The following is a 109,856-nucleotide window of genomic DNA, read 5'->3' as shown; positions in this document are numbered from 1 at the left end:
CGGGGAAGCTGTTTATTATTCCAAACAGGTAGGGATGAGGCTTCAGGAGGGTAGTGGAACAGCTACAAGCACCACACACACACACACACACACACATGCACACAGATGTGAGACATGTAGAGGAGAAAAGAGACAACCCATATTTATAAAATGCTGTATGCTTGTATGCAGAGCTGAAATTATTAGTCGATCAACCACTTTGTCGATTCATTGAGGTCGTGGGCAAAAAAAAAATCCACAACTACTTTGTTTAATTGATTAATTATTTAAGTAATTATTAAAAACACATAAATAACAAACATTTCCTAGCTTTATCTTAAATCGATAGATTTTGGGCTGCTGATCAGATAAAATAATTAATTATTTGAGAAAGTAATTGGTAGAAAAAGTTACATTTAAAATAACTGTTGGTTGCAGCACTATTTGTATGTACTATATATGTGAATATAAATATAGGCTAATGAACCATAACAATACATTTATTGTATAATTTAAGGTTTAAAGGAGCAATTTGTAAGAAAATTTTAGTTAGGAAAAAAAAATGAAAAGAAAGAGCAGTGTTGCATTATGTCGAAGACATCTATGTCGGCCTACTGTGTTACAGAGTTGTCTATTGTATTTAGCATGCTAACCAGCTAGCCCTGGCCCGTCTTGTCTGGAAAATATTCCAGCGCTACACTTTGTTTTCACCTGCTGCCAATGTCCGACTCTCTGACTCGCTTTTCTCACGCTGCACGCCTCTCCCGTCCCGTCCCTGCCTGCCGCGTCTTGTCGTCCCTGAAGTTGTAGTCCTGCTCAGCCGCTGTAAATCACCTCTGTATTGTATTCCCTGTTGTCAAACTGACAACTCTGTCGGCCTTGGAGGCTGTGTTCAGTCCCAGTTCAGTGTCAAGCTCTTTCAACTCTAGGGCTGCTTGCTCCACGGCTAACTGAGCCATGAGCTAATTAGCTAACAGTAGCTAGCTACAGCAACAACAACTTCACCTGGACTCTGACGTGGAGCTGAACATTATGTTGAGACACTGCTCTGCAACAATAGCTGACTAACAGTTGGAATCATATTCATATTCATTCTTGGCGCAGTCTTCATCAGGGTGATTTTTGACAAGATGGCAGCTTGAAATAATGCGTTTTGTAGTAGTGACAGCACTTCACACTCACAAATATTTAAGACGCAGCATGTTTGAGAGGTCACCATGACTATGTTTGACAGTTTGAAGTGGGCCTGTGAACATTGATGTAGATATATAATGCATCAGATGGTATTCAAAGGAGAGTAAAATTACACAGAAGCTATCAAGATAAAAAGAGACGAGGAAGCCTGGTCACAAATAAAGGAGAAAGATAAAGGTGCAGCTGTGGGAAACAATTAGTTTGTCATACATTTATGAAACCAACATATGGTCCAGTCCCATTCATCCATTACCAACTTATCATATAATGTACAGATGAAGCAAAAAAGGGGGTTAATTGTATAATCACTGACTCACAAGCCTCAATGGATGATAAAGGTGCTGTTTGGAACAACAAAGCCCACAAATATTGAGGATAAATGAGAGGGGAAGATGTAGCGTGGAGTTGTGTGTTTACCGTCACAGTGGAGGAGTGCACAAACTGTTACCAAGAGCGTTAAGGCTACTGAGGAACAGATGACACTGTATAAACACACGTGACCCAGCTAGTGCTGTCAGCTGTCCCAGTTGCGGTGGGGCCGTGTGTGTGTGTGTATGCACGTTTGTAGGTGTGCAATGATTCATGTTCCAGATGCACAGCTTGTTGTTGCACAGCTGCATGCGCACATTCACACAGGAAACATTCCACACAGTCTAGAGGACATGCATAAATCATTTTCATATTCCCTTTGCCTTTTTTAAAAAAAATGTGTGTGTTGCTCAATGTGAACGCTCGAGGCAAAAGCGACACGTGCTGACTCCAGAACTCACAGTGCAACATGCCACATGGTGTCGTGTTTTGGTACAGTCGTAGACAGCAAGGACTGACCACGATTAGAAAAGCTCTTCAAAACGTAATGACCATATGTAGGGCAGTCTATTAATTGCAATACTGTTGAGTGGATACAGAACAAATTTAAGCTGTAATCACTCTAGAGTTGAGAGCACATGGGTACAGATTTGGAGGTGTGAAACAAGTATTAAAGGGGCGCTATGTTGTTTTGGAACTCAGAATTTCAATATTTACAATATTAATTAGGTAATAATACAAACTCAGAAATATTTATTTTTTCCATAACTGAGCAAACAAGCTGTTCTCAGAGGAAAATAAGGTCCCCAGAACATTGTTTGAAGCTAGAAAGGTGGCAGGGTCCGCCAAATATAAACAAAGTAAAACAGTATGAAATCATGTTGTCCTTTAAGGCCAGTTTGTTGCTAATGGAGGATCTTTTTCTTCTGATTAAAATGTCTTCCCCAAAACTACATAGTGCACCTTTAAGCAAAAAAACAAAAAATGTGTATAGAAACAAGTGACAAAGCCAGGTTGAGCGCGGTGGGAGGTGACATTCAAGTCAACACTGTGAGGACAGCTTGCTATCGGTCAATTGCATTAATTCACCTGTCAGAATTTCACTGATCAATGAAACTAAATGTGAAAAATTGTACAGATTGCGACCATTTCATTGACATGAATTGATTTTGCTTTGAAAAGTTGTTGTTTTGAACCGAGTGCGACTGGGCCTCATCACCCTGGGTCCACTGGTGGGCCGCAAGAGGTAATTTGCAATAAATAGATAATACATTTTTATTTTTCGTTTTCTGTAATTGCGTTTGATATTACTGTAAAACAGTTATGATTCAGTATTTAGATTTAAAAAGGTCATCAGAACTGATTAAACAAGGGAGTTATGTCAAACATTATTTTTAGTTCAGGCAGCATCGTTCTGAAGTTTGGGAATGGTTGCATTAGATTGTACTTGCTTGACACAAACTTTCCAAAACTGAAAGTGTACAACAGGAAACCATGCAAACGAGGCCCCATTTCTTTTGCACAATCAAAACATGTATTAGGCGACTCTCAGAACTTGTTTTCCATTCAAATCTGCTTTATGCCCTTTCAATTGTTTTTGGCATTTATGAACATCCAACCAAAAGCAGCCTGTTTAACTTCAGAGCCCTTTCATTTTTTTCTCTCCTGTTGATATTCTTGCTTTGTCCAATTTCATATCAAGAGGTGGATTATTTTCTTTTTGCCAAGTTTTTTTATTTTACTAAATAAGACTTAGTTCTAAATGGACACACACTAACATAAACACGCACACATTAAATAGCAGAAGGCTGGACTTGTAAAGAGGTGCGTGTAATGAGGGAAGAGGCTATTTGAATATACTAACGTCTCTTTCTTTTCCCTCCCATCCGGTCATTTAGTGTCTCATTTATCTCTCTGTTGTCTGTAGCCTCTTAATTTCACCTTTCCTTTCTTTATCGCACCATTTAGGAGTCTGCACTAATTTGCATTTGCCGGCTCTGATGGACACTGATAGGGCACTGCCCTCATCTTCACACCACACACACTCTTCCCTCCATTATCCTGCTTAGTTCTAATGTAAATCATAGCTCTCTGCTCTCCGTCTGTTTTTTTCCCCCTCCTCTCACTTGCTTCACCATTTCGTCTTCACTCTCGTCTGCTTCTCATTCCCGTCCCTCTGATCTATCCAGATGTTTCCACCCTCTTCCACGCTCTCCTTCATTGGGCTACACCTGCTCCATCGCTCACCTCAAACCCACCCCTCTCATCTGCTCGCTCACAAATAGCTGCGAGGTCATGAACGTCTCTTAGATCTCCACCATGCTTCATGGATCACTGCAAGTAAACCTGGCTGGTAGAGCAGCTGCTGCCCAATTTGCTCATTTGAGACAATCAATGGAAATAACACAATACCGGGAGAGGATTACAGAGACACACACAAAGGCACACACACATGCTCTGGTCCAGCTAATTGTTGGCTATTAGTCTGCAAGTCTGGGATTGCATGTCTTATTAAATACAGAATTTCAAATGAGCTTCGTTAAACAAGAAAGTACTCCCCTTTTAATGAAGCTAATTTATATGGAAATTACACATAATACTGACGATTCAGCGAGAGATTTATCCTCATTGGATGAAGGGGAGGAATTACGGGGAAAAAAAGAGCGGGATAGTGATTTTTTTTCCTTTAGCAGGTCACTGCTGTCGGATTCTCTCTGCAAGTTTGCCTCTCTCGTCGGGTTCGGGTCATGTATGTTTGGGTTGTGGATACAGCCATCAGTGTGTATGTGTGTGTGTGTGTGTGATGGAGAGCGTGTGTGTGAACTCCTGTCCTTGTGCTGACCCTGTAGAGCTCCAGCCTGCCTCCCTGGTTCCCACTGATCCATCATGCTGTCTGATTGGCCAGAGAAAAGCCATTACTCCGAAACAACACAACACATTAGCAGTGAGCTGCAGGTGTCTCTCCTCTGTGTTGTGCTCATTCCTCATCATCTATGGATGCAGATGTCATGTTTACAGTTCCCTGCCAGTTAAATTGAACGGCGAAGACGAGGTGGAGGTCTCCCATCCCATCATTTGGATAAACACCATCAATTACTTCATTTTAGTGGCTGACTGCACAGTGAAGTCTGTTCAAGTGTTGAGCTGAATGCTGTGATAAGACAATGTTTCAGTCTTCCTCACTCTGACTGGTGATTTATTAATGCAGGTCTGTATGCAGCTATGTCCCTGCAGACTGTTTCTGTCCCTCAGGCTAAAGGCTCACTGTTGCCCCCTGGTGGTAATTAGCCGAGAAGAAATAGGATTTAGCCATTATCTCCTCAAGGCTCCTGACACCGTCCCCAAAAAGGCAGGAGAAATGAAAAATGTTTTTTTTTAAAATCAAATAGGTCTCCAAATATATCTAAGTTAAATAGGTGGAAAGATTGTACAGTGGGAAAGAAAGGGAGGGTGTTGTGCGTATCCCTGCTTTATGAAGGACAATTTCACTGCTGGTTCACCTCAGAAGTGGATAATTATCTACAGCTCTCATAATTTACTGTGCACTTTGAAACGGCAATGTTTTTTTTTTTTTTGCGTGCCGTTTCCATGGAGACGGTCTTACGACTCAACCTGCGGGCACTATGTGGGAAAAAAAATGGGCTCAACAAGTTTGCGTAATGAATAAAAGCTTTATTCAAACATGAAATAAAAAAAATAATGACAAAGAAAAAAATGATCAGAACCCACAAGAATTTGCATAAATATATACCATCAGAGCAGTTCAGAGACAACATATCTTGAAAAAGGAAATATATCGCCACATCTATAAACAAGCAGCAAAGTAAAGACAAATCAAAGACAATGCAGGATGAATTAATAGAATACAATAAACGTGTGTCTCTGCTGTGCAGGTCTTTCTTTTTTTTTTTCTTATTTTATAAGTGATCTCGTGGTCAGATGCATTAATGATTGTTGCCACCTAGAGGTTGCTCATACAGTTGAATCACTGCAGTTTTCAGCTTTCAACAATTACAAAATGCACACAGTTTTTAAAGTCGAGCAGCTCCAATTTGTAAATCGCCGAGAATCAATGCAGAAACAGCCAAAGTGAGCAGTGTTACGGTGCTCGGACATAATGCATATTATGCAAAAAAAGTGCATTCCTGTGGGATTATACAGGCTATTGTGTCTCAAAGCAAGGGGGCCGTGAACTGCAGAGCGGCTCGTGTTTCAGAGCAGTAACGTCTGCCGACTGTTGCACAGTGTGACATCTGATGAGCGAGAAAAGCTCACAGTAGGTTTCACCCCGCAACATGTAGTTTGTTGGTTCTGCATCCAGGCCTGTAATCATCACACAAATAAATCACTATACTGACCATTTGCTCCTCTGATCATACATTATTAAACTGGTGTAATAGTGTCAATATGACGGTGTATTTGATAAAACATGTAGTTGTGAGAGCTGCAGTGTACACCTGCAGCGTGGTGTCAACTGAGCGCTGTTATACAACCGAGTTCACTTTGCTCTAATAAGGCCATGAAGTTAAATAAACCATTAGGCTAAGTAAATTTGTACAGTCATACCACAACGTATACCCACGCTAACAGTTCAGCAAGCTTCATTCTTATATAAAAAACAATTCATATCAATATGGATGCAAAACAAATATTCACACGTGTGTACTGAACAACAGTGAATTTCAACAGTTTCCCCCTCTATAAAAATAGCTTAAAAATCTGACACATATTTTAGTACAGTGTAGGGTTAAGTCAGCTTTTTTTTTTCTCTTTTACATCTGAGACAGTTTAGTAACAGGCTGGTACATACGTCCTCTGCTCCTCCTTCCCTCCTATGACACTGCCATACACAGACATCTGGCTTTAAAAGACCACCAAAGTCCCAATAAGGAGCGCTAAAGGGAGCAAAAATGAATGGCATCTTCATCTCCTCCCTGCTCTAGACTAAAGACTCCAAACTCTCAGGTAATACAGTCTTATCTGTACAGAGCTTCACATGCACAGTGGTTTAGTAGTAGAGCGGGACTTTATCCATGAGAGGAAAGAGTATGGCCAACAGTACAATACATGTGCTCCGTTAGCAATGTCAGGATCATTGAAAAGGTGAAGCAAGGAGGACAAAACATGCCACGTTTGGCAAACAGAAATCACAGAGTCTCTCTCACACAGGAAAATGGCATCTGAGGGGCAGAGACATTGAACACAGAAGCATTTAGTAACCTATAGAACGTACACCTATCCACAACTCAGTGTTTCACGCACAGAAGCGAAGTGAACTAAAAGACGGGATGTGATCGCGAACACACGGGGGGCAGGAGTCGATGAACAGATTGTCACAATTCATGCTCTGCACGCAGGCAATATATTTTTTTACGAGACGAGCAATAAACATCGCTGTCCTTACCATCATCATCATCATCATTCACGCCCAGTTAATTCACACACACAGTAGGCAAAACAATACTGCGCACACACACGAGTAAGTGCCCAGGCATACAAACACATCCACGTACAGACACACCTCCCATTGCACCATGGGATGTAACTTTTAGTGTAAGTGATCAAAAGCTTGTCCCCTGATACCCAAGAATAAAAAAAGCGTAGAACGTAGAAGGCAAACAGAACGCAACACGAGCAAAACGAGTGATACAAACCACTGCCATTATAAGGACACTTGAAGAAAGATTGTATTGTTTGGATTAACTAAACGCAGTTGCTATGTACCGCTGTGTCTGCTGGTTATAGCTTCTCAAAGCATAGAAAATAATAACTATCTGTAGTATATGGCAAAAATAAATAACTCAAACCTCTTGCAGCAGTTGTAAAAAGGCCACTGAATGCTTGTGTGTGTGTGTGTGTGTGTGTGTGTGTGTGTGTGTGAGAGAGAGAGATGCAAACTCAACAGCACAGGTAGTCACTAGCCATAAAGTCTTTAGCCGTAAACCATCATGCATCGACATTACCATATAAAAGACTGAATCGCAGCCTCGAACACAGTTTCTTACTCAAGTTTCCGATCATGCCGTTAGAAAGATTTAACTGTATGCATACAGTACAGCATCACAGGTTACAGTACAGCTTCCCCTCGGTGAGTCACCTAACCTGGACGAGCCCCTGTGACAGGGTGAAGCTGATTACCAGGCTAGTAGTGAGAAAAGCAGACAGAAATACACCGGTCGCCTCAATCCTGTAATGTGTTGGATTTCAAAGGCAGAGGCTGTCAAATAATGGCAGTAAATGATCAAGGAGTTAAGTACAAGCTTCAGTTTTTCTGGCTGCAGTCATGCCAAATACCTAAATAGCACAAATATCCCTCTGGAGCAATTAATTTAAGATCTTTTCCTGACATCAGCAGAATATTGAAGTGCTGTCTTGCAGAGGAAGAAAGGCTTTATTTTGGGACTCGAGCCAGTGGCCTTTTTTTCGCTAGTTTAACTGAATAAGGCCCAAACTTAAAATGACACCCCGAAGACTTAATCTGTACATTAACACTTTACATTAAGTTGCCCTGAAGTCAAAATCCGCTTTTTAAAGGTACTGTGTTAAGGATTCCGCGTCAAATTTACTGAACTCAGTTTAAAGTACCCGCCGAGTGATCGTAGTTTTACACAAAAGGACACTTTGAAGAGCTTAATCTATCCTGTTAAAGCATCAGAACCAGCACTGCCCTTTCAACGTCTCATCTGCCCAGAACCCAAATTAATGATAATAAACATTTCTAGGAGACAGTAACACTGAGCTTTCTCAAAAAGGAGTGTCAACCCCAAAGGGAGAGTTGTGTAAGGTTTCTTAGTGCGCTTAAACATTTGATTTGGAGAGCAGACGACAAAATTTGAAGTTGTGTAAAGACATAATGTCACATTGTCAGAACTCCCTCACTTCTTCCGTCTTTATGAAGCTTTGGCTTTTCTGGCCCGTGGTGATGTTTTATCGTCAGACTTCACAACCCCGTTGGTCGCACCTCCTGATGAGACACGTGAAAGCAATTTCAGTTAGTATGTTCAACAATGAGCATTAATGCCAAATAATCAGAAACAAGCAGCGTGAGGCGAAAAGGGAATTCAGACAAGGTATTAACGTCCGTCCTGAGTGATCCGACCACAAGTCAAACCTTTTCTTATGATCTGATCACTCAGGATGGATCGAATTACATTGAGTCAACCTGGGTGACGGACTAGATGCTGAAGTTCTTGAATACTTACCCCTTGTAGGCTCCCTTTTGTGAGGCTTGCTCTTTGGGCTGACTGCCTTCTTCTTTGAGGCCTGGTTCTGGCTGTGCTCCCTCCACTTTTTCAACTGGAAGTTAATGAATTTCCACATCATCCAGGCCTGTGTCAGGCAGATAGCTGCTAGACAAGTCATCCTAAGGGGTGGAGAGGACATACTTTAACAACTGCGTGAAAACTTGTGAACAGGAAAACAAAACTTTGGCCATTTTTGTTGATTGTAAGTTAAACACCATGAGTAAATTAGCTAGCTACGAGACATTAAGGGCTCTTCCTGTCAACTATCATCTGGACTTGCCTTATGGTGAGCACATTGAAGTTGCCCTCTGCTAGAGAAAAGCCCTGGTTTTCTGTACGGGGTAGCCCAAAGCCAAACGTCAGTACTGAGAGTGTGAGGGTGAGGAGGCGGGCGATGACAAAAAGCAGCGCCCACAGAGTGAAACTGGAAAAGAAAAGAGAGCTTGCATCAGGTTGTTCGGATCAGGAAGGCACGACCACCCACCAAATACTAATTAGACAAATGAAAGCAATACATACCCCTTCTGCTTGTTCTCATCGCTGAAGTAGAAGAGGCGTGAAGCGTGGAACAGGAGCTCCACCAGGTAGTGAGGGACCAGCAACACCAGGCCCAGCCGGTGGAGGCTAAACATGACGAGACACAGGGAGAGGGACGGCAACACAGACTTTACTGAGGATGACTCAGGACATGAAGGAAGACTATCAGCTACGTACACTCTTCTTAACCCTCAAAGATCTAGAACTATTTTTGGGTCGCCTGACTCTCCTGGTTTGTTTTTCCTGCCTTATTCTAGCAATTCCTAAGCAAGTAACAGCCACTTATTATAGTATGATCCCCGGCGCTTTTTAGTGGAATCCTACATTTCATGTACTGACCATGCAGATGTGTCCAGAAGGAGTTCAGAAAGTAAACAGAAAGGTTATTAAATCATAACAGAGGACACTGAAGCAAAAAACGACTTTTTCAGAGAAATATCCACTGAACATGGACAAGAAATGCAGCTTGGCTATAAACCATCGCCCAGAGTGAGAAACTACAACGGTTTCCTTGATGATGGCGTCATCATGTTCATTACGGAGCACCTGAATGCCCAAACAAGACATGTAGGATACCACTGAAAGCTCAGGATAAACTCTGCGTTGCATGAGTTTTTAAAAAGGGATAGGACAGGATTAGAGGTTTAAAAGTTATTAAACATTTTAGAACAATAGGTATTTTTAGCCCCTGGCAGCTGTCTAGCTCTTTGAGGGTTAACTAGCTGTGAACCAGGAGACGATTTTTATATCATATATTCCTTGCATTAAAGTTTTATATGTCAATAATCTTAGAGGAGGAGGAAGAGCAAAGGCAAAAACAGGTGCGGCTCACAGGTCAAAACACAGTCTGAAATCTTTGGTTTCAATTCCTCATAAGGAGGAAAGGTCGGCTGACGTTTCCTCCTTATGAGGCTATAGTGATAAGATGAGAACTGAAAACTGAGCAATTTTTCACAGTCAATCACTTGAAGACAAAAAAAGAGTCACTCCATGAACTGGAACTGGTAAGAAGTTGAAATGCTCTCAGTCATTATCAGGATAATCTAGATATTTATGAGGCACACATCTAGAATTTGCCTCTTAAGAATATGTGTTCGTCAGAAGATATGCTGAGAAAAATGAATTACTTTACTCACTTTAAGACATAGGCACCAGTGATGTGGACAACGTAAAGGCAAATGTAATAGAGCTGGCGGGGGATGTCCTCCTGTAGGAATAAAACAAAGGCGGAGAGAGTTTGTGTCGGTCACGGCAGCAACGTCAAAGAAATATCTAAAAGCACTGCAGATCTGAGTCACTTCATTTACTGTATGGTAAAACAATTCTTGAGGAAAGCCAGCAACCTTTAAAACACAGCCGGGACTCATTAACCATGTTAGCTTTGACGCCATCATACATTTTCTGTGCAAATTGAGCCTCGACTTCAGCTCAGCTCCAATTCACTCTATAATAATCCATGTACGCAATAGATATCAACAAAATAGCTTCACACACACACATTATCCAACAAAAACCTCAAATTAAAATGCTGTTTTAATGGAGTAGACAGCATTTCTAATTGTTTGGGCATAATTACCGCAACAGAGCTGTGATTGTTTAATGTATCCCTAGTCGCTATGTTCACATCTGAGGAGTCGTCAGCTGATTCCTCATGGAGACACATGAAACCCCCAGCAGGGATAAGAAGCATTGCATACTGACTGATGTATTATGACTGTACTCATAGGTTATAGACTGCTCCATTGCACAAAAACTTTGACAATTACAAGTACAATGAATTTTATCGTGGTCTGATCTTAGTTTTTCTCGTACTTGAGCCAACTAGCCACTTCACAGCTGCAACACAAGACCCCTGATTTACATAAAGAAACCGAAAGCAACAAACGAAAACCTAAAGAACATTTTTCCAAGCACATCATTTAAAAAACAAAAAAAAATGACACTCACCTTCCGTACTTTTTGAAAGTACAGCTCAGGAAGTGCGTGGAGCCAATAGGCAATTTGGCAAATGTAGAAGAATTTGACCTGAAAACTAGACAGAGGACAGGTTGTGCAGAGGTTATATCATTTATCTATATGTGCTGAGTTATATCGTGTTAATATACAATATATCATGTTGTGCTGGGTGCACTGTTCTGTAACTTGTATCTAAAAATATGACATGAACAAACCAAACCAGTTGGAAAATGGGACCAGAATAGACTTTGTACCATGTATCTTAAATTAATTAAAAAAAGCACTAAAACTGTAAAAGCTCAAAATACTCCTCAGTGCAAACACTTCACTGAATCATTCAAATGTCAAATATGAGCTCATGATGTGTTGGAGTCTATGGTATTTTACTCACACCATGTGAGTGTGTGGATAACCCTCCCATAGGAAAGTAGGATTCGTTGCAAAGTCCTCCTGTCAAGACAAAAAGAGACGTACATATAAGATGAAGCCTAACGCGGTGTGGGAAAGTGTCTCTGTGAGTCCTGAGCCACGTACCGCTGTGAGGATGCTGCAGCCCCAGATGAAGGAGAACAGGTAGAACGCCGCAAGCTGTCCGGACTCATTGAACTTGCTGTGTTTGGTTTTTGACAGGTGCAACCTCCTGTTCATTTTCTGGAATTAAACAAAGATATTAGACAAGATGAACACATTAATATATCATAATCTAGTTCCTCGCTTGTTATTCTAAAAGTATGTGTTCTTTTTTTTCAGTTACTCACATCTTATTTTCAAAACTAATACATTTGTGAATTAAATTTAACAATTAGCAACAAGTGGCTACGTATATAGCACTGTATGTTACTGAGTTATAACTGTCACAGCTTTTTGTTTGTTTCTTCACAAACGTTATGATTGTAGTCATTTGACCAGCAATCGATCAATCAAACGCTCTGAAAAGAAAACAATCCCTTGTCTGCAGCCCATCCAATAATTTCATTCGACCCACCTGTGTGTCTAACCCATACCTGCTTGACGGGAGTCTACCGAAATGCTAGGCGGTGTATTGCTAAAGGTATTAGCACACAGAAATGGAAGAGAAAGAGCAGCTAAATTGTCCCCAATATTATCACGCTAGCTTGAAAGCGATGAGAACCAAATAGCCACGTCGCTGTTTACATTTTCTTTCATGTGAATGAGACACAAGGTAGTTGGATATGGTTGGACTTCTTCAGCGGCTAACGCAGTAACGTTAGCACAAAGCACACACCCACAGCCGGGCCGGCTTACCTTTTCCGTGTACTGAGGTATGTTCATGACGGCTGTTTTTCTTATGTGTATATGAGTGTGGCATCTAACAGAGTTGTTAATTTAGATATTTATGAGACTGAAAAGGCTAGGAGAGCCTGTGGAACGTAGCAGATTAGCCGCATATCTACCAGCTGGCCAGTGAGTGATAAGGGGCAGCCAATGTGGTCATGCGGTGCATGTTCATGTTCATGTGTTTTGGAGGGAGGCCTGAAGGGAGAGGTTCGATTATTTTTGGTTAGATACTTTCAAAATCTAGCTTGCTCTTGCTGGTTTCTTCAATCTTACCAAGCACAGCTTTTAAAAATAAGTTCACCAAGTCTGTCTTGAGGATTTTACCCCCCCTCAACTCTTAAAATGTATGTGCATTCAGAAGTTATGCCAGTATCTACAGGGAGAATAATACATCAAGCAGAGTTGGCTTGACTATTGATTTAAGACAGACATAAAAAAAAAGTTTCCTTTAAGAGATACAGGAATATTTTTAAAGAATCTTTGTACACTGTTGAATTTGTTCTACAAAAGGATTTTTTATTTTTGATATAAAAGTATATAAAAAAATGTTTTCTTTTGATTACAGCCCACTGGGAACTGTCAGTGAAGACAGAAGAAGTCAGGAGAAACATGAGCACAGCTTCGGTCACTCTGCTTTAGTGCACATGCAGCTGGAAGGATTGGAACTGATTACCTACAAGTGGCTCTCCAAGACCAGGAAAGAGCCAACGTGAGGCATTATTAGATGCTTTTGAAATGAAAAACTAGACGAAGACAACTGAAGCAAGTACACTGGTTTCGGTTTCTCTCATACTACATGTTCATGTGTTACAAACAACAATGTGAGCCACTGTGGAGTTCGGGTGTTGATGTACTCACATCGAGAATATACTCTTGTATCAAGGCATGAAGGATGACGGCAATTAGCAGGTAGAAAAACACAGTGGCCACATCTTTAGGGCCGTACTGGTAAAGGTTCACTGGCTCACTCTTCTCATCTACAAAAACGAGAGAAGCAAAGAAAAATCCCAAACAATGGCTACAAAGGAAATATGAGCAATCCACGAAGTGCGGGGCACTCGTTTAGAGATCAGATGCAGGGAAATGATGACGATTACTGGACTTACCAAGAACTTGTGTTACGTTGTACTGGACTGTGATGAACATGATGGCAAACTTCGCTGTGACCTGGAACACAAAAAAACAAACATGCTTAACGGGCTGGAGGAATGGTTTGTCACTGATCACTCACATGTTTCAAGCAAAGGAAGCCAAGCCTTTGAGTTCATTAATTAACACCATTAAGTTATCATCATATGCACACAAGTAATAAGTGAGGACTGCTGTGTCACTGCAAGATCCTGAATCTATAGATTCCCATAACAAGGGTCTGGGGACCTCCAGGGGCTCCCTTGCAGCATGAGGTATATTTCATGCTTGCTACAGAGCCTTTCATTGTGTCACTGTGAGTGTGTGTCATGAGTATATACACTGATAGCTCTGTGCCAAGCTATCACACACACCCTGATCTTCACAGATGCAGTCTGGAGGCTAGGTTTGAGTGAGGACAGGTTAGTGTGGGGGACGCTATCTTGTTTCATTCAAACGTGGCTAGGTACCAGTCAGCTATAGCTGCTCTGTGGAGCCAGAGACCTGCTGATCAAATGTGTAGCATGCACACACTTTTAGCCTGACTATCTTGTTGCCAAAGGCCAGATACATGTATTGGTTTTGCTATGGAGGCAATGGATAGGCCGACTGGTAAAATAACCTGTTAGCTGTGTGCCAGTGGGCCTCCTCGCCATCTTCTTTGGCAATCAGTGAGACACATGAGAAGGGAAGGAGACACACTAGCGCCCTGCCCCTGGAGTGCGGCTGTCATGTCAGCTAACGACAGTTAGCAGCGGCTAACATCTCTCGGCTAACAGCTCACAGCTCGTGTCCAAACACACAGTACCTCGAACATCAGGCCGAGGAGGATAATCATGGCCAAACACGAAACCATGTCGGCATGATTCTGGATCACAAACTCGTGGCTCAGCACCGGCGGGCTCTTGTTCTTCTTGCGGAAACCCATGGCTCACCGACTCGGCTCTCCCTTCTCTGGCTCCGGGCTGCCTGGGTTGGAGCTAGCTGTCCCCCGCTGCACGGCTGCCGTTGGCCTGAACGCCTCAACTGATGGATGCTGGCTCGGCTCGGGGCTCGTCGCTCCGCTGCGGTCCGTAAGCACAGTGAACCCGCTGCTCATGTGTTTAAAAACAGTCATGAAGATGCATCGCACCAAACCAAACACTACAGCACAACACCCACTTTTTTCCTGCCTGGTGAAGTCAGATGACGGGCCCTCCCACTTCAAAACCCCATTCATGAACCGCCCAGTGTCATTGACGTAGAAGGAGAACCCGGGCCCGTGGTGCCTTCACGGACTCCATGTAAACGCCCCCTTCCCAAAACTCCAGAAGGATAGTTGTAGCTTGGGTGATAAAAAAATGTTTGGGGATTGGTAATATTTACAGAAATGGCAGGAAATGGTACTGTTTATCAAAAGATAAAGAAAATGAGTAAGTAAATAAACCTGCACAAATCGTATTGGAATGTAACTAAATACAGTTTTGAGGTACTATTACTTTATTTGAATATTTGCATTTTTTGCTACTTTACACTTCTGCTCCACTACATTTTTGAGGGAAATATTGTACTTTTACTCTACTATAATTATTTGATCACTTTAGGGAGGCTACTCTGTACTTTGTGGATTGCAAGCCACATCAAAGCCAAAGCAACACATTTTTCAATTAATTTGGCTCTATTTTTATGATTACTGGAATCATTTTATTTTATTTTATATATTTTATTTTACTGTATGTAAGAAAGATTATGAGTACCTGTGCTGTATGCATGTGATATGTATATATTTCGTCTTCCTACTCCTTTTTGGACATATAAACAGTGTTATTTTTAAGAATGTCTTTATTCTTTATTGATTTTGTTCATTTACTTCTGCTTGTTCTTCACTTGTTTTTTGAAAGCTTTCATTTTACTGTTTGTTAATTTTGTTTTTACATGTTCGAAATAAAAATATATCAATCAAAATAGCACAGCTGGGTTACCCCCAGGGGGCCCTAGAGCCCCAGGATTATTATAATTTGTTTAAATGTAAATTTGATAAAGAGTACAGTACAGTATGATCTGAAGATAGCTCTGCATTATTACCCAGCTTAATGAGCCTTTCATGTAGACAGCCCCAAAGGTCAACTTCTTGTTTTGAGACCTTTATCATTACTTTATCATTACTGCATTACTGAGCATTATTTCATGCTCAGAAGGTATTCAATAAGGTCCAAAAGTCTTAGACCACTAGCCACAACACTTCCATTGTGCATTTGTTTTTGATATAATACAATTTTTTTCTTTACAAATGATAATAGCAGCTTTACAGTTGGATTGAAAAGTTGAATATTTTTCTATTTAAGAATATCTCAGTATTTGTTATGTCCCCTTTTGCTTTAATGATAGCATGCACTGGAGGTGGCAATGACTACACAAGTTTGTGCAAAATCTGATGACTCATGTTATGACTCTGTGTTCCACACAGCTTCTGGTGACGTCACAGAATTACTGGCTTTCTCATTATTAAAAGATGCCCCCATAAATGCTCAACAGGGTTGATGTAAGGTGACCATGGGGGGGGGGGGGGGGGGAGTCCATGACAGGCAGGACTCCTTTGTCTTCATTGGTCTTCAGATAGTTCTTGCAAAACTTTGAGGTGTGTTCGGGGTCATGGACTTTGCTCCACACTCACCAGACCTCAACCCCAAGTGTCATTTATATAATTGCATATATATATATATTTACTGTGAATATTTCTGGTCCCCAAAAATAATGCAACACATTTCATTGCATATCCATGCACATGCATTTATGCACCCATATCCCAATATATGGGATAGTTGTGTGTAATAGTTAGGTTGGTTGCATGCATGACATGAACTCGGACAGGTTCTGTGTGAGTGTGCATGTAATGACCCTTTTTTAAAATTATTCCTTTATTTGCACGCACATAAGATTAGATAAATTGCTTGGAGGAACCTTTATTCAATTGCCTGTTGTTTAATGTTTTATTTTGAAAAAAAAAAAAAAAAAAAGTGACCGGAAGTTACATTACAGTACATTGGCAGTAAGACAATTAGCCTGTTAGTTACAAGACAATAAGTCATGTGATGGTTGATATTATTTTTTTCCTCGGACTTTGCGTCGATTTTCGGACAGTGTACGGAGAAAATCAACAGTCAGGTGACAAACGTCAACGTTTAACTACATGACACATTATTGCTGTGACGCCAGGCACGACACGTCAGCTCTCCACTGCCGTCACCTCACGAGCTTAATTAGTCGTTTATTTAAGTTTTCTTTGAGGCTTTTTGGAGCGGTGATGCAGTCTGGCGAAAAACAGGCTTGTCAGCGAAAGCCAGCCGGTCTAAGGGGTTTGCTGTCGAGAAGGTAACGTTAGTATTTAATGTCCGTTTAACAACTAATAGCGTTGATGTATGTTACTCTATAATTTGTAGCCTAGCTAAAGATTCAAGTTAAAGAAGACACTTCCTGCTGGTTGACGCTAGAGGTCAGTACGAGACAGATCCGGGACAGCAGGACACAGCTAACCCCCTCTCTCCCAGTTCAGTCACAGTGGTAGACATCAGCACAACGTTACGCAAACACATAAAACACATGTGCTGGTCGTATTTATAGATCATAACTGTGATATGAGTGACAGTCCAGCCCGGCTAGCTCAGTCGGTAGAGCATGAGACTCTTAATCTCAGGGTCGTGGGTTCGAGCCCCACGTTGGGCGGAGCTGTTTTTTCTCTCTGTCACTCATACATAGAGGAACATTTAGCTCAGAACAAACTGGCTACGATGTTTTTGCCATTCGGGAGTGTACAGTTATTTTGAGAACAAGGCAGAGGAACCGTAGTTTGTGTTAGTGTAATGTTCAGTTGTACTGTATTGAAGGGTTTTCCCTATATTCTGAACCCCTTTTCACATCTGTGGAACAATAAAACAGTTCAGTCAGTGTAATGTAGTCTCATACAGTCTGAAACAGCAAAAGATAATCTAACACAATAATGTAATCTAAGCTCTAGATAGATAGATATGTAGACAGACAAATAGATAGATCGATTGCTAGATAGATAGATTGATCCAGCAGCTTATACGACACATATAAATCACATATACACACATGAATATAAGAATGCAAATGCAAGCAAGAATTTAACAGTAAAAACAGGAATTTAAGAATAAAACACACGCCACATGAAGTGATAGTCGGGCCACCAGTCCTAATAACTGCTGTCATTTTATTAGAGTATGTGCAAACTGAGGCAGTTTAAATTACAGGGTATAATACATAATACAGGTATTGAAAAGTAAAGTTTTAAAAAATAAAAAAAAGTGCAAGAATAACTTTCTCTGGGTTTAATATATATCATTGTGATATAAATTAAATGCAAATATAGATATAGATATTTGCAGTTATGGATTGCATTACATTAAACATTTTGTTTCTTATATTTGGACATCTCATTTAAATCTATTGAGGAGTAAACACTGTAATACAATGCAGTCCAGTATCACTATGTGTCAACGATTGATTCAGTCTCAGCCAAATGAGAACACGTAATGAGTGTCCTTAAGATTGTATTCAAGATTTCATGACTGTATTTCTGTATTAAGTATAAACTGTTTTATTGCTGTTGAATCTTAAAGGGACAAAACGTGTGCTTTATGCTGCTGTGTTTAATTATTTATGTCAATGCTCCTCCAGTGTTTTTCCAATCACCTTTGAATTTTAGCGTTCCTTCGCACGGAAGAAGAGATGTGTTGATTTATATTTAATTTCTGTTTTTATGTATTTACTACATTTTGCTAAACAGAGGCTTGAACATGTATTTGTGTGTTTGGTTAAGACTCACTTACACATTGAATATTAAGGTTATTACAGTAACAATAGTAATGTGTGACTTAAAAAGCCACAGCTTCCTCAAAATTGTAGATGTCCCTCCCTTTCCTTTACAACAAACCATTAGTGTTTTCACTGTACAATTTCTCATTTTTGGTGCCTTTTTTCTGTTTCTTTCCTCTTTTTGCAGACTGAAATGCCAAAATAGGTGAGGAGCTACAGCCTGTCTTTTCTCTGGTAACAGCCAAGAGGGAGGGAGGAGTTTAAACAAAGGCCCTCTCCACATAAAAAAATGGAGGCTTGTGCAGAGAAGCCATGGTGTCCTGCTCCTCTCAGTCTACATGCTGCCACTTCTACTTTTAAAGCCTTCAAATGACACATCCACCGACAGATTCTACACTTGGAAGCTTTAAACCGTTGTTACATGGGGTTTGTATGTCAAAACTGCTCACATTAATCATGTTATTTTGTGGTTTTAGGCCTAGCTCTCTGCTTATTTTTCTTCCCCTGTCTCTGACACTCTCAGTGCTGCCCCTGCCTGCACTGAACAAAGATAATTACTCAGGAAACATTTCGGCCAATCAGACGCAGCCTTGTATTCTGCCTGTGAGGAGAGCGACCAGTCAGGATCTGGCTAACATCACTGGGGCCTGATCGCCTTGCCTGAAGAGCGGAGCCTTCCCCGGCTGAGGGCTGAGAGTGTCCTCCATGTTTTATAAGTGTTGACATAACAGTGTGTCAGGCAGCCATGCATCCACAGAGGTAAGCTCTGTTTTTCTATCTCATCTGTCTGATAACAACATGGCTTCCTTCTTATTGTTGTGGTGACTGTTGGTTTCTCATGATAAATGTGCACACCTTAAAATCAGTTTAGAGTGCAGCAGCAGCAGCAGCAGGAGGAGGAGCTGGGGTGGATTGGAGGCCTCGCCAGGCCTCTCTGCTCCACAGCGCTGAGGGTGGGGGGTTGGGTAACGACTCTCACCCTTGCTCTCTCTCTGTGTCTCAGGGTCACATGGGTGCCCCAGACAACCAGGCTGCCATACAGGAGGCAGAGTGATCCATGGCAAATCCTTTTTCTTTTTTATAATGCAAAAGAGAGTTAGATTCAGAAATGGCACCCACATCTCCTTTCTGTTGTGGCAGTCCTGTGTTGTAGCCTGGCAGAGAAAGAATGGGGGATGGGCAGTGGAGGTGGAGGAAGGGGGGTATTATGTACCCTTTGTAAGTGGATTGGCTCTGTGCTGTTTTCTTGTGTGTCATGCCAGGCTGGGGAACAGACGTAGGGGGCAACAGATGTGCTTGTTAGGACGACAAGGAGTCCAGAGCATAACTGAATACTTGTTTTAGTCTAATGTTCTTATATACTGTATGCATGCTTAAAATGGATACTGCATGAAAGCTGTACTGAGGATGGGGTTTCTGCGCTCCACATTGGTCAGAGGATGAGCCCACGTGAAACAAGCCTGTAGTTGGAGGGCAATACTCTCCAATCCCTCCAGTTTAATCTTTAAAAAATAATATGTTGAGACACAGGTTACCTCCATTTACTATCCAGGGCTGCGTCAACTCCACAGCACTGTTGTGAAACTGCTTCCTCCACTCTGATCCTCACAGTGGCCATTTTGTGTTTGAGAGAGCTCTTCTCTCCACTGATCACACAGCAGGACAGAGAAACGACGTGACAGGCTACATGTTTCTACATGACATGTCATATATATACAGATAAAAATAGCAGTTTTTCTATCACACCATTTAATAAGACATCTACACAAAAAGACAAGTTGTTTGAGGAGACTCCTTACGGTTCCCCATTTTGTACTTTTCAGAGCATAGACTTGTGCTTGCATGTATCACTGTTTTAGCAGGCTTAACTGCGTGGGGGAAACAAAGAATGTTTTCTTTCCCTTGTGACCCGACACATGGCATGTTTCCTTTACGGCAAATAGTAATGTCACAGTCAGTGTTTCCTCCTGGAGGACGACTAAGTCAGCTCTCTGTGACACCAGAATCAGAAGTGAAATGTTCCAACTGAACAAGAATAATGAGCTTCTCTGAGGTGCATGACTGAGCCTGTGATATCAATGCAACATTGATAGTTAGAAATGTCAACAATGTGTGCGGACTAATCGTCTGGGCCTCTTTTTGAGGCAACATAATCTATAAACAGGACAGCAGAGTTTGTATTGCTGAACCGTTGAGTTATGCACCACAACCAGGAATATAATCTCCCAAAAGACCTTTTTCAAATCCCTTCTGATTTATACTGTCATAATCAAAAAGGGCAAGCTAAACTGAAGGAATATAAAGCGTCTAATACAGGGGGAAATCTCTGCATTGCAGCAAAAATGCTTTTTAAGAGGAAGAGGGGAGCCGGCACACTGTGATCCGTGTGGCACAGCACCGCCGACCAATAATGTTCCACCCTGTTGGCCCTCCAGCCAATTGCAGCTGCAGTTGAGGTTAAAGATTGACAATCAGAGGGAGAGAAGCAGGGAGAGCAAGGGCCTTCTGGAAAATTCCACAGCCATCTTTGATTCACCCTTTACAGCTTTATATAAAATCCAGGTCAAATCTTTTCTTTTATACAGAATAGTCTGTGCATACTACGGTTGTTGGAACATTGTTTTAAAGGAGTCATGCTAAGACAGGATTTTCTAACGTGTTTGAATAATTAATTCATGAAATGTACCTTTTTTATGCTTTTAATTATTTTGTCTACGTTGATTTCAGGAAAAGCAAACGCTACCAGGATGCATTTCGTCGGTTGTCGGTGTAGTTAAAGCTGAATGTTTCTTGTCATTTCAAAAAAACCCTAATAGCCTCTCTGGGGTTTTGTGTAGCCTGGTGAGTGGGATGTTTTCTAGTCAATGGTATTAATCCCAAGTGTTTTCGAAAGGCAGTTCCAGTGGAAAGAGTGCAATGCTATGTTTGCAATGAATGGCTTTCCTGGTGGCTCTTTAATCAGATATTTGCCTGTTTGATGTGTAAAAGCTGTGAATTCTTGAAGGTATAGAGAATAGCTGTGCGAGGATCTGAGCATGGCCTCACAGTGTTGGTCTCTCTTTCTTCAAAATGAAATCTAATTATTCTATGACAGCAGTATTCACAGGGAAGGAGGGAGGCCAAGATTGAAGACATAAAAAAACAACAAACAGATGAGTGCTCCACACATTGCTGGATTTCCTCGTGTCTCTGCTGCGTTTCTCCTCTTTCTCGGCGATCAGCCGTGAAGGTTTGTCTTGACATAGCTGTTTTTTTTTATATAATGTTGGACTGTAATCTCCACAGATCTCTCTGGTCCTCCTGCATGGATGTGCCAGTGCCTGAGTCTGAGCCTCGGAGTGGGGGATGGGGGAGAGGGGGGAGGGGAGCAAGCTGTGGCCTCCATTTTCTGTGACGAGAGAACCCTGCTCGTCTCTCACAGGAGAGGAATCTGAAGGCACTGAGTCAGTGTTGTTTCCGTTTTGTCCATCAGGTACTACTTGCAGAAGGAAATACTGTCAGTGTTTTGTCGAACTCACGTCTCTCTGGAATATATGCCAGAATCTGCTGAGGATTTATTTGCCTTACTCTCCTTGTGTGATGGATCATAGCTCCTGATCTGAGAATGCCCTTTGGATCAGCATACTTTTTTTCTGCTGGTCATTCTCTCTTCCTGGTAGTTGCAGCACTGTCTTGCCTTTGGTATTAATTGTGGCACTCCGTTCAGCAGATCTGGGGCTGCCTGGTGATGGCGGATGTTCTCTTTTTTTTCAGGGCTGTGGTACACGTAGCAGAGCGATTTGGTTTTCTTATTTTCATGTGGGCCTCGTTTGTTCACTCAGTCCGGAACAGGAAGGCCCCGGAGGGGTTGGGGTGTGTGTGTGTGCGTGTGTGTTCGTGTGTGACTGTTGGCAGTCTGAAACAAGATACGCATATGCCATATATTTAAAGGAACTCCGCTCAAGCCATGTCAAAGTTAGGATGCATTTATTCTCCTAAATTTCAGCCTGGTGAGCTGTCTGTGATTGCCAGTTTGAATGCCTGAGAGAGAACGAGGAATGTATTGAGAACAGCCTTGATGATTGTGAGCTTCAGTGTTGGCTTGGTAACAGCGTTCTGTATTTTTAATCATTGTTAAACCTCTGAATTGTGCAACAAACATGAAGGTTGGCATGGTGTCTAAATGAGTATAGGTTTAATGGCTGATGTGATCACATCCAATCTCTTCTAGAGTTCGCTGATCCACTAAAGCTTTCAGGATACGTATTTTATCACCGAACTGACATTTGATCAACTTTGTGTTGAATGTCTCTTTAAGGGTGGAGGAGGGGACATGAAGAGCATTCCTTCACTTTCAAAAGAGGGGAAAAAAGAAGCTTATCCCACAAATGTGGTTGACCTTTGAGTCGTAGCCTGTAAACCCATCATCCTAGCTGGAAACCAGAGCTGCAGCCAATGCTATGAACTGGTCAAGTGTGTGACCTGTCAGGGGTCCTCGCGAGGGTTTTTCTTCTCGGGGCTTGTGAATAAAGGCTACATCCTTAGAACGAGGGCCTCTGTTGCGCTGACAAAGGAGGAGCCAAACACTCAAAGACTTTCATTTATCGCTGGAGTCCCTTTATTCTCTTTTTTTTTTTTTTTTTACCTCGGAGGAAATTAGATGAGAGCAGGAGTGGAGACCTGGGAAATCAGGCTTTTCCTGTATTAGATTTGTCGGCTGGAGATACTGTATGCTTAGGTTTTAGATGGTTTATTAATCTTTGGATTGATTCATAATCTATATATTTACTAATGTGTGATACAGCAGTAGGATAGGGAGACATTTTGAGTCCTGATTTTACGTAACTCCACAATTAATAATGTGAATGTTTCCTGAATAGAAAATATGGTGGTGCAAGATTTACACATCAGGTGATGGATAGTGATTTAAACATTTAGGCCTTGTTTGGAGCTTGTTAGATGCATCGCTTGCTATTGGTCTCCAAGAATGGGCCCAAATCCTTCGAGGCTACCCTGTTGTTACTGAAGGGGCTTGAGAGATAACAGAAATGTATACCGTTAATCACCATGAGACACTCTTCCTCCAGTAGTACGGACTAACTCCCTCTGGCTCTCTCCTTTACTATAGGGCTATTCTGTTTATTATAAACAAAGCACAGCAAAGATCAGGACATAGTGAGTGAGGCTGCTATCTGGCGCTGTAATCTCTCCTGAAGAACAGAGGTGCAGGGTAATGTCAGCTAAATGGCCCTATGTGTTGTTGTGAATATCAACTTGTGCTTAGCGGAGGGGAGTGTTGCCATGGTGATTGTTTCAAGAGAGAGAACGGTAACATAAAGACCATATTCAGACTCGTTTGTCACTGATGATATGGAAAGGATTTGAACTTCGCAGCACGATGCCAGAAATCAGAGAAAAAATCAAATGACAACAATAACAATGGAAACCTGCAGAGTCCCTATTGACAGATCCTCTGGGAACCGGGTGCCTTAGGTGGTGTTCCACTTGTTTACTGTTATGCTGATGTGGTTTCTGAACACCCTTTCTGACTTTGCCTCTGTTTCTGTGTTTCTGTGTGCTCTTGTTTGGTGCTCCGCAGTCTGGCTGAGGACGAGGTAAAGACAGAGTCTGATGTGGTAGAGGGGATGGATGCGTCTGTACGATCCAAAGGTAAGTCTCTAAGGCCGAGCAGCTCGCGTTAAGAGTCAAACATCGAGGGCGTCTTTGAGGTTATTTACTGTAAGTTTCAAGAGCAGTGTAAGGCATTTTGTTGGTCTCTTAGGAGTGTGAAGACGATCCATTATGCCCGGCTGCCTGTCTGTTTAGATTTTGTGCATCACCACAGGTTCTAGTTAAGTTAAAGGGAGCCCTCTAGATAGCTGTTGTGGTAATTTAATCTGTATAAGTGGCATCTTCAGATATTGCTTTTTAGATCAGCTGATTTTAATGTTACAATGATGCTACAATTCCAGAAGATGAATGCTGCATCTGAACATCAAATTTCTCAGCTTGCTTCAATTTAAGCTTCTTTGGTTTCTCTCTAAGAACATGTGATGATGGGATCAATGTTTAATGGTTTATTATTGTTTTATATTCTCTGGATTTATGCTTGGAATAGACAAATAGACAAGTACTTTCATACCTGTTTTAATCTTCTGAAGCTGTAGTGCCTGACTCAAGTGCAGTGAACAATACAAGCCTGTTTCTTCTGTTGTGTGACCACCTGAATGTCTTTCTGCATCCAGTCCCTGATCCACCAGGGTCAGCAGAACGACCAGCGGCACCACAGAAGAGAAAGGTGTCGAGCCCCACCCATTCCTCCAATGGACACTCTCCCTCGGACACCTCCCCCAGCCCTGTCAAGAAAAAGAAGAAGCCTGGGGCCATCAACTCGAACAGCAAAGACCAGGTAAGGGCTGCAGTATGCTTATTTCAAAATCTGGCGTGTTCTCAAAGGATGTGGCCAAATGTCAGTGTACTTGCTGTGATTGGAGGTCTGTCCTCCCCCATGGAGATGGAGAATGGAGTTAGCAGAGGAAATGTCACCCCAAATTATCTTAAACAAACCCACATTGACTTTGGGTTGCTTTGTCTTCCACCCAGCTAACAATTCAAAATTTCACAAAATGCTGAATGCCGGATTATGCTCAAAAAGAACAGTTTGTATGTCCTTATGTCTGATCTCATTGGAAATCAAATTTGTTTTATAGTTGTAACGAATGCTAGAGCTGGCTTGATCGAATTTTGGGGTGAATCTCAATACCAATACTGATGTAAGGGAGTAAAAAATTCTGATACAATATATGCAGATACTAATATATCTATGATAGGCCAATATTGGCGGAAAATACCAGCCAGCCGATATATCAGTTTGGCTGTACCAAGTTAAAAGCCTGCCATCATAGAGGAGTTGTCTCTCTTGGAAGGCGTTCATATTGTGTGCCACAAGTCGCGTATAAAGGGTGAAAAAGAGGCAGATTGTGGCCTGAAGTAGGTGCGAATATCGGATTGTCATCGAAATTGTTGGACATGCATCCCCAAATCCAAAGCTGGAAAGCTGTCAGGGGTTGGAGTTATTTGACTGTCCAACAAGCAGTTCTGACGGGGTCATACTGGTGTTGTTAGTCGTCTTCTTGAATACCATTTGAGCACAAAAATGTGTGCGGAAAAGCAGGTTTGTCAACGTGGGTAAAACTGCTTAAATAATTGATTCACAAAAATGTGCCTTTACTTCATTCTCTCTTTCAAACTCATTGCAACTAAACAATGTTTGAGCACTACTTGAACAGAGACAGATGGAAAACTATCTGTGCGCCAACGTCTGTAATTTTAACCTAATAGTGGTGCACTCAGGTGTCGTTTTTCTGTCACTGTGGATTGGAGCTGGAGGCAAAAACACTCGACACTACCGCAGAGTCATTTAACCCAGGAATGAATACTGATTTTACCATTGGCCATTCAAAAACAAAAGCAAGATGTGAGTGGGTGTTTGTGTGTTTTACCTGAAGGGTGATAATACAGCTACTAATCAGGAGAACAAGACTGAGCCACATTCCCTTTGAGAGCACGTCAATTTTCATTTTGACTGTAGTATACTGTCAACTTAAAGCTGGACAACGTGTGGATGTTACCTGCTGTCATAGTGTTTAGTTTGTCTTGATCCGATTGGTGTGTTGTGTATATTTGAAGCAGCACCATCAATGCATGATAAACTCACAGTTACTTCATTAGTTACTTTTATTTGCATTCTTATCAATTGTCACTTATCACTTACTTACTTGCTGAATTCAAGTTTTATGAATTTTGGTGATGTATGACTCTGATGCAGAAGCTTTTATTATCCGTTTGCCACATTAATCTGGTGCTGAGTGATTCCCGTTTAACCTTTTAGTCCTCTGTTGAACATGCATGATACTAAAACATTTAAATATCTTAGAAACACGGCACAAAGGTTGTGCTAGCGGCCAGCCAAATGCTTTTTAAATACACAAGTGGGTGGTAGCTGTGCCTCACTAAGAGTAGAGCTGGACAATATATTGATATTCTATCGTTATTGATTGATATGAGACTATAATACATTTTAGATATGGTATAAGTGTGGTCTTAAATGCTGCATAATAGTGAAGTGATGCAATTTTCTGATATTACAATACTTGCCATTTCCCACTTCATCATACGATCATTCACTAACCGTTTGGCTGGAGGACCAAAAAGTTAATTTTGCACCTTTTTCATAAATATTTTGCTTCAGAGGGTTGCTGATATGCTTTGATTCTCATATATTTTCTCACCATTACTCTGATTTGGCGTTGGCTCAAGTGAAATAAGCTTAAAACTAAATATGTGGAGCTGTGAAAGCAGATGCATCAGTTTCTATTGATCCATTAAGTAGCAGAAAGTCCCAGTCAGGTACTTACCAGAGAACCATATCATGTATTGTGTTTACTCTCAGGCGAGAGGCTTAAGCTCCCCGCCTAAAACCTGTTGGGTTAGTTTGTTTGACTCATAGTTGAAACGGTTACATGACAGGTTATATGACATGTTTCATGTTCAGACAGTTAACATATATTTTGAAAAGTGTTTTCTCATCCTTATTGTCATTTATTGGCTTTACTCAATGCTGCTTACCCTGCTTACCCCACCTTACCGTGGCCTTGTTTCTGTTGCACTGCACCTTTTTGTGTTCCTGCGTGTTTTTTGAAACCTGCCCCCCTGTTTCTCTTGCCTGCATTTCAGTCAGAGCTAAGACATGGTCCCTTTTACTATATGAAGCAGCCAGCACTCACCACAGACCCTGTTGATGTTGTACCGCAGGACGGCAGGAATGACTTCTACTGCTGGCTGTGCCACCGCGAGGGCCAGGTGCTCTGCTGTGAGCTCTGCCCCAGGGTGTACCACGCTAAGTGCCTCAAACTACCAGCCGAGCCCGAGGGCGACTGGTTCTGTCCAGAGTGTGAGGTATCTCGCTGAAGACGTGTGTGTGTTTGTGGGTGTACACAAGTGATTGTGGGACTCAAGGCTAATCTTGCTTGCTTAGTTGATGAGAGCGGTGTCATACTATGTGCCATGAGCAGCCAGTGAGGACGAACAAATTGGTGAAATCACCTGCTGTCATCTGTGGTCGATCTACAGACTCTGAGCCCTCCATGACACATGGTGTGACACCCCTGCAAGCTAATTACGCACACTACAAGTCTGAGAGATGTTAGAAAATTAAAGTTTGATTTGCTTCTTTACATTTAAGGAAAATTTACTATGCACTTTTCATTGGCACAATTTTGATGTACAAGCTAAATCAAAAGACAAATAATGTTAACTTTGCAAAATGAACATGCAAATTTCTTTAAGTATCAGTGTTTATTCCTTTTGCTTGGTGTTGGGTTATTTTCGTTATATGTTCATTTATGTTATTAAATATTTAACTTGTTATTCTTGTTGCAGAAAATAACAGTTGCTGAATGCATTGAAACCCAGAGCAAAGCTATGACAATGCTGACGATAGACCAACTCTCCTACTTGCTCAAATTCGCACTCCAAAAGATTAAACAGCCTGGGGTAAGACTTGTTAAGATCCATTGAAAACTGGTTTATTAAAGTGTTTTATATTCAAACACAAAATCCAGGAAATGTCTAAAGCACCCGTTTCTTTTTTTATTATTTGTCTTAACCGAGCAGACGGAGCCTTTTCAGAAGCCTGTGTCTCTGGAACAGCACCCAGATTATGCAGAGTACATTTTCCACCCCATGGACCTGTGTACTTTAGAGAAGGTAACCATATTTATTGTCTTTATTCTTATTCTTACAGGTATGTGGAGTAGCAGAAATTACAGTTACATTTATATTAGTGGGAATGAGACAATTGTAAGTATAGGAGGGCTTTATAAAAAGTTTATAAAACCTACTAAAAGTACAAGAAACTATTTTACTTAACTAATTTGCTTTATTTAACTATTTTTACTTGAATTTTTATTTTTTCCAATATGCAGAAATACAAAACAGCATATTGTACTTACGTATCAGCTCCGATGTCTGTACAAGATGTAAACAAAAGAAGCAATAAAAAAGTAAAAATTAAAATTACATAAAATCAAAACTTAAAGAGGGAAGAAAAAAACATGTGTTGCATAGTGAGATGAGGTATATAAAACAAACTAAAAAAATACAGACAGTTAAAGTCGGGAAAGGTAGGAATTTTATGAACAATGTCCATTATTTCCTTTGCAACATTTATTTTCTTTACTACATCTTGCTGAATGTAGACAACAACATGTTGGAAAGAGCAGGAAAGGACAACATGAACCTATAAATTTGTATTGACTGGCCCTCTGAGAGTCACATTAAGGATGAGAATTGTTCATAAAAACAAACAGACTGACCTAAATGCAAGTGTGGCTGCAGGGAACCAAGATGGAGCTTAATATATATGGCTCACCAAGACATAAAAGCAGCACAAGAAGTGTTACATGTACTTGTATTGAACAAATGTACACTACAGTACTCAAGTAAATAATACAATACCTAAACCAAAACATAAGAAATATAAACATGTCATCCAGCACTGTGGAGCAATTTTTTCTGGCTCAATTTATATCAATGTATTATTCTGTCTTTCAAGTTTCTTGTCTTTAATTTTGATATTTCCACTGTTTTGAATAGAATATCAAAAAGAAAATGTATGGCTGCACTGAAGCTTTTCTCGCTGATATGAAATGGATCTTACACAACTGTATTATCTACAATGGAGGTAGGCCATCTTGATATATGTCAGTATTCCCTCTACCGCTAACGATCATAAAATATAAATTAATCTTCTTATTTTCTTCCAGGTAATCACAAATTAACAGCTACTGCGAAAGTCATCGTCAAGATTTGTGAACATGAGGTAACAAAGATTTACCAACTTAATAATAACAACGATTCTGTAGATGTGTCTGATTTTCTACATTAATTCCGTCTTTTTTATTCAATGTATTTTTCTAGATGAATGAGATTGAGGTGTGTCCGGAGTGTTACCTGTCTTCATGCCAAAAAAGGGACAACTGGTTTTGTGAGCCATGTGTAGGTCTTTACACAATCTTAGATATTATATTAAAGCGGTGTTTATACATTTTGGTTCAGATTTTAGACATTTGAAGCATTGAAATGTTTTGTTTTGTCCCTAATAGAGTCAACCCCACCCGCTGGTCTGGGCTAAGCTGAAGGGCTTTCCCTTCTGGCCAGCAAAAGCACTTCGGGAAAAGGACGGGCAGGTAGACGCACGCTTCTTTGGGCAACATGACAGGTGTGTAAGCTTTGAAGCAATGAAGAGGACATTTGCTGTATGTTTTAGGGTTGTTTGAACAAAACTACACCACAAAATAAGTTTCCTGGTTATTCTAATTTGGTAAATATTTTATTGTGCTTTTTATGTAGGGCCTGGGTCCCCATCAACAACTGCTACCTCATGTCCAAAGAGATCCCTTTCTCTGTGAAGAAAACAAAGAGCATTTTCAACAGTGCCATGCAAGAGATGGAAGTCTATGTGGAAAACATTCGCAAGAAATTTGGTGTCTTCAACTATGCACCCTTCCGCACTCCCTACACTCCCAATAACCAGCTACAGATGCTAGTGGACCCTGCCAACCCTGGTGCCGGGACAGTGAAAACAGAGAAACCAGATAAACTTCGCTTCAACTTTGATATCACCGCCTCTCCTAAGATGGTACTCGGCAAGAGTTCCACGCCCAGTGCCATGAGTCGGAGGGTCTCCATGACGGACATGCCTCGGTCTCCCATGAGCACCAACTCCTCGGTTCACACGGGGTCGGACGGGGAGCAGGATATGGAAAAGGCCAGCAGGAATCCTGCCTTTCACTACAGCACTGGAGAGGAATCAATGGACTGTTCTGGTAAATAAATGTTAAAGTTGTAAACATTGTATCAAAGGTTGATGTGAAAACAAAGTGACACTGTGAAAGGGGTCACTTACAAGGTACATTTATTATTTTTTAAACAAGGGTTTAAAAAATGACAAAAGAGTCCTCGAGTCCTGCTACATCTATTTTATGGAGTATTGAGTGTTGAGGATGAGTTCAGGAGACTCACGGCCTGGGAAATGAAGCTGCTGCTGTAGTCTGGTGATACAGCAGTGGATACTTCTGTATCTTTTGCCAGATGGCAGCAGGGTGAACACGCTGTGGTTGAGGTGAATGTTGTCTTTTAGTATCCTTTGGGCTCTGTGCAGACGTATCATTTCACTGATGCTCTGTAGATGGGTACCAGTGATGTTCTGGGCAGTTTTAATCATCCACTGTGGAGCCTTCCTGTCCTGGGCCGTGCATGAAGCATGCCAGTTTGTGATGTTTCCAGTTGGGATGCTTTCCATTGCTCCTCTGTAAAAGACCAGAATCTTGTTTGTTTCCATAGGAAGTAGAGTCTTTTATGTGCTTTTTTTAACCAGGGTGGTGATGTGTGATGACCAAGACAGGTTCTCAGTGATGGTAATTCCAAGGAACCTATATCTGTTGACCTACTTGACCTCAGCTCCACTGATGTAGACAGGGGTGTGTGTCTTTTGCCTGTAGAGATGAACTTCAGAGAATACTTTCTGAGCTGTCTGGCCCATAGAATTACGGTTCTGATTCACTTTGACTGCTCTCATAGTGTCATTTTCTGCCTTAGCAGGAAACAATTTTCAGTATTAGGCTGTAGAAACTCACAGTAAACTACCTGTTCAGTTCCAAACAGAAGACGAAGACGGTTAGAAAACTTGCTGGTAAACATAGTTGAGCAGCTAAAGAGTCACATATTTCCTTCAGGAGTCGATGAAGACCAAAACCAGAGCTAAGAGAGTGAAAATGGACTAAATTCACAAGGTGTCAAGAAACACGACTCCAAATGAAAGATAATTTTACTCAATAACTACTTGATGTGTAAATCGGCATCTGTTTACTAACAAGTTACTCAAGTCAACTTCTGTATGTCAGTGTTGTGTTCAGTTCGCCCTGGTTCCCTCGACAGAGAGCCTATGGGTTTATTCAATTGGCTTACTGCAGAAAATAAGCTCTGTGGCAAACATGAGTTAATGATTCTTACACGTTTTGTTCAGCGAGATAATCATCACGAATGAAACACCACTTTGTTTGAAGCATACATGTAAATGCAATCACCAGAAGTAAAATGCTAACTTTAGGCGATAAACAAACTCGGTCGCATGACCTCAGCGTCACCTGACTCAGAAAACCCATTAACTTTGAGACGCGGGAACCAGAAGTGCAAAAAGGCAAACTTGTTTTCAGTCATAAGGACTCATTCCTGCATCACTCTTTTGCAGGTGTAAAGTGTACACCCATAAGTGTATTGATGCCATTGTAAAAAACATCTCACCTCAACAAGCAAATATTCTGAACTTGATATATATATTTTTTATTTTCTTGTAATTACAGCATCTCCTGTCTCAGGTAAGATGGGTGCTGCAGGCAGTGTGGCCGGCAGCCCGAAGCCCTTTAACCCTGGACTGGTGCCCAAGCAGGAGAGGACTGCAGGCACAGGTGGCATCCTCAATCTCAACCTGGGTCAGTACCAACAGAACAAATACACTGTTATGATGTTGTCACAAAGGCTAGTAATCAACTTGTCATCGTCATTATCATGTTGAATGTGTCATTGTGTTGAATTTGTCCTCACATCGAACGTTTCCCTGTTCCTTTCAGATCGGGTGAAGGCTGAGATGGATCTGAAGGAGCTGAGTGAGACGGTGCAACAACAACAGCAGCAAAATCAGCAACAACAGGGAGGGTCGGCTGCCCTCGCTACCCCAAAGAGACCCATCAGGAGCCTGGACAAGACTATTGAGAGCTGCAAGGCACAGCTCGGTACATGCACATTCACCTCATATTGTACATGTCATTCACTAGAAGTTTTTTCTTTTTCTTTTTTGCGACACGGCCCATTTCCAAGATGGATTGATTTTTATAGTCTGGTATAGTAAATTATGAATAGACTTTGGGTGTGAAATAGAAGAAACATTTTTTTTTATTATTCTGTTCTGTCTGACAAAAAGCATTTGACTCTTTTAAACACGTAATCAATATGCTTATTTCTTTACACAGGGATCGATGAGATTTCTGAGGATGTGTATAAAGGTGTGGATCACAGTGACTCCGAGGACTCTGAGAAATCTGACTCGAGTGACAGTGAATATCTCAGTGATGAGGAACACAAGCCAAAGAGCTCTGCTCAGGATGACAAAGACAAAGCAGAGAGGAAAAGGCCCAAAGCAAGCACAGAGGGAGAGATTAAGGAGGGACCGGCTAAAGCCACCCCTGAATCCCTGCTCAAAGACAAGCAGGGCAGCAATGGCCCAGATAGGGACCTACAGGACAAGCCCAGAACACCCCAGTCTCAGCCCCTCAGTGACAAGGCCAAAGCTCCAGAGGAGGGCAGAGCAGCTGCTGCCACGTCAGTGGGTGAGCAAGACTCTGATTCTGAAAGAGAGCTGGTGATTGACCTGGGGGATGAACATGGAGGACGTGACTCAAAGAGGGCAAGACGAGAACCTGGAGCTTCTGCTGCCAAAACTCCCAAAGAGTCTAATGTTGCCAAGTTGGAAGGTGAGACAAGTCGAAGACGACACGCACACCACTTGCTTTTTTATGTTGCAAGGAATCAAATCCCCCAAAATACTCAATTCCAAGTGATTGCTGTACACTTTGAAAGGCCTTTTTTACCTCATGAAAGCCTTAGTGACTAAGAGGAACTTTTAAGTGTTTGTGAAACAGTCTCGTGATTCATCTGATGATTATAAATGACCTGCAACAGCAAATGAGACCATCAGCGAAAACACTGCTATTTTTATATAGTTATTATTAATTCCTGGCAAGCGCTAGCAAAGATCTTTACGACAGCAGGCGCTGGTGTCGCTTTTGTGCGCTTTTGTCAATACGGGCTGCTAGAATTAACAAAAACTGAATGTTCCTTGTAGTCACTTTGAATAAATCAATACAGAGGTAAAAAAAAAATTAGAAAGTGTTGAGTTGGAAAGTGAGGCCATGTGATATACTGTGTATGTATTCTCCTGTTATCATCATGACTTGTGTCTCAGACATAAGAATTATTTCCTCCTGACTGTCCTTCTAACTAAGTGTTCGAACACACATACAGAGAGGTGCAGGCCAGTGTGAGCTTTAAAATTCAGCAAAATTGAAACATGACATACAATTCTTCTCAAGTACACCACACATATAATATTAAAACTATTGTTTTAGAATAAATCAAATGCAAGTTTTTGTTTGAACTCCTCAAGGAAAGATGAGGAGCAGGCTGTACACAAATCTGGAGAAGTACCCGAGGTGGACAAATCCCTGTTACTGCAGTGGCGTCTCCAAACAATATCTGTGGATTTGAATACAAACTGTCTTTAGAAGTGAACAATTTTCAACTTTTACCTTTTACTTTCTATGTAACTTTACTTTTGACAGTGATTTATAGGAAATCTATGTATAGGAAGAACCTGTGCAGTTGCTGGATCAGACTTTTGGAGCACACAAATCTGTTGTTTTGTCTACAGATGTCTGGAAAACTAATTTCCTTCTAACTCCATGCCCCCTGATTTTCATCACTGTAACTAGATTTTGATGTGCAACACTGGTGGAGTTCCCCTTCAACTAAGTTTGTAATTGTTCTAAAAAAATCCTGTTCCTGTTCCAGTAAACTCTTTAAAAATGGCTTCAAGTTTAACCTGGAGTGCCACTCTGAAGGAGCAATATTATTTTCTTTCTTCTTAGGTAAAGTGCCTTCATCTGCTGCAGCAGCTGCGCCGTCACGGGAAGCCGCATCTAACCTGAAAGACTCTTTGCAACCCGCCATCACAGCAGCCCTCAACCTCGTTTCCACTGCAGCTTCTGGTCAGGCCAGTGCCACCACAGCCAGCAGCGGATCCACCAGTGCTTCCTCTCCTGCCTCCACCTCAGTCTCTGCAGCATCTCCAGTGCCTGCAGGCTTAAAGAAACAGCGCCCCCTACTGCCTAAAGAGACAGCTCAGGCAGTGCAGCGGGCAGTTGTTTGGAATCCAACCAAATTCCAGACGTCTTCTCAGAAGTGGCACATGCAGAAGGTGCAGAGGCAGCAGCAGCATGGAGAGCAGTCAGCAGTGCAGACACAGGCCCAGAGTCCGGGGCAGACACGCAGCCCACAGCAGCTGCAGTCACAACAGCAGAACTCAAGTACCCGCTATCAGACCAGACAGGCAGCCAAGGGTAAATACACAAGCTTAATCATTCACCTCAACATCAAACTTCACGTAACAGAACATACTTAAATTAAAAGATGCCTAAATTCCCTTTTCCCACCCTCATCTCCTGCAGGGCAACAAAAAGATCCACCTCAGAGTACCTCCTCATCAACCACTGCTGTTACGTCTGGAAGCTCCTCTTCTTTCGTGTCAGGAGACGTGCAGATCCCCACAGTCTCGGCAGACGTGGCTGCAGATATAGCCAAGTACACAAACAAAGTAAGCTGCTATCCTCATCTGTTTCGGGCCAATTTAACTTTATATAATTTCAATTACTCCTGAATTGACTTTGTTTTAGTTTGTTTGTTTCGGGATAAAAGTCGTTAAAACAGTGCACTAAAATCTCTTTTTTGCAGATCATGGATACAATAAAAGGGACAATGACTGAAATCTACAATGACCTCTCCAAAAGCACATCAGGAAACACAATTGCAGAGGTAAATTCTGGCGTATAGAATGATGCTTTTTAGTGTCATAATACTTGCCGAGTTTTAAACTTTGTGTTTTTGCCACAGATTCGACGGTTAAGGATAGAGATTGAAAAGCTCCAGTGGCTGCATCAACAAGAGTTGTCAGAGATGAAGCACAATCTTGGTAAGTTTCCTGCTTCCAAGAATGTGTCCCCACACCTCCCGAGAGTTGATGTGGTACTGAACCAGTCTCTTTACGAATATTTAATAAATACAGATGTTTCTCGTTTCTTCTTTCTTCTTTTCACACATGGTATCAGTTTCAAGTTAGTTTTATTTTGTCTCACTTAAATGCAGAACTGACAATGGCAGAGATGAGGCAGAGTCTGGAGCAGGAAAGAGAACGGTTGGTGGCTGAGGTGAAAAAGCAGACAGAGTCTGAAAAGCAGCAGGCAGTGGACGAGACCAAAAAGAAACAGTGGTGCGCCAACTGCAGGAAAGAAGCCATCTTCTACTGCTGCTGGAATACAAGTTACTGTGACTACCCCTGCCAGCAAGCCCACTGGCCAGAACACATGAAGTCCTGCACACAGTCAGGTAAAATAATCATTCGTGTTGCACTAGTGTGTCCAATATGTAGATTACACTGACTTACATGTTGGACGCTGTGATGCACAAACCTGACACACGATGGTCTGGCACCTGGATGAATGTTGTTTAACAAAGATACACAAAATAATATGCTCATGTATTTCATTATTAAAAGTTAATTCATAGGCAGAATAAAGGCACTTGTGTTTTCTCAGTGTGAATGCCTCTCCAGTTTGGTGTTTGTGCCACTGTTTCCTGTTATAAACAAGGCACCCAGTACTTACTCCTAAAGTGCTGTGACCGCTGTGGACAATACTGAAATGTTATTTGACACGAAGGACAGTTTGTTGTCTTATACACAACAATTATAGTGAAGCAGTAAAAATAAATGTGGAAGACAAGTGTAGTCATTAAATGTGTAAACACTGACTTAGAATTTTTTAATTTCAATATTAAACAAAACGTGACACGTGGCATAAAGTTGCATTAATTCATTCAAGATAACCGTTCTGACAAATTAATTTCCGTGTACTGTAGAAAAATATTCACTGAATCCTGATGTTAACTACATTTATATACAAGCATAAAGTAATTGGACTCTAGTGACTAGGTTTTTTCTCATGTATGATACGAAAAGACATAATTGAAACTTTTATCTTAAATTTCTAGGATAGCTGCACTCTCACACAAGTCTGATGTGAAACTCATTATTTTCAGATGTTATCCATTGTTGTGAAATGGACAGATTTATTTATTTATTTTTTTTAGATATTTGTACTGAAGTTCTAAGGCAGTTCCTTCTCCACAAATAACTGAAACTGTTTCAATACTCATTTTTCCAGCTGTGCTTTCTCGCTCTCTTGTTTAGAAAGTGAGTAAACACACATCACTGTGTCCACATAGACCCGCCTCCTCCCACTTTATCTTAAAGGCTGTCATGCTTAACAGAGTACACAAGCCCTGCTTTTATTGATCTTTTATTCAAAATAAAAAAATTGCCTGCCCTCAATTTTTTTCCCCTGTGATATCAAATATTGATATTTTTTAAGGTATTGTATCGAAGTTAGAAATTCCAGTATCGTGACAACACTACTTCATAGGCCCACTCAATGTTTTAAACCAACGGATAAACTATAGTGTGACAAGTACGTAACCTTATCATTGTGTTTTATTGATCTTGCTGTTTACCCATCCTGTGAGGTAACGAATACTGCAAACACAAAAAGATATGAAGCGTCCACGTTCTAATTTTGCGTTTCCTTTTTAGCCACAGCGTCGCAGCAGGAGCCAGAAGCCGAGCCCAACTCAGACCCTACAGCGAAATCATCAGGCCACTCTCCTGCCAATCAGACCCTTCCCTCAGCAGCAGGATCCATATCAGATAAAAACAACTCTCCTACGTATATGGACAAGAGCAAGGACAGTGCTGGCGTCACTGTGACCTAACTGCTACACTACAGATACACTCGCTGTTTTTGCAAGGCTGCAGGGTTTGTCTCGTCAAACTTAAAGCTTGAAGGCCTGCACATTTTTGACAAATCACTTTGATTTTTCCATTCCCATATGTGCATCTGCTTGGTGGACATTTTCTCTCGCTCGTCTCTCATCTCTCACAGTTTCCACAAGTCTGTGTTTCGGTGGGTTCACCATGTGAAAGTAGTCTGTCTTGAGAAATAAAATGTGAGTCTGTATGTTTTCATATTGTAGTTCGTTATAGCTCTGTTACCACTTTGTTTCAAGTCTGAACAAGATTGTATCAACACAGATTATTTGCTACATTAACACTTTGAATGCTGCTCCAAAGTACTTCATTGCTGTTTTATTTTGTTAACTGCTATCCATATTATGAGACAAAAACAATAAACAGCCATCAACAGTTTATACTCATTTATCATGTCGCCATCAGAGGTATTTTGAGTTATGCAAGTTTCATCTTTGTTTCATACAATGCTCGCTTCATGTCAACTGAGGTATTTTGAGTAATACGAGTTTAAACATGTTTTCAACTATGTCCTTCATGTGGCATTTTTGGCTCATACCAGTTTTGTATTGTCGTTCCACATTGTATAGACCTACATTAAAAAAAAATATCTGATTTATTAAAAAGAACTAAAAAATTTTAAATGTACAAAGTTTTTGTAAGAAAATACCTGAACGATATTTATAGTGTTATATGTTTTTATAGTATGTTTAATGAAATCACATTTCTATGTGTCTAAACAAAGTTATTTGAAAATAAATTACTTCACATGAATGTCAGCTCTGAGCAAATCTCTGTTAAACCGGTTATCCAAAGCTGAGGTATATCCTGATCGGACTTTGTATAAGAACTGGTTAGGCATTAATAGAAACTGCATTTTGGCTGGATATTTCCTGTGAGCATGTCTGTTTTGAGCTTGTGTCTCGTTTGTGTTTACATATTGTACATACAATAAATGGACTCCTGAAGAAAAAATAAAAATGCTCTGATCAACTTAGTACACCTTGATTTATTTATGGTGTCTGTCAGACCTCTTTCTGTGGAAATGGCCACCAATCAGATGATGATCACTCATAAACTGAGGACCTGGATCAAACCTATTCAACTAGTGGCCCTTTCAATAACCTCAATCTTAACCCATTCATTAGATATGTCCGTCTTTAAGCGCAAAAATACTCTTGTTTTATTAAAGTCTAACTGAGACTTTTTAAGCAGTGGTTATTTATGGGAATTAAGCTGACAACCCACTTCTGAGATTTAAAAACTGCATTGTTTTTGTTTCTTTTTCAATTGTGAAAGCTAATTAACAAAGCCGATACAAAAAAAACAAGCAGGGCATTGTTTTAACCCATTTGAGCTTTCCAGCTCAGACATGAGTAATGTAAAAGTCTGACTTTTTTCTAAAGTCGGCCCTGATCCAAAGACCTTCTGTGGCCTGATCCTGATCTCGATGAACTGAGCAGGAAACCACGCTGAATCGCGCCGGTCAGTAATTCTCGCGAGGTTACGTAACAGCAAGGCAGAGAAAATGGAAGGCTGTGCTAAATAGCAAACTGAACGAATCCTTTATTAACTGGAAACTAAAATATTTGCATGCAAGGTATGGTTTCAGTTTTCCTCACGGTGTCGGTTTCCCCGCGTACTAATTTAAATGTTGTGTCGGCACCGTTGGAGACAATTAGCTGCGCTGCGTGTCGCGTTTATTACCAGGTAACGTTAGCATAGCAACTAGCGGTTAGCTGAATTAGCTGGAGAGAACAATGTAGGTCGTCAAGAAAAAAGGAGTCCTCTAACGTAACTGCGTTTACTGTTTATTCACTGTAACGGCTGTTGCAGTGCAAATACATTTGTTCTTGCGCCTTTACACCCGACTGAAGTCAGGTAGTGAAACTAGCATGGGTTGTTGTTTCGTCTCTAGTGTCTAACAGTGTGTTAGCTAAATTTAGAGTACAGGGACATTGTAATGAGACTGCCTCCCTACCTATCACTCCCGGCTGTTTGCATACCTAACATCTGCATCAGACTGGTTTCTGTCTGAAATAACGGTCCTGTCTTTAGGCCTTAATACAGCAGCCTATTAACATGAGATATCGTAAATAATTGGATTAAAGCGAAGAGCTTATTTAATCAAGTCTTCCCTCAGGTGCCGTTTCAATACACAGTAGCTATTTATTAAACCCATGGTAACACCAGTGTAAACATGTGGCCAGCTGTCCTTACATTCCTTTACTCTAATGATATTATTAAACAGTGTTACAGTGTTGGCAGTTATGGTTATAGTTAGGATTATTTTTAATTTATATAACCCAATCGTTGTACCTTTCTCACCTTTATCTGTACGAAATTTTAAGGTAATGATCCAAGTTGAATCTGAGACAAGTCCTATAGATCCTATGGATTTAAAGAAGCATTCAGTTCCTCAGTAGCCTCAGTGAACATGGTCCAATTCTACAGCTCTGCAATTAATCCTTCTGCCATGAAGGTTAAAATATGAAGTATTTGCTGAAACTGTTTGTGGTGCTGTTGAATATGATAAACATGTCTTAATACTATAATAGCACTCACTAGAGTGCATACTACCGCCCAGGCCCACAGTCCCCTTTAATTCAATCGAGCCTAATCTCACATCAAACTCGATAGCCTTGTGTCACTTTAAATCTGACACCACTCATAATTTAACCTCACCAGATCTAAATAAGCCTGAATTATTATTATTTTTCATCAAGATCCATGCGTTATTCCCTGAGAAAGTAATAAAAATGTCAAGTACAACGACCTATCCTGCGGTGTTATAGACGATGAGAAAACTTCCCGGATCCACCCCTTTGTCTGGATCTGCACCAAACGTTAATGGGGGCTATTCTGGGCCAAAACCGATCCTTCATCCAACATTTGTGGAAATCCGTTCTGTAGTTTTTGTGTAATCCTGCTGACAAACCAACAAACAAACAAATTGACACGGGTGAAAATATAACCTCTTTAAAACAGTTTTAAAACTGAACATTCTGCCTTGTATTAAGGTACCAATATTTAATGGCCGTTCTATTCGACCGCTTAAGTTTTGGGTCAGTGGCCTTAATGAACTGATAAATGACTGCATTTGGACATGTGGTAGAGCTATGAGTTTTTATATTAACCTTTTAATGTGGAATGGATGGCCACGACTGGCATCTCCCACAGCAGATAATATTTGTAATTGAGTTAAACTGTTGAGTTTGTGGTTTATCATTGTCTAATATTCTTACGTGGATGCTTTGCTGTACTTACCCAGGTGCAGAGACAAGGGGAATGACACCTACAAGATCCTGAAGGCTGGGCTATGGCAGGTACCTGTTTTTTTGCATTCAGCCCATGTCCAAATTGTCTAAAAGTTAACTTTCTTTTAAGCTTGTGTACTAACAGATTATATCGTCTGTGTTTTGACAGCCTTGTTACCTATGGATGTCCCAATGGACCCAATGGAAAATAACATCACTGATGATAATTCAGGTAAAACGGATATATAACTGTCGTCTATGAGATGCATAAATGGACAGACTGCTGCTTTGAGAGAACATGAAAGAGATTTTGTGTTTTTGTAATTCATGTTTGTTCCTGTCTTTCTATAGAGGAACAGCAGAACCCATCAGATGGGTCGATTGCTAGGCCATCCCTGTCTGAGGTTAAGAAGTCCTGGGGCTTCAGGCGGACAACCATTGCTAGAAGGGAGTTCTTGGATGAAGTCGGAGAGCTCGCTCACAGTTCTGCACCTGTACGCAAAACCAGAGGTCGTCGTAGCATTCACACACCCCAGGCCACTCCAGAAAGCTGCGACACCCAGAAAGCTACACACTCAGCTAGGAGTGTTCTAGATGACCTTGAGTGGTCTGCCCCATCCTCGCCTGTATCAGAGGAGAGCAAGCCAGCTTCAGAAGCAGGAGGGAGCCTTGACCCGAGCTTATGGCAAGATTTTGGGTCTGCCTTCCACACTGCCTTCTCCTTGCTCGGTGGCGGGGAGGGCTTGTCAATGGAAATGTCAGATGCACTGACGGTCCCAGACATTTTGGAAGCCACTGATGCCGTTGAGTCCCCCCCTCCACAGGCTGCAGATGAAACTGAGGTGCCTGATAATATGGAGCCTGCTGATGAAATGGAGATTTCCCAGTCTGTTGCTCCTGACAATGTGGCAGGAGGGGAAATGGATAATGTGGTGTTGATCTCTGATCAAGATGAGGACAGTGATGAAATGACTCTTATACAGATTAAGGAGCAGCTGGCACATGAAGGCAGGCAGGTAGAAATGAAAGCTAGAGGGGGGAAAGGTGGAAGAGGAAGGGCCAGAGGAAGGGGCAGAGGCAGAGGAAGAGGTAGGGGAAGAGGTAGAGGAAGGGGCAGAGGTAGGGGCAGGGCAGTGGAGCTTCAGGTAAGCATTGTAGATGATGAAGACAATGATGACGATGTGATACTTGTTAATCCATCTGAACAGCAGCTGCAAGAGGAAGATAAAGTAAATGATCAACACAGCTTTGCTGAAACAGACATATCACCTGCTCACTCTGATCGAAGTCTTAGCCCTGCTCAGCGATCAAACTCAGACTGCATAATTCTAGACTCTGATTTAGACGCTACTGCTGATGTAATCCCTGGCCAGTATGATGATGCACCAGAGGAGGAGAAGAAAGGAGATATGAATGTAGGAGAGCACTCAAGCATATCAGGCCGTAAGGGTTATGACTCCAATGCTGTGTACTGCATCTGTCGACAGAAACACAATGAAAGGTACACACTAATTTCTGGTAACAAGATCTCTTGGGCTTCCGAGGTTTGAAACCCTCAGCCATCTGTTAATTTCACTTCTTGATAACTGCTCTTTGTTCACTGCTTCTAGGTTCATGATCTGCTGTGACAGTTGCCTCGATTGGTTCCATGGCAGCTGTGTTGGTGTCAGTGCGTCACAGGGCCGTATAATGGAGCGTAGAGGGCATGAGTACATCTGCCCCCCCTGCACCGTAAAAAAGCAGAGCCAAGTCCAAGCTCAGCCTCAGCCTCACCCTCAACCTCAGCCGGAGCCTGAGCTTAGCTTTCCTGAATGTTTGAAACAAAGTCCTTCTGGTGATGAAGGGGAGGGGCATGAGGACCAGCAAGCCCTCAAGGTTAGAATTGCATTTGGATTGCCCTGCTCTTAGTTACAACAAAATATATATAGCTTTCAAACTCTGCCGTCTGTCCTGTGTTTCGGTAAATCTGTTCATTTGAATCATTAGTCATTGGTTGATTTGCATGATGGAAGTCTTGTCTTTGGGTCTAAGATAAGACTCTGGTTTCAGGAGACTGTAGTTGTGGTGGAGAAGGAAGAGGAGAAAGAGGCCCCTGTGATGAGGCCAGAGCCTGCACCTGAAGCAAAGATGGAGACGGATGGGTCTCTTCCCCTGTGCATCGGGCCCGGGTGCTCCAAACAAGCCCTACAGGACTCCGTTTACTGTGGCACTGACTGCATCCTTCAGCACGCTGCCTTCACTATGAAGACTCTGTCTGGCCCTAAGGAGCCCAAGTCCAAAGGACGGCCACAGAGAAAAGCTGCCACCACCAGAACCACTACAAAGGTAAGTAATTTCAACATGGAGACAAAGAATGTGTAGAAGAGATATACATTTGAAATGTGTAGTTAGTATATTTTTGTGTTGGGCTTTTTAACATTTTGTGTCTGCTTTAATTTGAAACGACAGTGTAAAATCTAGTCTGTGAAGTATCTTTTATTTTTGAAATTTTTTCGTCACAGGGTCAAAAGCTGGGTAGACTGTCTAAGAGATTAGCAGGCAAAGCTGAGGAGGGAGGTGAAGAAGTGGAGATGAAGGAAGAGGATGGAGGGCAGAAGGAGGCAGCATCTCCCTTAGTCTGCGATCCCAGTCTCACAGAAGCTGAGGCCACTTCCATACGATCATCTAAGTTTTACACAGCGTGTATGTATCATTCGCTACTCATACACATTCAGATCATACAGCAGTTTACACTCCATGCACAATGTGCCTCTTTAGGCATTACAGAGGTTCTTTCCTTTTTGAATCATGGCGCTACGTTACACAATCATACACAAGCATGCACACACTTCAACGCATCTATCTGGGATGACTGATAAGTAGCAGGGGTAAGTATGTTCACTTTTATAGTTTTTGTGGAAGTGTCCAAAGTGTGCTGAAATAGTCTTGACTACTCTGATTCTGGTATTCAATTAGACACACTCCTTTCAACCAGTCTCTTAACTGGAAACTACATCACACATGAACCGTGGGGTGGTGCTGGGTCGTTGGGGTGCTTTACCGCGCTTGGTATCAGTGTATCACAACACTGCTCCCATGTTCATTTTTCTGACCTTGCAAAGGCCTCTTACAAAGTCAAAAGGTTCTCATTGAAGAATATACATGTGCGCTGCAGAACGTCACAGTCACTGAGTGATGAAACGCGAGATGAAGGAGCTTCAACACTTTCGTCTCTTATACTGGAAACACGCTTTGCTGGCCTTTGAGAGGATGAAACATACTTCACAGACAAGGTTTAGGGTGTGCAGTGCTCATACAGCGCACAGTATCTTTTCACATTTTCAGCTCAGAGCCAACAGGAAGAACAAATACACAACATTACTCATAATTTTAAAAATTCAACTCTGTAACTCTACTCTTCATCATATTCTTCAAAAATCAATTTAAATAACTTTTTAAAATCCAATACTCCAAAAAGTTTGAACTCCCATTGCAGATGTGTAGACATTTAAAGACAAGTGATATGTTTTTGTCAGACTACTACTGAAAACTAGATAATTGTAGATTATAATTTGCCTCAGGGATTTTTTTAAATGTATTCCAATTGCAGACTGCATATCTGGCTAAAGGGCTTTGCCATGTGTTAGAGTGAGATTGATAGATACAAAGATGAAGCTTCTTGTGCACTAGGATCTGCGCACTCCATTTTCTTACATCCCACATATTATACACACTACAATTTGCACACTTTATTCCGTTAAAGACTTACTTTACTCCGTGCCTGAATGAGGTCTATGTTTGTATCTGTTGAAATGGAGTGCACATATCCTAGTGCAGCTGTTACTTTCTAAATATTTCAATTTAAATCATTTTGTCAGGAAAAGTTAGAAAATCAACCACGGACTAAATAAGATTGTTAAATGACCTTTACCATTTTACAACTAGAATAGTATTAACAGTGATTCAATTAAACAAGACAAGTTCTGAGAGTCAGTCAACTTGCTATAGCTGCCCTACAGCTGGTACATTAAACAGTTATAATCACAGCAACAGCACTCGGCATGTCATGCTCACAGGCATCAAACTGAGATTCCCCCATATCGGACCTTCCTCAAATCCTCAGTACCACTGAATACGTTGGTTTTGGGAAGCCTGCTGAATGATGTTGTATTGCCATAATGTTGGCAAGGCACATCACCTCTTCAACCTGATGGTTTTCTCAAAGTGTTTTGTCTTCTAAAAGAGGACCCCGATGCTCAAACACCAGCGGTTTCTTCCTACAGACGGCAGTCATTAGTGGTCTTTGTCTCCAACAGGCAAGATCTGTTTTTTTGTTTTTTTTGGCAATTGCATAAAACAGTTTTAAAGTAAATTGAAGAAATTGCTGCACTTGATCCATGAACTGCACCTCATAACATACAGCACAACATTTTACAACTTTCCCAATCCCTGTCTCAAGATCAAACAATTTTCCATGCATCTACATCAAGTTTCTTGATGCTGCAGCTTGTAGTGCCTTATCCATCAACACTCAACATACAAAGACACACCCTTGTTGCACAGACACAGCAATGTTAGCTTGGATAGGATTCTGAATGAATAGGGACTGGGCAGGACTGGTACAGAGGAGGAGTTGACTTCTTGCTGCTGCAGAGACACAGAGGGGACTGGAGGATTCATCAGTGCTAATGCTGGAATGAGGTTCCACCTGGAGTTCACCGAACAGTGAATGGGAGACTTGTGGTCACATTTCCATGAAGATGACTTCAAAGTGTCTGCTGGTGCCCATCAGAATAATGCTCCATCCTTCTGTGCCTCTGAGAAAAGACTCCACCCCACTGGAAATGATGAAGGCTTACGGTTCAACACACATGCATACAAACTCTAGGGTTGAAGGATAGGCATATTTTGAGTAAAGGAGTGTATAGTGTTAAAATAACTCTACTTGGGTAATATCAAGTCATCTTTAGTTCTGCTAACAGCGACAAAATAATGGTGTTTATACAACCCTCTTCCCTTAATGCTTTTGCTTTCACACTCGCATAAGCATTTATACAGTATTTATAAACCTGTCTTTTTATATTTTTACAGACAGCAGAAAACAACATCTGTTTTCTAATACTAATCATTTCTGTGGTTTGCTTTGAGCACCGACCCAGTCAGCTTCTATCCCCCTTTTCCCCCAACCTTTACGATTAGTGTGAAACTTCAGATTTCATCTTACATTCACAAATACAAAGACAAAAGTGTACAATATAAAGGTACAACCCTGATTCCCCAAAAAATGGGACGCTGTGTATGATTAAACAGAATGCGATAATTTGTGACATATACTGAATTTGAAACCGTACAAGCGAGCATTTCACTGTATCATCTTAACTGACGTAGCAAATGATTACATTCTGTTATGTTTACGTTTTACACAGCGTCCAAACTTATTTGGAATTGGAGTTGTCCATACAGCAGATCTTGGTCTGCTTTCTTTGTTATAGTCAATCATTATGAGCAGAAACAGATGCCAGTATGTAGTGGGAAATGTGTTCAGTGAACCACAACTGTCAATATGCCAGCATACTATAAGACAAAGATTTCTGCATTACTAATAAGTTTAGATTTAAAGACATTCACAGCAGTAGCCGCTTTTCTTGATTTTTCATTTTAGTCTGAAAGCTTAAAACTAAGACTTAAACTGCCATGTTTACAAAACGTCTTTCAGATATTGTGGAAGGCTGGTAAAAGTAAGTAAAAGGAAAGCTTTACTGCTAGGAGATAAATTATATAGGAACCCTGCTGCCCCACAAAAACAAGACAACAAAAGAATTTTAAATGCACAATTTCTTATGCTTTGTGATTCTTGCAAAGTCACTAAAAGGTCACATTGATACACTTCAATCAGCTAATTATTTATTAATAATTAATCAGCAAATTGCCCTTGAAATCTTTCTGCTGCTACGCAAATACAATGTGGATGAATCGCAAAATACAAAACACAACAGACAGTTTTCAGTTTCATGATTAATCGACGCACCTCGCTTCTCTCTATAGAGTAAGTAGTTCCAATGAAATGATTGATTGACTTATATGATGTGACTCACCACTTTGTATTGTGGTGGTGGCAGAAGATGATGACCTTGCTACGTAAAAACATGTATTTCTCTTCTGTAGGGCTAAGTTAGAAAATCATTTCTTTGATTTTATTTCGATATACCCTTTAGACTTTGAGACTTTTAATATTGAGAGGGATGGTGTGTTCACAGCCATTTCAGTTGGACTAAACACCCTTAATTCCAATAAAATTTGGAGCGCTGTATAAGACAGAGTGATAATTTACTAATCTTCTTTGACTACTTGATTAAAAACAGTAAAACCACAATATATTATAATATTACAATATATTTTTGTAAAAATATGCTTATTAGTTTGATGCCAGCAACAAGTCGGGACAGGGCCAACAAAAGAAAAGAAAAACAGCTGATAGTATTATGATTGGGGATACTATCGTAAACTAGCAGGGGCGGGGCAAACACATGATTGTATAAAGGGTATTGCTACATGGGCTCAGGGGACACTTAAAAACCATAAAACCGTTGTCGGTAAACGCAGTTTATTTGAAAAATGATTGCATTCTGTTTTTATTTACGTTTTACACAGCGTTCCATCTTTTTTGGAATCAGAGTTGTTGATCGTAATATCAAGTTGTTCGGTGTTAACTTTAAGTCTCAAAATATATACTGACGGCACAAAAAGAAACAATAATCAAATACATACAAGCAATAATAGGAAAACTACTACATGTTCTTAAATGTTAACTCCATTTACACTAGTTGTCCAGTAGTCCAGCAGAACCCTTGGTGATCACCTGTTGCAGCCACCTCTGTTTGATGCCTCATGGAGACAGCCACTTGATGTGCAGCTGTGAGGTACTGCTACACATCTGGGGATGTCCTGACTGAGCTTCTTGCTACTGTCAGGCAGAGGTCACGTCTCCAGCTGTTGCATTGCAGGGCGTCTCACAGGTTCACAGTTGGGTTGTGGTCAGGAGATGATGCAGGCTGAAACAGCCTCTGCCAACCAGCAGTCCTCAGGGCAGGTGTGGCCTGGTCAACAGAGGTGCTCTCCTGAAGAATGGTGGTGTTGCAGCATGGGATGATTTGCTGCACAATTTCATCTCTGCATCACATGGCATCATGGAACTCAGGAAACTAAGTGTGGCCTTTATCAGAATTTAAATTACGGCTTTTTGAAGATGATGAGTAGATATCGTTCCCGCTTGACCTCAAAGTAGTCCCTGTGATCGTCAGTGTGAATCAAAGTATTGGTGCTTCACCGTATTGCTGGTCAGATCTTAAGATAATGGACGGCTTCCTGTGAAAAACAACCAATAGCTATACTTTACAAAAGTGTTTCTTTTATGTCAGTATTGCATACAAAACTTTTTTCCCACATCACCATTCATTACAAAGTCCATACATTTTGATGTTTAAAGTGACTTTAGCACCTTGCCAAAAAATAACCTGAAATAATCTATCCAACAAAAGAAAGCAAGCATAACCTCAGAATGCAAAAACTTCTAGCTTGGTTAAAGAAGACGAGCTAAATATGATGAAAAGTCATGGTGGGTTTTGATCAGCATGCTGGTATTTCATGGCTGAAATGAAATGGGTTTTCCTACATCTCCACATAGTTTCAGTCTTTGTCATAAACTTTATAAACTCGTGGGTTTCTTACACCCACAGTCTGAAGTGAAGTTTCCTTTAGAGATGACCAGACAGTTTACAGTCAAGTTTCCCCAGTTGTGTCTTTTGACTTTCACTATTAGTAGGTAAAGTACAAAAATGACTTTAGCAACTTGAACAAATACTGTGGATAAGCAAGACTCTGTTGTCCAAGCTTTAATACGAAAGACAGGGACAGTGTTTTGAAGTTTTTTCTTAGCAGCTGCATATTAAAAGGATGTAGCTGACTATAATTTAGTATATCACCCTCCTTGAGAATGTCATGGATTACAAACATCCAACTGTAATATAAAGTCATTCATGTTCATCATGTTGGAAGAGCAGCATGCCCCATTTGTGCTTTGTTCCTGTGTGTAAAATATATCAGGAAACCAGAACTTGTAGGTTATTGTCATAGAACCTTTTATATAAAAAAAAAAATTTGCCCATAATCTTGACTCACATACTTCGTTTTGCTTAGTTTGAAAGTATGAAAAAACAAATCTGTCACAGCTTTGAGATACAAAGAAGTTCAAGATGCAAGTGTCATTTTGGTAAAACACTCGGGAGTAAAAAGATTTAATTTCTCTGGCATGTTTTTACAAAATGTAGCTTGTAAAAATATTTTGCAAAAGGAAAAGATGAAAGCTCATCACACCCCACAGGCAGATAAACAATGGACTAAGTAAATCTAAAACTGCATCCTTGAGAAAAATACATTTTGATCTTAATGGTTTTAAACAAACACTTTCTGTATTGTTTGGAAGCTGTGCACTCTACATGAAGTAGACTGTGAGGCATTATACACATCAACTTCAGTGACTAAGCAGTACCCGCAGACTGTGCTCAGGAGTATCAGTAGGGCAAGTGAGGCAAGTCGTCAGGCCCTGAAGGTTTCAGTGACACAGATTAAAATTTTGCAGCATGTTTGTAAGAATTTGCCAAGTTTCTTTTGGAAACAGAAACCTAAAAGGACTCCAAATACACAACAGAGAACCATAAACACACAGGATCTATGACACGACCTTGTTGTAGTGTTATTGTGTTATTGTGTTATAGTGTTACAAAAGTGTTGCCGAGTTTTTTTATTCTTTGGTATTTTTGGAGGAATTTTTGTGGCTTTATTGCAGAAGGTGCAACAAAGGCCCTATCCTCACCTGAACTGTGTTGCAGTTGGCCTTTAACCTCTGAGTCACAGGGACGCCGCTGTTGCCTAACATTTGTGATGGACACAAGAAATCGAGTGGGAGATGCTAACTGGGGGGCTCACAATGCATGTTTCTCACTCCTTTCAAAAAAATCTTTTCAAAACTTTATTTATTTGTATTTATCTGACTACTTATTCATCCAGAACAGCCATTTGAACACACTCTGCTCCATAACGCTCCATGGGGAGTGAAGCAACGCAATTTATTAACATTAATGATTTCAAGAACGACAGTGCTGAAGAAATACTTTGGCAGTTTTACATACTTTTATTTCTATGCGTTCCCCAGGCAAACAACACTTCAAAACCACCGATGATAGCCTTTCAACTCATTTAATAAAGGTATTGAATAGTTGCTTTCGTAAAGAGCGACTTCTTTCAGCTTGATTGTCTTCCTCCTCTGCCTTTAGTTGAAAGCTCATTGTTTGTTTGAAATTTGAGTCATATTCAGTGTCATTCAGCAAAAACAGAATGAAACCCAGCATGTTTGAAGTCACTGGAAAGTACAAAGTGTTCAGTCTTGACACAGTCGTCTCATCTTGGAATAGTTATCAAACGTCAGGCCCACTGAATTAATACATTTTTAAATCACATGTTCCTTGATTATAGAAGCCCGCAAGTAGCAGTTTTGGCTTTTCAAATAAACAAAAAAATCCTTGGTGCATGGACATGATATGATGGTTTAATGGAAAGGGGATGAACTGGACAGAGAGCAACTCTCACTGAGGGTTTTTTTTTCTTCAAACTTTTTTAAACCAAAGTTTCACTTCTCTCTACTAAAGACACGTCACCGGCTGAGCACAATGCTGGCTTTCTTCGTACAACTTCCAAAGAACTAATCCACTCATTTGACACTTTAATGGTTAATAGTGAAATCCTGTCAGGGTCCACTGGGATAACATCTTCACCTACACAAAAGTCTCATAATGATGCATAAAATGGGACGTCATTATATGAAATCTTTCAATATTACACTTTGAGTTATATGCTAAGCTTTTTTGCTTCATAGTGCAAAGAATTTGTTCTTGATGAAGTTTTTTGTTTCTTACTGCAAATTGCATTTCTTCCAAGAGTGCACAGTTCGACTTTGTTCAGCCTGAGTGCCGTGTGACCACATGGTTCAGTGTCACTGGCATTTGAAAAAGCATGTGATTTCCGTTGTTTGGTTTCAGTGTTTACAGTCAGTCTGGAATAGTAATGTGTTTATTTCACAGTGGGTCAGTGCACACATACTATTATGTGTAATGTTTGGTTTGGAGAAGAGAGCTGAGTAAGAGTTTAAGGTGCTGCCCCTAAATGTCAGGTTGTAGCCTGAATGTATTCTTTCATTTTCTCTTGATTCCCCATGGCTTTTTGTTGCATCTTTTAAACCTCCTACTTATTCTTTCCCGTCACATGCACTCAAAGCTTTAATGTCCTTGGTAGGTTTCCAATGATTTGCTAGTTCAATACATACATTTAATTGTGAAACACGAGCACCCTCTACTGGTCAAATGAATAATGTGCAACGAAGAGAAAATCAACTACACTTCCTCAACAACACTCCTGACATTTCCAGTATTTCCTAGTTTATGACAGATTATGCCTTTTCTGTATTTATAATGTACAACTTTCTTGCTGCGATGCAGGATATTACAGATTAACATTAGATATATCAAATATTTTTTCCAGCATTTTCATTTCCCAAGTGAATTTAACACACCATTATATAATAAGATATAGCAGAACAATAATGTTGCACCAAGTATTTGCCATGTTTTCTGAAGTTATGTGTGCTTGTAGAGAACAGAGAACAACCCACTCAATATATCACCTTCCAGTCATAGATGGCATGGATACATACAGTACATTTTCCCTCTTATGTGACTGATTCTCAAAACACTGGCTGTGTACCGGCTACTTAGCCTGAAGCATGATGAGTGCCATTTTAGTGCGCTAGAGATCAATCACCGTGTTGTTTTTACTTCATCCTTACAGTCAGTCGTCTCTGAGGTAAAATCCCCTGTAAACCATGGGTCAGGATACATTTCAGGACTCACAATGTTATTATAAGACTAATCATAGCATCCTCTCTAGTTATGACATTTCATATGTTCCACATGTAAACCCTCCTAGCAGGTGGACAAAGACGGAGGAATCAACACAAAAGGGGGAATTTCCAAGTATTAAAGGATTTTACAACAATAATAATAATAATAAAAAAGAAAAAAAGTCTCAAAGGAAAAGTTCAATATTTTGGGAAATGCACTCATTTTCCTTTTTGCTGGGTGTTAGATGAGAAGATTGATACCGCTCTCATGTCTGTTTGTTGAATACAAAGCCTGTAGCCAGCAGCTGGTTAGTGTATCAGGAAGTCACTGCTCTCGGACATGAAAAAGTTCTGTACATCATCCAGCCTCATTTTTGACCTGCAGACGTTTCAAATTCTTAACATCTTACTCTTGGCAACAAAGCAAAAAAAAAAAAAAAAAGTGATTTTCCCAAAATGTTGAGCTTTTGGTTTAACAGTTCAGTTACACTTATTGACAAATCAAGAGTTCAAGCTCAGGAGTAGCACACCTCAGAGGGTGATGTGTCCTCAGATTTGTCACCCTGAATACATCAGGTTAAAATCACACGGTGGTCTTATGTCTCACATAAAAACCTGCAGACTTTTGACCATTGGTGGGACATGGTTTAGAAATGATGGTTAAGAGCTTTACGTCCCCTTAATGGAACTAGGATGTTGCATTTAAATGAAAAATAATTATTTTTGTGTATTTTAAGCCCTGCTATTGGTGTGGCTCTATGGCAAGCAACATCAGTCTGTTGGTTGTTCCACCACTTTTGTCCAGACTGAAATATCTCTAACTATTTAATTAACAATCAGAACATTTTGTACAGACATCAGGTGATGAAGTCCACTGACTTTGGTGATCTTTTGATGTTTCCTCAAGAGCAATTTTGGTTTTTAAATGAAATGTAGCCAAAGTTTTGCCGTGACATATGGCACACACATTAATTTCCCCCTCAGGAGGAACTGTAATAACTTTGGTGATTTCTTAACTCTTCATCCAGAGCCACCATTAAGGGAAAAAAAAAAAATGTAATTTTAATCTTCAGCTTTATCATCTTTTCCAATTAAAAATGGATGATGACACTCTCAGCACATTTCACCTGTTCACAGCCTGTGATCAGTGCTATTTTAGGGAAATACAATATGCACACACATGCAAATAATCAACCACAGCTAGAATTTCACAAGGAATTTGCTTGGGTGTTGTGGTACCTAACAGTACGTAAAATTAAGAGTCATTAATATAAAATACACTTTAAAATAAGAAAAACAATTGTTTAAATGAAGAGGATGAAATGCCCAAAATACTGACTAATAAGAATGTGCAAATGTTCACAGTGTAAAGATAAAGGAATGCAGATGTGCGAAAATAAAAAATATTTGCAGAGATGTGTGTTATTGTTCCGCGTCAAATCAGATGTGGAGACTTTGATTTTAATATACAGTAAGAGTCTGTTTCAGTGGGGCTCCTGGTTCTTGTTGATGAGAACAGCTGCAGTCTCTTACTTTAACTACAGATCTGTTGGATCTAAAGTGTGCATTCATACTCAACGTGGTAAATAAAGTGTAAAATTAAATATACAAATATTCCCCAGAGACCAGCTGTATAACTACAGCAGTTAGACTGATTAACTGTACAAACCTGTTCTTTTCACAATATCTGCAAATCTGTAAAACCAAAGGTAGAATGTAAGACTGGTTAGTGACAAAGTGAAATGTTACATACAATAGTGCATAATGCTTCTTATATACAGTAGTTTCTGTCAGTCACCTGACAAAAAAAAACAAACATCAAACAGGTTTCCCTCTCCTTCAAAATCCCCCTTGTAAGTCATCCTATCCTTGATGGTGTCACACTCAAATTTGTCCCAATGGCTTCGCTGACCTATGTCGTTTGGGACATTACAAAAGAAGGCATTCCTACATTTTGAATATACATCCTAATGTTATATTCAAAATATAAACTTTTTATCAAAAAGATTATATTTTGATTAGTGACTCTACAGCTGTCAAAATAAATGTGGCGGAAGAAAAGTATATTTGTCTCCAGATATATTGGAATAGAAGTAAAAGCATAAAATGGAAAAAAAAATACCTCAAAATTGTACAAGTACAGTAATACTATCACTTCCTCAACACTATTTTTCACTAAATGTGCTCATCTTGTGAATCAAGACAAAAGTGAAATGTGTACAGTGAATATATTTTAATACAGAGCGATGAATTGGAAATGTATATCAGAAGTCATGGAGACTAGCAACAGAGAGAGTTTTTGGCGATTGGATGCCATCGATGTGAAGCTTCGTCATTAATCACTGGCCTTTATGAAGATAAGAGATAGAACAGTATCCCCTGAAGTCTAGATGCTGATGGTGGTGGAGTAAAGCCAGCAGGTGGTTGATGGAAACTCAGTTGAATCTCCTCGAACAGTCTGGAGGTAATGGTGACGATGGCGAGTGGTGGGTTGCACAGTAGTAGGTGGAATTACTGTGATATATAAAGAACTGTGTCTGAGGACTGATTGGCTCCAACAAAGAACGTTCTTTGGGCGTGGTGACGTCAGAATTGTGGAAGTCAGGACAGAAGTTTAGAGCGAGATGAAAGCAGGAATTCACCACAGAAGAATAAAAGGCGAAATATGAAAGAAAAGATCTTATTAACCTTTCGCTGAAGCTTCATCACAAATCAGCCTGTGAGGACTGCATTACTATTAAAGATTTTATGACTGTTTGGGTTTATCTGAAGAGTGATAAAAAGAAGACTTTTTGATGCTATGATTACGTAGTTTCACAGGTATGTGTGTTCTGTACACCTTAAAGTGCTACGATGTTCCTCGATTAACCCTTGATAGGACACATGATTCGATACCCACCCAATGAAACAAATGCTCTTGTTTTTTACTTTCTTTGACACACTCTCACACATAACCACACACACACACTTACAATGGCAAATCTTGCATGAATAAAGTCTCTTCTTTCTTTACCTCATAGATGAAGTTAGTGACTCACTTGCATATTTATTCCTTCATTCTTTCCTTCATTTATTTATTAATTAATCAGTTTTTTGTTAGTCTGCCTCTGTCAATACCAACAATACCCTCAATGAGAGAAATCAGTGCATTCTTTTTCAGGAACGTGATCACATTGACACAGTTACACATTTCCAACTGGAAGCTGTCCAGTACAACCATACTCTGAGCTGTTGGCCACTGAGCGGCTCCACTGGAGTAATCAGGGTTAAGGGCCTTGCTCAAGGGCACCTCCGCTCTACCTTTCACTTTCCTCACCCAGATTTATCCTGCCAAGGATAGGCTTGCTTCTCTTAACCTTTAGGTCACCGCTACCCCTTCACGCATATAACAGTGTTCCCCACACATAGACTTTACTTGGGTGGGCCGCCCAGGTATATTAACGGCCACCCAAGTATATTTGGCGACTCGTTTTATCATTGTTTAACTTTTATTTTGTTTATCTGTCTGAGAGAACAACATCATCCGCAATTAACTAGTAGACATCTGGCATCTGGCATCGCTCTACACCTCCCGTCTATTGACATTTGCACAGAGAGCGAGAGAGATGTTCTCTGGTATTAAGTCCCTGCTGTAAAAACACTGATCAGGGGAACTTGATCGCCATATTATCAGAGGTTTTGAAGCACAGAGGCTTTTTGCCTGTGTGGAGAAAATTCCAGTCAGTAGTTATCAGACTGAAGTCATCATGACTCAACATATTGATACCACTTCAGAAAGGCAAGGCAGTCAATGAATTCCAAAGTGCTTTACAGGGGCATAGAAAAACTTCAGATATAAGACATTAAAAGTGCACTGTAATTCTGGGGAAGAAGTTTTAAGAGGAGAGAAAAGTCTTCACTGATTGATTTTCTTGACTGAATAAACTGAAGAAACAACCTGTCCTCAAAGGACAACACAATTTCATACTGTTTTACTGTATTTATATTTGGAGGACTCTTGTAAGTAGCTACCTTTCTGGTTTTAAACAATGTTTTGGGGACCTTATTTCCCTCAAGGATGGTTCATTTATGTGCAAATACATCAAATAACATTTTCTGACTATTACCTCAATAATATTGTAAATATTAGCTGTCTGAGATTTAAAAAGTCATCTGCCATTAGCTTTCTTATGAGGAATTTGGGGGACAGGAATTGCACGTAACAAAGAGTGTCAGTTATGTCCATATTAATGTAAAAAACAAAATACAAGTATGTGTAATGATATTAATATGATCATTTGAACCATCCAAACACCTTCCCTAACATGACACATTGTGTCATCAAAGTATAACACTTGTGGCTTTGGTAACCAATAATCTTAATTAAGTGTTACAAGGACATTATGTATTCATTCATTAGTATTATTATGAATGCAAATTTGGAAAATATCTTTAATTTTTAAACAAACTGAAGAAAGGCTCTTGGCCACATTTACTCAACTGTATACATTATAGAGAGGTAGTCATTGAATTAATTAGCAAATAATATAATGCCACACAAGTATCGACGTTTACGTTAAATGTAATGTTGTGTTGTAACATTGCAAGTTCATTATCAACAGTATAGGTTGCGCTGTGTTATAAACAGAAGAATATATGAAATTGGCAAGAAAAGACTGATAGAGGTTTCTATTATTAATTGTAGTGTAGTGCGATGATAAACAAAAGCATTGGTCCAGTTATTCAGTCATATATGTAAAATGTTTTTGTACGTTTTTCATCTATTTCATCAAATGATTTTACAGTCGCGATCCTTATAGGCCCAATCTTTAATTTTCTAATTATTTCAATTAAAGTAAAAACAAATCAGTTAATTCAACTTCTCAACATTTCAAAAACATTTAACAGCAACAAAAACTTGAATAACTTGCATGTAGTGATCATCTAGTGTTACATGTTGTTTTACCTTATTTTTAAGTGGGGAAAAGCACATTTTTGTTTTTATGGATAGCAGACCAATAAGCACCTTTGATTACTCATTCTGTTTTTCAACTTGCCCCTGATTTGTACATCTTGTGACATGTTGGTGTATGGCACAGTTAATATCAGTCATATTCACAAAATACCCTACTGTTCTTTTTTCTAACAGCTAAAACAGACAGTAAGCAGGTCAAGGCTGACATTGAGGACGTAACGCCGTTAGAACAGTCTCCAGAGGACACTTCTACAGATGCTGCTCCCTCTTCCCAGCCTGTTGCTGAGCCAGCCACACCACTGAGCCACACTCAAGAAAAACCAAAGGAGCAAATCAATGGTGGTGATGTGTCTAAGCAGGAATCTGCAAAATCAAATCCCTGTATACCACCCAACCCAGCAAAATCTAGTCCAGCTCCAGCTGCACAGTCCCCATCCACCTCAACTCCCAGACATCATGAAACAGGGGCCCTAATGGTCACTAAAACCACATATGTCATACCAAAGAAGCAATCTGTACCCCAGCCATCTTCCAGCCACGTGTCAGCCTCGGCAACATGCCAGAAGCCTTCATCAGCCCCGACACTGCTGAACGAAACCAGAAATCTGCCGGTGCCACCTGCACCAAGTGCTCCATCCTCCAGACCCTCTCAACCCAATAACCAGGTCCGACAGAGCATCCAGCGCTCCCTCACCAGCATCCTGTTTAAAAGGTTAGAACTGTCCTACAGGCTTGTACAGTGTGGGTTTTACACACATATATATATATATATATATATATATATATATATATATATATATATATATATCATATAAACATAGATTTTGGAAATGATCCAATCCACATGCTATAAATCTGCTATAAATCTGCTAAAACTCTGCGAGGGTTTTCTTCACTAATAACAACGCTATTTTCATCACATTGTACACACCAGGAACTTAATTGTGGCTTTTGCAGTTTGTCAGAGCAGTGATTCACAACAAATTTGTTGACTAACTGCCTTTTCATTTCTCAAGGGTGTGTGATTGTGAGGATTTGGAGATGACTGAGAGTGAAGTTGCAAAGCTTGTTGCGAGCATTGAGATGGAGATGTTTGACATATTCCGCAACACAGACAGCAAATACATGAACAAGTACAGAACTATAATGTTCAACCTGAAAGACCCAAGAAACAAGGTTTGTTCAAAGTTGATAAAACTCATCTGTTTTGTGATTTAGTAAGTCATAGTTATTTATGTTTTTTAGCAAACTGACAGGATGTGGGTTCTCTCTAGGGCTTTTTGTATCGTGTTGTTCGTGGTGAGATCAGTCCCTTCAGACTGGTCAGGATGAGCCAGAAGGATATGCAGGCTATCAAGGCATCGGAGCCCAGTGCAAAAGACACAACCCAGGTAGTGTAATAGATATTAAAATCAACAACCGACAAAAAACATGTAAAAGATATCTTATGGTATGTAAAAAGATATTGTATGAATATTATATTTTCGTCTTCCATTACTTGTGTTTATCTAGGTTAAAGATGCACCCGCTAGAGCGCCAAGTTTGCTGCAGAAGCCTGAAGCAGTGAAAGTTGATTTGCCCAGTTTAAATCCTGCTAGACCAGATAGAAGCAAGGTATGCATTTGCCTCATTTGCATTGTATTAGTGCCATATAAATATATATTGTCATTATATTGTCTATTATGCTTCATAGAAACGTTTATCATGAAAAGCCATGGATGTTATTTTTGTGATTTAAGTCTTGTTTGTGTTGGTTTATGCTGCTTCTCAGGAACAGAAAAAAAGTCCTCCTGCTCCTGCTCCTGCTCCTGCTCCTGCTCCTGCTCCTGCTCCTGCTCCTGCTCTTGCTCCTGCTCCTGCTCCTGCTCCTGCTCGGGCTCCCAAGACCAGAACAAGCCAGCCAATCCAGAGCAAGGCTGTACCAGATATTCTCGCCTGTATGCTTAAGGATACAACATCAGAGCACAAATCTCACCTCTTCGACTTGAAATGCAAGATATGCACAGGTGAATACTTTTTTTTTTACAATATTACCTAATGGCCAACCATTGTTACTTTTAGTTTTTCAAAGTAGATTCTTATTCTTTCCCAAAGGTAAAATATTTGCTGGGGACGAGGAGGAACCCACAAAGAAGAAGCCCAAGGTTTCTGAAACAAAAGATAAATATGAACCTGCTTGGAGAAAGTCTGTGGGAGATGATTCCCCTCTGCGAGCACCACCTGACTCACCAGACATGGATTCTCCAACATCATCCTTCATGGATCCTTCATCCCGCCTTATCATTGACTCTCCAGTGTTGACAATAGTAGAATCTCCTGCTTCACCCATAACGGATTCTCCAGCCTCCCCTACTTTAGAGTCTCCTGCTTCCCCTGTCATGGAGTCCCCTGCCTCCCCAACTCCAGAAACATCTAAAGCTTCTACAAAAAACAGAGCATATACACCAGTTGTGATTCCAGCAGTCTCCACAGTTACCATCACAAGGCGTGACCCCCGCACTGCGGCAAGCAGGTTCTCTGCTTCATCTAGTGGCACCCCTGGTCCCAGTAACACAACCCATAGCCATTCAGTCCCCTATGCTCCCCTGAAAGAGACAAGATCAGCCCTGCGTTCAGCACCAGCTTTTGCACTACCACCAACAAAAACAATACCTAAATCCATCTTAATGAAGCCAACTTCCTCTGCAGATCCCAGACTTTATGGCACATCCTCAAGGTATTTAAAGAACTGTGCAAGTATAAAGCACATGTAATACAATTGAATAATTCTACTTTGTTCTGTTTTAGGTAGTATATAGTTGAGCAAAATCAGTATATTGTGTGGATATGATTGTCATTATGTTGCTGTGGTTTGTGTGTCAGGACCGTGATATCTGAATCTCCAGCTGATGACGAGACTACTCATTTCTTGACTAAGCAAGACATAGTGTGGAAAGGCTTCCTTAACATGCTCACTGTCGCCAAGTTTGTCACCAAAGGATATCTGGTTTCAGGATCTGCTGAAAATCTAAAAGCGGTATAACACTAAACAATATAACTATTTCAATTTCACAGAGCTGTATCCAAAGGATCTGTCATTGTCATTGGTTTAACTGACAAGATATTAACAATATTTTTCCTTCTGTGTAGGATCTACCTGATACCATACAAATTGGAGGACGAATCATGCCTGAAACAGTGTGGGACTATGTTGCAAAACTGAAGACCTCTCTTACAAAGGCGAGCAACAGATATAGTATTTATTCTTGTGTCTTGCACAAAATATTGAAAATCAGTCATTTATATCTTCTTTTGTGTGTTTTTTGCTTATTAGGAGTTATGTGTGATCCGATTTCACCCTGCAACAGAGGAGGAAGAAGTGGCCTATGTTTCCCTATTTTCCTATTTCAGTAGCAGAGGTCGTTTTGGCGTGGTCGCCAATAGCAGCCGTTCTATCAAGGATTTATACCTCGTCCCACTCAGTGGACAGGAATCGATCCCATCCATACTACAACCTCTTGAAGGACCAGGTGAGATAATGCTTTGACTACCAATAATAGTTTTATGTTTGCCTTATTGGGCTTAGACAAACATCTGTAATAACACCTCTAAGTCTCAACACTAACAGCTTATATTCAGGCTGCAATATCTCACCAAATAAATCACCTTTCAACTATTTTAATACCTTTTAAAAACTGAACTAAAAAAAAAAAAAATTAACAAAAATGTTTCTCTAATGATAGTAACCCACTTGTATAAAATGTCAACATTCTTTTTAAATAAAAGTTGAATATTCAATGAGAACTTTCAAAATTTCAAAGGTTCGATTCTTATTTTGATACCATCCTGCATTTAGGTTCCACACTGAAGCCCATATATTTGTTGGATCTGAATAATTATCTAACCTTTCTGACAGAAAATTGTTAGTCAAGCATTAAGAAAAAACTGTGAGTAATCTTTAATAGGGTTTGTTCTATTGATCTTTTTATCTCACTTTAATTTCACAGGGCTTGAAAAAAAACGGCCTAATCTTCTTCTGGGTCTGGCAATCGTTCAGAAGGTAAAACGTCCAGGAAGCTTCCCACAAGAAATTGAGGAGAAGAGACCCAAAGTTCATATGTCCAAAGACCCTATGTGGATCCCAAAACCTCCAGTCCTCTATGGTTCTGATAAATTGGAGATGTTCCAACCCTACGATCCAGAGACTCCTGCTAACACCACCCCTCCCGGTTCCCCATCTTGTCCTGGGTCACCATCAGAGTCTTCCTCTTCCGACTCAGTTACCATACCGTCTCTTTTGACTTCCGTTGGAGCAAAACCTTCTCATTCTACCTCAGCCACTGTTGCCTCAACTCTTACCACCTCTAATATCATCTCTGACATGAATCCTCCAACAGAATCCAGTGAGAAGACACCACTGCAAACAATCTTAAAGAGTTTGTTTGGCACTCAGCAAACTGACTCCATGGTCACCTCTGACGGAAGTTCTACAACAACAACAACAACAAAAACAACAACAGCAGTTGGTGGTAAGAAGCGTCCAGTGTTTTCTCAGGTGTCTGGAGCAATGATAGACCCAATTGTCCAGCAGTATGGACAGAAATCTAAAGTCAAAGAAATAAAAGAAGAGGAAAATGACTTCGACCGACCATATGATCCAGAAGAGGAGTATGATCCAGCAATGGGATATGGAATGGTTGATGCACAGAGCATAGAAAAAACTAAGGCAGATGGCCCTGCAGGATCAGGCTTTGAAGACGATGATGTGGCCTATGATCCAGAGGACGAGACTATCTTTGAAGATATTCAAAGTGATATTGGGGCAAAGCCTGCTGTTCCAACTCAAATGTCAGATCCTCCATCATGCCCAATCCCAACTTCCACCCAGACTACAATGCCAGCACCCACTTGCTCTCCAGCACAAACTTCTTCACCAGCTGAAGTAACGCAGAACCTTCCAACAGGAACTGTGGTTGTCTCTGCTGCAACACTAACTGAACAACAGCGGATGCTTGAGGAGCTCAATAAGCAAATTGAAGAGCAAAAACGGCAGTTGAAGGAGCAGGAAGAGGCATTGCGTCAACAGAGAGAGGCTGTGGGCATGTTCATGGCTCACTTTTCTGTTTCAGATTCCCTGATGTCCCCCCCACAAAAACCTGTGCCTCTCAGTCAACTGTCATCTCTGCAGAGTGGTATAATGCAGACAGAGTCAAAGCCTTCAGAAATAACAGACAAGACCAGCAACCTTACAGAGACCGTGGACAGTTCAAATGTGGATTCACAAACTGCTAAGGTTGAAGAAACATCTGACATCTCTAATTTAGAAAATACAGATACTGTTACAGAGCAAGATGAAACACAGGAAGTTGTTAAGGAAAGTGACAAGTATTCCTCTGCTGGAGAGATCGAAGATTCTGATGTAGAATATGATCCTGAGGATGAATCACTTTTTAATGAAATTCAAGAGGATGTATTTCAAGGAGGCAGTACAAAGACTTGCGATTCATCTTTGTCTAGAACAGGGCATAGTACCAGCCACAAGAGCTCTCCTAAGACTTCATACCACAGCAGAAAGCGAAGGCTGTCACCAAAGAGGCGGAGTCATCGTGAAAGGGACCGCCATAGGAGTCCTTCAAGAAAATCACAGCGGCGTTCTCCTTCACATTCCCAGAGACATAGAGAAAGGGATAAACACAGAAGAAGTGAAAGGGACAGGTCCAGGCATAGCGCTAGAGACCAGTCTGAACGGCAGAGTCGTCATCGTAAAGACCGTACTAATCGTCGACATTCCCATGGACGTAGAAGATCCCCATCATCTCCTGGAAAAAACGATGCTATGTCACTTTCACCAACATGGCACAGACCTTCCCCTCAACTTAGTGAGAAATCACTTATGTCAGTTACTGTTAAAAATGACCCTGATGGACATGAGTTAAAATGTAACCTTGTTGAGAGCCCTGATAAAGACTGTTCACCTAGTTCACATGAACTTCTTCGCAATGTGAAGCTTGAGATTTCAGAACTGCCAACATCCCAGGCGCTTCAAAATAATTCAGTCAGTGTACACGACAACACAGCTACAGGTTTTTCTACACAGTTGGATAAACCTTCTCAACAGGAAACCATGCTTAAAGACAAAGTTGAAAGCACAGTTCCTCTAAGAGAAATTGATCCACCTATTCGAGATTCTCCTCAGAGTCCTGATCCAGAGCCACAGTTTGTGAAACCTACCAGTATAGAAAAGCTTGACTGTATTAAGACTGAAGAAATAAGAGATCCTGAGACATGTACAAATGTTTCAGTGCCACTTGGTGGAGGTCCAATATCAAATGTTAGACATTTGGACTTTAGCGCCCTACATCTACAAGGTCCAGGTGTCAGAGGCCAAGGTATGATAGAGGCAGGCAAACAGATAGGAGGGGAAAGTCCGGGCTTGAAGCATCCAGAAATACTAGATCAGCTGGGAGGACATTTAAATCCTATCCCAGGTTTAGATATCCAGGGCTCAGGACCTGAAGTAGACGCTATGACAAAGCTTGCAGGATCTGGTATGAGTGGTCCAAATATTAGGAATCCAGGACCAGATATGAAAGCACTTGGACATTGGGGACCACAGATACATCTAAGAGAAACAGGAGGTAGATTCCAAGGGCCTGATATGAGAGGTCCAGGCATAAGCCCTAGTATTTGGGGTCCTGAACCACGCATACAAGGCCTAGCTATAAGCAGTCAAGAGAAATATGTGAGAGAACCAGGGACAGGGATGCAGAGTTCAGAGACACATATGGGCAAAGCAGGCCTTCACCATCACAATCCTGATAGAATTGGCTCAGAGCCAGTCATGAAAGGCTTTGGATTGAGGAGTTCAGTGCAACATATGGAAAGCTCTAGTATGCAAGGTGTGCACCCAGAAGTAAAAGGTACAGGCTCTGATGTGAGAAGCTGTGAAGCAGTAATGAGAGGACAGATGCTTTTACCAGATGTTCCAAACACATATATGGGAGGAACAGGTCTACAGAATGAGAGGAGAGATAAAATCATGAAGGGTCCTTTTTTGGATAGACCTGGTCATGACATAAGGGGCTTAGGCTCAAAGGAGCCTTTATTAGGTTTGGATCATCCTAGTGATCCATATACAAGGGGTCCAGAGATACAGAGTAGGGCTCCAGATATTATTGGTGGCGTTGAAGGCCAAAAAGAAAGAGGTGAAAGTCCACATACTGGCGGTATGGGTTCTGCTATGAGGGGTGGAGGTTTAAGAAATCCAAATCCAGATATAAGGAGCCCGTCTTTCAGAGAAAGACTTCAGAAACAATCAAGACATGATAGCAGTCCAGTTTTAGAGGATACAGGCCCTCGGAAAAGGGGTGTTCAGCCACATGGAAGAGACTTGAGTAGAACGGGTGGTGGTCGAGAAAGGAGTTTAGATTCACATACATCTGCAGGTTCAGAGGGTACAGTTCTAAGAGCAGATAGACTATCCCCGGCAATGACAGTTGACAGGCATGGCCCACAAATAATAATGGGTATAGTCAATAAGGGGCATGGCCAAGATATGGATGGGATGGGTGGCTCAGATGCAAGGGGTGATAGAAGTGAGTCCCATGCAAGGAGTGGCAGAGACATTGATGAAACAGGTCCAAATTGGAGGGATGCAGATATGCAAGAAAGAACCATACAGGGTCTACGGCTAGAGAGGAGAAATGAACAAATGGGTCAAGAAGTCAGAGATCCCATTCCAAACTCTACAAATTCTGATTGGGGAGGTCGAGGGCCAGGTTTTGTTGGTCCTGATATGAGGGGTCAGATGAGTCAAAATAAGGAGCAGGGTCCACAAATGAGGGATTCAGATTGGAGTGTCCCAGGATCAGACATACGACATCACTGGAGAGGGCCAGATGGGGGAGAATCAAGTCCAGTCAGTGGAGGGCCTTTTAGTCAAAATGAATGGAGAGTCCATCAACCCGATAGGACAGGTTCAAATGTGGAGGACCTGAGGCATGAGATAGGAGGACCAGGTGGTCTGACTTTCATGGCACCAGGACTTGAGAGGAGAGGATCTAATATCGAGGTCCCACCACATAACAGGAGAGGACCTGAAGGTCCAGATTTCAGGAGACCAGTGCCTGATGGAAGAGGTCCAAATAATGACAATCCCGGACCTGACCTGAGAGGACCAGGGGGTCCAGAGTTTGTAGGACCAGGCTTTGAAAGGCGAGGTCCACCCATGGAGGGTCCTGGGCCTAACAGGGGAAGATCAGCAGGTCCAGATTTCAGCAGACCATGGCCTGAAAGGAGAGGTCCTGATATAGAAGGTTTTGAGAATGACATGCAAGGACCTGGAGGTCCAAACTTCAGGGAACCAGGACCTCATATGAGAGCTTTATCCATGGAGGGCCCTGGGCCTGTCAGGAGAGGACCTTTAGGTCCTGATTTCAGAGGACCAGGACATGAAAGGAGAGGACCAGGAGGTCCAGATTTCAGGAGACCAGGGCCTGAAAACAGAGACTTGTCTATGGAGGGTCCTGGGCCTGACAGGAGGGGATCTGGAGGTCCAGAGATCAGAAGACAAGGGCCTGACAGGAGAGGTTTTTCTATGGAGCATCCTGGGCCTGACAGTAGCCGACCTGGAGGTCCAGATTTTAGAGGGCCAGAGCCTGACAGGAGAAATGTATCTATGGAGGGTCATGGGCCTGCAAGGAGAGGGCCTGGAGGTCCTGATTTTAGAGGACCCGGCCCTGAAAGGAACGGACCGGGAGGTCCAGATTTTAGGGGACCGGGGCCAGAAAGCAGACACCTGTCTATGGAGCACCCTGGGCCTGACACAAGAAGTTTTTCGATGGAGCACCCAGTGCCTGACAATAGAAGACCTGGAGGTCCAGATTTCAGAGGACCAGGGCCTGATAGGAGAGTTCCAGCTATGGAGGCTCCAAGAGCTGACAAAAGAGGACCAGGAGGTCCAGATTTTAGTGGACCAGGGCCTGATAGGATAGGTCATGCTATAGTTGGTCAGGGACCTGACAGAAGAGGACCAGAACATGAAAGGAGAGGTCCAGCAATAGAGGCTCCAAGACCTGACAGAAGAGGACCAGGAGGCCCAGATTTTAGTGGACCAGGACATGAAAGGAGAGTTCACACCATGGACAGTCAAGAGCCTGACAGGAGAGGACCAGGAGGTCCAGATTTTCATGGACAAGGATCTGAAAGGAGAGGTCAGGTCATGGATGGACCAGGACATAACAAGAGAGGACAAGGAGGTCCAGACATAGGAGGGTGTGATTGGAGAGGTCCCCCTATGCAGGGTCAAGAGCCTGACAGGAGACGATCCGGAGATCCAAACACAGGTGGACTGGGTCCTGACAAGAGAGGACCGTATGTTAGGTATGTTAGGTTAGTACCGAGGCCTGAGCAAACTGGTCCAAATATGGAAGGTCCAGGGCCTCGCACTAGAGGACATGGAGAACCACACTTAAGGGATTTTGGGCCAGAAATTGGACATCCAAATATGGAGGGCCCAGGGCTCGACAGGAGAGGTTTAGATATCAGGGGACAAAGACTGGAAAGACCAGATTCTAGTATGGAGGGTCCAGGGCCCAACAGGAGAGGTCCAGAAGGTCCAAACACGAGGAGACCAGGGCTTCAGCACCCAGGTCCAAATGTTGAGGGCCCAGTGCCTGACAGGAGAGGTCCAGAGGGTCCAAATTTCAGAGGACCAGGGCCAGATAGAAGACCTCCAAATATGGAGGGCCCAGAATCTGATAGAAGAGGTCCACACTGGGGAGGGGCTGACTTTGGAGGGTCCGAACCTATCCAAGAAATCCCAGATAGAGAGGGTCCAGAACCTGATAGAATAGGTCGAAATTTGTGTCCAGGGCCTATGAGGAGAACCGTAAGAGTTCCAGGACCAGATATAAGCACTTTCAATCAGGGAGAGAGATGGAATGGGCCAGACTTCAGGGGCTCTGCTCACGATAGGGGAGGAACAGACACAGAGCAACAATGGTCAGATGGAAGAGGGCCCAATATGGAGGGTATAGGAAATGAAAACGAATGTTCAGGAGATAATTGGAGAAGACATGGCAGGGGTCGAGGTCCTGTCCGGGGTCACCCAGATATGGTATGCCCAGGGCCCAGTAGAGAAGGATCTGGAAGTGAATGGAGAGAGCCTGAAGGAGGGGGTAATGGGCCAAACAGATGGGGGCCTGGTCCATTTTTTAGAGGGGTAAGAGATCCAGAAAATAGAGAACATGGCCATGATAGAAAAGGTCTAGACATAAGAGAACCAGGATCAGATATGAGAGGGGGCCCTGATATGAGAAATGACTCAGGGCAGCAAGACTTCAGGGGTAATGTGAGAGGACCAAACATGGAAGGACGAGGTGCTCATAGGGGAGGCCGAGGCTTTATGAATTCATGTCCTAACAGAAGAGGATTTGAGACTGAAGGTCTTGATAGAAGAGGCCCCAGAGGTCCAGAATTAAGACACCAAGGTTTTCCAGGGACTGATGGGAGGTTTTCAGATTGTGAGGGGCTAGGATCTGAAAGGCAAGGTGTAGACATGGAAAGCCCTCAAAACACAGGTTTTGATGATTTTAGGAGAGAAAGGAGAGGTTCAGACATGAGAAGGCTACGGCCTGACAAAACTGATATGAGGGGCGCAGCACCTGAAAGCTTAAAACATGGGCCAATCACTGAGGGCCCACGGTTAGACTCAAGGGGATTTGAGCCATCATCACCTCATTTTAATAGTCCTCATCAGGTTGCCAGATTCCAAGGTCCTAGTAATCCACATTCTGCACAGTACAGTGGGCCCCCAGGTCCAGCTCAAAACAGTGGAGGCCCTGGCTTTGACAGCCCACAAAATCAGCAAGCAGTAAAACCCCAGAGACACAGAGGTGCCTTACTTCCCACTCCAACAGAAGGTCTCATACGCTTCCCAAATCGTGTAATGAGCAATCCTGGTGTCTTCAGCCCGAAACAAAAACAAATGGGTCACTCAGTTGACAGGGAATGGACTAGAGGTAGACCAGTGAGTAGAGAAAGAGAGTTGGTCAAAGGGCAAAGACAGCCGCAGGAGAGAAGTCCTGCTGGTGGAGAAGGAATAAAAGAAGAGGGAAATGAAGCTGGTAAACAAGGAGAAACCAACAGTAATGGAAATAAAAGCAATGTCAAGCCAAGTTAGACCCGGGGACCTCTCAGCACAGTAAGGCTGATCTATAAAAATGCTTAGTATCACATTGGATAGAGATCCTACAGCGTAACAACACACTGAATGTATTTCTATTTTTTTCGAGGAAAGTGGCTGTCCATGTCTTATTAAAATTTCAGCATGACCAACGTCATGCAAAAGTTCAAACGTGGCTTGATATGTAAATGCTCAGAGATATATGAGTTCCTTTATGCTCCAGTTTTTTTTTGCTGTATTAAAAGTAGATTTGTTTATTTTTGTCTTTTGTTTGTGACTAAAGGCCACTTAAACTCCAGTGATCATTGTAAATTTAACTACACAATGTTTTGTACAGAAAATGTACAGTTTTTTTTTTTTTAACATAGTGTCAGTACAGTAGCCATGATCTGGCTTTTATATTCTTCTGCTGATAAAACAATGGCTTGTTTGATTGTTTAGAATGCAAGAAGTCAATAAAAACAAGACATACCTTTTTTAATTTGTATTAAGTCTGATTTTGTCATTGATATTTGGATTCATGGATTGATTGCTATGTGACTAGTAAGTACCAAAATCTGTAACATAGAAAACAAAAGAAAATTCATAGTCAAGTACAGTTTAGAGGTACAATTGAAATTGAAGTGGTTAATGACACACTGTAGTATCTTTTACAAGAGAGACTGGCGTCTCTTTAGACACAATGCTTGGACTTGATTGTTTGGAGATAAGTTTTCAAAAGCTGCTACATGGAGCTTTCATTTTTGTTGACTCTGGCGGCATCTTTCGACTAAAGTGGCATGAGCACCACCGCTTCCTGCATTTATTTTATTTTATTTTTAATTTAATTTTTTTTTTTTCATGGTATGTTAATGGCATGGCAATGAGATACTGTATTTTTGGCCATGTAAGATTTATTGCTAAAATATGACTGGTGAAACAAAGTAAACAGACTCAGAGCAGCTTCTTTCCCTAAAGTGCAAGATCCCTTAATTTATCCTCAGCACTCTACATGCCAAAAAATATGGATTTAATTTTATGATTTATACAGCCTGGGTAAGTCAAAATTCAGCCTGGTGACATGTATTAAGAATAACTACAACAACATTGCAGAAATAACCCATCTTCTCACTGATGGTCTTGTTTGCATATAGGCCAGATAGAGTCATCAGCGTTAAATTGAGACAGTTTCATATCCACTCAAGAGTTCTTCGTGTAATTAATATATGATTAATATATCCATTGGTGGAAGATGCTCAGATTTTTAAATTTGAAAAAGTCATAATAATAATGCAAGTTACAACAACAGTGTAAGAGTGCTCCATTAAGTTTGTTCAAAACTTTTACATACAAGTACAGGAAGCAAAATGTACTTAAGGTAAACATTGTGCAGGAAAAAGTGCTATTATTGGTTTGGTTGGGTTGTGGTTTGGTAGGTAATCTATAATTGTAATGATTCATAATATCTTATCAGCTAATCACGTGCTTTGTATTTAAAATGTTAATCTAAATAATTGCAGTCAAGTAAAAAGTAAAATATTTACCTTGAAGTGGAGTAGAAATATATAGAAGTGTGAAACATAAATACTCAAACACTTTAAAATTGTTCTAAGGGACAATGTATGAGTCACATTATTACAATTATTCACTGAATATATTCATTTGAATAGTTAGTATAAACAACAACATGTATTATTATGGGAGACTCCATATTCACAATCCTTTTTTAGAAATGTGTACCAGTCTGTTGGGTTTTACTTACCCGGGTTAAAACGCCAGCCAGAGCAACAAAGATTTTATGGTTTTGACACACATTGTGGCATAATACCCATTCTAGGGAAATGGCTCTTGTATATTATGCAGATTATTGGGCAATAAAATCTTGAGTCATGAAAGAGCAGCATGCTTTGTCTTGGAGTGAGTCATGTTCTCACTATAATACTGGCTATTTGGCACAAGAACTGTCTTTTAATTAAGGGGTCTTAAGGGCTCTTGCTGTGACAATAAAGTGTGGATAGACATTAAGTGAGAGAGGAAAAGGGAGAGAAAGTCCTTGCAAGAAAATCTGTTAGTTGACGACTTGTGTCTGCCTGTAGCAATATTGTTCATCATCCTCCAAAGCCACCTGCAGAGCTCATGTCTCACCAAAGGGGGGCGACAGCATTCAGTTGAATCTTTAGTCCTGTTTCAGGCACCACAGCATCCAGCAAGGAGTTGATATCAGTCTGCCTTTGGTAATTGCAGTGGTAACATGTAAGTAAATGCATTAACTCAAGTAATATGTTTAACTACAACTACCGGTTATTAGAAAAAAGAAACATGAAGTAACATTTTGAACTTTCATATGTAATAAAAGTATTTTTACATTGCAGTAATATTGCAAATCTGAATACTGCTCTACCCCTGGATATACTTTTACAAATTGTTCTTAAGCTGCAGTGAAATATTTTAACCTCAAACTATGTCTTGTTATAGCAGATAACCATTGTCAGACATCAACTACAAACTAAATGTCTGCTCCATGAAAGCCCTCTGTAGTAACTGTCAGATAATTAGGCCTATAGGGCCACATTTCCCTCTGAAGTGCAGGGATGGAATGTTACCTTAAGGTATCTTAAGTAAAATTTTGAGGTACATGTACTTTTATCGAATATTTTCCATTTTCTGCTACTTTATACTTCACTACACTCTAAAGGCACTCTTTAATACATTAGATTTATTTGATAAGTAGTTATTAGTGACTTTACAGATTGCATGCTGCATCAAAGCCCAAGTACCACGTTTATGATATGATATAGGCTAATTTATTGGCAATCGGATAAAACAACAACAACAAATAAATAAAAAAATAATTGATTGTAATAATCAGAAAAATACTGTATATCTGATCTGATAATTGGCAGACCCATAGTATTTAGGTTTTATTTATGAGGATTATTTCAACACTGGTTGTTCAAAATTTTGACACAAATATTTTCAGTTTTACTGCAAATGAATATCGGTCCCAAATATCTGTTTTACCTCTCCTTGATTTCTAATAATCAGTATCGGCCCTGAAAATGTGACCTCCAGTATACAGTCAATGCATACATGTAAATGTATGTGTAATTTACTTTTACTTGTACTTTTGATACTAGAGTACATTTAATAGCAGATAATAGCATTTAATAGCAGATATATTTTTTATAATGAACCTTTTATCGATTTTCAAGAAACAATTACACCACACAAAGACACAAAGAAGAGAAATAACAACACAGCAAACAACGTGAGGGACAATAATAATAAAAATCAACATAAAATAACAACAATATTAATGACATACAAGGGCAAACACATTGTTATCAGTCCTGACAGCAGACACATTATTACTGTATTAGTATACAATTAAAGTAGAATACAATGCAAATAAGTACAAGCATCAGATTTGTACTAAGGTAATGCAGTAGTTGTAAATGCTGTATGTATGTAAGGCTCCCTCTAGTTTGCGCTGAACTACTTGACTAAATGTTAGTTTCCTTACTGCTTTTTTAAAAAAGTTGTAAAATATTCCGAATATTGTCAGTTATTGTCAATATTGTTAATATTGTCAATATTGTTAATATTGTATTTATCAGTTTTCTGTCCGAGCGCAGCGACATCCGGCCGTTGGAGACGTTGGGTCAGTTAGGTTAGCTGGGTCAGTCAGGTTAGCTAGCTCAGTCGATCAACGAGTCAAGAAAGTGGCATCAAAGTAAGTTAAAGACCCAAAAGTAAGGTCAGTAGAGAGAGCTGAATTATAACATCAACTGCAGCTTATTTAGGGTCTAACTCTTACAAACTGGGCGATATAATAATTGAATGTTAAGTAAGTTATGGTGTTTATTTTCTATTTTAAAGATAGCCAGGTTTTACCCAGATTGTAACGTTAGCCGACGTTCTTAATGTACTAGCTTAAAATCACTCGTTTGCTTATTTACATTCAGGTGCTAGTTAGCTTTTGCAGTCACGAACAATTCAAAGTTCACCACTGATAATGATGTCTGTTTCATGTTTGTTTTTTCTAACTTACGCTCATAGATACCATTTTAATAATTGTAATAACTCGCACCGTATCTTGGGTACATCACATCGTAGTTATATGGCCTGTCCTGGTGGAAACGTGAGACAGATAACGATTTTCCTCATTTCCATCCCCTCACCAGAGTAAAGGATGTCCTCCTGGTCCTCAGCTGGTAAAACCACCTATGTATCACCTTCACATGAGGTGATTTTGAGCCAAGGTGGATGTTTGACACATAATCGTGAGCAGACGTTGGGAGATGAGCTTGGTGTGATGGAGATGTCAGAGGTTGAATACACACACCTTCAGCACCTTTTCCAGGCACATGTGGAGGCACAAGCTGCGCCTCCAGATGGGCCAGATTCCAGCTCTTCCCCTGCGACAGTGATGGTTAAAGATGCCACTGGATCCACAGTGATTTCTCCCTTCACAACCACCACTCAAGCTATTGATCTATCAACGTCAACTGACGGACACTGTCTGGTGTTTCCAGTGGAGAAGACGCCAGCTTCTTACGGAGAGGTCCCAGGTTTTGTGCTGGCAAGAGTCAGAGGTGAAGACAGTTCGACTGAACCACACGCCAAAAGCAGGTCATCTTCACAGAATAGATCAAGATCAGCTGCGAGAGTTTGCTTGGAGAAACGGTTTAACACCATGTCTGCTGAAAGCCTAAGACAGCACGATATTCAGTCTGCACTTCTGAGCAAGTAGGCTTCACAAATAGACTGTTTTGTTTTTTATTCACAGCCACATAATGTACTCATATTTATGGACTGTGCAAAATCTTTGTTGTTGTGTTTCAGTTTTTTGACAACCCTTCAGCAATCTGCAGAGGCTCAAGAGCCAGCCATGCATCCTCAAATGCAAAAGTGGATGAAAAGTGACAGAGCAAATCCTTCTGAGGTTTCCAGTCCATTCGTAGGAGGCGTCTTTAACCCAGTCACCAACATGTGTGAACAAGTATGTTGAATCAATACCACTGAATCAAAATGCAGTTTCTTACAGATTTATCAGAGCCACCATTAGTTAATCTTTTTTCTTCCTCCTTTAATTACAGGTGATTGGCCATATTCCTCACATGGTTGAGCCTAAGCGTCAGTGTTTAATCATCCCCAAGAGTTTTCCATTTAATTTCCACCCTGAAAAGGTTGTTACAGCTCACTATTCAAGTGGCAGCAACTCAACACAGGAACAGCAACTGGTGAACATAGAGGGTAATCATCAATGCTATAAATATCACATCATTTAAGAAGTTATAGTGTTTTATTGGTGTCTGCTGCGCTGCAGATACATAAATCTGTGTCCAACTTATCTTTGTTTTTCATAGATGCTGTGGCGACACCACATGGTAACACCCAAAGCTCGCAACGCAACAAGTCTGCTAAGGCCACCCCAGACTCCGCTGGAGAACCAGGGACTAGCACGAAGAAAAGGGCTCGAGCTAGTTTGACGCTCAGCCAGCGCAGGGAGAAACACAACCGTAAGGAGAGGGAACGCAGGTTAGCAGCCATTACGAACGGATGAAATTATCTCTGTGCAATATCCCCTTCATAATAATCAGCGTGAACTAGTCTGAGCTACTAGGATTAATTGAGTAATCATATAGTTATCAAAAGAAATGTTAAATGTTTGTAACATTTGATGACGTGCAATTGCTACCGTTTTGTAATGTTCCATAGACCAGATGTGTAATTAATCAAGAAGCAGATCAGTGGATAATGAAAATAATCATTAGTTGCAGCTCTAGACAGATAACATGATGTCTTGCTCTCCATAAACAACTAGGACATGAGACTTTAGGCTAATAACAACATCAACAGGGTCACTGATTATAAATATGTGAAATGTGTTTGCTGCTGCTGTGTAGGAAGAGGATTCGTTTGTGCTGTGATGAGCTGAACATGCTGGTGCCGTTCTGTGACTCAGATTCAGACAAAGTCACCACCCTGCAGTGGACCACTGCCTTCTTCAGATACATCAACAACACATACGGTGACACCGTCAAGGAGGTCAGTTTGTGTTGTTTATTTTTGTAGTCATTGTTGCAAAGCATTTTGGTGTGTTCGTCCTGCAACTGAATTATTTGAGACTAAAATACTGGAGCTGGAAGATTAGAGGGGTTCTGTGGAACTTGTGTATTGTGCTGGAAGCCAGTCGTTTATGTTGGTGGACTTGATTTCTAAACTAACTTTAGCTACGGAGACGAGGAACTTCAGAACATGCATTAAGTCACATCATTTGGATTGTCATGGAAAATCAGACCAGACGAGTCCTTCACAAAGAAATCCACAGTCCAGCAGCATTAAACAACTGAAACATTGTTGTCCACAGGCTTGTATCGTCAACCGAGTTGGGGAAAGTCCCACTGTTCACATCATGTTACAATCTGCTCACATATGGCCAATAAAAAAGTGATTAATACATGTAAATTGCTACAAATTGTTACACGGAGCCCCTTTAATTATATTACCTCTCGCTGCCTGAGTAATAAGTAGTGCTGCTGACTTTATATGGCTTTTGTTATTGAGGGATTTCAAATCAAATTCTTCTCACTTTACAGTACAAAATCAAATTAACTGTACTGATTTACTGCTGTGGAAATATGATTTACAAGCTAAAAGAACAAGGCAGAAAATTATAACAAGCCTGCATCTACAAAATATTCAAACGTTTCAATCAACTCCTGAGTTTTGAGAATTTTACAATTTTTAAATATGCTTGTTTATGTAAAAAGCTTATGGGCTTGCCTCTTCTCCTTTTAATTAATTAATCAAACTATGAGCTGACAGTGGTGTTAGCACCAGGGCCACCACTAGAGGGGACTATGAGGTGCCGCATAGGCCCACAACATTTGGACAAAAAGTGTCATCAGTGACGGGAAGTACATTTTGGAATGATCGACCTTTTTCCAAAAGTCATACTCAAGTAAAAATAAACATATCATGTTAAAATATTACTTTGGTAAAAGTGAAAGTCACTCAAACGAATAGTACTTCAGTAAAAGTCTAAAGTATCTCATAATAAATGTATCAAAAGTACAAATTGATGTCAATTATAGATGTAATTGGGCCTACATGTATGTACAGTATATTTGGTGTACTGTACAATGGGTCAACCGATTATCATCAGATCAGTGTTTTTTATCTGCTGATGAAATAAATTATTTTAAAATGCTGATGCAGTCTGCAGTCTGCAAAGTAGCTAGTAACTAAAGTTATCAAATAAATGTAGTAGAGTAAAAGTACAATATTTGCCTCCAAAATGTAAGGAGCAGATGTATAAAGTGGCTGAAAATGGAAATACTCAAGTCAAGTACAACTACCTTAAAAGTTGGACTTAGGTACAGTGCCTGAGTAAATGTACTTAGTTACTTTTCATCACTGACCATATGCAATAGTAGGAGTCCCCTACATATCTTACTTTTAAAACTCATCTCAAACAACGGCTTAAAGAAAAACCAGAGCTGTGATCACTTTTAAATGACATATTGTATAATGTATTCTGTTCATTTAAGTGTATATTAGTGTATTGTTATTTGTGTTGTTACTGTTTTCTGTTATCTGCCAAGGGACTACAGATGTCAATTAGCTTTCTCGCTAAATCCGGCATGTTTACATCCTGTATTTTTAAATTGACTTTCATTAATACGCTCTGTCCCACTCAAATAAACAAATAAATAAATCTATCTCACCATGGTGACCACGTGCAGTATCAAAACCACCTGCGGTAAAGTAGAGGGGCATATAAGATGGACGCAGACTGGTACATTCTGTCATTAACCACTACAATCTACTATTCACCCATTACAGGAGTTCATGAAGGCGTTCACTGATGAGAAAGGATTAATTCTTAAACCCTGCCCTTCGTCACAACAGGACCTTATCCACCAGACAATGGACGAGACGCTGGACATCCCTCTTATGGTAGAGCAATAACCCTCTCACTGTTTTATCTGATAAATCAGCCCGATGTTTGAGTACATTTTATTTCCTTCAAAGTATCTTGGGTTGTCCCATGGAGTCGGCTATGATTGTGTTGTAACAAATTAAACAACCGAGAATGCCTTTCTAGAGGGGCTCAACCTCCGACTGCGTTACAAAGATTTGTAGAAGTAGAAGGTTTCCAGTCTCAAACCATATAATACGTAAACATATTTGGTTTTCATTTGTTGTCATACACAGGTGGCACTGTTTCTCTATTAAAAAAAACATCTGAGAAAGTGATCTTTTCAGTTAGATTTCACCTCTCAGGATGTCATACTTTAAACAGTTTTAGTTATATGTGTAGCTTTTATGTCCTTGATTCAAATTGTGTTTGCTTGTTATTTAAATTGCTTACTAATTGTTAAACTTGGTAAGTATGTTGTTCAGTCTCCTTGTGAATCTACTTTGTGAATTAATGTGGTTACTTGACTTTCATAGTGTTTAGTATATTACTCCGAAGTACAGACTGTTCATTTGATATGTAGAGAAGAGTAATGTTTTACTGAAAAGTGGCTTTATTTGTTCTTTCTTACAACATGTCGCTGTAGCATCTTACTGTACATACAACAGTCACCCACAAATAATAAATAGTATTTAAGGTCATGTATATTTAATAGTTACAGCACCGGTATTACATAGTGGATGATGTAATTTCAGATTAAAAAAAAGAAAAAAGAAAAAAAAAACTCTGTTCCTAAGGTTCTGAAATTGATTTTACAATAACTGATTTATGCACGCACAAGTTTTATTTTGTTTTTGATTCTCACATGTAGAGAATCAACTTCACGTGTAATTAAAAAACAAACAAAAAAACAAGCTGTAAAAAAGAGACTATCAAAACATTTTTGCATTAATCTACACAATTTCTGGGCACCTGGGTATTTTTGTTTTTATTCCTTTTACAATACATACACAGCTTTTGGCTTCTGACGCCTGTTTTCATATTTTACACTGTAAGCTTGTATGTTGAGGTAACACCTGTGATTTACATTAATGGGCCAAGATACATGCACATTCACTTCAGAGATGGTCACTGTTGTTTTTAGAAGGATGTTAACGAAGGTAGCGGGGGCAAGGAAACAACATGTACAAAGTTTTTATACACAAAGGACTCATCATTCATTTTCCAGTTGTTTGTAAGTCAAGTCTTGTTATGTGATACTGTTCATATGGACTCTTCTGTGCCTCTGTCCACTTTAATTTCAATGTGATCTTGATGATTTTGTCTCTCAGTTGCTCTGGTATTCATGTCAATCCTTGGATGTTCCTCTAGTCCTCTCAAGATATCACACCTGTTGATGTTACTCTTCTCCAGCTTAAATAAAGAGGACATTCACGATCACTCTCTTCTTTCATTCCTTTCTTTCACCCTTCCTCTGTGGGGTGGATGGCATCAGGTTGAAGGAAGTCATGTTTAATGATTTTTGGGGTTGGAGGATTTTCCAGCGGCCTGTGCTCCCTGGCAGGCTGATGTATCACAGATTCCAGGAGGTCCCTGGTGTCCAGTCCTACCTACCCTGCCTGACTCTCCAGGCTCACCTGGATCTCCTGGAGATCCATCACGCCCATCTTTGACAATTCCAGGTACTCCTGGAAGACCTGTGAACAGCATTCAGGGAATGAGCCAAAGTCGGATTTGTATCAGAAAACATTTCCTCAATTTAATGATGAATCTGTGCAAATCTGCTCTAATTCTTTTGTATTGTTTAAGGCCACATACCTTGGTATCCTTGGTCTCCAGTGGGCCCATCAATAGCTTTACCAAGGGACCCCTTATCACCTTGCTCACCAACATCACCTGTAAATGAAAACAGAAAACTTTAATCAATATTGTAAAGTAACTAAGTGCATTTACTCAATCTTAGCTCTGCTTTACTACTTTACTTGAGTATTTCTATTTTATGCTACTTAATCTTCTACTTCACTTTGCTTTATAATGAGATTTTGTACTTTTTATTCTACTACATTTATTTAACAAAAAGGGTATTTAGTTACTTTTCAGATTAAGACTTTCCATTAAAAATGTGTCAGGGCTCACAATATACAGTTTCCAGATTAAACCACATTCTGATGACTTCTTCTACCACTAACTTTGGTAAATAGGTTGTGTCATTGTACAACTGAGGAGGCAGTGACCAAGCTATTTTGGTGTTCCTACCAATAGATCAATGATCTGCACTGATTCATGTTTCATACCTCTGGGACCTGGGTCTCCAAGCTCTCCTGGCAGGCCTCTGTATCCTGGTGGTCCACGAGAGCCTGGATGCCCAATAGAACCAGCAACTCCTGGCTTTCCTGAACGCCCAGCAGGTCCGGGGCGACCCACCATTCCAGGGGCCAGAGGTCTTCGAAGGTTAGCGGCCAGCTGTGCAATTTGATCTGTGTGCGATAGAAAGCACAATTTACCCGTTACCTTTATTCAACAATGGAGTGAATTACAGATAAAGATCAATAAGATCTCTTACCATCGATCATTGAGCCACACAGCTCTCTGATGTGCTGCTCACTGGTCAGTTTACCCTGAAACAAACACATTTTTATCAGGCAGATGATTAGAAAACATCAACATTTAATATGCTTCCATCAATCACATGCTTTTCCCAGATTTGTACAGATTTAAAGAAAACACTTACAGGTACACCTGACTTTCCTGCAATTCCAGGCTGACCCTGCTCTCCTTGGAAGCCCATTGGTCCTTGTTTTCCTGGGGGCCCTCTTGCCCCAAGCTCTCCTTGTGGACCTGTCACTCCCTTAGGTCCCAGTTCACCGCGCTTCCCTGGCTATAATGAACAGGAATTATTTGTTGAATAAGTCATTATATTTTGCAAAAATGAGGAAATCAATTTCTTCCAAACTGAGCTAAAAACATCCATACTCCTCTGATTTGATTGTTGACTAAACGCCAACCGAGGAGCAAACTAGGTCTGTTGAGACAATGTGGGGGCGGACTCGTATGGCGTCTTGTTGCTTGATAATTACTCCACGAGCACAGCAAACAGTAAATGAGACTGTGAGAGCGAGACTCATCAGTACTGTGTCTCTAATTACATAAATTGCGCCGCAGCTTAATGTGGCTCGTCTCTCCCTTGTGGCGATAGCAGCAAACAGGCCAATAAAGCAAAAGCACCAATACCTATCTCTAATTAATCCCATTAAACCTGGAATGTGAAGCAGAATCATGTGCAGTGAGTCTGACAAGTGGGCAACAGCTCAGAGCGAGGCACCAGTTTTTAATGTTTAGTGAGGGAGCTTGGAAGAAACTTTTGCTGCTAATTACACCCACACACAACATCTGATCTAACTTTGTTCCGTCCTAATAAAAAGACATCTACTGTACGTGGAAAACTGGTTTAGAGGGAGCAGGTTCATTTAGACGTATGAGGAAACACAAGTAACAAAATATAGATGAAAACGATGACATAGCTCACCTGTCCTTTTTGTCCAACTGGGCCGAAAGGACCCTGAAAATAAGGATGTATTTTTAGTGAAATTAAAACAATAATGAGATGAGATGAGAGATAATGTTAAAAAGCACACACTCAATCACTCAGACTTTATTTGTATAGCACAGGAGTCTCCAAACTTGTCCAAAGTTCCCTTAATTGAGTGAATTCCTGTGCAAAGTGTCACTCTGCCAGACATGATCAGATTATGAAAAATCATTATTAATAAGGGAACCTACATAGGGCTGCAGGACATGGTAAAAGACAAAACAAAGACATTGTGATTATTTTGCAGATATAATGATTGCCATATGATTCACGAATAATGGGAGTGATTGTATCAAATTTGACATTTTTACTGAAAAAACAAACAAACAAGTGAAATGATGTTTTTTCACACAATTAAAAAAGTTGCTTTTGCTTTTCAAGTGGTGATATTGTTTACGCCACTGTTGCGAATACAACTTGATCATTTCTGTTTTCCTCAGAGTCCCAAATAACAACAACAACAACAACAACAACAACAACACAGGACAAGTTTATTCGATCATTTAGTCTATAAAAGAGATGTGAAAGCAGACATAAATGGTGCCAGGCTGCTGCCTGACAGGATCACCAGTTTACCTTCCTTTTGCCAGAGAGATTTAGTGCACGGTGGCTGACAGAACTATATAGTGATAGTGAGGTTTTATAGTGGGGATGGGCATTTCAAGCAAGAATGCTCTTCGATAATCACAGGGATGTATTTGATAATTATTTGATAATCAGCTGTTTGTATGTGCTGTAGCATAAAGTGGCACAGTCTTATACTGACTTCTTGAAAAAAAGACAGTGCTACAACCGTTTTACCAGAGCCTGGTTACAATAACACGATTCTACCAAGGCCTTTAACAACGCGATAGCTGGTGGTATTGGGTTATTTCCAGGCGCCAGTAAAAACAAGGGAAAAAAACATGGAAAATATATATTTTTTAGAAAAAAACATAGTCCTATGAACTACTGGAACATTTCAAATTTAATGTATATTTGAATATCTGAAAAGCGTGACCCATCCCTATGTTTATAGGGAAACAATCCAAACACTGATGGTGTCTTTATATTAATCACACTGTACATTCAGCAATTACTTCATAATGATACATTAAAGTAAAAAACTTGTCTTTAGCCAGTTTAAATAGCACTTTTACCTCACAAAAAAATTGAACAGCATAAACAGCTGTTTATATAATAATTTTTCTCAAATAATTAAAAAGAAAATTTCACTATGAACATCTGGTGGGCCAAACCGAACCTTGCAGTGGGCCAAATTTGGCCTGCAGGCCACACCTTCGGCAACCCTGGTATACAGTAGGTACAGTATAGCTCTGGTATAACCTTGGTGCCTCAGATTCACGGGTGTTATACAGGTTAGTGCATAGTGAATTTGAAAATTCTAAGAAATAAAAAAGCGATGGAATGAAACCATAAAAAATAAAATGGACAAAATAAATACAACACAATAAACACTTAAATGAGATTTAAATAAAGGTCAATACACATTCTGGTGTCGTTTTACACTCTTTTCAGCTGCTCTCATATGATCGGCTCTTCCGATGTGCCAGAGTGGCCAAATGGGCTGATGTTAGACCATGAAGTGCTTTATAAACAAGTGAATTAGTAAAAGTAAAATCAATATGAAAAACTGACAGGCAACCAATGTAAAGACTTTCAAATAGGTGTAATGAGTTCTCTCCATCTGCTCCTAATTAGCAGTCAGGCAGCAGAGTTCTGAATCAATAGTCTAACTAATTACAGCTAACAAAGTAATGAGTCTCCAGAGTCGCTCATACTGCGTGTGTTTGGATCCTGATCGAACAGTGAAAATGAAGAAAATACTTACAGGCTCTCCGTTCTCTCCTGGTAAACCATCACTTCCTGCCACACCCTAGAGAGACAACATTACATCTGAATTATTTTATTCAATCTCATGACTCCAATTGTAGGATTTTTACCTATGGACATAAAACATAGTCCCTTCTCTACTACAGACTATTACAGACAAAATCTGGATGTAGACTATCACAGGGCATCTTTGTGCTTGATTTAGAAATATTTACCATGTCTCCTTTAGCTCCAGAAGCTCCAACTGGACCCTATAGGGTTGAGAGAAAATAAATGAGAGTCATGTAGAGACATTTTGTGGACAGCCGGCTGTGGCAGAAGGAAAGGGGGATGAAGGGAAGTGAGGTGGGCTGGTTGAGGGGAACCTGGAGCGGTATAAAGACGGGCTTTGTTCTGTCCTCAGATCCTGAACAGGAGGCCTTTTTGTGTTCGAGATCTCTCCTCCTCGAGTTTATAGCACTGTGACTGAGGAGGGACGAGCTGCTTATTCAGCTACAGTACGCTCCCATGCTGCTCCGTCTGTGTTTGTGTAGATATATGCTGGTGTGCAGAGACATTTCTTTAGGTTTCATGTTTGAATTTGAAGGAGATTCTTGTCTTAATATTAATTGTAAATCGACCGTAAATTAATCAACAGCGACAACCTCAATTTCCAAAAAGATGTGTTGCTTTGTTTCTTCTCACTTTGTGTGTTGCAGCATCGGATTTATAATGACTGTACATTTATAAAATATAGCTTATCAGTTTGAAAATGTGGTATTTTGTTTTTGTATTGTGTTCATTTCAACATTAAAAAAAAAGTTTTCTATCACGTTGAGTCCATGTGTATAACTTAAATAACTATTACAGGAGATAGAATAACCTATTTAAAATGCATTACTTTTATGTGTAATACTTGAATAATTACTCATGTAATAGAATTAAATGGAAAAATCCTTTCAGGTGCAATATGTAACTTTTTTTTTTACAGACCCTTTAAACAAACAGAGTTCTTGATACATGGAATATCCATTTGCCAGAACTAACATGAGTTTTAGATGTACTTTTAAAGCCATACGTTTACATTAGGGCTTGAATTCTGAGTTATGGTGTTCAAGAATATAGGACTATATGACCATAATTGTAACTAAAAACCTTACATAATGCACCTTTAGATCACTGTTTTAGTCAAACATTTTTGTGTGTGTAAGAAAATGATTTGCAAGTGATTGTATTATGTTTGTATTTACAATTTATAGTGTCCCAACTTTTTGGAATAATGGCTATATATTTAATAATAGATTTTTTTTTAGATTCTCTGGTTCCAACATAACATAACTCACTGTTTTTCTTGTTTTCTACGTCTAATATGATAGTAAACTGAATATTTTAGGACCTTACAATTGGCTCTGCTCTTTTCCTACAATTTATAAACCAAATTATTAATTGATAAAAAAATAACTGGCAGATTAATTCCTAATAATCCAGAGAATGTATTTTTATGATCATAGGAAAGCTGACTGTACTATGTCAGGGTTTACACTGGATGACGACATTAAGCCCTGTGACATTTAATACTGTCAAACACGTCAAACTCACCCTTTCACCGAACTCTCCACGGATTCCTGTTGGACCTGGAAGACCTGGATCCCCCAAGGCTCCTTTTACCCCCTGCAGTATATGACCCACACACACAACCAGTCAGCTCACTGCTAATTTAAAAACAAAAAGTACTGATTAAGACTTGTGATGTCATACGACTGACCTGGAAGCCCTTCACTCCCTGAGGCCCAGGGTTACCTGCTGATCCAATGCCTCCCTGTAGGAAACAGACATTATCATGTTATCCCATTGGGAAGAGCATGCAGTGGTAAAACAAACAGGATACTAATGATGTTTCCCTGGTGAAAAAAGATGTTTTTTTCTGGCTAACATTTCAGAGAAGAAGAAAAAAAACGATGTTTGTGTGAGGTATGATTCATTATGCAGCGCAGTGTGCGAGTGAAGTGTGTTAATTCCTTTGCTGTTTTATCCCCTTTTTCCTCGCCGCAGGGTCTGATGTGAAAAACAAAGGCCTCTCTGTTTATGCGATCCTCTTTTATGAATACCTGCTCTCATCACTGGCCCTTCATTACTAACAAACTCCACCTTAACAAGCCACCGTACCAGCGACAATACTCTCAGTACTATTTGTGGCAGAATATCATTAACAACAAAGGGCAGTGGTTTATTATGCTGCTACTCCAGTTTTATCTCAGTGTGAGAGAATGCATGCTGTGTGCTGCTATGCAGTGTGGTCCTTTTTAATTTCTTTTTCATGTCATCGTGCATTCAAATATCTACACTGGTTATAGAGGAGTGTGCTTTAAAGTGTTGGAACACACTGCCTTGAGTGTAAAACGTGAGCTTTAACTTACTGCCACTCCTCTGGGTCCTGCCATCCCCCTCTCTCCTGGGATGCCAATGTCACCCTAAGGGAGGAGACAAAAGATGGCGTTGACAAGTCAGGAAAGCCACATTGTTGAAAGTCCCATGTGGGGTTAAGTGACATGTCAGAGAGGCCGTGACCCAGTGATACCCCCCCAAAAAGCCCATCAGATACATACAGGAATACCTGGCTCTCCAGAGGGCCCCGTCTCCCCAGTCTTCCCAGCATCACCCTGGTTTAAAAGAAGGGAGAAGATTAATGTTGTCCTCCATCATCCTAATCTGAGCTCCAAAGTTCAAGTCTTTTTCTAACTGGTTGTGACACTCACAAATTCTCCTTTGGATCCCTTTGCACCAGCCTTTCCTTGCAGACCCTGGAACAGAAAATACGTAACAATGATGTCAAGGAAATAACAGCTAGTGCCTTTATGCTACTCACAAAAAACAAAAGCTATATAACTAGATGAATAAATAATCAAGTCAAAATCTGTGATCTTATCAGTTTTTAGACATGTTCAAGACTTTGCACATTTTATCAGTTTGCTGACTGAGTTTGGGTATTAGAATCAAACTACTTAGACTGAAGAGTCATGAAGGATTAAAATAATCAGCTATTATCATTCAGACAGGAAACACTCACAGGAAGGCCGTTTGGTCCTTTCTCTCCGACCACCCCATGGCGTCCGGCATCACCCTATTGACACAGACAAACACTGTGACATCGGCTTCACTCAGGCTGTGGACTGTTAACTTCATTTATTAACTTGCCAGCAGAGTGTGCAGATTAAAAAAGGTGCAATTTACCTTCTCGCCATCTAATCCTGGTGTGCCATCTTTGCCGTCCCTGCCAGGAATACCCTGTAGAAGACATCACACATGATCATCGTGTTTCTGAGCTGTAACATATATTAGAAATGTAGAATTTTTCTGATATGCACTTACAGGCTCTCCTTTGGTTCCTGCACCCCCAGGACCACCTTTGGGACCAATTTTACCCTGTTGAAAGACACATGATTATTCATCGATCTATCCATCCATCCATCTTCCTGAAACTTTCATCCCGAATCAGTCTTACTTACAATTTCTCCTTTGGGTCCTCTGAATCCCTGTGGTCCTTTTTCTCCAGCGTCACCCTGGAGACATCAGATGAAACACATACAGCTATTCATTGATGGGACCAGCCGTCTACTCTAGCGACAAACTACAACCACACAGCGTTTTTTTATTATTTCAAGTGTGTAACAAACAAGGAGAGACTCACTGTCTTCCCAATGACGCCGGCGATGCCAGGTTTGCCTCTGAAACCAGGCAGGCCCTGGAGACAAACAGAGGAAACATACTGTAAGTACACAAATTTAAATGTTTGCGTTGAGAGTGATCATGTTCTTAATGTCACTTACTCTGTCTCCTACAGATCCCATTGGGCCTTGTAAACCTCTGAGACCACGTGGGCCCTGAAAAGCAACATTGGAGCATCGTGAAGGCACTTTAAAACATCAAAAATCTCTCAGGAAATGTTATGATTCTTTAAAAAATTCCCTGAAGATGCTGTACTAAATATAAACTGGGAAAATATATGTATAGGCAACAAGTGAGAAGAGACACAAGAACAGGAAAATAATCTGAATAATCTTTATCAAACTCACCTGCAGACCCACAGTCCCAGGAATACCTGGTGGGCCAGGTGGACCAGCATCACCCTGGAGACAGTAAAGGACACTTATGATTAAATCATAGACAAGCAGCTGTACTCAATATAACCAATATTTTGCCAAACTAGGTTAATTAGCCAAAAAAGCAATATCACATGATAAACTCACCTTCTCTCCATCCTTTCCAAGCTCTCCCTTGTCTCCTTTGTGCCCTGTGTGACCCTACAGGAGCAAAAGTACACAGAATTTAGTGATCATATAAGAGTGCCAGGTGAAATGAGTTTTGCATATTCCCATTGAGACGCTGACCACCGTATAATTCAAAACAAATTTAAAAAAGGATCCACCTTGAACCCTGGCATCCCAGGAGCACCAGAGGGACCAGGGGGGCAGATCGCAGGACACTGCAGAGGACAGAGACAAAACAATGAGGACTCTACACTCACTGTGTGCTGGTGTTACGCTGCTCTCACAGGTGAAGGATTGCAAACTTACCAAAAGGTCGCCGCTGAGATCATGAAGAGTACCAGGAAGACCCTGACAGAAGGAGAAATGACAACAGAAGACACGTTAAGGGACCCTTTGTCCATTTTAATGTTCAGTTGTTTAACAGTGCATTTCCTTCCTCGCAGTTGAGCATCTGTAAATTCACAGATATTCAACAAGAGATCCACTGGGTGGCAGTGGAAATATACACTATGTGACTGTTCTGTAAAGTATATAATGACAGCTGCACTCACTGGTGGTCCATCAGGGCCAGTAGGTCCTGGAAGTCCTGGAAGTCCCTCAGCACCCTGAGAAATGGATAAATAGCAACAAGATTAGCAACATCTTCAGCATCTGTTTTAAAATAAGCGATTGTTTTCCTGATTGTGTCAAAGTTAGAGCCCATCTGCAACATCTCAGATCTGCAAAGTGCTCACAGTTGTTACAATCACTTGTGGCTTTCCCTGAGGACAGAGTGACACACGTCTCCATCCTCTCAAAAAAACAGATTGACTCACCGTCACTTCATTTGTGTTTGACCTGTGATGTGGATCTGTCAACTCCGTCTGAACTGCACTTTCTCTTGTATGCACTTAAACATGCTGTGCTGCTAATTGTTCTGTTTTTTATGTTACCTGTGTTTTTAGAAATGTTGTTAGATACTGTAGGAATATTTTAGATACTTATTGGTGCTTCTTTTTCACACTGCTGTGGGCTGGGAGGGACAGCATTTTGTTTTGTTTTTTTATGTCCGCCAGTACACAAAGACATGACAATTAATTGAATCTTGAATTGTTGTGTTTGTGTTTTGTATTGTCCGTTGTGTATTTGGCTTTGAGTTTTATTTGATTTGAAGACCAATCTAGGGAAGAGCATTGCAAATTAGTTTAGGCTACAAAGGCTGTGGTGTGTAGTATCGGATTACACTTCATAGTTGTCCCTGTACAGATAAACATTGAATAAATTAATTGTTTAATTGAACGTTTGAATACAAAATATGTGAAATTAACTTTTTGTTTTCAAAGGGAATCATAAATAACACATATCAGAAGTCACCTACAGCGAGTACAAGTAAATGTTGCTAACACCTAATCCTAGCACTGACATGAACTGTAAAATCTGAAAGTCCCCATCCATTAAAAAAATGTGTTTTTCTTCTTGTTCCCACAGTTCAATGTGTGAGCTTCACAGTGAGCACAGTGGGAGTGAGCAGTGAGTTTGACACCATTCTCACATTCATTGATGAAAGTCTACATTTTCTCTGTGATGACTGAAACCAAGCCTTTTCCAATATTCAGCAAATGTGATGTGGAAAAAGTGAAAAATACTAAGATATTAATGTATTTTAAAGTAGGGAGAAGGAGTAGAAGCTATTTCAGGGATTTTAGCAAAATAACTTTTTTGGAGAAAAAGCATACAAATAATTATTTAAAGTAGATTATTTTATATCTATCTAAATACACATCTGAAGAGAATCTTTTAAATGAATTCTGACCCAGACAATAAAATATGTTCTCACTGCTGCCAACAATACATGAGATGAAAGTTTAATGTTGGTTGACATAGCCAGGATAAATTTGTGAAATTGAGATTATTGAACTCTATCCTGAAGATTTGTGTGTGTGTGCAACCTTTACTCTTTGGATATTCAGCTGTTAAAATACTGTAGGGTCTTCTAAAACTTGCACTTCAGCTGAGTATGAGCATTGGATCCAAATTAAGTGTGACCCAGTAGAAACACCAGGCCAGTCCACATATTAAAGTGTCCTTCCTCTCTGGTGGTTATTCTTATACTCCTACAACATTACGTAGGAATTTAGGGCAATGTTGGACTGGTTGACGTCAGCAGAGCTGTGAGTTAAAACCTGCTGGATCTTGATCTGATCAGCTTTACTGTGTCTGCTGCAGAGGCTCGTGCACAAAGTTTGCTTTCATTCCCCGTTCACCTAATAAACTAGACAGGTTGATGACGGATCTCTCTGTGGGTATTGAGTCAAGGATAGTATAAAATAGAAACGACAGCAAGAATTATTTGATTATGTCATTCTGAATCAGAGGATGTAACTCCTACACGAGGACGACAGGAAGTGTAATTGAGGAGATCGGACAGACACTCACCGCTGGACCCTGGGGTCCGACTCCGCCTGGCAACCCGTTGGTTCCAGGAAGTCCCTGGAAACAAAAGACACCAGAGGACATGTGTAGATGTAGCACACACTCAGAGCGACAACATTATGTAACATGCACACAAAATAAATCACAATCTCCAGTTTTATACACAAGAGAATTATATGTAGAAACAATGTTGTGTACTCACTGCAGCTCCTGGTCTCCCTCTGCCCTACGGAAGACACAGGAAGGCAAATTAAGTCACAAACACAGAGGGCATGATTAGATTTACTCACAACATCAATATCCACGACGTGATGTATTACTGCTTTATATCCGCTTTGAAAAGTTTGTCCCAGGTCGTTGCTGTGAGGTGGATTTGCACTTTTACAGCTGATTTAGATCAGATCAAACTAGAATCTGACTAATTCTGTCACAAGATGTGACACTGCCGCTTTCAAAAGTGTTAACTTAGAGACAACTAAGTCTGCAGTCGAATGTTTGCCACATAGAAAGTAAGAAATAGCCTCTTTGTTGTGTCCTCACAGCAGTAAAAAAAAAAAAAAAATGAATAAAAAATACCACCTACTTGTTTTGATCACTTATTTTTAAACTTTATTTATTCATGTTCACACTATATTTTCACTTGGAGAACTTGAAAGCCTGATTTCACGTTTTCGTGACCAAACCCGACCTGAGCCCGGACATCACTTCAAACTTTTTTTGTCTGAACCAGGCCCAGCCCATTGGGTCCTGACGGGTTTATGTCGCTAACACCTGTGTGATGTTTCGTAGGTGTTACATCGTATGTGGTGGTACTTACAGCAGCTCCAGCTGGCCCAGGGGGTCCAGGATCACCCTGTAGAGAGAGAGGTAAAATGCCAAAATCAACCTCTCGGACAAAATCATGAACAGTGCAGAGAAAATCTTACGACGTACATATGACCTCTTTGAACATACTGGTTACCCATGTGTGGACATAATACAACCCCGACTCCTAAAAAATTGGGACACTGTGTAAAAAAAACCAAATAAACACAGAATGCAATCATTCGCAAACCAACTGTGTTTTCTGACAACTGTTCCCGCACCTGTGCAGTAATATCTTTTATACAATCATGTGTTTCACAAAGTGGTGACCCTCGCCCCGTCCTTGCTTGTGAACTACTGCGCCTTTCTTGGATGCCTCTTTCATACCCAATTATGATACTATCACCTGTTATCAATTGACCTGTTTACCTGTGGGATTTTACAAACAGGTGTTTCTGAGCATTCAACAACTTTCATTCCTTTACACAGCATCCCAAATTGTGTAACTTTGTTTCATCCAATGTGGGTTGTAGAAATTTTGAAACTTTGTCTTGTTAATTAAAAAAAACACATTAATGAGCAACTCTGTCCCCTTTTTATTTTGCAGAGAGTACACAGAGCCACTGATTCAAGGACGTCACTTTGTGTTGAAAAGTGTTGAGGACATAAGAGCTCAGATGAAAAAAATTTTTTTTTTAAATGGTCTTCAACATTTTAGGCAATGTAATGAGGGGCTCATACTGCATGAGGCCAGAGTAGATAATAAGGCGGGAAAAAAAGGGAATAATTTCACATCAAAGTCAATTTCATCTTATTATTTTAGTTGACATTTCAAGGTGAAAGCTATTTTTTTGCATATTATCAATTAATTATGTTCCCAGCGTCACCAGTGTAAATGACATCTTTGCACTTATTCAGATTTTAACCTGTCTGTGAACACTCTGCTTGGTTTAAGCAGACTAATGGGGGCCGCCTCTCAACTGTGGGGTTGTGTGTATAAATTTGTGTCTGTGTGTGGTGAGTCTTGCTTGACACACCTGCCATTCATATTTCAGCAAGCGACATGATCTGACATCATTTTATATTCTATCAATACCTGCAAATAAGTGATAACTTAACTGGTGTTCTTGCTTTTTTTCAGAGACGCTACAGAAAAAACTGGTCTTGTCTGTATTTCCCCTCAATCTCTGCCGCAATAATTAATAAAAGGCAAAAATGCAACAAAAACTAAAGAATTACACTCAGTAGAGCAGATAAGTCCTTCAAGGCCCAACAGTCCACTTTAATTCAATCAGCTTAATCCTGTATCAAACTCAATAGCCCTGCATCACACTAAATTTTAAAACACCCAAAACTGCTTAACCATAAATTTAGCTCACCAGATCGAGGATCTGCATCAAATTGTGCTCATTCAGAGATACCAGCCATCTAAATACGTCTGATTTTTTTCATCAAGATCCATGCAAATTTGTGGATCCGTCCCTTAATCAGGAACTGCACCAAAAGGTAATGGCGTCTACACTGGGCTGAGACCCATCCTCCTTCCAAGTTTTTGGGAATTCTGTTCGTACTTTTTGTGTAAATCCTGCTGACAAACAAAGCATCCAAGTAAACCAACCAACCAACCAACCAATCAACCAACCCACCCACCATCAATCCAACCAACCAACCAACCAACCAACCATCCAACCAACCAACCAACCAACCAACCAACCCACCATCCAACCAACCGACCGACTGACTGACTGACCCTCCAACCGACCAACCAACCAACCAACCGACCAACCAACCAACCAACCAACCAACCAACCAACCAACCAACCATCCAACCAACCAACCAACCAACCAACCAACCAATAAATGGACACAGGTGAAAACAAAACCTCCTTGGCCTCCACCTGAGAAACATGTCGTAATTTGTTCAAGACATGTTCTGCTTCAGGTCATCAGGAAGTGGAAGATCACAAATACTGTGCCACTAAATGTAAAGTTACTGAGAGGAGGAACATGTCTGCATCCTTGCAACAATCGTGATCAACTAAAACGACCATTTATACATGTCTTTCCTCAAGATCTCAGAATTTATATGTAACATGCTTACCTGTACAATCCTAAAAAAATTCATATTCTTGGTATTGTTAGCTGTGGAGGACACAATAACAAAGTATTTCTGGTCTCAGATAAGTTTGTCTTTCTCTTTCCTTCATTAACTCCACCTTGTTTTCATTTTTCATCCATTATTTCCGTCAGATTAAAACAATTGCATCAACAAACCCGCTCCATGAATAAATCAATTTGTGGTTTCCTGTGGTGTCTCTCCTTAATAATAATAACAATATTAATAATACATTTTATTCACAAGCTCCTTTCAAGTCACACAAGGACACTTTTCAAAACCAGATTAAAACATTATGATAATAATCTTCTAAGCTTTCTAACCTCCTGCAATCATTTCTCCTCCTCCCTCTCTTAACTCTTTGTTTACCTCCTTCACAGCTCACAGCTGTATTTGTGTTGTCTAAGAGGTCAGAAGACTCCAAATAAACAGGCCTAACACAGAGATGTGACTTATCCACCACATTCCTCAGTCTGCAGACTAGACAACAGGGTGCACTGGCACACAAATCACAAACAAGCAGACGTGAGGTAGCTGAAAATTACCTGTGAAATGAGAGAGGAATCTGTTGTGAAAATGAACATCATTACTGTCAGCTTATCGTAGCTAGTTAAGAGTTTGATCCTGTTTGTCTTTGCAGAACTCTTCAGCATCACTATGAAGCATCCATGGCGATGTAGTAATCTCAGTAATTAGGGACGTTTGTTGTTGCAAGCTTCCTCATTAGGTTGGCTAATTAGTTGAATTTGGGGAGGGGGGTAGCCTTGCAGTTGAACTTAATCTTTTTATCCCTTCCTGTCTTGTATCTGATGTGTCTTCCCGTTTAATCACATTGTTTGTAGCTGTAGTTTGATGCCACACGCACTGTAATTCTCTTCTATCTCTCAGAGGACAGTACCTGTTACCCTCAGCATCACGGCCACAGATCATCATCCACTCCACTTTTACAGATTGGTGGGAAACTGTGCGCATTCCGGGCCGGATTAGAGCAGCAGCCGAAATAAATCCGATTCTGATCCCTCATTAAAAATATTCCCACCAAGAGGCTGAGCCGCCTTGACGAATCCAAGCTGACAGAGGAAACACACAGCCGTGTCCCCATCAGACCCTCTCAGAGATCCTCGCACAACAGCAGTCAATCAACAGGCAGTGGTGTTTTTGTGTACATGTGTGATCATGTGTCTTAGTGGCTGACTTTAACTAGTTGGTTAATGAGGGGCCGTCTGAAGTAGAAAAGGTCATAACATTCAATGGGGTGCATCTTTAATCGCATCCTCGGTGTCCCAGTAAGTTCAAAAGACTTAGACACACTTACTGATTCCCCTGCGGGTCCGTCCTTCCCAGCGGGACCATCAGGACCTGTCAAACCCTGAAGAGAGAGTAAATCATTCAGTTGTACATCACTGCCTTGTGTACGGCTGTTATTAGACTGAACGCTGCCAAGTATGGACGCCCATTTCCGCCAGTTAAAGAAGAAAATATGATTAAATCTAAGCTTGATGAAAACAATATTAGCACGTTAAGTCCTAATTATGAGATAAAAGTCATGATGATGAGATAGAAAGCCATAACTAATCTTTTAACAAGACTTACATTTTAATTAGCTATTTTTCTTTAACTGGCTGAAATGGGCTTCTTGGCATTGATTCCTGACATTTCTTGACAAAGATAAAGGTGGTGTGTTGATGTTAGACTAAGAATCGTCTGTGTGTGTTCATCGGAAACTTACGTCCACCCCTGGAAGTCCTGGCAGGCCTGGTTTTCCTGCTGCCCCTGGTATTCCTGCTTTCCCTTTGGGACCCTACACAGACACAGAGAGAGAGAAATCAGCTGTCAAGTCAACTGAACAATTAGTTTGTACGTCTTCTATAGAAACATCTTGACTCTTATATCCTGTTCTGTGAATTTAGGCTATATTATATGGACTGTACAAAATCATTAGGGGGTTAGGGAGGCAGAAAAGGGAGAGGGTCTTGTCATTTCACTTTAGGGTTAGTGTTAAGGACAGCGTTTATTTTTCTCGTTCCTGTCTTTACATTTTATTTCAGCTTTCCTTAACTTGAAATACAGTTAAATTATAAAAAGACCTATGACCTGTGCCGTGGTTGTACAAGGTGAAATGTTGGAATACTCACTGCTTTCCCTGCCAGTCCAGCAGGTCCAGATTTGCCCTGTTAATAAAACAGAAAAGAATAAGTAACATATAAGAACAAAAACGTGCATTTCAGTCATTTTCTGCTGATTTCTTGTACACAGTCTTGACTCAAATTCAGTCTTTACAGCAGAAATATTAAAGCGATTGCAGCAGTGAGTTTGTGGCCTGCTTCAGTGTGCAGGATGTGATGTTTAGCTTCTGCAGCGACTGGGACAGAACAAACACTGCTGAGCTGTGCAGACCGGTCACATGATGAAAGCTTCAGTTTGGTTTGTACAGGGGGGATGAAGGTACAGGGAGGAGGTGTGAGGTGAAACTCTAGATGGTCTCACAGGGTTGGGGAATGTATGAATGGGTCCTCTGTGCACCTAAACTTTACCAGAGGCACAAAAATAATCACAACTAAAAATAATACTCTCAGATTTTTCTGACATGGATATACAACAAGATATAAATATTAAGGAAATAAGAAAATGGTTTTTGAAGTATGTTACTATATCTTACTGTTGTGTTCTTTTACTCAGCTTACCTATAATCCAATTACCTCAAGTAACTTGTACAAATAAAGTCTTGTCATGTCATTTTCACTCATATCTTTACAATAACTTATTCCTAAAAACACTAAAAAGTAAGGATTCTGGGGCTTCGATTTCAGTATATTATTCTTGTACTGACGAGATACAACCATGAAAATCCACACACATCAGGCTGACTCACATCACACTGCAAGAGTGAATATGACCAACTCGAGTAGAAGTAAAAGCCATTCACAGTATGAATATAGTCAAAGCTCTGAAGGGCTTAAGAGGAAAGAATAATTAACACAGAACTCCATTTAGTAGACGGACCATTAAAGCCTGCCTACCTGACATCCATGATTATGATTTCATACTGGTAGGAGGAGCTTTGGGAGGAGTCAATGTGATAAAAACTAACATCTAGAAATGTTTCAGCCACATTTATACACAAAGAAAACACTTTCTGCCTCAGTAGCTGACAAAATAAAAAAAATATCATCATGGAAGCTATGGCACAAGTTACAAAAATATTCTAATTTAGGTGATTTTTCTCTGGAACTTGACACTTTTAAAGAAATGTGGAAAATAAATTACTCACAGAGAGAAAAGCCCTATTCACATGAGGTGCTAACATCTTTCTTTTATCTGCCCACTGGAGTTGGTTAAATCTAAAAATAGGCAAACGTTTGAGGGCACGTCAGATTTAAGTAAAGAAAGCATTGCAGTCTGGTCAACTCACATCAGTGCCATCCCTTCCGGGCGCCCCTGGGGGTCCTTGTGGCCCTGGAGCTCCTCTGGGGCCCGGCCTCTGCAACACAAAATTAATCAAAGTCAGAAATTTTCCTTCTACTGTTCCTTCAACATCACAAGTGCTGCACACATGAGTGGAATATGATTTGATATAAACTGAATAAGAAGAGATAAATGTTTGGTTTATTTTGGCATCAAAGGTTAGAAAATTTAGAGAAACTATACCCAGAACAATATAAAAGAAATAAAAATATTCTGCCTGACTCTAAAGATGTGACTTTAAATAAATTAGACTGGAAGAAATTCAATTCAGCAGCAGCTCCATGATGCGTAAAGACGCCTTTAACCTCCTCTTACGCACAAGAGGAAGGCTAAACTGGATTTCTGTGCAAACAAAAATAAATCAGTGGGTCACGGTTCATTTAAACAAAATAAACTCATTTCACTGAGGACTTTTCTAATGAGCTCCTGCGCTCGCCTCAGCCGGGGAGCCTGGGTGAACAGAGGGGGCATTGTGCGCTGTGGCACTGATCTCCAATCCGCGCATTCCACAGGTTCAGGGAAAACATAACCCTGACTTCATCGAGTGGTGCGAAAAGCGCAGCCACCTGCACACAATCAGGCTGGTACTGGAGAGTTAGAATAGGCCCACAGAGCCAGAGATACAAAATACCACCCACATTCAATCTGTGGTGACTGTACGAGAACAATAAAGAGCATTTGAGCGTAAAACTTCAAAAATAACGGGGAAAGCATCAGGTTTTATGATGGAGAGTGTGCAGGTCAGGCCTGAAGCGACTGGCATCACCATCACCATCATTATTATCAGTAGGTGAACCCGCAGGTCACATGAACTCACTGCAATAAGTTAAGAAAATGCATAAAGCGCAAAAAAACAACCTACAATCATCACCATACCGATGTGATGCAGGCGGCTAACTGACAGGAGGGATGCCTCTCTTGGTGACTCTTACCTGGGCCGAGGATGATGTCAAAAGCTGGCACAGTACGAGCACCCAAACAGCTGAGAACACCGCCATGGCTCCCCGCTCGTCCTCACAAACCCGAAGTTTATGCGGAAAAGGTCAAATCCCTGGTTCCCGGTCCTGTCTCACTCCCCCCCAGCGTCCGCGACGGAGCCTTCCTTCACCTCACGGCGCACAGCTCCTGAGTGACTTTCTCTTTGCTCCCAGATAAACCCGAGCCTCCAGCCGAAGGGGCTGAACTCAATCTGGCGCACTGTGCACAGGGGTGAGGGGGGTGAGGAGGAGTGAGGGAGGCAGCGAGCACAGGGGGAATCATTTCGGACACTCACGAGAAAGTGGGCCGAGCTAAAAGCTAGAAATATGCAAGGGGTCCTGCTTTGACCAATTAGAAACTGACCTAGAACACAGATCCTGTCTGTCTGTCATGTCTGCAAGGTAAATAAACTGTAGGAGTTTTTAAAGAGCTCTTCAGTGGCCCTGTTTACATACAGGCTGACTGCAGCAGTTTAGTAGGTTACTACAAATTCATTAAGTTTGTGGTATCTCAAAAAAAGATGTATGGATCAGGCACCAAAACATGCTGGATACTACATTTCCCATGATTCAACTCACCTGAACCCTCACAGGCGTAGTTGAGCCATCTGGGGTTTGGGACTTTAACTTTTTTGTTTTGTGCACCAAATTTTTTGGGGGTCTATTGCGGGTCGAGGCCCATCTGACATCCAAGTTTTGTTGAAATCCGCTCTTTAGTTTTCGTGTAACCCTGCTGACAAACCAACCAACCAGCCAACCAACAAACGGACATGGGTGAAAGCATAGAGCGCTGAAGTCACACCCCTTTCAGTTTGCTCCATGGGACCTTATTAAGGCTACACAGCTGTATTAGTGATGTCGTCTCCTTGAACAGTCACCAAAACCTGTAGCTCAACCATTGCAGAGCTGGTCCTGTATATTAACAGCCCGCAAAAGTAACAAACTACCCCTTCACATAACTGCAGTTGTCAATATCACCAGATTTATTGTGATTTTCACCTTTTTTAGTACCTTTTCTGTGCTGAGTTGGCGGCCATGTTGGTGCTGGTGATGAGTGTTGAGTGAGACGATGTAGTTCACAGAGCGGTTTAACACAAAACTAGATGATATTTTACTTTAATTATGACAATCTGCGACTTTCTTGACTTGACGCTCTATAACCTCCTTGTCGGAGGTAATAAAAACAAAGCACAGGAGTACACATATTCAGAGGTTTCAAGGAAAAAGTTGCTTTAGCTGTTTGAACAAGTGAAAGTTTGGTATTTGAACTAGAAAAATGGCGTGAACTAGAATGGCATTCAGTAGAGCGCATACCTCCGACAAAGTCGAACAGTCCACTTTTGTGCTCATCCATACAGTAGATAACAGCCAACTAAATAGGGCTGATTTTTTATCAGATCTATGAATTATTTCCTGCCAAATTAACGAAAATGTGCCACCGTATCTCATAATGTTAAAAAAGTGATAAAAAATCTTGAATACGTACCAAAAGTTAATGAAGACTATTCTGGGCTGACAAACCATCCTCCATCCAAGTTTTGTGGAAAACTGTTAAGTGTTTTTGGTGTAATCCTGCTGACAAACCAACCGACAAACAAGCAGACACAGGTGAAAACGTAACCTCCTTGGTGGAGAGAAGGACTAATCCATTAACAAAATAGTAGGCAGCGGTTTGATTCCAACCCTTTGCTGCATGTCGTTGCTTCTCTCTCAGCCCCCTTCAGTCTTTGTGTGTCACTATCAACCAAATAAAGGCATAAAAAGCCCCCCGAAATAAAAATAACAAGAAAAAAATAAATAAATGATAAATATCTCGACTACAAATATCTCTGCAAAGGAATAGGGATGCACAATATTGGCTTGATAATGAAATTATAGCTAATAAATAGCAACACATTTGCAGTTGGCAATACAGCTCAACAAGGGTTCAGAGAGAAGAGGAAAAAATCAGGTTTTAACACAACAAATCTGTTACGAGCTAATGAATATCAAATCATCCATCTGAGCACACTACACCTGAGCCGTTCTTAACCTCAGATGTGCATAAACTACAGGTTGTGAACTTTTTTTAAATATAAAAATGTGAAATTATCAGTTATCTTATCGGTATTGGCATCCCTATTAAAGAATAGCTTAAATGATTGAACCGTCGCAGTCAATGTAGATTTTAAAAAGCATCTATCCACGTCCATCATGGTGAGCAAACACAATCTGAGCGACTGCTCTTATCTAAACTTAAAATAAGTCAACGAAAAGTGTTAAATGCTTTATTTAGAATGTTCCAAACAGGGAATGGGCAGATCTAGAGATAGAGGCTGGCATGGACAATGCAATAACACACAGCGAGTTTAAACTCCAACAGTATATACTTTTCTTCTATCCTTCCTCACACCCTTGGCCTGAACAAACTCTGCTGAATCAATAACTGTAACATCTTGTTCTTCCCCCTGTTGTGAGTCATGTCACTTCAGCGAGGCTCACTCTGTTTGCTGGAGAAAAATGCAGATATTTCTAACTATATGTTGCTGCACTGAGAAATCGCAAGAAGAGTCTCGGGAATAGGAGCAAAAGCTGAGACATACCACAGTGACATCCTGAGAATTGTTGCAATTTTATAAACTATAACGAGACTCAGACTGTGGCTTAACGCAGATTAATTTCATAAAAGCATCAAAAAATAGTATAACTTTATTCTGCTTGGTCAACAGCCAGGTATTTAGTTGGAAAAGGAAGTCATATATAAAGAATTCAGCACTTTTGTAAAGTTATTACCATTTCATTGTGTAAATACCATGTTTTTAACAATTAATAGTGAAAATTAAGTGCAAATATAAAAAGATGCATCAATGTAATCACCCTGGCTATTAAATTAACATACAGTTGACTTTTAAATTATCAAACCGAAGCTTCATCAGTTCTGCCCAAAAGACAAACACACTGTACAATCAACCAGTCTTTATCACATTTTTTGGCAAGGCTTTCAGTTGTTCAAAAGTCTACTTCCCGAATCTGCATGACAACACACAGATTGTGCAACATTTTTGAAATACAACATAAGCGACATTCAGTCTTAAATCCATTTTAACAGCAGGGTCCAGAAGAAACACAAACCAGTACAGAATGTTTTTACTCACACAAAAACAGCCCAAAAAGGAAACAAAGCTTTTTCCATCTCATTATTTTCAGTGCAAAAAACATGTTCAGTTGTGAAAGAATTAGGGTATTTAAAACGCTGAAACCATCATTTAATTGATATACATTATTAATAGTGCTTTATGCATCCTGTAGAGATATCAAATATCAGTTACTGACAGTCATTACAATCGGAAAGGACAAGTCTGGTGATAGTCTATATTTTTCCACTCAGTTAATCCCACTTGCAAATATGGTCTTTGAATGCCACATTCTTCCGTTGCTATCCAAGAACTATTAAAACACATCCATTAGCCACACTACAGCACTGGCTGACATGCTCCTTCTGTGACAATAAACACGAACACTGCAGTTTATTTTCAGTCAGTCCCACACACACAACATCCTGCTGCTGTAAATACTCCCAAATGTCTGGCTGAAAATGGTCCCTAACGGCAGCCCTTTATACTTCCATCTGAGGAATATTTGATGAAAACTAGTTACCTTCAATGGGATTATGTAGATTGATGTCTTTAATAAGAACCAGTGTTCTTGGAGCTGAGTCACAGACAGCGTAATGTCAGAAAGTACTGACAGATGGGCTACCACACTGGTGGCTTTGGGGAGACTTGATGAACAGCTTCGGACCGGCAAGGCAAAGGTGAATAGTGGAGTAGCCGGGTTAGCGCGACTGCTTGCAAGCTAATAATGCTAGAATGTTTCCTGGCAGCTAACCACTATTAGCTGTGTGTGAGTGTCAGTGTGACTGGGATTAATTGTACTTTAACTGCAGTAGCAGATAACTGTGCACTTTTTATTTTCTAATAAGTATTGAAAGTCTTTCGCTGGGTGACTGACCCAGAAAGAATCTCATTAAAGGAAAAATTCTGCGATGAGACAACTTTAAATGTAAGTTTTTATTGAAACGACCTTTAAATGTGGTTTTCAAAAATGTAATTCAGTATACGTGATGTTGTAAATGAAAGTAGAGCCTGCACGATATATTGGTTGGCCGATACTGGCCTATGAAAGATATGTTGGTATTGGCACAAAATATTGGCATATTGTTTTAAGATATTATCAAGAGGAAAAAAAGACTCTTGGGGTAATTAAGAACTATTAAATTTGCAGCAGAGTTTACCGTTTCAGTGCACTGATGTAATTTTAGACAATAATGTTTGTCAGAAGATATCCTGCCTCCAACATATCATTATCACAAGTGTTTGATAACCACATTTTAGGGATCATCGCAAAAAAAAAAGCGTATATCAGCCGATATCTCAACATCGGACATTTTTTTACTGACTATCATTGGTATCAACCCCCAAAATCAAGTACTGATCGGGCTTTAAATAAAAACTCAGCAGGTTTATGTACAATCTTCTGCAGTGCCTTTCCATATTTTCTACGTTATATTTTGACAGTTACAATTTCATGCTTCTTCACTGATTAGATTTCTCCATCACAGACAGGCAAGCTAGCAATGCTAGTGAAAATTAGCCTACTAACACATTTGGCTGCAGTGGTCCGTCAAGTCTCCTGCTGATTCTGACCTCTTTGACCGGGATTTGTTGGCAATAGGAAAAATTATAGAACATCCCCAGCCTCATCCTTCAGTATTGTCTGATGGCCATGTAGAAACTGAGTCACATCCAGTCCCACATTTCATAAGTTCATGAATTCATATACTCCTTCAAAGTGAAAAGAATCAATATCTAAACATCAAATATAGTAGAAATAAGGCCAGAAAGTCTTTTTAAGTCATACTCTGTCCCTATATTACATTTCATTTACGCGCAAATTAATGTATTTTCTCCATTCATCCAGTTTATTCATGAATTCCCCGCATTTTGATCTGAGCTTGAGGGAGGTGATTCCATATCAATATCCTCAGACTCCTTCCCATTTGTCTGTTGATTCACACCTTTGTCGGTGCTCGTCACTGACCCATTTGTTGCTGACCCATTTGCCTGTGACGTTTCTTCCTCTTCCTTTGTATCTGGCACTTGATTAAAGTCAGTCCTTGGGATTTTTTCCTCCCTCCCCGAAGAAAGAGAGGGTGAATGTTTTGAAGTCTTAAGGGGGGTGTGAGCTGAAGGGCTCGTTTGACCAGTGGCTTTATTAGCACCAGCTTTTTCCTCCATCTGCCCACCGGCCCCAGCAGAGCCGTTACTTGGCAGGACCTTGTCATCTTCTCTTTTCTTCTTTGGTGGTTTTTCAGTGTCTACGTCCCCATCTGTTTGCATAATGTTGTCTGCTTCCTGGATGCTGGCCTTCGAATCGTTGGCGAGTTTGTCGTCGTTGTCGTTGTCAGCACAGGGCTCGGTTTTTGCCGTCACAGTGTCAGGACTGGATGACTGATCCATTTCATCAACATCATCCGTAGAGTCTTTTCCATTTCCTGAAATTACATTAGCAGATTCAGCCTCCGCATTTCCATTTCCGACAGTCTCAGCTTCGGGTTTTGGCTCTGTGGACTCCTCAGACAATTTGTTTTTGTCTTTGGATGCAGTTTTATCAGTTCCTTTCTGAGCCTTTGTAACTTTATCAAGTCCATCCTCTTTTTGTTGCACAACAGCTTCTCCATCTTTGCTTTTACTCCGTGAATAGACTTCATCTTTTCCATCTCCATTCCCGACAGCATCAGCTCTCTTCTCTGCCTTCCTGAATTGTTTCTGAATCTTTCTGGGACACCACACAAACTTATCCTTTGGCTCAAAGTGAAGGTAGGCAAAGCGCACAAGCTCCTGACGTTTTTCCTTGTCCAGGACAGCAAACAGGAAGTAGTCAAGCACGCTGCGTTTAACGCTGCTAAGGGTCTTCTTGACTAGAGTCTCTTCAAGAAAAAAGCGCACCAGTGGGGACTGGTAGTGCTCAAAGCCCAGCTCTCCGAGGCTCTTCAGGATGCGAGTGATGCGCAGGTTGTTGTGCATATTCCTGCAAGAGATGAAACAGTTGCTGAAATCACAAACAAAGTACAAATCTTTAATGTTGCCAACTCGAGAATATCTGGATATTCACCGTTCAAGGTTTCCAAATCGCTCCTTCCAATTTTCTGCTCGTTTCACTTCCCCCGTCTCTTTGTTGACCAAACGGATGCCATAGAAGCCCAACATGAGTTCATAGGACTCGACAAGTCTCTTTTTGGCGTCCTCATTCTTCTTGAAGGCCTGGTGAACAGATATTAAGTAGAAATAAATACAAACAAACAAAATTACTTTTATGATCACACATAAGAGCGATATGGGTCAAATATGTAAATATGTTTAGGTGTTTGATGTATCTGTATTTCTAGCTGGCCAGCCTTCAGTACAGTTATGAGTTGAAAAAAAAAAAAAGGGAAAATAAAGGCAAGTGTTCATCTTTATAAGCCTTTCACTGATGTCCATATGAAAACAGCAGCGTTTAAGAACACAAACACAAAGTTTCCCAAACATTTAAATACTTTCTCTACAGAAGAATCCTAATAATGCATGAAAACATGTTCTGAATGACTGGTAAGGGTAGGTCAGACTGGGGTAGAGAATTAAGAAATAAGAAGACTACTTGAAGATCTTCAGTTATCATATGTTGTGCCGGAAAACGAAGGTTACTGTTGGCAACCAAACTCGGCACAGTAGAGTTTTAGAGACTTGTTCGCTGTGACACACTTACCTCGATTTCCTTCTTGGTGAGTTCTGAAGCCATGTAATTAACCCCCGGCTCTCGCAGTGGAAACAGCCTTACAATGGCAGAGAAACAACACAAAACCAATTAGCATCTAATGAAACTACACTCTAATTCAATGAAGATGATGTCAGCTGTCCCTGCAACAGTTCGTAACCCCAATATACAACATACTCTTGGTACAGCACCACAAATCACCACATATAATTGTCACAAAACACATCCTTCTAACAAACACCATTTTCAGCAAATAGAGCTAAGCACTGTGTCCTGGTATCACTGAACTTTATCATGAACTTAGGAAGAAAAAAAGCTGTGATTATGCAAACAGAAAATAAGAAAAACCATGTTGTTTGGAGGTTGATTTCTAGCATTTTGAAAAATCAAATGTGGAGAGATCATTGATAAATTCGTTTTACCTTGATAGTTGATGAAGAGAAAAATAAGTTTTGTAGTTTTGATTGAAGTGTACTTTGTTATTGTGAGCATATTGAGGATTTAAAGATACTCACAATAAACAAAAATACCAATGTAGGCTCTGTGGAAATATTTCTATTGCAGAAAAAACTAAATATCAAAACGCCTTTGTGATCTATTTTGTTCATGTTTCTGCTTTAGAAATCTTTTGAATCAATTAGCTTTATGTTTACACTTAGCAACATTTGATGAAAAACATCTTGAAAATGTTTGTATATTTTACATTTCTGAGATAATTTCATTAATTTAATCATTTATTATGACTGATTGACTTTTGATTTTGATTTCATATGAAACATTTGAACATACTGCTGAGTTCAGAGGGTTAAAACAGGGAGTAAGCTGCTGCTTTTCATTGCTGAACAAGCCGACCTGAAACAGGCAGAGGTGCAGCACACACTCACAATACAGCACATATTCTACCAGTCAAGAGATGAATACCTTAGATGAGGGTCGACCAATATGACTTTTTCATGGCCGATACTGATTATTAGAAATCAAGGAGACTGAAAACTGATATTTGGGACCGACACTGATTTGTAGTAAAAATTAAACTCTTTGTGTCAAATTTTCCAAAAGCCTGTGATGAAATAAACGCAAGTACATTTTACTCAAGTACTGTTCTTAGGTACAATTGGGAGGAACTTGAGTTTTTCCATTTTCCACTACTTTATACTTCCTCTCCACTACATTTATTTAATAAATTTAGTTACCAGTTACTTTGCAGATTCAGATTTGTTGGTGTTCATGGGCTATTAATTGTGACGTTTTACCATTCAGATGTTGTTGTGGGTGGGACATTGTGTGAGACGATGTTGCATCAATGCCAAAGAAGCACACTTCAAAAATGTTATCAGCAATCCAACAGATACCGATAATCGGAAAATGCTGAATATCGGTCCTGATAGATAATCGGTCTACCCCTGTTAAATGCCTTTGCATGCAAGGTCACCAGAATAACATGACATTAGCTCAAAACTCACACCACAACCTGTAAACAACACATACCACTGAATGTACGAGTGAACTCTCTCCAGCCTTTTGTAGTCATTTTTCCATTCCTTCAGAAATGATTCAATGTAGACATCTGTGCCGAACGATAAAGAAAGCATCACATCAACACAAGCTTTTGACTTTCTCGAACACTAAACACATCTTGTGATGAAGTCCAAATATATTACCATCAGGAGCAGAGGGAAATTTGTTGAGATAAAACTGCAAATTGTTCATTTTGTCTTCTGAGCACTCATCGTCTGTAAGATTCTGACAAAACAAACAAAAACACATAATTTGAGCTCTCTCGGATGTGATGGACGACATGTTTTCTGGTGAATGACGTGGGTGTTTTTGACTTACAGGGTATCCTCTTCTGTAGTTCTGCATGTCCTTTGCTGCCCTCGTATTTCTGGACGTATGATGCCACTGCAAATAAAAGTGAAAGTGAAATTAGCCTGCATCAAACGCTTCACCGTTACACGAGGGAATCATCGTTTAAGCACCCTAATCCAAAACATCTATTGCAAATCATTTTGTTATTGCTGATGATGCCACGGTGTGTGATGTTTGTAATGGCTGTAGAAAGCTGCCATAACCTAATATCAAGTTGACATGTAAGGCCAAGCTAATCAATTTCCACTTCCGGTAAGGGGCTTAACACTTAATGGTTATTAAAAGAGGCATTTTGACTATGAGTTACAAACTATGCATTGTAAACACTGCAGGCAGCCCGGCATACATGTCCAAACGTAACGCCAGCGAGTTATAACCCCTCAAAAGTAAGCTAACGTCAACGGCTAGCTAGGCTAGTTAGCAAGCCTGCAGCAGAGATGCATAAAGCTATCATTAGCTTCCCAGGCACTGCCGGGTGCAAAAGCAATGAGTTACATGTCAATATATTCTCTGCCATGACATCATTTGGAGAAATTAGGGTTGAGCGGAGGTATAAAGGAAGCGTACACACTTACCAAAGTCCATCCAGATTTGTTTTTGTCTTGACATGACCGACGGGTTTGGCTCTCTCCGGCCGGGTCGTCTCCATCACTCTCTGTGTCCCAGGTCGAGTCGTACTCACAAATACAGTCGTCTTCCATGATTTAAAGAAGAGTTGTATGACTAGATAAGGATGAATAAACGTGTATCCTGGTTTATCAATACAAATGGGCACGAATCAAGTTACGCCTGCATGTTCAGGTTACACGGGGACGGCCCTGACCATCCGTCTCTCCGGTCTACCATCGTCAGACAGCGGCGCCGTTGGCGGCTGCAGTACTGATGCTGCCTTCAAGTGCTCCTGCTAAGTAGGGATGATTTGACTTCACCTAACTTGACACACAATCGCGGGGGGCATTGCTTTAATCGATTATTAGTCTCTCAGTGAATATACATCGCTTCTTGAGTTAATTCACGTTTAAAACTATTAAATCCTACGGCAGTAATATTGAGCTGCCTCACGGGGTCACCGTGTAGCTACAGTTTAAGATAAGGAAGAAAACGTAGGTACACACATTAGTAATGCTGATGGATTTCATTTTCAGCTAACCGTATGTAGGCATTTATTTCTTTTTGGCCTAAGCATCCTCTCCTATGACGGTTATCATGTACAATTTACACTGTACGGTGCTGTTTGGCACTTAGTAACGTTGTTAATGTGCTTTCTGATAAAAAAGGCTTGATTTTCCGAGTCCATGAAGGCAGCACACTTGCTGTGTTGGTTTATGGCCATAAAAACTGCAAACCAGCTGATATGAGTCAGGCAGCTTATCTTAGGTGCAGAAAAACTCTTTCTCTAGTCTGTTATATAACAAAAACAACAGTAATGTCAAGATAACCACTACATAAAGTCACAGGATAACTATTTTATTAACACATAGTGAAATATAGTAGGAATTTATAATGATGCAGCATATAGTAACACCAGAGTCCTTAAAGACCATATCTCCATTATGACCTTACTTAATTGATGTCATGATGCATCCAACTTATCCAAGCCAATATATGAGAAATACTTTTATAGATATGATTGGTCTGTTAGCAGATTTTGATAAAGAAACAGATGAGAGAAATCTGCAAAAATTGTAACACGTATACATATATTTAATATTACAGATAAGTCAGAAATCCAGGAACTTCATAATCACTGTTTCATATCTGTTGGGTTATTTTTGAATTGGGTTGAGGAGTGCACATACCAGCAGGTGATAATAAGATAACAGCATGGATTTTGACAACTCAGATTACAATGAAAGCGCTGCAGAAAACCTGTGCATTAAGAGGCAATTTGAAATAATTGACTTGCTGTTAAGGATAAGAACATTTGGCGGCTACTTTTTGTATATGTGTAAAAGCCATGTGGTGCAATGTATAAGAATTGGCCAGCTGTCTAATTCTTACTCCTACAGACAATAAATGTAGCTGCTGTTAGCCAGTTAGCTCGGTTAGCTGAGCATCTGAGCAAACGGTCCAGACTTTGAGCTGGAGCATGTTGGTGTTAACTCCGCTAGCACAGGAGCTTTGGACCGAATCTAGATACAAAGATGTCATGACGTCATAATTGCTATTTGATACTTTCAGTTAATCTAATGTTTTAAACCAATTTTTTTTACATAGCACACCTTTAAGAATGACAAGAAAACATTAAAACACATTTTTTAAAGTGTGATTTATAGAAGAAACTGTGTTTGCTTCCCTAATCTCCTCATGCAGACTGTTCATTATATAAAAATGTAAATATCCATAGTAGTAAAAAGTTCATTCCCAAAATGTATGCTCAAAATGATAAATCATGACTACTTTTCTTGCTGCAAGAAAAAGGCAGATAAACAGCTATGAGACACATTTGAAAACAGATCATGCTTAATACTGCACAATCTGAATATGCTAAGGACACAAGAATATCCACATTTTCTCAAAGCAGATCATCTGACCTTTTGTCACGAACATGTAAGACACCGCAGCCGCTCACACATAAACTCACGGTTCAAACTGTCAAATGTATCGTGTGATCCAGTGTGGGTGTTCATCAGAAGTGTCTTATACATCATAATCTGGATTTAGTTTCATCATTTGATAACATAAGCACCAGCAGCACAAAGGAGTCAGAGGTGTTAACACATCATTTGACCCTGATGTTGATCATTTCAGTAATTGGACAGATGCATTGATACAAGGGAGGATGTCACTATTAGAGGGTATAAATAGAATTGTATATTATCACAGGGGATTCAATTTTGAATGGCCACTGGTGTGGGTTTCTATTTTTGGTTTTAGTTACTGTGGAAACCAGAGGGCTCTGCAGGCATCCAGTATTTGCTGTTGCTATTTACTGCCTCTGCTTTGTGAAATGGATTCCCAGTTGCCTTTTTCTCAGTCAGTTCAGTGCAGATGGAAAGATTTGGTGATACGCAGAAAGATTATAATAATTATGTAAACCTGGTCTTGCTTTGTTTAAAGGGGGATTTGACAGGAATTTAGGCCTAGTTTACAACTCTTCCTCCCCATGATAACGGAGTTTCCTGCTTCCTATAGCTTATCCCTGTAGGAACCTGGTGGGTGGCGTTGAGGGTCGTCTGAGGAATTCGGCTTGTTGCGGCAGCTATTCCTATGTTATTGACTAGGTTTGTGTGTAAAGTCCTTCTTAAGTTCTTCTTCTTTAGCTCACTCTGTGTAAATACTCTATATCGACTGATCTCTACATTTGAACGAGCTTGTTTGTTTAACTTAGTAATGCGTAAAACTCTCCTCAGGCTAAGTTGGAACTCACCAACTGCTCCTTATCTGAATGGCTGCCAAGTTCTTTGATGTGAGTCCATGAGTCTTTCCTTGGCATCGTCTGTTTTGGCTGTTAAGTGATCACACAAACGTAAAGCAAATAGAAGGTTGTCCCTTTTGGAAAACTTGGCAAGGCTTGTACGAGCCGACAGTCTTTTTATGACGGTGTAGTTTGTTTACAGCACATAATGTCTCAAATGAATGTGGCAGCGGTGGAAGAAATATTAACTTCTTACAAAACAGCATACGTTTCAAAATCCTACTTAACAAGTATTAAGCAGGAGATCGTATGTAAAGGACAAGTTCACCCAAAAATGAAAATCATTCATTATCTTCTCACCCCCATGCGAATGGAAAGGAAAGGGAAGTTTAATAGTCCACCAAACGTTTCTGGAGCTTCGCAGCAAAACAGTGTTGCAGCATTCTCCAAAACAACTAAAGTAGATAGGGACTTGTTTTACGACGTTACAAAACGACACCCATAATCCAAGTCTCCAGAGGCCTGAGATCCCAAACTGATTTGAGAAGAACTACTTACACCCTCGCTGAGTGGTTGAGCTTTGTGAACCCACTTCAGATGGGGTTTGCATGCTTTTAACTTAGCAGCTACAGTGAAGATGTTAAAAAAAGGGTGTGAAATAACGTCTTTTTAAATCTATTTGGGATCTGGGGGCTTCCAGAGACTTGTATTGTACTGGATGAACTGTATGGTTTATGATCATCTGGCAAATATGTTTACAGCTTCATCAATAAACGAAATGCACTGAACGATGTGCTGACTTTGTGCATTAACAAACGGCTGTGTGAGCAACAGCACAATCTGAAAGTGATCAGGGGTCATTTCAGGCCTCCTGCATGCTTCAGTTGATTTTGTTTGTATACTGAGTTATTTGACCATATGAGAAGCTGTGAGTCAAACATGTACCTTTCTCTTGTGTTACGTGATGTTGCTGTCACTTGTACTTTTTGCTGTTCTTACAATTATACACAAAGGAAATAAAGATTTAGAAGAACTTCTTCTAAATCCTTATTCAGTTTTAACATGACTCATAATTTCTCGAATCTCATCAGAATGCACGTTGTGTTACGTTTTCCATCTGATTTGGTGTATGACAGAAAAAAATGGATTCAATAAAATGTAGCTTCATCTTGTGTGAAGCAGTTACATACATTGTTGAACTGCTGAGAGAGTATTTGCTGACAAAGCAAACAAGAAAGGAAATAGGCATCATTCTGTTCAATGAATTGTAACAATAGAAAGTATAAGTAAACAATGAGATGAAATCTTATTTTATGGAAGAATAAACAAATATAACGGTGACATTTCTCCTCAGAGAGTGACTGACTCAACATGAAGGTATACGAGGCTCTGATAAACTCTTACAGACTCAGATATCACCACATGTTACAAATATATCTCCCACGCGTACTGTACAAAGTAGACAGGCCTGTGGGTGTTGTACCACAGCTCCAAATATAACTCAGCCAGTCTGTCAGCGACAGATCTGAGGGGATAATCCTTTCTCCTGCTCGCCTAATATCGTCTAACCTGGTTTTTCTCTGTAAATTAAGACAACTACTTTTCTGCTTTGACAGGCTGAACATTAATCACTCAAGTATTTTTCTAAAGAGTTTCTAAACATCAGTGCTTTGGGTTGGACGACCTGGGGATGAGAATCAACAATCAACTATCTTTATCCAGAAAGTTAGATTGTGTTGCTTTCAGTTTGTATTTTTGATTACTTATTGATTTATCACAAACTTACAAAGCGATGTATGAGGGTATCAAACTGATCCAGTTGCTGTTTCAAAAAATGTAAACCCCTTTTTTCATGTTTCGTTCTTTGGTTTTAGAATGACCGTGGCACATTTTCATGCCTCTTCTTGCAACGTGACAACATATTTGCTTTACTGCTGGTAGATAAAGGCACTGCAGCGGACTGTATCATGACACTACAGCCTCCTCCTCTCTGTGCTCCCCCAGCTGTAAAACTCATACTTGTATTGTATATTGTATGTAGTAGCTCAGTATAATATATGAAGTCATATTGCACACTCAGATCTTTCATTCAGTATTATTTAACCCTAACCCTTTTAAACAAAGGAACGTGTTGATAACGATGATAAATTCACTGATTTGTGTTCAAATATTCATTCATCAGAGTAAAAAAAATGATATTTGTACTAAATCATCACATCCTTGAGTCAAAGGAAGCATTATCATATTCTTTATTAAGGTTTTAAAATATTAAGATTAAAGGCCTTTCACTACTGCCCTGTCTTTGTGTCTACAGACTCCTTCATCCTCGGTTTGGCCACGCTAAAATCTCCTCTCTGTATCAAGCTGCTTCCTTTGCTCTTCCCTTCTGAACACCTACCTTTCCCTCCTAAAAGTTTGACTTTTACAGAGGAGCTTAATTTGTGTAAGCCTTCCTCCAGGTTTTTGCCAGATTTGCATTTTTTCCCCTGCATAATTGGCAGATGGGTTTTATTTAGTAGAGAAATGTACCTCCGGGCACAAGGTCCTCTCTTCTCTGTGTGACGCCATGTGCATCTCTAAAATGGTTTTGTACCATCTGCATATTCTCAGCATCACCACAGACACCGAGGAGGCCTTTTTGATTTCATGAGATAAAAAAAAACAAACGACAAATGCGTTAGGTGGACAGTGTTTAATGTGACAAAACTGGAGTAGAAAGTAAAACAGGATGTGCAAAGAGCACTAGGACAAAAATATGTCTTGGTAAGAGATGAATAAACATGTTTCTTTATTACTGTAACTTCACAAAGTCTTCATCCAACACTAACCCTGAGAAAGATAACAATGTAATGACAATGACACAGTATTAGCAATATAAGCAGCTCTCTGAACATGCATAACTTGACTTTAAGCAGAATTTAATTTTCTAAATATAAATTGAAAAAGCAAGAGACATAATGAGCGAGAAAGTGGACAAAGGATGGCATTT

The 109,856-nt window shown here is 40.4% G+C and overlaps 6 protein-coding genes across 17 annotated transcripts; 3 read left to right on the top strand and 3 right to left on the bottom strand.

Moving 5' to 3' along the window:
• Window positions 1-5,139: 5,139 nt before the first annotated feature.
• LOC311265037 (translocating chain-associated membrane protein 1-like 1) lies at window positions 5,140-14,886 on the bottom strand. 4 transcript variants are annotated; one of them, XM_084366326.1, is made up of 12 exons: window positions 14,455-14,886; window positions 13,625-13,685; window positions 13,377-13,495; window positions 11,754-11,870; window positions 11,611-11,669; window positions 11,211-11,295; window positions 10,400-10,470; window positions 9,246-9,350; window positions 9,007-9,150; window positions 8,685-8,845; window positions 8,362-8,446; window positions 5,140-5,805 (listed from the first exon to the last, which is right to left on the bottom strand). In XM_084366326.1, exons 1-11 carry the CDS (start codon window positions 14,572-14,574, stop codon window positions 8,373-8,375), a joined length of 1,116 nt encoding a protein of 371 aa, XP_084222452.1. In that variant the 5' UTR covers window positions 14,575-14,886; the 3' UTR covers window positions 5,140-5,805; window positions 8,362-8,372. The 4 variants fall into 4 exon arrangements, with proteins under 4 accessions (XP_084222452.1, XP_084222453.1, XP_084222451.1 ...); XM_084366327.1 differs by having other exon boundaries at window positions 5,140-8,446; window positions 14,582-14,886; XM_084366325.1 differs by having other exon boundaries at window positions 5,140-8,446; window positions 14,455-14,885.
• A 1,877-nt stretch (window positions 14,887-16,763) lies between these two features.
• On the top strand, window positions 16,764-38,187 carry LOC311265035 (MYND-type zinc finger-containing chromatin reader ZMYND8-like). 6 transcript variants are annotated; one of them, XM_084366323.1, is made up of 22 exons: window positions 16,764-16,997; window positions 18,649-18,891; window positions 18,985-19,220; window positions 24,040-24,110; window positions 24,686-24,849; window positions 27,255-27,398; window positions 27,882-27,995; window positions 28,116-28,208; window positions 29,097-29,184; window positions 29,267-29,322; window positions 29,421-29,498; window positions 29,606-29,721; window positions 29,853-30,328; window positions 31,865-31,993; window positions 32,132-32,293; window positions 32,531-33,031; window positions 34,205-34,675; window positions 34,784-34,929; window positions 35,067-35,147; window positions 35,226-35,304; window positions 35,478-35,717; window positions 36,979-38,187. In XM_084366323.1, exons 3-22 carry the CDS (start codon window positions 19,207-19,209, stop codon window positions 37,155-37,157), a joined length of 3,402 nt encoding a protein of 1,133 aa, XP_084222449.1. In that variant the 5' UTR covers window positions 16,764-16,997; window positions 18,649-18,891; window positions 18,985-19,206; the 3' UTR covers window positions 37,158-38,187. The 6 variants fall into 6 exon arrangements, with proteins under 6 accessions (XP_084222449.1, XP_084222445.1, XP_084222444.1 ...); XM_084366319.1 differs by having other exon boundaries at window positions 16,765-16,997; window positions 18,649-18,887; window positions 27,177-27,398; XM_084366318.1 differs by having other exon boundaries at window positions 16,765-16,997; window positions 27,177-27,398.
• A 367-nt stretch (window positions 38,188-38,554) lies between these two features.
• Window positions 38,555-67,977, top strand: LOC311264784 (uncharacterized protein). Of its 2 annotated transcripts, none has more exons than XM_084365885.1 (17): window positions 38,555-38,676; window positions 40,463-40,517; window positions 40,618-40,680; window positions 40,800-41,949; window positions 42,059-42,323; window positions 42,498-42,773; window positions 42,950-43,130; window positions 56,507-57,044; window positions 57,349-57,508; window positions 57,607-57,723; window positions 57,845-57,946; window positions 58,104-58,338; window positions 58,427-59,048; window positions 59,195-59,348; window positions 59,462-59,551; window positions 59,646-59,841; window positions 60,319-67,977. In XM_084365885.1, exons 2-17 carry the CDS (start codon window positions 40,511-40,513, stop codon window positions 67,491-67,493), a joined length of 11,331 nt encoding a protein of 3,776 aa, XP_084222011.1. In that variant the 5' UTR covers window positions 38,555-38,676; window positions 40,463-40,510; the 3' UTR covers window positions 67,494-67,977. The 2 variants fall into 2 exon arrangements, with proteins under 2 accessions (XP_084222011.1, XP_084222010.1); XM_084365884.1 differs by lacking the exon at window positions 38,555-38,676 and adding an exon at window positions 38,700-38,791.
• A 2,967-nt stretch (window positions 67,978-70,944) lies between these two features.
• On the top strand, window positions 70,945-76,842 carry LOC311265746 (uncharacterized protein). 3 transcript variants are annotated; one of them, XM_084367721.1, is made up of 7 exons: window positions 70,945-71,208; window positions 71,660-72,224; window positions 72,321-72,477; window positions 72,575-72,731; window positions 72,845-73,016; window positions 73,385-73,526; window positions 75,327-76,842. In XM_084367721.1, the coding sequence occupies exons 2-7, from the start codon at window positions 71,668-71,670 to the stop codon at window positions 75,450-75,452; spliced, it is 1,311 nt and encodes a 436-aa protein (XP_084223847.1). In that variant the 5' UTR covers window positions 70,945-71,208; window positions 71,660-71,667; the 3' UTR covers window positions 75,453-76,842. The 3 variants fall into 3 exon arrangements, with proteins under 3 accessions (XP_084223847.1, XP_084223848.1, XP_084223846.1); XM_084367722.1 differs by having other exon boundaries at window positions 70,945-71,227; XM_084367720.1 differs by having other exon boundaries at window positions 70,945-71,232.
• On the bottom strand, window positions 76,711-95,076 carry col9a3 (collagen, type IX, alpha 3). Its single transcript, XM_084367719.1, has 32 exons — window positions 94,801-95,076; window positions 93,816-93,884; window positions 92,539-92,574; window positions 92,133-92,204; window positions 91,719-91,772; window positions 88,301-88,336; window positions 87,686-87,709; window positions 87,487-87,540; window positions 85,623-85,676; window positions 85,378-85,419; window positions 85,230-85,286; window positions 85,051-85,104; window positions 84,877-84,930; window positions 84,631-84,684; window positions 84,492-84,545; window positions 84,310-84,363; window positions 84,173-84,226; window positions 84,035-84,088; window positions 83,871-83,924; window positions 83,560-83,604; window positions 83,410-83,463; window positions 83,221-83,274; window positions 82,569-82,622; window positions 82,403-82,474; window positions 81,040-81,075; window positions 80,823-80,867; window positions 78,929-78,961; window positions 78,134-78,280; window positions 77,966-78,020; window positions 77,697-77,879; window positions 77,221-77,298; window positions 76,711-77,099 (listed from the first exon to the last, which is right to left on the bottom strand). The coding sequence occupies exons 1-32, from the start codon at window positions 94,864-94,866 to the stop codon at window positions 76,915-76,917; spliced, it is 2,037 nt and encodes a 678-aa protein (XP_084223845.1). The 5' UTR covers window positions 94,867-95,076; the 3' UTR covers window positions 76,711-76,914.
• Window positions 95,077-97,098: 2,022 nt separating this feature from the next.
• ogfr (opioid growth factor receptor) lies at window positions 97,099-104,367 on the bottom strand. Its single transcript, XM_084367547.1, has 7 exons — window positions 104,085-104,367; window positions 103,477-103,542; window positions 103,302-103,383; window positions 103,129-103,207; window positions 101,632-101,698; window positions 100,999-101,147; window positions 97,099-100,914 (listed from the first exon to the last, which is right to left on the bottom strand). The coding sequence occupies exons 1-7, from the start codon at window positions 104,208-104,210 to the stop codon at window positions 99,810-99,812; spliced, it is 1,674 nt and encodes a 557-aa protein (XP_084223673.1). The 5' UTR covers window positions 104,211-104,367; the 3' UTR covers window positions 97,099-99,809.
• Between the last annotated feature and the right edge of the window lie 5,489 nt (window positions 104,368-109,856).

This window comes from Pagrus pagrus, assembly GCF_965226575.1.
Source record: "Pagrus pagrus genome assembly, chromosome: 11".
Lineage (NCBI taxonomy): Eukaryota > Metazoa > Chordata > Actinopteri > Spariformes > Sparidae > Pagrus > Pagrus pagrus.
This window is presented reverse-complemented; position numbering and strand designations above follow the sequence as displayed.

Excerpts from the sequence above, each read along its gene's own strand:
- LOC311265037 (XM_084366326.1), bottom strand. The coding sequence starts at position 14,574 with ATGGGTTTCCGCAAGAAGAACAAGAGCCCGCCGGTGCTGAGCCACGAG. Across the intron at positions 13,686-14,454 it reads TCCTCGGCCTGATGTTCGAG|GTCACAGCGAAGTTTGCCAT; the intron begins GTACTGTGTGTT and ends TTTGTGTTCCAG. Across the intron at positions 9,351-10,399 it reads ACTGGTGCCTATGTCTTAAA|CCTCCACCGGCTGGGCCTGG; the intron begins GTGAGTAAAGTA and ends CGTCATGTTTAG.
- LOC311265035 (XM_084366319.1), top strand. Across the intron at positions 24,111-24,685 it reads TGCGTCTGTACGATCCAAAG|TCCCTGATCCACCAGGGTCA; the intron begins GTAAGTCTCTAA and ends TTCTGCATCCAG. Across the intron at positions 29,323-29,420 it reads TCAAGATTTGTGAACATGAG|ATGAATGAGATTGAGGTGTG; the intron begins GTAACAAAGATT and ends GTATTTTTCTAG.
- LOC311264784 (XM_084365885.1), top strand. Across the intron at positions 57,947-58,103 it reads CTAGACCAGATAGAAGCAAG|GAACAGAAAAAAAGTCCTCC; the intron begins GTATGCATTTGC and ends GCTGCTTCTCAG. Across the intron at positions 59,349-59,461 it reads CTGCTGAAAATCTAAAAGCG|GATCTACCTGATACCATACA; the intron begins GTATAACACTAA and ends CCTTCTGTGTAG.
- LOC311265746 (XM_084367721.1), top strand. The coding sequence starts at position 71,668 with ATGTCCTCCTGGTCCTCAGCTGGTAAAACCACCTATGTATCACCTTCA. Across the intron at positions 72,478-72,574 it reads TCACCAACATGTGTGAACAA|GTGATTGGCCATATTCCTCA; the intron begins GTATGTTGAATC and ends CTTTAATTACAG. Across the intron at positions 73,527-75,326 it reads ACGGTGACACCGTCAAGGAG|GAGTTCATGAAGGCGTTCAC; the intron begins GTCAGTTTGTGT and ends CACCCATTACAG.
- col9a3 (XM_084367719.1), bottom strand. The coding sequence starts at position 94,866 with ATGGCGGTGTTCTCAGCTGTTTGGGTGCTCGTACTGTGCCAGCTTTTG. Across the intron at positions 87,710-88,300 it reads CTGGGCCAGCTGGAGCTGCT|GGCAGAGGGAGACCAGGAGC; the intron begins GTAAGTACCACC and ends TGTCTTCCGTAG. Across the intron at positions 87,541-87,685 it reads GAGGGAGACCAGGAGCTGCA|GGACTTCCTGGAACCAACGG; the intron begins GTGAGTACACAA and ends TTTTGTTTCCAG.
- ogfr (XM_084367547.1), bottom strand. The coding sequence starts at position 104,210 with ATGGAAGACGACTGTATTTGTGAGTACGACTCGACCTGGGACACAGAG. Across the intron at positions 103,384-103,476 it reads ACTACAGAAGAGGATACCCT|AATCTTACAGACGATGAGTG; the intron begins GTAAGTCAAAAA and ends TTGTTTTGTCAG. Across the intron at positions 103,208-103,301 it reads ATTTCCCTCTGCTCCTGATG|ATGTCTACATTGAATCATTT; the intron begins GTAATATATTTG and ends CGTTCGGCACAG.